Source organism: Antechinus flavipes, chromosome 2, assembly GCF_016432865.1.
Source record: "Antechinus flavipes isolate AdamAnt ecotype Samford, QLD, Australia chromosome 2, AdamAnt_v2, whole genome shotgun sequence".
Taxonomy (NCBI): Eukaryota; Metazoa; Chordata; class Mammalia; order Dasyuromorphia; family Dasyuridae; genus Antechinus; species Antechinus flavipes.
Genome location: NC_067399.1, coordinates 365,136,649 through 365,280,827, shown reverse-complemented (window position 1 = coordinate 365,280,827; position 144,179 = coordinate 365,136,649). Strand labels below are relative to the sequence as shown.

Sequence of the window (144,179 nt, the reverse complement as noted above, 5' to 3'; positions counted from 1 at the left end):
ATAAAAGAATGTTATAGTAATATGAAATTAACTAGAAGAATAATGGATAATCAAATGTTAGATAAAATAAGGGTCTGGATTTAAATGATTTCTAAGGTTCATTCTAGCTTGAACATTCAATGAATCTATAATTCACCACAGTTTGTGTGTACTTTAGGAGTTCAGATGAGGAAGACTAATGTAAGATGTAGTAATGAGGGAAAGTTTTACCTAGAAGATAATACTTCCACTGGGCTTTGTTATCATGGCTGTAGTGGAGAGGAGAAAGAAAAAGCCCATTGCCAGCTGAGAGAAAAGGAAGAGTGGTAGGGATAAGTCTGACTTTAGCAAAGACTTACTATGAAGAATAGTAAAATATAAGGCTACAATTCATTAAATTTCATTTTAAAGCCTTTCAAAATCTGTGTTAATTTATATTCCATTGAAATAATTATCCGCAAAAGCCAATTAAAATGCATAAAACCAACCCAAATATTGATGCATTACTTATTAATATTTTTATCTATTAAATGTTTGCATATTTCATCTTTTAGAAGTATAGATTTAGAATAAGAAGAGACTTTGGAGGTCATAAAATCCAACTCCTTTATTTTACAGGTTAGGAAATTGAGGCCAGGACAAATTGGCTGACTAGTCCAAGGTCGCAAGAGTAGTAAAAGGCAGGACCAAGATTCTTGGTCTTCTTTGTTTTAAATCTAGCCCTCTTTCCACCAGCCACTAGCAAAAGGTCTTCATTTCTGCAGTAGTAGGGAAAGAAGAGCATGGCATAGTGGACTGGATTGTCTTCATGGATAAAGAAAGAGACTTTTTAACAAATTGCCTCTTTTCCTCCTATGTCATTTTATCCTCTACTCAGCTGCCCAAGTTATTTTTTCTAAAACACAGGTCTGACCATGTCACAACCATGCTCAGTGAGCTCCTGTGGCTCTCTGTTCTCCAAGATCAAATATAAATTCCTTTGATTGCCTTCAAAGGTCTTTATAAACTGACAGTTTCCTACCTTTTTAAATTTCTCACATCTTATTAATAACATTGGCCTACTTGCAATTCCTCGACACAATAATATTCCACCTCCTATTGCATTAGTTGTCCCCTCTATCCGAGATATTCTGACCTTTATCTCCCCCTGAATTTTCTTGATTTCCCTGAGGATTCAGCTGAGATCATACCTTCTTCAGGAGGTTTTCCCCAGTCTGCCCAACTACTTTTAGAGTGCCTTTCCTCTAACTCTTAAAAAAAAAAAGTACTATAGAGTTTAGTTGTTTCCATGCAGTTCTTTCACTCCTCCCCACTCTCCTTTATAATGTAAATTCTTTGGGGTCAGAGCCAAGATGATGGAGAGTAAACACTGCTTTATCTGACCTCTCAAACCAACAGCAGATTAAGCCTCTAAACTGGTTTTAGAGTGACAGAACCCACAAATATTTGGAGTATAACACATTTTCAGAAGAAGGCACTTTGGAAGAACTTCAGAACAGGTTTGTTCAAATCAGGCAGGGGACAATCTGCTGAGCCCAAACTGCAGAGTAGGAAGCATGGGCAAAGAACTGGAGTGGGGAGCCAGACAGAGTATTGCATTGTCCGTGCACCAGGGAATCTTCTGTGAGGCTCTTAGGCTACTCTGTCCTGGTTGCAAGTGGGTGGTTTAGCAGATTTGCAGCAAAACACACAAAAGCAAATGCAGGGGGACTTCCGGTTAAGATGGCGGAGAGGAGGCTCACAGTTGCATAAGCTCCGCGCTTTCTCTCACTATCCACTTCATTACAAGCCTCTGAATCAATGCTTGACTGAAAAAAAAACCCACAAATAGTTACCAAGAGAAGCCATCCTTGAGATCTGCCACGAAAGGTCTGTCTTTACTGGAGGGCTGGGGCGGTTTTAGATCGGGCGCAGGCGGCGGGCAGCGGCAGTGAGGGCACAGGAGCAGACTGGAGAGGGGGTGGGGAGTGATCGCAGCCGTCTCTGTGGGGAGAGCTTCGCTACAGGTTTGGAACCTGCAGCAAGTCAGCAGCCCAGCAGAGAAGCTAAAAACACCGGGGCTGAAGAACACAACCCCAAACAGCTGGAGTCTCTCGGGACCTGGCCGCCCCCCCCTTCCCCCCCCTCAGTGACTCAGCACGCTTTGGGATCTCAGAGCGCAGGCGCAGCACAGTCCTGCTAGTGCCTCACTGCTGCCCCCTGCAGTCTGTAGAGGAAGCTCGATAACACACCCAGCCCCCCCCCCCCCCAAAGAAAGACTCCAGTTTTTTCTGTTTTTCTTTGGTAGTTTGTCTCTGATTAATAGACAGAATGAGCAAGAAGCTGAAGAGGACTTTAACCCTTGACAGCTTCTACACAGATAGAGAGCAGACTCTAAATCCTGAGGAGACTAAAAACAGGCAGTCCCCAGGTGAAGCCCCAAAGGAGGAGATTGTCTGTTCCTCAGCACAGATGAACCTCATAGAAGTGATTAAAAAGGCTCTCACAAGGGAGCTAGAAGAAAAATGGGAAAAGAGCCTGGAGAAGTCAGTTAAAGAGAGAGTGGATAAAGAAGTAAAATCCTTGAAAAATAGGATTAGTGAACTGGAAACAGAAAACAGCTCTCTAAAAAACAAAATTGGCGAAATGGAAAAAAATTCCACAGAACAAAAGAACTCAATTGGACAATTAGAGAAAGATTTTAAAAAAGTGAGTGAAGAGAATACTTCACTGAAAATCAGAATTGAACAAGTGGAATTGAATGACTCGAGGAGACAAGAAGAATCAGTCAAGCAAATCCAAAAAAATCAAACAATGGAGAAAAATGTGAAATACCTTCTGGGGAAGACAACAGACCTGGAAAACAGATCCAGGAGAGACAATCTGAGAATCATTGGACTCCCAGAAAAACATGATGAAAAAAAGAGCCTGGACACTGTCTTCCAGGAAATTATCAAAGAGAACTGCCCAGAAGTCATAGGAACAGAGGAAAAAATAAACATTGAAAGGATTCATCGATCACCCACTGAAAGGGATCCTAAAATCAAAACACCAAGGAATATAGTGGCCAAATGCCAGAACCCTCAGATGAAAGAAAAAATATTGCAAGCGGCTAGAAAAACCCAATTCAAGTATCAAGGAGCCACAATAAGGATCACCCAGGATCTGGCAGCATCCACATTAAAAGATCGAAGGGCCTGGAATATGATATTCCGAAAGGCTAAGGAACTTGGTATGCAACCAAAAATAACTTACCCAGCGAGAATGAGCATCTTTTTCCAGGGAAGAAGATGGACATTCAACGAAGTAAGCGAATTTCATCTATTTCTGATGAAAAAACCAGAACTTAACAAAAAGTTTGATCTACAAATATAGAACTCAAGAGAAATCTAAAAAGGTAAAGATTAATCTTGGGAACTATATTTTGACTATATAGATGTATAAAGAATACATGTATACCTTGTTCTAGAAATTGATGTGGAAAGGACATTGTACCAGAAAAAGGGTAAAGTGGGGGTAGTACATCTCATGAAGAGGCATAGGAAACCTATTATATCTGAGAGAAAGAATGGAGGGGGATGAATATAGTGGGTATCTTACTGCCTTCAGAATTGGCTTTAAGTGAAAAATCTTAAGACATATTCAATCTATGGTGAAACTTCTCCCATCTCATTGAAAAGTGAGAAAAGAAAAGTGGAAAGGGAAGGAATAAGCTAAGCGGAAGGGAATACGGGAACTGGGAGGGAAAGGGGTAAGATAGGGGGAGGAACTCTAAGGCGGGGGGAGGGACACTAAAAAGGGAGGGCTGTGAGAAGCAAGGGGTGCTCACAAGCTTAATACTTGGAAGGGGGGGAAAGGGGAAAGAAGGGAGGAAAGCATAAACGGGGTTAACAAGATGGCAAGTAATACAGAATTGGTCATTCTAACCATAAACGTGAACGGGGTAAACTCCCCCATAAAGAGGAAGCGGTTAGCAGAATGGATTAAAAGCCAGAATCCTACAATATGTTGTTTACAGGAAACACACCTGAAGCGGGGAGATACATGCAGGTTAAAGGTAAAAGGTTGGAGCAAAATCTACTATGCTTCAGGTGAAGTCAAAAAAGCAGGGGTAGCCATCCTGATCTCAGATCAAGCTAAAGCAAAAATTGACCTAATTAAAAGAGATAAGGAAGGACACTATATCTTGCTAAAGGGTAGCATGGATAATGAAGCACTATCTATATTAAACATATATGCACCAAGTGGGGTAGCATCTAAATTCTTAAAAGAGAAACTAAGAGAGCTGCAAGAAGAAATAGACAGTAAAACTATAATAGTGGGAGATCTTAACCTTGCACTCTCAGAATTAGATAAATCAAACCAGAAAATAAATAAGAAAGAAGTCAAAGAGGTAAACAGAATACTAGAAAAGCTAGATATGATAGATCTCTGGAGAAAATGTAATGGAGACAGAAAGGAATACACTTTCTTTTCAGCAGTTCATGGAACCTATACAAAAATTGACCATATATTAGGACATAAAAACCTCAAACTCAAATGTAGTAAGGCAGAAATAGTAAATGCATCCTTTTCAGACCACGATGCAATGAAAATTACATTCAACAAAAAAGCAGGGGGAAGTAGACCAAAAAATAATTGGAAACTAAATAATCTCATACTAAAGAATGATTGGGTAAAACAGCAAATCATAGACATAATTAATAACTTCACCCAAGAAAACGATAATAATGAGACATCATACCAAAATGTATGGGACGCAGCCAAAGCGGTAATAAGGGGAAATTTCATATCTCTAGAGGCCTATTTGTATAAAATAGAGAAAGAGAAGGTCAATGAATTGGGTTTGCAATTAAAAATGCTAGAAAAGGAACAAATTAAAAACCCCCAGTCAAACACTAAACTTGAAATTCTAAAAGTAAAAGGTGAGATCAATAAAATTGAAAGTAAAAAAACTATTGAATTGATTAATAAAACTAAGAGTTGGTTCTATGAAAAAACCAACAAAATAGACAAACCCTTAGTAAATCTGATTAAAAAAAGGAAAGAGGAAAATCAAATTGTTAGTCTTAAAAATGAAAAGGGAGAACTCACCACTAACGAAGAGGAAATTAGAGCAATAATTAGGAGTTACTTTGCCCAACTTTATGCCAATAAATTCGACAACTTAAATGAAATAGAAAAATACCTCCAAAAATACAGCTTGCCCAAACTAACAGAGGAAGAAGTAAATATCCTAAACAGTCCCATCTCAGAAAAAGAAATAGAACAAACTATCAATCAACTCCCTAAGAAAAAATCCCCAGGACCAGATGGATTTACATGTGAATTCTACCAAACATTTAAAGAACAATTAACTCCAATGTTATATAAACTATTTGAAAAAATAGGGATTGAAGGAGTCCTACCAAACTCCTTTTATGACACAGATATGGTACTGATACCTAAACCAGGTAGGCTGAAAACAGAGAAAGAAAATTATAGACCAATCTCCCTAATGAATATTGATGCTAAAATCTTAAATAAAATATTAGCAAAAAGATTACAGAAAATTGTCACCAGGATAATACACTATGACCAAGTAGGATTTATACCAGGAATGCAGGGCTGGTTCAATATTAGGAAAACTATTAGCATAATTGACTATATCAATAACCAAACAAACAAAAACCACATGATCATCTCAATAGATGCAGAAAAAGCATTTGATAAAATCCAACATCCATTCCTAATAAAAACACTTGAGAGCATAGGAATAAATGGACTTTTCCTTAAAATAGTCAGGAGCATATATTTAAAACCATCAGTAAGCATCATATGCAATGGGGAAAAACTGGAACCTTTCCCAGTAAGATCTGGAGTGAAGCAAGGTTGCCCACTATCACCATTATTATTTAATATCGTATTAGAAACACTAGCCTCGGCAATAAGAGTCGAGAAAGATATAAAAGGAATTAGAGTAGGCAATGAGGAAACCAAACTATCACTCTTTGCAGATGATATGATGGTATACCTAGAGAACCCCAGAGATTCTACCAAAAAGCTATTGGAAATAATTCATAATTTTAGCAAAGTAGCTGGCTACAAAATAAATCCCCATAAATCCTCAGCATTTTTATACATCACCAACAAAACCCAACAGCAAGAGATACAAAGAGAAATTCCATTCAGAATAACTGTTGATACCATAAAATATTTGGGAATCTATCTACCAAAGGAAAGTCAGGAATTATATGAGCAAAATTATAAAAAAGTCTCCACACAAATAAAGTCAGACTTAAATAATTGGAAAAATATTAAGTGCTCTTGGATCGGCCGAGCGAACATAATAAAGATGACCATACTCCCTAAACTAATCTATTTATTTAGTGCTATACCAATCAGACTTCCAAGAAAATATTTTATTGATCTAGAAAAAATAACAACAAAATTCATATGGAACAATAAAAAGTCGAGAATCTCAAGGGAATTAATGAAAAAAAAATCAAATGAAGGTGGCCTAGCTGTACCTGATCTAAAATTATATTATAAAGCAGCAGTCACCAAAACCATTTGGTATTGGCTAAGAAATAGATTAGTGGATCAGTGGAAAAGGCTAGGCTCACAAGACAGAATAGTCAATTATAGCAATCTAGTGTTTGACAAACCCAAAACCCCTAACTTCTGGGAAAAGAATTCATTATTTGATAAAAACTGCTGGGATAATTGGAAATTAGTATGGCAGAAATTAGGCATGGACCCACACTTAACACCATATACCAAGATAAGATCAAAATGGGTCTATGACCTAGGCATAAAGAACGAGACTATAAATAAATTAGAGGAACATAGAATAGTTTATCTCTCAGACTTGTGGAGGAGAAAGAAATTTGTGACCAAAGATGAACTAGAGACCATTACTGATCACAGAATAGAAAATTTCGATTACATCAAATTAAAAAGCTTTTGTACAAATAAAACTAATGCAAACAAGATTAGAAGGGAAGCAACAAACTGGGAAAACATTTTCACAGTTAAAGGTTCTGATAAAGGCCTCATTTCCAAAATATATAGAGAACTGACTCAAATTTATAAGAAATCAAGCCATTCTCCAATTGATAAATGGTCAAAGGATATAAACAGACAATTTTCAGAGGATGAGATTGAAACTATTACCACTCATATGAAAGAGTGTTCCAAATCATTATTGATCAGAGAAATGCAAATTAAGACAACTCTGAGATACCACTACACACCTGTCAGATTGGCTAAGATGACAGGAAAAAATAATGATGAATGTTGGAGGGGATGCGGGAAAACTGGGACACTAATGCATTGTTGGTGGAGTTGTGAACGAATCCAACCATTCTGGAGAGCAATCTGGAATTATGCCCAAAAATTATCAAATTGTGCATACCCTTTGATCCAGCAGTGTTTCTATTGGGCTTATATCCCAAAGAAATACTAAAGAAGGGAAAGGGACCTGTATGTGCCAAAATGTTTGTAGCAGCCCTGTTTGTAGTGGCTAGAAACTGGAAAATGAATGGATGCCCATCAATTGGAGAATGGCTGGGTAAATTGTGGTATATGAATGTTATGGAATATTATTGTTCTGTAAGAAATGACCAGCAGGATGAATACAGAGAGGACTGGCGAGACTTACATGAACTGATGCTAAGTGAAATGAGCAGAACCAGGAGATCATTATACACTTCGACAACGATATTGTATGAGGACATATTTTGATGGAAGTGGATTTCTTTGACAAAGAGACCTGAGTTTCAATTGATAAATGACGGACAAAAGCAGCTACACCCAAACAAAGAACACTGGGAAACGAATGTAAACTATCTGCATTTTTGTTTTTCTTCCCGGATTATTTATACCTTCTGAATCCAATTCTCCCTACGCAACAAGAGAACTGTTCGGTTCTGCAAACATATATTGTATCTAGGATATACTGCAACATATCCAACATAGAAAGGACTGCTTGCCATCTAGGGGAGGGGGTAGAGGGAGGGAGGGGGAAAAAAATCGGAACAGAAACGAGTGTCAATATAATGTAATTATTAAATAAAAAAAAAATCTTAAAAAAAAAAAAACAGTTATTCTGAAAAAAAAAAAAAAAAAAAAAAAAAAAAAAAAAAGCAAATGCAAAAGGCAAATTGTAAGCCTTTGAGCCCTAGAAGAACATGGGTGATTTCCAAGGGAGAAGTCAGTCAGCAGAACTGCTCCAGGGCAAATTAAAGTGTCACCCTTTGCCTTAAGAGCAGATCTCAATGTTTAAAAAATGAGCAAAAAAAGCAAAAAGAACTCTAATCACAGACAGCTTTTATGGAGAGAGAGAGGAACAGACCTCAAACTCTGAGGTTCCTAAAGGCAAATCAAATCCAGATGATGTGCCAAAGGATGATATGAGCTGGTCCCCATTTTAAAGGCTTTCTTGGAAGATTTCAAAAAGGATCCTAAAAGGGAGCTAGAAGAAAAATGGGTAAAGGAAATGAGATCTTTGCAAGAGGATATAGAAAAGGAAAAACAAATTATTTGAAGGAAACTCCTTAAAAAATAAATATGATGAAATAGGAAAAGCATATGACTCCTTACAAAATAGATGTGAAAAAGAAACCAATTCATTGAAAATAAAATTTGTGAAATGAAAAAAAATGAAAAAAATGAACAAACAACTCATTTAAAAATTCAATTGGCCAAATATAAAAGGAGCTAAAAAATAAGGTAACTGAAGAAAATAAATTAAGAATTGATCAAATGGAAGTGAATGAAAAGGAGGTAAAATGAGAGAAGTTGCATTTAATAAAGCAAAGAAGACCTATTATAATTGAGGGAAAGAAGAGAGGGGGATGAACATTGTGTGAATCATACTCTCATCAGACTTAACTCAAAGAGAGAATATCAGACATTTGGTTTCATAGAAACTTGTCTCACCTTGTAAGGGAAGTGGAAGGAGAAAGGGGAAAGGAAAGGGGGAGGCCAATAGAAGGGAAAGCTAGTAGTAGGGGAAAGATACAGCAAAAGGGGGGGAGTTATAACGGTGGAGAGCTATTTGAGGGAGGTGATGGTCAGAAGCAAAATACTAGAGAGGAATGAATGGGAGAAGAAAGAAAAAAGCATAACTTGGAGTAAAGATGGCAAGAAATACAGAATTAGTTATTTTAACTGTGGATGAATGGGATGAACTCTCCCATAAAATGAAAGCAGATAACAGGCTGGATTAAAAGCCAGACTCCTACAATATGTTGTTTACAAGAAACATATTTAAAGCATAGTCATACATACAGAATAAAGGTAAAAGGCTGGAGCAGAATCTATTATGCTTCAAGTGAAGTGAAAAAAGCAGGGGTAATCATCCTGATCTCAGATCAAGCAAAAGCAAAATTAGATCTAATTAGGATAGATAAGGTAACTGTATCTTTCTAAAGAGTACTCTAAAGAATAATAAAGCATTATCAATACTAAGCATATATGCACCAAGTGGTATGGCATCCAAATTCCTAGAGGAGAAGTTAAGAGAGCTGCAAGAAGAAATAGACAGCAAAACTATGTTAGTGGGGGATCTCAACCTTGCTCTCTCAGAACTAGGTAAATCAAACCACAAAATAGTTAAGCATGTAAGCAAAATTTTAGAAACGTTGGATATGATAAGATTTTTGGAGAAAATTTAATGGAGACAATGTATTTTACTTTTTTTCTTAGCAGTTCATGGAAACTAAAAAAATTGACCATGTATTAGGGCATAAAAGCCTCAAAATGAAAGGCAGAAAGATTAAATGCATTTTTTCAGATCATGATACAATAAAAAAAATCACATTCAATAAAGGAGCAGGGGAAAATAGGCCAAAAATTAATTGGAAACTAAATAATCTAATCCTTAAGAATAAATGGGTGAAACAAGTTATAGACACAATAACTTCATCCAAATGAATGACAATAATGAGACAACATATGAGAAAATTTATGGAATACAACCAAAGTGGTTATTAGAGGAAATGCTTACTTGTATAAAATAGAGAAAGAAAATCAATGAATTGGGCTTACAACAAAAAAGGTAGAGGAAAGAACAAATTAAAATCTTCAATTAAATTCTAAATTTGAAATTCTGAAATTAAAAGGGGAGATTAATAAAGTTGAAAGTAAGAAAACTATTGAATTAATAAAATTAAGAGTTGGTTTTATGAAAAAAAAAACAAAATAGATAAACATTTAGCTAATTTGATTAGAAAAAGGAAAGAAGAAAATCAAATTGTTAGTCTCAGAAATGAAAAGGGAGAACTTTCCACCAATGAACAGGAATTTAGAGCAATAATTAGGAATTATTTTGTCCAACTTTATGCCAATAAATTTGATAAACTAAGTGAAATGGAGGAATATCTACAAAAATATAGATTGCCCAAATTAACAGAAAAGGAAATAAATTACTTAGCCCCATTTTAAAAAAAGAAATAGAACAAGCTATTAATCAACTGCCTAAAAAAAAATCTCCAGGGCCAGATGGATTTACATGTGAATTCTACCAAATTTTTAAAGAACAATTAATTCTAATACTATAAACTATTTGAAAAAAAGAGGGAAAGAAGGACTCCTACCAAATTCCTTTTATGACACAAATATGATACTGATACTTAAACCAGGTAGGGTGAAAACAGAGAAAGAAAATTATAGACCAATTTCTCTAAGTAATATTGATGCAAAAATCTTAATAAAATATTAGCAAAGAGATTACAGAAAGTAATCCCTAAGATAATTCACTATGACCAAGTAGGATTTATACCAGGAATACAGGGCTGGGTCAGTATTAGGAAAACTATTAGCATAATTGACTATATCAATAACCAATCTAACAAAAATCATATGGGTATCTCAATAGATGCAGAAAAACCATTTGATAAAATCCAATACCCATTCCTATACACTAGAGAGTATAGGAATAAATGGATTTTTCATTAAAATGATCAGTAGCAAAAAAATTAAAAATGATCAGTAGCATCTATTTAAAACCAACAAGCAATCATGTTCCTTGCACTCGTTTCTTTTCCGATTTTTTTCCCCCTCCCTCCCTCCACCCCCTCCCCTAGATGGCAAGCAGTCCTTTATATGTTGGATATGTTGCAGTATATCCTAGATACAATATATGTTTGCAGAACCGAACAGTTCTCTTGTTGCATAGGGAGAATTGGATTCAGAAGGTATAAATAACCCGGGAAGAAAAACTAAAATGCAGATAGTTCACATTTGTTTCCCAGTGTTCGTTCTTTGGGTGTAGCTGCTTATGTCCGTCATTTATCAATTGAAACTTAGGTCTCTTTGTCAAAGAAATCCACTTCCATCAAAATATGTCCTCATACAATATCGTTGTCGAAGTGTATAATGATCTCCTGGTTCTGCTCATTTCACTTAGCATCAGTTCATGTAAGTCTCGCCAGTCCTCTCTGTATTCATCCTGCTGGTCATTTCTTACAGAACAATAATATTCCATAACATTCATATACCACAATTTACCCAGCCATTCTCCAATTGATGGGCATCCATTCATTTTCCAGTTTCTAGCCGCTACAAATAGGGCTGCTACAAACATTTTGGCACATACAGGTCCCTTTCCCTTCTTTAGTATTTCTTTGGGATATAAGCCCAATAGAAACACCAAGCAATCATATGTAATAATTATTCATTATAATTAATTATTGTGTAATAATAATTTGGCATAATTACATAATCCATATATAATGGAAATTTTACCATTTCCAGTAAGATCAGGAATGAAACAAGGTTGCCTACTATCACTATTATTATTCAATATTGTATTAGAAATGTTAGCTTTGGCAATAAGAGAAGAAAAAGAGATTGAAGGAATTAGAGTAGGTAATGAGGTAATGAGAAAACCAAATTATCACTCTTTACAGATGATATGATGGTATTCTTAGAGAACCTTAGAGAATCAGCTAAAAAACTAATAGAAACAACTTTAGCAAAGTTGCAGGATACAAAAATGCCATTGAAAGTGGCCTACCTGTGACAGACCTAAAAGTATATTATAAAACAGTGATCATCAAAACCATTTGATACTGGCTTAAGAAATAGAGTTGTTGATCAGTGGAATCAGGGTAAGTACACAGGACAAAATAGTCAATAACTATAGCAATCTAGAGTTTGACAAATCCAAAGACCCCAGTTTTTAGGATACGAACTCACTATTTGACAAAAACTGCTGGGAAAATTGAAAACTACTATGGCAGAAACTAGGCAATGAACCGCATCTAACACTGTATACTAAGATAAGGTCAAAATGGGTTCATGAACTAGACATAAAGAATGATATTATTGGGAAATTAGAAGAACTTAGGATAATTTACCTCTCAGATCTGTGGAGCAGGAAGGATTTTGTGACCAAAGAAGAACTGGAACTCATTATTGAACACCAAATAGGAACTATGCCCAAAGAGTTATCAAACTGCTGTTTTTCTACTGTATTTCTACTGGGCTTATATCCCAAGGAGATCTTAAAGGAGGAAAAGGGATCCACATGTGCTTTTTGTAGTGGCAAGAAACTGGAAACTGAGTGGATGCCCATCAATTGGAGAATGAATAAGTTATGGTACATGAATGTTATGGAATATTATTGTTCTGTAAGAAATGATCAGCAGGATGTTTTCAGAGAGGTCTGGAGAAAGTCAAATGAACTAATGCTAAGTGAAAGGAGCAGAACCAGGATTTCATTGTACAAGGCAACAATAAGATTATATGATGATCAATTCTGATGGATGTGGCTCTTCTCAACAATGAGGTGATTCAGGCCAGTTCCAATGATCTTGTGATGAAGAGAGCCATCTACACCCAGAGAGAGGAGTATAGGAACTGAGTGTGGCTCACAACATAACATCTTCACTTTTTTTGTTATTTGCTTGCATTTTATTTTCTTTCTCATTTTTTCCTGTTTGATTTGATTTTTGTCATGCAGCAAGATAATTGTATAATTATGTATGCATGTATGATTTAACATGTATTTCCACCATGTTTAACATATATTTGGATTACTTGCCAACTAGGTGAAGGGTGGGAAGAAGGGGAGAGAAAATTGGAATACAAGATTTTGCAAGGGTTAATGTTGAAAAATTATCCATGCAGATGTTTTGAAAATAAAACGATTTAATAAAAAAAAAAATCCTGCCTCAGATCCTTGCTACCTGTGTGACTCTGAGCACTGAGAACAGCAACAAAAAACCTAGTTGCTTCCATGCTGCAAAAAAAACTAAACAAATGAAAAGAAAACGTGAAAGCAACCTAGCAATATTTCATTTGCTTGCTATTATTTATTAAAAAATTTTAATTTTATAATTTTTAAAACATAAATTGAATGAAATGAGTTATAATTTCAAAGACATTTAACATAACATAATAATCTTATACAATCTTATTTTCAATTTTTCTCTTTAAAATTTTGGGAAAAGGTTCACAATATTTGGCATACTACCAGACAGAAATATTATTAAATTTGGTTCTACATCATTTATTTCTGTATTTTAATTAACAAAAGAATAAAATAAAAATGCTCACACATTTTTATGGTAAGGTAATTTTACAAGCTCTCTTTTTGAGAGATGGAAATTCATTTTTTATTTGTGTATACCCAACTACTTGATAAAATGAATAGCTATAATGTAAAATGTTGCTTTTCTACTAGCTAATGGCAAATGTTGTATTAAATGAGAAATATATCCAAATTCTATTACTAAGAAAAAAAGAATCTAAGTTCCTTGAGAGCAAGGTCTCTTTCTTTTTTAATATTGCTAGGACCTGGCACATAGAAAATGCTTAATAAATGCTTGTTGACTTGACTTTTTGATTAAACTCAATGACCTTTAATATATTTGAACATGTTAGTATTCATTCAAAAAAAATCTAATGATTTCTTTTTTGTAAATTAAGAAATTATTTCCCAATGTGCATTTTTAAAGTCTGGATGTTCACACTTGGGATATACTCAAAATAGGATCTAAATGTAGTATGAATCAGTTTTGTATTAATAAAAACTGTAACCTATAGGAACAAAAAAAAGTAGCTTGAGTCAGAATACAACTTATTCTAATCAGTTTATATATGCTAAACATTGCCAAAACAAACACAAAATGCCCTTTAATATAGTTTCATTAAACAAGGACATAGAAGTAAATAAAGTAGATAATGTGCTAAATGTTGACATTTGATCTCTCAAGTAGTTTTGCTGCCACAACTATTTCTAGGCCTGAAAATACTCTTGAAATTAAGGAACTGTAAATATTTAAATAAATAATCTTCACCTTCTACTTTTTTCTGGGCAACATGCACAAGTTTATCAAGTAATTTATTCTTTCTCATTTTTAGAGTAGAATTATATCAATATTACAAGCATGTTATATTCAAAATATGAGAATAAAAATTTCAAGGTCTCTAACATCAGGAAGCTTATATTTTTAATCTGACACTTATATAACTGTGTACTTTCTGGTTTGGTTTTAGGATTGATAAAATTCACCTGTGGTACCAGCAAACACCCAGGCAGTTTAATCAGGATAAGACAATCTTGCATGTCCCATTTGTGACATTTTACTCATGGACAATTGGATAATGTTAAATTGTTCTTTAGCTGAGGATGTAGAAGCCAGGGCATGACAACCCAGCTAATTGACTCGATTATTAATAATGTATTTTAACTTTTTATCATTTTTGTTTCTTTAAGAATTATGCAGATAAATATATATATTTTAAAACCTGAACAAAATTTCTACCTTCTCCCAGTGACTTAAATTCTGTTCTTTGATAAAATGGAAGAAAGCATTCCAAATATTTTTATTTTAAATGCTTTAATTAGCATTTTCTCTAAGGCAGCTAGGAAGTGTTAAGTGTCTGAGACCAGATTTGAACTCACATTGTCCTGACTTCAGGGTTGGTGCTCTATCCACTGAGCCACCTAGCTGCCCCTAGTAATTTATATTTTGGGGAAAGCTTCCCAGAAGAATTTGTTTCCAACACATAGCTCTGTTCATCAGGATTGACTTTGATTTGGGGTATTCTGAACCTCAGGTCTGTAAGTCTTATTTATGGTTCAACAATTATATTTCAAAATAACTGGTTTCCTTTGTACTTCTGTGCATTGTATCCTATATTTTTAATAATATTATTCCAGGGAGAAGTTCATTGGCTTCGCCAGACTTTAATCAAACAAAATGGCTAAGAAATCTTACTTTAAAGTACGTTAATGTAATATCAACAACAGTGTAAGTTTTACACTAACCTATAAAAGATAACTGCTTAATTTAGTAAGAAAATATACTGTACTAATGTAATTCAAATCCATTTTCCCAATTGTTTCATATGATTAGATGGAAATGCCTTATCTAATAAATGATGTAAAAATGAAGCTATTATTTTTATTATGCTAAAAATTTTAGATTTTAAAAATTTTAAAAAGCAACATAAGAATGTTTGAAGAAGACAGGGATGTTCTTATCATTGCTATTAACATCTATAAATATCCATGAAGTAATTTTTCCAAGGTATAAAGCTATCCAACCTCAACGCATTAGGAGATTTCTTCCTGTGGGAACTTAGAACTCTCTGTGCTGATGACGTAGGTAGAGTTACTTAGGACCATCATAGTCACGTTTTCATTTGTGAATCATCACTAGTGCAGTCTTTCACTTCATTGCTTCCTTGACTTCCAATTGTGAAATTTTTCAGGCAGAGGTTCACGCTGTAGGGCCCTGTGGCCGCAACGTGACGCGGGTACCGGCGCGTTAGAGAGAGAGCTAGAACGACCCAGGGCAAAGGATACTTGGGAACTTGCAGCTGCGGAGAGGGAGCCCCACGGCGTGAACCTCTGCCTGCTGCAGCATGTACACCGAAGCCAGAAGGATCCGTTAGCCGCAGATGACACTGCACTTCAGAGAGTTCTACTGCCTGCACACAAAAGAGAAGATGAGGAGAGGCAAGCTGAACAAAAAAAATATGGAATCTTCTTTGATGATGATTATGACTACCTGCAGCACCTGAAGGAACCATTTGGGCCCTGTGAACTGATTCCCTCATGCTTTCGGAGTGATGTGCAAGAATAAATATCATTGATTGCCACTCCTGGAACTTCACTATTTCCTAAGCTTTCAATTGTGAAAGGGAAAAAAAAAAAAAATCTATGAGACAACTGTTTGTTTTATTTGTTTATGGGATAAGGGGAAAAGCTCCAAAACCAGATTAGATAGTTTTCCATTTTTCAATTGGTTGGTTGTGATATAGAAACAAAGTTAATTCCCTCTTTTCCTTACAAAGTGCCATTCCAAGGAACAAGATTTTGTGAGAAAATTAATATATTCTTGGTAGTGCTATGCAAGCCTTCACAAGGTTGGTACTGAGCTATTCTGTAGCTCTTCAGAAACTTTGCTGGTGTATGAATAAGTCAGGATATAAGCAGGTAGGTATCTTGTATTAATTTTTGTAATTTGGGAAATCTTCAAGAACTAAACTAAAACCCTAACAATTCATAATTTTTTTTATAATAGTAGCAATTATCATGTATATGGTGGTATTTAAGATTTTTGAAGTGCTTTACACTCTGGGAGTTGATTGCTATTGTAAGTTTTCCCATTTTACACATGACAAAACTGAGGCAGACAGGTTACTTGTCTGAGGTCACATAACTAATATGTCTGAGGCAGGATTTGAACTTGTGTTCTTCTGACTCCAGGTGCAGCAGTTTCTCCACTGTACTTCCTGACATTATACTGCCATTGCAGTTGCTATTTTCTCAATATCTGTATGTGTATATTTAAGTGTCCTCTTGGTTCAAGTCAGGGCAGCTAGGTGGCGCCATAGTGCCATGACTCCAATCCTGGAGTCAGAAATACTGATCTTCCTGAGTTCAAATTTGGCCTCAAACATTTATCAGCTGTGTGATTCTGGGCAAGTCATTTAAACCTGTTTGCCTCAGTTTCCTCATCTGTGAAATGAACTAGGGAAAGAAATAGCAAATCACTCCAATATCTTTACCAAGAAAATCCCAAATAGGATTGCAAAGAGTCAGTCAAATAATTTTGGTGGGAAATAAGGATTCAAAGAAAAAAAAAATGTAGCACATCCTGCCCTCAAGGAACTTACTTTCAAATGGGAGGCTATCATATGTACAGAAATAATTATGGTACAAGTAAAAAATGAGGAGGAAGCCTATCATAACAAATGGGGGAAATCTGGAAAGTTTTCACTCTAATGAAGAAGGTACCTGGCTTAGATTTTAGAGAAGATAAGGATTCTGAGAAGCTGAAATTTTTTTTGAAAACAATGCATTCCATGCAGAAGTAATAGATGCATGAGATGTAGTAGCACATTCGGGAAATAGCTAGTAGTTTAGTTTTTCTGGAATGTACATTTTGTGAAGGGAAACAAGCTTGGAAATGTGATATAAGCTTGAAAAATTAATAGCTATAATCATAGCTAATATTTGTGACATACTATGTGCCAAGCACTATGCTAAGCCTTTTACAAATATTTCCTCATTATCAATAACAAATAATAATATCATAATAAATATAATAAAATTGGGAGGCAGGTACTATTGTTATCCCTATTTTATAGATAAGAAAATTGAGACAAACAGAGAGTCACATAAGTAGTAAATGTCTGAGGTAGAATTTGAATGGAACCAAAATGTTGAGAGCCTTAAATGCTTGTATGTTATCCTAGAGTTAATGGGGAACCACTTATGTTTTTGAACAAGGAAATTACATGGTCAAACCTGTATGTTATGGAAATTGAATTGATAGGTGTTTGGAGAATCATAATAAAACGTTTTAATGGTTTTATTCCAATAACTTTTGTACCATAAAGATGGCCTTGATTCTCAAAGGCTTTTCTAGTAGATTCTTCCATGTTGAAAAATCTTTTAGTATGCTCTCAGCCATAGATTATGTTCCCACCTAACAAAGAACAGAGAATCTCATAACTGGTAGGCTATCTGAGAGCTGTAACTAGAAACTATCCTTAGTCATTGGAGAGGATTCTGGAACACAAGTATGATGGCCAAAGGGCAAAAGCTCCTCATGCTAGATTATCTTGGGCCTTCCAATCCAATCTAACAAGAATTTATAAGCATATATTAAGTGCCTACAATATATAAAGCACTGTACTCATCACTTGGAATCTTTCTTTGTCTGGACACTTCATTAATATCCAAAATTCCTAGGGAAAAGATTCTTTTTACAATGCAGATTAGCGATTATCCTGGAACTTAAAATATCAAAGAGTTTCCAGCAGCACTAAGTGTAAAGAATAAATTTTATTGATTATAAAGGCAGTTCTTTATGCACTATGTCATTATTACCTGCTTAGTCACTAAGGATACAAAACTAAATTAAGATTGGAAAAATCCCTGCTCTTAAAAATTTCCATTCTACTAGGTGATGCAACATATAATCAGATAAATAAATGCAATTTGAAGAAATAGAGAACACAATAAATAGATCAGGAAAGGCATCCTTTTGATGAGCTGAATTTTAAAATAAACCAGAGATTAGAAGATGCTTGTTCCAGGCATAGGGGATAGCATGTTCAAAGACAGAGGGTAGAAGATAGAAAACCATCTTCCAAGAATGGCAAATAGACTAGTTTAGCTGGAATGTAAATCCTGTGAACAGGAATAATTTGAAATGAGCCTGGAAAGCAGTTTGGATTTAGATTGTGGAGGATATTAAATACCAAGGTGAGAATTTATGTTTTATCCTATATGAAATGAGGAGTCACTGAAGATTTTTTTAATTGTGAGCTTAAGAAATAAAACAAGCTTTACCATAACAAAATAGTTTTTTTTTTTAAAAAAGAGGATTGCACATGAAACTGTACATCTATTGTGTACAACTTGCTTTTCCTTTTAAATATATAATGAAGTTAACATGTTGTATTCTTTTTTGTCACATTCTCCCACTCCCGCCTTGAGATGTCTACCATTAAACACAATTATGTATATTTCTAAATATCAATTAGAATATTTCTCTGAATGAAGATAGTATTTTCCTTCCTAAGTCCTTTATAGTTGATTAATCATTTGTAATAGTTAAAATTACTTAGTCACAATTGTTATTAAAGTAACATTGCTGCTAGTGTATGCAATGTTCTCTTGATTCCTCTCATTTCTTATTTCATTATTTAATGCAAGTCTTTTCATATTGTTCTAAAATCATTGAGCTCATGATTTCTTATATCACAGTAGTATTCCATCACAATCATATACCAAAACTTATTTAGCCATGCCCCTATTGATGCATAACCCCTCAATTTCCAATTCTTTGCCACAAAAAAAAAACTGCTACAAATATTTTAGAGCATGTAGATTATTTTCCTTTTCCCCTAATCATCTTGGGAAATAGATGGAATTTTGGGATCAAAGAGTGTATAAAATTTAATAGTGCGGTGATTTTCTTCTTTTAAAATAACAGTTCTCTCTGGGAGAAAGCAGGTTTCTCGGGGAGATTCTCTGGAGATTTTCAGTCTTAGGATCAGTTCAGATCAATAATTACCCCAAATGCAGCCAGGTGATAAAAGTTCAGATCTTTTATTGTCTCCAATTTAGCCCGGTTAGCTAAGAAATGATAAAAGAAATGGTTTCAGAAATATCTCTAAAGACTTATGATGAACTGATGAAAAGTGAAATGAAAAGAATTAGGAAAACAATTTACACAGTCATTGCAATATCATAAAAATTGTGAAAGATTTAGTAATTTTGATCAATATAATGATTCACCACAATCCAAATCCACCTCCAAAAATAGAAAGGATAGACAATGCAAATTGAAACATTCTCTCTCTCTCTCTCTCTCTCTCTCTCTCTCTTTCTCTCTTTCTTTCTCTCTCTTTCTTTGTGTGTGTGTGTGTGTGTGTTTATCTCTCTCTCTGAATGTGACTGATGTAGAAACATGTTTTACATGACTTCATATGTAAAATGTATATTATATTTCTTGCTATGTCAGTGGGTAAGAGAAGGGGGAGAGAGGGAAAAAAAGGAAAAAAATTTGAGGTGAAAATAAATTTTTTTTAATTGTAAGAAAAATAGGGATAAAATGTAAGATTTTGTGAGTTTGTTTTAAATTTTCCTCTATATGTCTAATTGTTGGAATCTTTACAAACTGCTAACTCATTAGAGTTGATAGATTATTGATCTGATCTTACAAGAAGATGTTTTGGGCCAGAACCTGAAACAAGGTACTAAGTAGAACTAATTGATACAATGCTTGTGTTCACATCTTTACTCATTGGAGTTCACAAGTCACAAAGTAAACTTTGTAACTTTGTGAATTCACACGTCCCTTGAAGCTCTTAGGTCCAGAGAGCACTCTGGGAAGTAATCCATAATCCCTCTCTCTCGTACCCCACAATTCTTCTCTCTCATATATAAGATACAGACAGAGGCTCTCAGAGAGAATTCAGCCAAATTACATGGAGAGAAGTGTTTTCAGAGGAAGAAGCTACGAGCTGAGAGTTCAGCGGAAGATTGAGAAGGCTCTCTCAAAGCCACAACCAGATTCATCTTCATCTCACACCACTGTGGTGGATGGGCTCCTGCACTTCCCCCACTGAGACCAAGCTGATCTGAAAGATTCTCCAGAAAACTAGCCGGTTAGCTTTTCTCTCTCCTTGGTTCTAAGAGCTCTTGCAGCTTTGTCCTTTGCTTCTGCCTCTGCTTTCTCCAGCCTCCAGCCAGCCAAATGGAAAATGGAATGAATCTCTCTTGCCTCTGAGAGAGGGCTTCTGGCTCTCCATCTCCCAGAATGCTCTGCATCTGTCCCAGTATGCTCCTCTCCAATCTAATTCAGCGGAACTCTCACCCGAAGTAACTAACTAACCCGAAGTTAAGAGCCTCTTTATATATGATTTCCCAAAGGTTGACTCCTCCTTCTGCAGGCACACCTAAGGGAGGTGTGAATTCACAAAGTTACAAAGTTTGCTTTGTGAATCTCCCATACTTGTTAAGTCCAATGAGTACTGGTGTGAACACAAGCATTGTATCAATTAGTTCTACTATTTTTACCAGCTGGCTGCATTTGGGGTAATTATTGATCTGAACTGATACTAAGGCTGCCTCCAGAAAATCTCCTCAAGAATGTACTATTTCATCTCTTCAGTTATTTTTACATAATCTACATAGAACAACTCAGTTTCTACTACCTATCTTCCCCTCAACCTCAAGTCCCCCTTGCTCCCATTTGTCACTGCTTTTCCTCTTTCAGAATTTTGCTTAATTAATTTTTCCTTTCCTCTATTTAATTCTTCCCTTTTTTTCTTTTCTTAATGAAGTAAAAGACATTTTTTTTGTCTTCCCCCTCATCTTGTATGTTAGAATTTTTTTTTTCCATCTTCAACACCCTTTTCTAAAAATAGATTTCTTCCCCTCATTCTCTTCATTACTACTGTTCTCTTCATTTTATTCTTTGATTCGTAGCCCTTATAGGTGATACAGATGATAAAGCACTGGGGAAGGAGGGGTAAGGAGGGGTCAGAAAGACCTAAATTCAAATCTAGCCTTAGACATACTATGAGCAAGTCACTGAACCTCTGATTACCTCAGTTTCCTTAACTGTAAAATGAGAATAATAAGAATATTAAATAAAGTGCCTGGAACATAGTAGGCTATATAAATGCTTATTCTTTCTCCACCTCTCTTGGACTATTAAAATTCCTTCTTTAGTTTCATGACAGGAAAGAGTTTTACCTCCTGCCTATCTGACCATTCTTTCTTAGTCTCCTTTGCTGACTATTCATTTGGGTCATTACCTACTAAGGAGACCATTCTGTCTGGGCCTCTCCCCTCTTATATTCTCACTTGGTGATCACTATACTAATGATTTTTCAGATCTACTTATCTATCCCTAACTTATTAACCTCTAGATTCACATCCTCAATTGCTTATTAAACATCTCAAACTAGATGTAGACATATTAAACTCAATATATCCAAAATTGAGTTCATATTTTCTTTCCCCATACTTTTACTTTTTCCTAATTTCCATATTATTACTGAAATTACCACCATCCTCCCAGTCACTTAGGTTTAAAACCTAAGTATCATCCTTGATTCTTCACTATCTAATCTGCTACCAAGACCTGTCAATATATCTCCATAATATCATATGACCCATTCTGTCCTTTGATACTGTCATCATCTTGATCCAGATCTTTACTCCATGCTAAGACTATTGCAATAGTGTAATGATTGGTCTTCCTGCCACAAGTCTTTCCCCATTCCAACCTATTATCCACTTGGCTACCAAAGTGATCTTCCTACAGTATAGGTCTCTCTCTCTGTCACACACACACACACACACACACACACACACACTCTCACAGATAGTCCTCCATGTTTTGTTTCCCTGTCATCTCAGGATCAAATATAAAAGCCTGTTTCAAAGCACATTAAAATCTGTTCCCATTTCTCCCTCCAGTCTTCTTACTCTTGATATACCAACCAAATGCCCTGCTCCCTTCTACCATATATATATATATATATATATATACTGTGATCTAATGATACTGAATTCCTTACTGTTCTTTGAACAAAAAATTCTATGTCAAGATTCCAGGCAGCTTTAATGGCATATAGTAGGCACTTAAATGGTTTTTTTGACTGACATTGGGCAGGTCTTAAATTCTCCTTTCACTTTCTCTCTTGAACCACTGTGAATGATTGAATAGGTGTTCTGTTGTGAATCCACCTGAACATGTTAGGTGTTCTTTAGTTTGCATTTGGGATGTTTATTTATATGATCATTTATATGATCTGGAGACAATTTTCCCTTCTACCCCATCAGTTTATTTACTTGTGCTCAAGTTTTAAACTCTTCTTTTGTCTGGGGTCATTGGTAATTTCAATCATTTGGTTTATATTTCCTAAGGTTCACTTGGACTTCTTCCCTTTTGATGGTGTATCTCCTGGGGGCAGAACCTCAAAGCTTTCTCTGCTTCCTCTTAAGCTAAGGACTTTACTTTTCAGTGGTCTCAGACTCAGACTTCTTTAGAGACACATTTGGTTTTAGAAAGCTAAGAATAGGTATTCAAGTCTCCTTTTCCCTTGCCTTAGTCACACACACACACACACACACACAAAACTGTATCCCTGTTCCCTCTGTCTCTTGGTTCTCTTGAGCACTGCCATTGCTTCAATATATTGCATGGTCACACATATCCCAGATTAAGTAATTTTCTCAGCTTTTGTATACCTCTCTTCCTCCAGGGTTAAGATCATTTGTCCATTTGTCGCCTTAGAAGGAATGGGTTTAGCAGACAGGGCATTACAGCAACAGGGAAACTGGTAAGTGAATCCCATAGCTCAAACCTGTGAGTTTGGTTGTGCTGCCCTGAAGATATGTATGGGTTAGAGGGGGAGGGATTATAGGGGCTTAGTCTTCTCTGATCCATTTCTTACATCCTTAGGATTCTTGGTGTCTAGGACTAGGAGACAGTTGCAATTGCTTATCTCTTGTACATAAAAGTTTAAGAGGTTATGAGTACTGGAGAAAATGTCAGTCCTTTTATCTTGTTGATCATGTAACTTGGATATTCTCTCCCTACCTCCTAACAGTTTTTGTGGAAAGGACACCTTTTCTTGAAGAGTGGCTTTTATTTCCTAATTTGAAATTATCTCTTACCTCCTACCACAACATCTAAAATAACAATAAACATTTATTAAACTTACTATGGGGTAATATGTTAAGTATATGAGTATAAAAAGACAAAACAAGGTCCTTGACCTCAAAAACCATACATTCCAATGAGAGAGGTAACATGCAAATTTAGAATTTTTAAGGTTCTTTAGACTTCTTCCAGTCAATAATGCACTGCTAAATTTTGGAGCCTAATTACTGGTCTCTTCAGTTGATATTCAGGTCAGATTCAAAAAGCCTACTAGAGGATTTATAGCATGCGGATGAGAATTACACAGGATGAAAAAGCATATGTGGATATATACACACATATAGCACATTGCTATACTATATATAGTATATATTATACTCTATACTCTAAGATGCTGTAGGGATACAGAGAAGGCAAAAATGCCTTCCTTTAGGAATCTGAGACATGTTCCCAAATCATTCTAATACAACATATAATTGTCTAAGTATAATGAATGAAATGTACTAGGAGATGGTGGTTTTGAAATATGGACTGGAAAAATCACACTAAATTACCTTTAGCCTAGGTGTCTGGAGTGGACATGACAGTAGATTTGGGATTTCTTGGTATTCTTAATCCTTGGTTACCAAATCCTATCAGTTTAATCTATGATATATCCATTTCTTTCTTTAATAATAATTTGATATTATTTAATATTTAATAAATGTTAAAACATTAAAAATCAGTATTTATTTAATAATTTATAGAATGCTTACAATATACAGGTACTTTACAGATATCTCATTTGATTCTCACAACATTCCTGCTGCTATAGGTACTGCTACTACCCTCATTTTACTGATAAAGAAACTGAGGCAAAGAGACTTGCCTAGGATCACCAAAGATAGTGTTTTTGAGGCTGCATTTTAATTCAGGTCTAATTCCAGACCCAGTACTTTATCCAATTCAGGCCTAGTACAAGCTTTTGTTAAGCTTTTCTTAGATTAGTATTGTAGTCTAATTTGGTCTTCTGCTTCCAGTCTTCTTCCCAGTTAATCTTCTATATGTAGACTGTCTCTCTTTTTCCATATGTGCATATAAATATACATGTTACATTTGTGTGTAGATAGATCCATTAGATATCCCAGCTATTATCTGCCAGATTAATCATATTAATCCTCCTGGATCTAATGTCACTTATCTGCCTAAAAAATCTTCCAACAGTTCCTCCAATCTAGGAATACCCGAATACTCTCTGGTATCCAATCTGATTATCGCTCCACCTTTATTTCCTGTTACTGCCCATACTCTCCAAAATCCAGCCAGACTCTCTATATCTCGATCCCAAAGACTTCCTAATCCCGATTCCCTACACCTAGAAAACCTTTCTCCTCCCGCCCCCCCCCCCCCATCCCAGCTTTGCCTTTGAATTGTTGCATCCTTGAATTCTTTCCTGAAAAAAAAAAGCCATCTCTTCAAGGAAGTTTCCCACTGGTCGGCCTCCCCTATGATCTTTCCCCTATAACTCACATAACATCTTGCTTTGTCCCTCTCTCGATGAAGTTAATAAGGCATATGACCCAGTGTTTGCACATGTGCACTCTAGAACTCGAGCGAGCTCCACTAGGGCAAAGGTTATGTGTCCAAACTTTCCACACACACAGGTCTAAGGTCTAAGTAAATTCGGGTGGAATTTAAAGCCCTGGAGTTGCTTTTTGTTTAAATTTGGGGTTGCCCCTTGAGTGGATGAAAGCTAATAGGGAGGGTGTGGAGACTTCTGGGGGAAGAGTGCACACATGCGTGTTTACTCTCCCTCCCAGCCCATTTCTCTCCTTCCTCTCCAGCCTCTGGCTCTCTCCACCAGAAGCCTCCGGCGGCACCTTTAGCACTTGCACACTTGCCCCGCCAGGCTTCAGGACAGACGCTTTCCTCCTCCACGGCTGCGCTGAGCACGCAAGCTCATGAGACGAAGTCTGAAGGATTCCCGCAGATCTCGAGGCGCGCCCCGCCCCAACCTCACGCGCGGCTCCGAAGGCGCGCGCCCGGATGCCCTTCCCCCCACTCCCTTAGCGCGTACCCGGCCACCTCCTTGGCTGCCATGTGAGGGGTCCCGCCAGCCAATGAAAGCTCTCGGCAGGCGGGCTCGCCCCGCCCCTCTCCCCTCCGCCTCCTGTGGCAGTTTGAAGTGACTAATTTCTGTCATATGACTGTGACACCAATGGGGGCGGCGGCCGCTGGGCGGAACTAGATGCTCCGCGGCTGCTCTCGCTGCTCTCCGAAGGGGCCCAGGTCCCCGTAGCCCCCTTCCCCGTACACATCTTGCCACTTGTGAGGCCGCTCGGAAAGGGCCAGTGCCCCTTGGTCCCGCAGCTCTTGAGCTTGGCGCGGCTAGATCTGACCCAGCCAAGATGCCCCCGACTCTCTTCCAGAAGCTGTTCAACAAAAGGAGCGGGCTGGGCTCTCCCGGCCGGGACACCCGGGACCCCGACTGTGTGTGCAGGTAAGGGCGGTGTCCTCGGCTTGCTCGCAGCCTTGCTCGTCCCTTCCCCCCGTGTGTCCTCCCCGTCCTCGGCGTGGGAGCGCAAAGTTGAACACCCGTGACTGTCCCGCCTCTGGCCCTCTGCCGCTTCCCTCCCGGAGCCGGAACTTGGTCTGCCCGGGTCGGTCGCTTTGTCCCCGCTGGGGCGCGAGATTGTGGGGTTCCCCCTCCCCCTTTCAACTTATGGCATTCGCTGAGGTAGGTTGGCCGGGTGGGTGGCCAGGAGGGAGGATGCTCTATCTGCGGGTCAGCCCTCTGGCCCCACCCCCACCTCCACCTCCACCCCCACGGCCCAGTCACCGATTGTTTCTTTAGGTCCCCCACCCCCTCCACGAGGTGCCTGCAATGGCTGAGGTACTGGGCAGTTGGTATTTTCATCACCTTCCTGTTTGCAAAAAAAAGTTGAGTGATTGCCGAAGCAGAAGGAGTCTTGCAGTTACTTCTACCAACAAGCTCTGCTTCCTTTGAACCTGCCTGTTTATATCGATACTCCTTTCTGTCGGTGTAGGAAGTTCTCTCTCCTTCTCCCTTACCCTTCCCTTGCTTGCTAACTGGTGTTTTCCTGTTAAAGATTTGGGGTAAATTTCAATAAAATTAAGGAGGGAGTGGTCAAAGAGGAAGCGGGGAGGTGAGAGATGGAACCCAGATACGCTTCTCTTGTCTTTCTTGGAAATCGAAGTTGTGAGGGTGTTATTTGACTGAGCGACCTTAACGTTATAGAAGAAGAAATGTAAAATGCATAAGTTGCCAATAGCAGTATAAGGTTACTACCAATTCTGTCATGATCTAACCACAACAGAATTGAATCTAGTAATCCAAACACAATACTGTTAATAAAAAGAACTTTTGCTTCAGAACTCACTGATCAAGAAGTTCTGTAAAGCTGGTTGAGAAAGTCAGTTAAAAAAAAAAAAAAAACAACCACCCAACTTTAGAATGGTTAATACCAGTTTAGAACAGGGGAAAGGCATAAGAAGGAAGAGAACAAATGTTTATTTAGCACCTAGTATGTGTTAAGCGCTTTATAAATATTATCTGTTTTAGAAATGAGTTTTTATTCTGAGCAAAAAATAAAGGACAATTTTATTTATCTTAACGTTTAAGAATATTAATTGGTAGCATTTGTTATGTCACATTTTAAGAAAATAGAGTTCTAAACATCTTGAAAGTATGTATCGACATAATACAATTTTCTGTCATTGTTTTCCCCATTTGCCGACAAATCTCTTGCTGTACTCTGTTTTACTCTTAAAAGTTTCTATAGTACCTTCCCTTTAAAATAAAATACAAAATATTTTTTAAAAATTACATTTGCAATATCCATTGACACAAAGTTGAAAATGGGAAGCAGGCTAAAAAAGTAATCTGGATGGACATATTAATATCAGGCAACTGTCACAAATCTTTTTTTATATAGATGCCTTAAAAATCATATTTATGTATGAAAAAACACATGCATAATACTTTAGCAATGGCTAATAAATGCCTATTTAATTGAATTGAATAATAATGTTGGGTACAGATTTTTATTTGGGACCTATTGCTCAAAGTTTTTTATGGCTGCTAAGAATTCTTCCCCCATCCCCCGTTTTCTTTCAAGAATTCATTTTCCCATATAATCTGAATTTTCTTACTATATTGAAATTTTAAAAAGCATGAACTTCATTTAAGGTTCAGATTGTAACTTTCAGTCTAAAGCTACAGCCACTTCTATCTCAAGTTCATTTTTTTTCCTGAGCTATTTTCAGGCTTAGCCATGGCAAACTCACTGGAGGAAAGATAAGACATTATAAAAGTTATATAAAATTTTACAAAACCAAAACTCCATGATGCCTTCTGTGAGCACCTTATCTAAAGTGATCTCTAACTTTTATTATACTATTCCAAATGCTGTTTTGTAATAGATGTTTCTTTGGGGTTCTAAAACGACTGCCAGGCCTGCAACAGGGAGATCCCGCTTATATTTCAGGATTTCTTCTTTACCTAAATCATATATTCACCAAAAACTTGAGGGAAGTCTCCATTACCAGCCCAAAAGTTTTCTACCAATTTCTCTAGCACATTGGACTCTGTATAATGCATCTATAATGGGGGGAAAAGAGGGAGAAGCAACCTTCATCCACTTACCATGACTAAAAAACAGTCTCAGTCAAGTATCTGCCAGAGTCATAATCCTACCATTGAAATCCTTAGTACAATAGGGCCAAGCTCCATTCCATCGAGTAAGACCTTGGCTGTCTTCTATACTAGAATGAATACTTCCTTACCTCTGGTGCATCATAAATGCTTGTTGACTGTTGACTAACCTCTGCCTCCTTCCTTTAGAATTTAGCTTAAGCACTATCTTCTATATGAACTCTTTCCTTATCTCCCTAGTTGCTAGTGCCTTTTTCCTCAAAATTATTTATGTGTATGTTTATATATGTAAATATCTTTTTCTACACTAAGTTCCTTAAGAGAGGAACAATTTCACTTGTGTCTTGGTATCTCTCTCCTAGCTTAATCTCTGGCATTAGTAGCTATCTAATAAATGGTTGTAGATTGTTTGGGGTCTCTTATAGGCTGTCCTGATCAAGAGCCTGATTTTCTTCCCCACAGTACCAGCCTTTGGCTGGTCTCTGAAATCTCTCCTTTAAGTCTTTCCTTCCTCACTTCATTCTTTTCTACCACTCTCCCCTCAGATTTTGCTTTATTTTAGCGTACCTGTGATGTTACCTAACTTTTAAATCATAAATTATTCTCTAATTTTCCTTCTTTTCCCAGCTGTTAATGGGCATCTTGCTGGGTAAAGAACATGCATATTTCAATTAAGGTAATGTATCTTTTACTCCCCAGTCCAAAGTTTGTGTCCTTGTCAGTGACCATACCATAGGTGTCTAGGAACAGTCTGGCTACATCTGTGAAATTCAAGTTTACTCCTGTAGAGATACTAGTAATATCATTTACTTGATTTTCATGGTTCTAATAGCTACTTTGGGTTACATTTCTTATCTCCTATCTACCTCTGTCCAGAAATGATAAACAACTTTGTATTGTGAACAAAACTTTATATGTGGGTAAGTGTTCAATAAATAAGTTAAAGTGTTAAGTAGATGAAAAATAATTCTTATTCAGACACCTAAAATATCATATTTCTGTTCAAAAATCTTCAGTGGTCTGAAATCATACCATTTGAAGTAACAAGGGCAATGAGGAAGATAATTCAGGGTCAAGAAGGACTTTTGGCAGCTCAAATTGAATCATATAAGATACATCTCTATTCAGCTTTATGCATATAAGACCAGGTCTTCATCCCAGCTTGCTAGTCAGTTTTATCATAAATACTTGTGGCACCACAAAAAGACGTTTGTGAAGAGATGTGGAGGCTTATGTGTGCTTGGAATTGTGGTGTGTGTGTGTGTTTGTGTGTGTGTGTATATTTAATAAAATCACTAAAGGGACTAGAAATTGAATTAGAATTTTAAAATTATTGAGAAGTTAAAGATATAAATGAACACATTCACATGGTAACTTCCTGAACCTCACACTTAGTTCCTTGGTTTGGGTAAATGTATCTTTGTCTTTATAATGCTAATATTTTGTAAATTGTAGCTACTTGGTTTTTTAAATTTAATACCATAAAGAATTGATCATAATTTTTTAGAAGAAAGATAAAGTATTTTTTTTTTAAGAATTTGGAAGACGACTATGGCGATTTCTAGGTATGATATTCATTTCTGGAAACTGCCAATTTCCAGAAGAAATAGGATTTGAGTATACTACATCTGTAGGATATATATAAAGGGGCATAAAGAAACTTAAAAATTAAATTCTTCAGTTTAAAATCTTACCAAAAAAAAAAAGAAAATATGTTAAATTTTAGCAAAAAAGAATTGTCTTCCAAAATTGAATATAAATACAAATTATGTGTAAACATATCATAATTCATTATTTATGCAAAAGATCATTTGCATTTTTAATCCTAACATTGTCCTTATTTCATCATATAGACTGTAGTTGTTTTTAAGAACTGACAGTTTTCTTTTGAAATATTTCTTTAATTGCTTCAACAACAATGGGTAGGAAAATTACACATTAAAAAAAAAAGAAAATGATATTGTTACAAAAATATTGATTTTTAGAAGGGTAGTTGTTGTTTCTTTTTATGCCCCATGTTCAGACGCCATATGTTGTGATACCGGAGTCATCCGCCAGTGGCTGCTGGAGGTCTAACTCAGACCCGTAGAATAGATTTCTTCATGTGAGAAATATTGATGATAATAAAGAGAGTGAGAGGCAGTTGCCTTGTCTGACCTCTCTCCTCTTCCCTATGCTTCCAATTTATTTCATTCCTAGTCTACAAACAACACCTGTGTCAGTAAAGACTGCCCTGAAACTCTTTCAGATGTTATGATCCACAGCTGTAGAGGCACTAGGAGAATTGACATGCCCCTTCACTTAGGCATGGTTCTTAACAGGTGGTATTTATTGACTGTCAAATATTTATTGAATATCCAGTGTAGAATAAACATCCACATCTAGATTTCAGATACAATCCCTACTCTGAGACATTGCTATTATAAACGTGATATTAAAACGTTTTCTTAATCTGTGGCTAATTAACTTGTTTCTAAAAATATATTGATAATTATATTTCAATATAATCTTCCTTTATAATCTTATCTATCTTATTTTATTCATTTAAAAATTTTGTGAAAAGAAGTTCATAGGTTTAATCCAGATTACTAAACGGGATCCATGACACAAAAAGACTAAAAATCCCTGCTTTACAATAATACCTGATTCCATAAAGAAAACACTACTTCAGTATTCTATGGTCACACATTTTAAATATCTAAGAATACTTAAGTCTTTTTTAATATAAGCAAGAGAGAGAATTTTTCAATATGGTTCTTAGATCTCTAACATGTTTAGCTAGTTTGAAATAATAAAAGAAGACACATTCTAGGCTAGCTGCTTTATTGTGAGAGAGAAGCACTGAGTGTCTTTGTAAAAAGAAGACATCATGGTTTTCTGTTGACCGAAATGAGTGAAGTACTTAGTAATATTTATTAAGAATGTTGAATTTGGGGCAGCTAGTGGTTAGAGCACCAGCCCTGAAGTCAGGAGGACCTCAGTTCAAATCTGGCCTCAGACACTTAATACTTCCTAGCTGTGTGACTGTAGGCAAGTCACTTAACCCCAATTGCCCCAACCATAGAGCAATGAATATTCCTCTAGTTATTTAAGTCCACCTTTGTTTATGTAAAAATTATTTTATTATTTCACTTAAATATCTTGAGTTTTCTTTGATAGATTGGTTTGTTAGATGTTTTAATAGACTCTGAATTCCTTTGAATAGGATTTTTTATTTTTACTATTTCTAAGGGATTTTGACTATTAGCATTTAGAATGTTAATAATTTATATGAACTTATTTTGTGATTTTGTGGAAATAATTGATCATCAGTTTTCTGATTCTCTTAAGATTTTCTAAATAAACCATCATATTACTTATACACTGGAATAATTTTGTTTCCTTGTTTCTCTTTTTTTAACATTATTTCCACTTCATTGGTAATGAATTCACCCTTTTCATTTTTGATAATGATATTTTGGTTTTCTTCTTTATTTAAAAAAAATCAAATTAATCAATGGTTTATTTTATTTTTTTCTGTCTCCCCCCCCAAAAAAAAAACAGCTCCCAGTTTTATATATTAATTCAATTTTATTATGATGTCCTTTGAGATTTAGGACTTCCAATTTGGTATTTAGTTGTGGATTTAATTTTTTTTTTCTTTTCTTTTTTTTTTTTTTTTTAACAATTGAATGTTCAGTTCATTGATCTGCTTTTTTTCTTTCATTAATGTAAATGTTTAGTGATATAAAATTTCCCCTAAGTTCTGCTTTGCTGCATTCCATAAATATTGGTATGTTGTCTCATTGTTGTTATTTTCATTTATGGAGTTATTGTTTCTATAATTTGTTCTTTGATCTACTTATTCTTTAGGATTACATTATTTAGTTTCCAGTTAATTTTATTTTATCTTTCCAAGCAAGGCCTTCATTGACAGTAATTTTTATTGCATGATTTGAAAAGTATGCATTTAGTATTTTTGCTTTTCTGTGTTTGATTATGAAGTTTTTATATTTTCTTACATGGTCAATTTTTGTGTAGATGCCATGTACCATGAGGGCAAAAATAAAGGTATATTCTTTTCTGTTCCCATTCAACTTTCTAAAGATGTCTATCATAACTAACTTTTCTAAAAATTCCATTCACCTCCTTCTTTATTTTTTTAAAAATCTAGTCCTAAGAGAGTAAAGTTGAGAATCCTTTACTAGTTTAGTTTATTATTTCCTCCTGTAACTCATTTAACTTCTTTAAAATTTTGGATGATCTTTTTAGTGCAAGATATAGTTTCTTTCTCTCTTTTACTTAAATTTATTTTTGCTTTGTCTGAGATCATGATTGCTTTTTTCACTTCAACTGAAGCATAATAGATTCTGCTCTAGCCCCTTAACTTTTACTCAGTATATGTGTGTTTATGTTTCTTGTAAACAGTATAAAGTAGGATTCTGGTTTTTGATCCACTCTGCTCTTTGCTTGCATTTTATGAGTGAGTTCATACCATTCACATCCATAGTTATGATTAGTAACTATGTATTTCTTTGTATTCCACCCTCTCAATCCCCCAACCCTTCCCCTTCTCTTCCCACCCCCCCCCCCCAGCCCAGTCCCGTTCTCTCCCTTCCTTCCTCCTTTTTTTTTTTTTCCCCTTTGTGTGCATGTCTCTGTCTCATCTCTCCTGGTTCATCTTGTCCCACCTCACAGGTGTTTTGCTTCTGATCACAGCCTCCCCCATCCTTCTTTTATCCCTCTCCTTTTCTACTTCCTTATAGGGTAAGATACCTTTCTATACCTAAATTTCAAGTGTTGTCTGCCACGTCCCCCATCTTTCCTTTTGCTGTAATATTCCTTTGTACCTTTTCATGTGCGATAACCTACCTCATTCTGTTTCCCCCCTTCCTTCTTCTCACAATGCACTCCTCTTTCTCACTTCTTAATTTTGTTTGTTTTTTGGGGGCTGGGGGGGGGGAGATGTTATCCCATCATAGTCAACTTATACCGATGTCTGCTCTCTATGTATATTCCTTCTTACTGCCCTAATGATAAAGTTCTTTATAGAGTTACAGGTATCATCTTCTTGTTCAGGAATATAAACAGTTTATGTTGGGTTCTGCACACATATATTGTATCTAGGATATACTGTAATCTATTTAACATGTATAGGACTGCTTGCCATCTGGGGGAGGGGGTGGAGAGAGGAAGGGGAAAAATTGGAACAGAAGTGAGTGCAAGGGATAATGTTGTAAAAAATTACCCTGGCATGGGTTCTGTCAATAAAAAGTTATTTTAAAAAAAAATAAATAAATAAAATAATTTAAAACTAAAAAAAAAAAAAAAAAAGGAATATAAACAGTTTAGCCTTATTGACTATGTTTTCTCTATATGATTTACCATTTTTGTGCTTCTCTTGAGTCTTATATTTAACATTAATATTTTCTGTTTAGCTCTGGTCTTTTCATCAGGAATGTTTGAGAGTCTACCATGATATTAAATGTCGGTTTTTCTTCCTGAGGACTATATTCACTTTTGCTGAGTTGATGATTCTTGATTATAATACTAGCTCCTTTTGGCTCCTGAAATATCATATTCCAAGCCCTCTGATTCTTTAATGTAGAAACTGCTAAATCTTGTGTAATCCTTACTGTGGTTCCATACTATTTGAATAGTTTCTTTCTAACTGCCTGAAGTATTTTCTTCTTGAATTAGGATCTCTGGAACTTGACTGTAATATTCCTGGGAATTTTCATTTTGGGATCTCTTTCAAGAGATTATTAGTAGATTCTTTCAACTTATATTTTATCCTCTGGTTCCTAGATATCAGAATAGTGTTCCTTGATAATTTCTTGAAATAGGATCCCCAGAATATATCTGTCTGTCTGTCTCTCTCTCATAATGATTTTTAAATGATATCTCCTTGACCTATTTTCCAGATCAGTTGTTGTTTTTTTTTTTTTTTTCAGTGATATGGTTCACATTTACTTCTATTTTTTTCCCATTCTTTTGATTCTGTTTTATTGTTAATTGATGTCTCATGGAGTCATTAGGTTCTACTAGCCCAGTTCCAATTTTTAAGGAATTATTTTCTTTATTGAGCTTCCTTTTCCATTTGACCAGTTCTACTTTGTAATGAGTTGATTTTTTTTCCAGTGAATTTTTGTACATCTTTTTCCAATTTTTTTGTGCTACCTTTGCCAAGCTTTGACTCTCCCTTCCCATGATTCGCTTGTCTTTTCCCATTCTTTTCTTCTACCTCTCTTATTTGATTTTTAAAATCAAAATTTTAAATTTTAAAATTTGAGCTCTTTCCAGGAGTTCTTTTTAGGGCTGCAATCAAGTCACAGTTTTCTTTGAGGCTTTACATATAGACATTTTGACATTATTGTCTTCTTTTTGAATTTATGTTTTGATCTTCCCTGTTCTATTTTTGCTTTTGCTCATTTTTCCAGACTATTTTATGACTTTTAACTTTATGTTAAACTCCTGTGATGTTGGAGGTACTGTCCAAAGGTTGTGCTAGGGACATGGGACCTTGTTGCTTGCTTGCATCAGGATCAGCATGCCTCACTTGTGATTTTACAGGACCTCATCAGAGGAAATGGGACCTTGCGTCTGTCTTACTTAGATGCTACCTGTTCTGGACTGTGACTCCCTTTTATTCCAGTGAATCACAACTTCTCTGTCAAGTTTCTAAGTTGTTTTTTCTTGTTCTTTTGTTGGTTTTTCTGCTCTAGAATTGATTTTGAGGTCTTATTTAATAGCTTTTTGAAGATGAATTGGGAAGCATTCATACAAGTTCCTGCCTTACGCTGCCATCTTGGTTCCTTTTTCTTACTACTATTACAAATATTTTTAGAATTATTTCAAGTAATGGTGGAGAGAAGGGGCATCATGTACACTGTGGACCATTACCTACTCTTCTTGATGTTCCTTAAACAAATGGTTTGTCCTTTTGCCCACCTTTGTATAGGTTTGTTCCCCACATCTGGTACATATTACCTGTTCATCTCTACCTCTTGAGCATCCCTATTTTCCTTTGAAGCTCAACTCAGATGCCTCCTTTTTTATGAGACCTTTTCTAATCCCATCAACTACTAATGTCCCTCTCCCACCAATTACTTTGTTAAAATTATGCTTGTTTTATATGTATTGATAAATACTTGGTACTTCCCTAACAACATGTAAAATCCTTGAGAGCAGGGGCTATTTTTGGAGTTTACTTTGTATCTCTAGCTTTTGCCAAGAGTGCCTAGCACAGAGCAGATATTGAGTAAATGATTATTAATTTATTTGATCCTTATTTTATTTCTGTGCATTTTTAAGGAAAGATTTTACTATTTCTCCACTGAAGTAGGTTTTTGGTTGTTAATGTATGGGTTTTTTAAATCAACTTTATAAAGGTTCTGTCTGTTTTTAAATTTTTTTTTTGCATTAAATAATGCTCTATTTTGTCAAAGCCTTTTTTTTTAGGCATCTATTGTTATAATAGGAATTTTAGAGATGATTAATTATGGTGATTGTTTCTAAATGATCCTTGTAACCTTGATATAACTCCAACTTGGAGTATTTTAATGACTATTTTTGTAACTTTTCTGTTAATTTTGCCTTCATTTTCCATCTCATTCTGTTTTAGAAAGGAATAAAGTTATACAACAAAATTAACTAAACACATCATTTAAATCTTATATACAATGTTCCAGACCTATAGGGATGGAGATGTAATCTCATGTTTTCTTCAGATCAAGCTTAGTATGGACTTGTTTTATGGGGGATTTTTGGCTTACTTGCTATTTATTTAGTATGAAATGCCAAACCTATAGGAGGTTAATTCAGAAGTTTTAGCAGAATTGCCACTATTTTTGAGTGAAGACTTTTCTTACTTAGGTAGCCAATTGCTGAAGTGAATTAGGTTTCCATTTTTTTTTTTTAAGCACCAGTATAAATACATTGGTGTGTATAGATTCTGTCTTTTTGTCAATACCGCCTTTATGTTGAGACTTGTCAATGAAACCTCTAAGTCAAAGTGTATGGATATTTCCTTGAATAATTCCAAATTGATTTCCAGCAAAGGTATACAAATTCACAGCTCCATCAGCTTTACCTATCTTCCACAGCCCTTCCAACATTGACTGTTCTTTTCCTTTGACAAGGAACAAAAAATAAAGAGGTTTCTTTCATTTGGTTAATTTCTGGAAAACAGTAAGTGACACAATAAATACAAGCATTGAGCCAGGAAGACCTAAATTAAAAATGTGGTCTCAGACATTTACCAATTGTATGACCTATATGACCCTGGGCAAATCATTTAATCTGTTTAACCTCAGTTTCCTCATCCATAATATATGGATAATATAGATAGCTTCTACCTCTTAGGGTTTATGGATTCAAGGATTAAATGAGATTGTAATTATAAAGCACTTAGCGCTATGCCTGGTACATAGTAAGCACTACATAAAAGTTATGTAATTTTGATATATGAAATTTTGGTATATGAATGCCAGATAATATTATTATGCTCTAAGAAATGCCAAGGACAGCTAAATGGTGCAGTGGTTAGAGTGGGTGGAATATCAGTCCTGGAGTCAAGAATACACATCTTTGTGAGTTCAAATCCAGCCTTGCTAATTGTGCGACCTTGGGCAAATCGCTTAACCTGAAAGGAACAGTTTCCTCATTTATAAAATGACTTTGAGGTGAAAATGCCCAATTACTACAATATCTTTTCCAAGAAAACCCCAACTGGGTTTGCAAAGAGTTAGACACTGTTGAACAACAACCATAAAATTATAAAAGAAATGATGTCAGAATTCTGGGTATTAACTGTGATTCAGTGAATAAAGTTAGCACAACCAGAAAAATAATTTATAAACAGATAATAACATTGTAGAGAAAAATACTTTTGAAATTCTTAGGAATTTTGATCAATGCAGTGGTCAAATATATCTCTAGAGGACCTATGAAATATATTGCCAACTTCCTAAAAGAAAGGTGATAAAATCAGACTACAGAAAGAGACATACATTTTTCAAAATGTATTTGAAAATTAGAAACATGGTTAGTGCATATATTCATTTTGTCTTATCAATAAGCAAGAAGTCAGGCATATATTGAATACTAACATATGCCAATCCCTTGCTAGACACTTGGAAATCCATTAAAAAAAGCAAAAGACAATCTCGGCTTCCAAGAACCTAGATATCAGTCTATTAGGAGGCTACCTTCCTACGAGGGAAACCATAAATTGGAAATACTGAAGACAGGGGAAGCTATATAAAGAAAATCAGGAAAGGCTTCTTTGAGAAAGTAGAATTTTGACTGGGACTTGAAGGAACCCAGTGAAGCTGAAAGAAGAGATGAGGAGGGAGAGACTTCAAGGCATAAGGGAAAGAAAGTAAAATACACTGAGTCAGGAGGTAGAGACTTAAAAGGAACAACAAGGAAGCCTATATCACTAGATCACAGAATATCAAGGGGAGGGGAGGAGAATTTTAAAGCGTAAGAAAACTTGAAAGATAAGAAAGGGTTAGGTTTTAAAGGCCTTGAAGGCCAAACAAGATTTTATAGTAAATCCTGGAAGTAATATATTAGATTACTTTCTATAGGAAAGGAGAGGTAGGGAGGGAGGGAGGAAATTAAGGAACATGAAGTTTTGCAAAGGTGAATATTAAAAACTATTTTGCATGTATTTTGAAAAATAAAAAGTTATTATTTAAAAAAAAAACTTCATATTTAAAAAAAAAGTCCTGGAGGTGATTAGGGAACCACTAGAGTTTATTGAATAAGGGAGAATAACATGGTTAGACATTTGTTTTGGGAAAGTGACTTTGGTAATCAAGTATAACTTTTTTCTCTGTTTTAGCTGTACTAGGTCTGGAGTTTTTGTTTTTTTTTCTCATAAAAAGAATTTAGTAGAGTTCTCATTATTAAGGATAATTATTAATCAAGAATTATTATATTTTTTATATTTTTACATTATCATTTAATTATTGTTAAATAAGTAATAATTATTAAGAATAATTTCCATAGCTTAAGCTACTGTTCCTTAAACATTTAATAGATTTCACTTGTAAATATGTCTGGACTTTTTTTTTCCTTTCATTTATGACTTATTTAATTTTTTTTTTCTTTTTGAGATTGAATTTTTTTAATATCCTTAGTTCTTTTATTAATTTAAGTATTTTATGTTTTATATTTTTGTAAGTAAACATCATTTTGGCTACATTTTCAATTTTTAGTTATAGTCTCAGATTTCTTGTTATATAATTGTCTGTTTCCTAAAGAATTTATTTAATGTCTTTATTTTCATCATAAGATGGTAGATGTTCAAGAAGACAAATTGATTCTAAAGTTCTTTTTTTTTAATTATAGCTTTTAAATTTCTTAAAAGATACTTTGAAAGTGTCTTTTTATCACTTTTTCTGACCACCTTGTGAGCACTTGCCCTGTGTGAATTCTCCATAAAATAAATTTTTTAGCAAGCATACATTTAGCATTTGAACAGTGTGCCCAGCCCAACAGACTTGTGCTCTCTTTGGTAGAGTTGGAATGCTTGGCAGTTTACTTCGAAAAAGGATCTTATCTTGCCAGGTGATATTCAGAACCTTTTTAAGACAATTCAAATGTAAGCAAAGCAACCCTATGTGGAAAGGCATACAAATGAGATAAGTTTCCATAAGATTCCATTATACAGTGCTATTGATCTGTTAAATCTATTGCTACTCAATTTCTCTTTCTTTTTATATATAATGATTAAACTCAGATAACCAGTTAATATCTATCTGATAGAAATCACTGCTTTTTTTGGTATTAATAAATATCATTTTTATACATCATATTTCTTTGATGGCAACACCTGACTTTATATAAATAAACCATTGGTTTGGAAATAAAATAGGTTGGCACAGGTTAGCATTATCCTGGTTTGATAATCACTGTGAGATATTATTGATACCAATTATAATATTTCAACAGCATTTTAAGGTATGAGTTGAAAGGAGAGGATAGATATGACAAGTTGTGAAAGGAGATAAATGAAACTTTGATCTGATTTTAGAGTTAAAATAGAAGAAAGAATCAAAATAACTTTGTGTAATCTTCAACTTCAGTTCTTTAAAGACTATAGTGTTTTTTGTTTTTGTTTTTTTCTGAGGCAGTTGGGATTAAGTGACTTGTCCAGAGTCACTCAGCCAGGAAGTGTTAAGTGTCTGAGGCCAAATTTGAATTCTGGTCCTCCTGACTTCAGGGGTGGTGCTCTCTATCCACTACACCAACTAGCTTCTCCAGGCTATAGTGTTCTATGAAGCCATTATCATTGCATCAGAAGAGGTTTTGAAAATAATTAGTATTCCTCCTGGGGGAAATGATGTTAAAAAATGAAAAGAAATTGTATTGTTGGACTTCACTTAATGTACTAGCATTATACTTTGGTGAACATAGATAAGATAATATAAACCCATTGCTCTAAAGGAGTTGGTAAGTGGCCTGGGTTTCTTTGTTCTAATTAGTACCTCCTAAAGTAAGGCTGGTCTAATGCATAGCATGGTTGGTAGGTTTAGAGCCAGAAAGATCTGTGTTCAAAATCCTTATTTTAATTCTGGCCTTATGATGTGACCTTCGGGAAATAGATGAAACTCCTTGTGCAATTAACTAGGATTATTCTATTAAGTTACAGATAATAAAATCTGTACTATTAAACATCTAAGATCCTGAAGCCATCATATTGACTTTTCTTACAAAATAAAACATCAGATCATATTGATTTGTTGGCTGTTTTGGAGATAGTTCTAAATTAATTGAATTATAGTAGTTGCTGATGTTTTATTTAAAAATTTGCCTATTGCTAATAACTAATAGTGTGATGTGGCCAAATTACTGAAGTTCTTTGAGATCTCACTTTCCTGATTTTTGGAAATTAGAGGAATGACTTAGATAATCTCACATTTTCTAGAATTCTGTAATTTCTATGTGTAAATATTCTTTTATAAAAAGATAATTTTTTTTAGCAAACCTCTTTTACTTTATCTAAACCATTTCAAGCATCTTTGCAAAACAAACAAAACAAAAAGCCAAAAGGAGGCATAGAGTCAGACACAGCTGAAAACTATTGAACAATAAAAAGAAGTTATTTTCATTTGAATCTATTCTGTATTTTGTCATTAAATGATCTAATATGAAAAAAGTTGATATGATAGCTTCAGCATTTCAAAATTTAAATAGAACAGATCTCATGCATCTAAATTTAGTAGATAATCCCTAGGGAATAGTTTGTGACACAAAAAGGTTAGGTAACTTGTCCAGGGTCACGTTTATATAATGATTTAAGGTTTATATTGTGCTTCCTTCACAACAATGGAAAAGTTAAATGACTTGATCTAGAAAGAGTCAGAGCTAGTACTGATATTCTTTAATAATTTATAGCATATTCCTTCACCTGGCACCATTAGAAATTATGTGATCTGAGTATCCTAATAAACATTGTTACTGTTGTTACACTTATGTCTGTAGCAATTTTTATTAAAGCGTAATGGCATAATACTGAACTAGTCACAAGTCCTAAAGCAACTGTGCTCATTTTAGTAATAATATTTTAGAGTCACTGATCTCAAAATCTGTTTGTTTTATCTTTTTGTAGTATGAATTTATTTTTTATTTTTTTAATTTAATTTTTTTTTATTCTCCGTTCCCAATTTTCCCCTTTTCAACCAATCATTGAGAAGGAAAAAAAAAAAAAAACCAACATTACCAATATGTATAGCTACACAAAATACTTTTCCTTATTGCTGTATTTCCTACTCACCCTTATTTTCTATTCTATCCTCAGAGAAAAAGAAAGAAATAGTAGAAAATATGCTTGAGGAATGGACTGATTTATACAAAAACTATTTTTAGCGGCTCTTTTTGTGATGGCAAAGAATTAAAAATTAAAGGAGTATTTATCAATTGGAGAACGATTGAACAAATTGTGGTATATGATTGTAATGAACGAGCAGGCTGATTTCAGAAAAACTTGAAAAGACTTACATGAACTCATGCTAAATGAAGAGAGCAGAATCAGGAGAATACGATATATATAGTAACAGGATGAAGTAATTTGCCCAGATCATACAGCTAATGTCTTAATGGCTAAGGTCAAATTTGAATTCAGGTTTTCCTGACTCCAATTGCCACCTTATTGCCCTTGTTATTATGATAGGTGACCAGGTAATCATGAAGAAATATCTTACGTTAATATACTTGTGATGGAAAATGGCATCTGCATCCAGAAAGAGAAAGAGAGAGAACTATGGAGTCTGAATATGGATCAAAATACAGTATTGTTACTTGTTCTCCTTTTTTTCTGTTTTTTTGCTTTTAGCTTGATTTTTCTTGTACAATATGACAAATAGGGAAATATGTTTTAAAGTATTGTACATATATAACCTATATCAAATTGCTTGCTGTCTGGAAGAGGCAGTAGGTAAGGGAGAGGGATAAGAAAAAAAGTTAGAACACAAAAATCTTACAAAAATAAATGTTAAAAAACTACGTTTACATGTCTTTGGAAAAATTAAATACTATTAAGAAAAAAAAAAAGGCCTGACTTTAATTATTTCATTGTGTTTACTTATTTTACCTTTTATTATAGAAGGAGATTTCATTTTTAGATAGCAAAACAATGTATAGGTTATATACAACTTGAGGAATTCATGTTGGAAGAAGTACATTTTGTCATTAATTAATGTGTCTAATGTGTCTAAAATTTCTTTTTAAAGGTAATAACTGCATTTTACAAGTCCTTTAGAATATGTTTGGAATTCATTTGCCTATTAGTTAGATATTCACTTAATTTTGTAGTAATTGATACTGAGATTGGGTTTAGAATAGTATTGTGATACAGTGGAAAGAGCCCTGGCTTTAGTCAGAAGAACTCATATCAGTTCTTATTTAGATGATTTTTGGGCAAAGGACCTAACCAATCATTAAGCATTTATTAAATAGTTACTATATCCGAGGAACTATGCTAGGTAATGGAGACAAAAGCAAAAAAATGGCGTTTGTGTTCTTTTGAGAGAAACAATATTTACATATATACATAAGTACAAAATAAATACAAAGTAATTTTGGGAGGAGGAAAGACACTAGTATCTTGGAAAAAGTGAAAAGACATTGTAGAATGTAATCTGTGAGCTGAGTTCTGAAAGCAATAAGGAATTCTCAGGGATTCTCATTGAGGAAGGAGTCTTTTCCAGCCATGGGAGACCACTACCCCCCAAGTATAAAGGAATAGATATGAAAGATGAAATTCTATGTATGAGGAACAAAAAGATCAATTTAACTTGATCATAGTATATATGAAAGAAAGGGAATAATATATACTAAGGCTGGAAAAGTTAATTTCTCTGAGCTTTAATTTCCTTATCTGTGAAATATATGATGTAGAAACCTTTCGTGCTAAAAACATTTCTTATTTTCATCCTCATTTTGATAGAGGGCATGTTGCTTTGAAAAAAAATTTTATTTACTTATCAAATTTAATTTTAATTATTAAATAATGTAGTTTAAAATAGCTCCTCAAGTACAAGGATTAGCTTTTATCTTTCATTGTATATTTATTGTTTAGCATGATGCCTGGCACTTAATAAATGTTTATTGACTTGACCACTGGGACTTTTTAAAGAATTTGTTTATCCCCTCATAAATTTTGCCTTGAATTTCAAAAGTGTGATTGCAATATGAGATAATATTGGCCTATTCTATACTGGTAAATTGTGAACTTTCCAGCAAAAGTCACTAGTATTTGAAGGTGGAACCAAGGTGCTCCAAATTCCTTCAAATAATGACTCAGAAAAATTTTAGAGCATCAAAACACTCAAAAAGACAGAGCAGAACATTTTCCAACAGAAGACAACTTAGAAGGTCAGCAGAAAAGATCTGTGACACCAGAGTGGGAGCCTAGTTGTGCAGTGCTGGTATAGAATGCACCAGCCCAATCCTGGCCCTTAGCTGCAGGCCTAGTCCCACAACAGTAAAACAGGAACTGGTCTTCAGACCATTCAATCAGTGGCAGTACTGGTGGCTTCCAGATCTCTCAATCCAAACCAAGGAGGACTTGGAAAGACAGCAGAAAGGATCTGGGGCAACAGAGTGGGAGTCCATTGCATAATCTCAGTGTAGGCTATACCTCAGTTCTAGCCTCTGAGACAACAAAACAAGATTCTGTTGCTTTAGTACACTAGATCTTATAGCTAAAGTGATAGTTTCAGAGCAGAAAAGAGGACTTGTTGTCATGTCTCCAGAAAAGGATCTCTGAAAACAATTGCACAAAACTCTTGAAGCACTCTGGGACAGTGTACTCTCCATTCTGGAAACAGAATCCTACTTTAACAAATAATTAAAAGTTGAGTAGGCTAGGAAAATGAGCAGACAACAGAAAAGGTTTCTGAACATAGTTACTGTGGTGACAAGGAAGATCAAAACACACAATCAGAAGATAACAAAATCAGAGTTCTTACACCCAAAGACTCCAAGAAAAAGAATTGGTCTCAAGCTGAATTCAAAAGGAATTTTGAAAATCAAGTAAGAAAATTAGAAAAAAAATTAGGAAAAGAATTGAAGATAGTACAAAAAGAAATGTAAAAAACCAATGAGGAGGAAAATGCCCTGAAAAGCAAAATTGGCCAAATGGTAAAGCGAAGTACAAAAGCTCAGTGAGGAAAATAATTCCTAAAAATTAGAATTGAACAAATGGAAGCTTATGACTTTATAGGAAATCAAGATACAAGAAAGCAAAACCAAAAATTAAAAAATAGGGGGAAAAGTGAAATACCTAATTGGAAAAAACAGCTGACCTGGAAAATAGATCTAGGAGAGATAATTTAAAATTATTGATATTTTAAAAATAATTGTTCAACCTGAAAATAATGATTAAAAATAGCCTGGACATCATTTTTCAAGAAATTATCAAGGAAAACTGCTCTGATATTCTAGAACCAGAGAATAAAATGGAAATTGAAAGAATATACTGATCACCTCCAGAAAGAGATCTCAAAATGAAAACTCCCAGGAACATTATAGCCAAATTATGGAACTCCCAGGTCATCCATAAAGAAACAATAGAAGTATAGTGGAGCCATAGTCAGGATAGCACAAGATTTAGTAGTTTCTACATTACAGGACCAGAGGGCTTGGAATATGATATTCTAGAAAGCAATGGAGCTAGGATTACAACCAAAAATCACCTATTCAACAAAACTGAATGTAGTTCTTCTGGGGAAAAGATGGATGTTCAATGAAATAGAGGGTTTTCAAGCATTCGTGATGAAAAGACCAGAACTACATAGAAAATTTGATTTTCAAATACAGGATTTAGAAGAAGCATAAGGAAGTAATCAGGAAGGGGATACCATAAGGGATTTCATAAAGTTTACCTGCTTATTTATATTCCTACATGGGAAGATGGTAGTTGTAAGTCATTAGAACTTTCTTGTTATTATGGTAGTTAGAAGGAATGTGTATATATATATATATATATACACACACACACACATACACACATATGTGTGTGTGTGTGTATGGAGGGCACAGGTGTGGGTTGAATATGAAGCAATAATATCTAAAAAAAATTAAGGTGTGAGAGAGGAATATTCTAGGAGAAAGGAAAAGGAAGAAGTGGAATGGTATAAATTATCTGCCACAAAAAAAAAAAAAAAAAAAAAAAGACAAGAAAAAACTTTTTGCAGTGGAAGGGAAGATGGAGAGTAGAGAGTGAGTAAGTGAACCTTATTCTTATCAGAATTGGCTCAAAGAGGAAATAACATACATGATCAGTATGGGTTTAAAAATCTATCTTAGGGGCAGCTAGGTGGAGCAGTGGATAGAGCACTAGCCCTGAAGTCAGGAGGAAGCGAATTCAAATCTGGCCTTAGACACTTAATACTTCCTGGCTTTGTGATGCTGGACAAATCACTTAACCCCAATTGCCTCAGCCAAAAAAAAAAAAAAAAATCTATCTTACCCTCTAGAAAAGAAAAGGAGGGGAATAGGTATGGGCATGGTGGAAGGTGATCAAAGAGATTGGGGAAGGGAATGGTCAGTAGCAAAACATTTTTTCAGATTGGAAAGAGAGAGGAATTGTATAATTTTGGGGGATACAGTTAGCAATCACATTGTAAGAAGAATTTTGCTGCAAGTTTCTCTGATAAAGCCTCATTTCTCAAACAGAGGAAACTGAGTCAAATTTATAAAAAAAATAAGAGCCATGCATGCTTCATTTGAAAAATAATCAAAAGATATGATCTGTACCCAAAGGCTATAAATTCATGTTTTTCCTTTGATGAAATTTTACCACCTTTAGGCATGAATCCCAAAAGAGATTTTTTAAAAAAGATCAGTTGAGAAATGACTGAGTAAATTGTGGTATATGATTATGATGGAATGTTATTTTTTATGGGAAATGATGAGCAGGATACTAAAAAAAAAAAAAAAAACCTAGAAAGTCCTCCATGAACTCAAGGGAAATAAAATGTACTATATATGAAGTAATAGCAATATTCTGGGATGATCAACTGTAAATGACATGCTATTCTCAGCAGTACAATGTCCATGACTATTTTGAATGACTTGTGATAAAAAATCCTATCTGTACTCAGAAGAGGAACTGATTGTGTTGAATTTTTTTTTAAATATTAATTGAAATATTCTAGACATATATGTTTATGTTTGCATGTATTCTAACCTTGTATTATGGGATATGTTTTACCAGTTTGAAGTATTTTATTTACTTCATGTGTTGTTAATTTGTTAATTTTTCAATGTACTTCAGGCCCAAACTGATTACTACTTCCTCAATTCAATTTTTTTCAATTCAATAAACATGTATTAAATATCTACTATGTGCCAGACACTGTGCTAAGTGCTGTTTAATTAATTAATACTTCATTTACCAACATGAAAAATGTTAAAGGGGATGATTAAACTCCTTAAATATTCATATTTAATCTTTACTTGAGACAGTAAACTTCATGAACAAGCACAGATCTTGTTATATACCATTATCATCTGCTTGTTAGTTAGCAAAAATATATAAAATCACTCTTAATTAAAAACGTCAGACTTTTAGATAACCAAGAGTTAACATACTACTCATAATATGCAAGCACTATTTGAATATTATTCAATGCTTTGGTAGCAACATTTCTTAACATAGATAATAGATATTTCACTTATTCAAATTATACTTCTCTAATTTCTCCATATTACAATATTTCATTACATTCTTACACTGCAACTTATTTTTATCTTAGACATTGGAGTTAATACTCAGCAGTGGGATATTTGGGTCAAAGAGTATAAGTATTTTAATTACTTTTCTTAGCATAAATATACACTGCCTTTCAGAGTAGTTGTATCAATCCACAGCTCCAAAAAGAATGAATTACTGTGCCTGTCTTTCTACTATACCTTTTACACTGACTGATTCCAATTTTTTGTAATTTCTCCAAATTGCTGAGTGTAAGGCAAAATCTCTGAGTTGTTTTGATTTGTACCTCATTAATAATTTGGAGCATTCATTTAATTTTTAGCTGTTTGTCATTTTTAAAGAACTGTTGGTTTATATCTTTGACCACTTATAAATAGTCAATAAGCATTTTAAGTGCTTACTGTATTCCAGGATTGTGCTAAGCATGGGGAACACAAAGAAAGACAAAATTACCTTCTCTGTCCTCAAATGGTTCACATTCCAATAAAGAAGACAGCATCAAACTACCATGTACACAGAGCATATATACAGAGTAGGTTTAAAGTAATTTCAAATGGAAGGTATTAGGAAGAGGATGAGGGGATGGGACAAAGATGGGACTGGAAAAGTCCTGCAGAAGGTAAAATTTTTACTGAATCTTCAGAAGCCATGTGACAATAGCCAATGAAAAGACAGTATAGGAGATGGAGTTCTTTTGGAGGGAATAGCAAGAAGGCAAGGTTTTGCTAGATAGTAAAAGGGAAGTAAAGTGTAAGAAGTCTGGAAAGTAGGAAAGAGCAAGGTTGTGAAGAGCTCTAAATGCCAAACAGAACATTTTATATTTGATTGTGGAGGTAATTTGGAGTAAGATAATAGATAGATAATTTATTGGGGATTAGCTTTTGGTCACATATTAGTGTTAATTCCTGATATATCTTGAATATTAATGGGATATCAGTCCCTGTTTTATGATGAATAGCCTCCTTTCTTATCCTAGTGTTGCAATGATTCTGTTCATTCAAAAAATTTTCAATTTCTTATAAGCAAAATTCTTTTATGACTTAACTATTCTTTTTTTGGTTAAGAACTCTTTCATTCCTTTTTGTCCCTCAGCTGTGAAAGGTACTGAATCTGATTGTCTTGTAATTTTTTATGACATAACCTTTATGATTCAAGTCTAAATTAGGACCACTTCCTGCAGTAGTTGGAATGAGGACTCAGAATTAGAGAAATTTTTTAAATGAGGAGACTTAATAAGTTTCTTTGACCCATTTAAATTCCTAAATTTGGCAGCAAAAGCCTCTCCAAATGAATGATATGTAGTAACCTAACATCTACATTCAAGAAAGGGAAAGGAAAATAGTCTACACACAAGATTTTTATATCCAACAAAGATATTCTTTATATTCTTCTGAAAATGGAAGGGAAATGCTGTGATCCTCCAAATCTTATCCATATTGGGATAATGTGATGTTCTGGCAAGTCATCCAAAGATTACTTTTCTGCATTCACCTTTGTATAGGAAAAGTACCATCTCTGATACATGCATTCAACATATTTTCTCCTTTTCTGAGATTTCTAGGGTGACAATTGATGAGGAGCAAGATATTATCTGCTAGACAATTACAACAGTGTAGATATATCCTTGTTTATTGATGTCAGGATATTTTACTTAAATTGTTGTAAGGAATTAGTAAAGAAATTAATTTGAGATAGCAACTTCAGGAAAATAGTAGACTATAAAATAAACTGATAAAAAGCAAGTTTTTCCATGAGGCCAAAATCCATAAGGGAATAAGAGAAAAGGAAGTCCCATTCAGAGTAGTTAAAATATGCATCAAGTTACTGGGAATCAAATATAAAAAGCACACTCAATTCTGATATTAATTTAGTTATAAAATTCTCCTTAAGGAATAGCCTTATTCCTTTTAATTTAAATTTTTATTTTTATTTAATTTAAATATTTTAAATTTAAATTTAAATAATTAGATATTTGATATTTATGATTTGGTCATGTCATAATTAAAATGACAATACTGTCAAAAGTATTGTATAGATTAGTGTGTTTTGCCAATCAAATTACCAAGACAGTTGTAGAGCTAGCTAAAATAAACAAAATTCATTTGGAAGAAAAAAAGGAAATAATGAGGAGAGGATAAGACAATATACCATTTATAGACCTTTAAATAAGTAAATTTTTTAAAAAATGAAATAGTAGTAACCAATAAATTTGGATATAGATTATCCCAAGCAATTCTGCCTCTTAATTTGCTTGGTTGGCAAGGGGAGAGTTGTTCTTCTCAGAGTGAGAATCAAAAACCTCATGGAAGTGCTTTATTAAGTACCTACAATGTGCCGAGCATTGCAGTAGAGCCTGGAAATTTCATTCAGAAAGTGAATGAAACTATTTGCAGTGAGTTTACTTTCTGTGGAGACAAGTACAAATACAAGTATATACAGAATAATTTGAAGAGCATAAATACAAATACACATAAAGGAGTAAAATACAAGGTAGTATGAGAAGGACACTAGCAGTTGGATGAATTTAGGTGAAAAGCTTTGTGTAGGAAGTAATGTTTAAGTTTCAATTTGAATAATGAGGAATTTGGTAATGAAGGGAGCCAAATTGAAGCTGATGGCTATTACAGAAACACAAATAAGGGAGTTATAGGTCCTTGGGGGAGCAAAGAGTAGACTAGTTTAACTGGATCTCAGAGCATAGTAAGAAAAGTACCCAATTGAAGCTGAAAAAGTAGGTTTGGGCCAGGTTATAATAGGCTTTAAAAGATGATCACAGGAGTTTATATTTTTATGCTAGTGGCAAGAGGGAACCACTGAAGTTTATTGAAAAAGATGTCACATGGTTAGATGTACCCTTAAAAAAAATCATTACAGCAACATGGAGGATTGGACTATGATGGGGAGAGACTTGAGTCAGGGAGCCCAAATAAGAGTTTATAATAATCTAGGTTAGAGATGAAGAAGATCTGGCCTAGGATGGTAGCTATATAAGTTGAATAAAAGGATTAGGTACAGGAGATGGTTGTATTTAAAAAAAAAAAAAAAAAAAAAAGGCTTTTGGAAGAAGAATGAGTTTGTGAAGACAGTTCTGTTTTAGAAATGCTGTCTCTTAAGATATCCAGTAGGCAATTAATGATGCAGGATTCCCAGGGAAGAGACTGGAACTGAATATATAGTTCTAGGACTCCTCAATATAGAAATGATAATTAAATTTGTGGGATCAAGAGAATGTGGAATGAGAGTAAGAAGTTTATTTTAGAGCCTTTGGAATGAGCCAAAGAAAAGGATTAAGAAAGGATGGTTTCAAAGGTAGGAAGGGAATCAAGTATCATGAGACCAGAGAGGAGAGTTTTTAAAAGAAGATCCACATAGTCAGATACAGCAAACAAATCAAGAAGGTTGAAAGCTGAAAAAAAAAGGTAATCAGATAGGACAATTAAGAAATCATTAGGTCAGCTACATAGTGCAATAGAGCACTAGCCCTGAAGTCAAGATGACCTGAGTTCCAATATGGCTTCAGACACTTAATACTTCCTCACTATGTGACCCTAGACAAGTCACTTAACCCCATTTGCCTCTCAAAACAAAAAAAATAAAAAAATAAAAAGTTAAAAAAAATTTTTTAAGTAAAATAAAAATGTAATTTTTTTTCTATCCAGGTTCATAGATCCTCTGAAATCTGTCCTCAGGCTCTTCCATGGACCCTACATAAAACAAAACAAAACAAAATTTAAAAACCTTTTTTACACAAAACCTTTCTTATATTTTAAAAAATTATTAGTGCTCACTTCTACCTCAAAATAATTTTGTATTTATTTTTATACATTTTGAATCTTTCTAGTTGAATCTAAGCCTCTTTAGAGCAATGACTACTTCATCTTTTATATTTTGTCTCTTTGTGTTTGATAGGTTCATAATAAATGTTTGTTTAATTTAACTGCATTTAAATTATTATTATTATTATTATTATTTTTTGGCTGAGGCAATTAGGTTTAAGTGACTTAGAAAGTATTAAATGTCTTGAGGCCAGATTTGAACTCAGGTTCTCCTTACTTCAGGACTAGTGCTCTATCCACTGCATCACCTAGCTGCCCTAACTGCATTTTTAAATTTTATATTCCATTAGTGACATAATTGTATATTTTTTAATTTAAAAAAATTCTTTTTGTTTTTATGTCAGTCATTTCTGATAATTAGACACTACATTTCTGAAAGCATGCATATCATTTTGCATTGATATCTTCTATTTTAAGCTGAGTTTGATTCTGACCTGTTTAATGTTTCAGGTTTAAGATTAGTACAAAATGAGATAATCATAGACCATTTAACAATTAACTGAAAGAAATTTACTTAATAGTAGTATGGAAAGAATATTCAAGTTTAATAGTATGTGTGTTCAACAAAGAGGGAAACTTCTGATTCATGTGTTGACTTTTATACTTAGACCATTAGGAGGATGTGTTAGAGATTTCAGCCTTAATTCCCTGGATCATTTAAGTTTAAAAAAGGCTTTCAGTACCTTCCAAGAAAGACTCTTCTATGCTTTTCTGGAGTAGAGATTTCTACCATATGCCATGCTTTGGTGACAAGGCTCAAAGATGTTCTAGAGGATGTACCATCAATACAGTGATATTAGAAGCATAACTGAGGAACTTTGACTCTTAAGGGTATAGGGAACCTAATGTAGATAGCACCAGAAGAACTGGTTAGAACAAGTGAATAGATAGCAAACAGTCAAAGCAATATGTATTCCCCTTAAGTAGTGACCAAATGTAGAAATGAAGATCAGAAACAGGCTTTGCCTCCCCACTTTGGAAGGAGGTTCTGGTCCTCTATCTTTTTTTTTTCCTATGCTGAGTCATTTGGGGTTGAGTGACTTGCCCAGAGTCAAACAGCTAGGAAGCATTAAGTATTTGAGGCCAGATTTGAACTCAAGTCATCCTGACTTCAGGGCCAGTATTCTATCCACTGCACCACCTAGCTGCCCTTCAGATCCTCTATCTTAATGACCAGGTCCACATGGTAGGTAAAGTCAAGTTTATATATCTCCCCAGATATCCCCAGATCTAATAATTGACATTGAGCAGGAGTAGCACTAGGAACATCAATACCAAAGAACAGGTGGCATATCCACATCATGCATTAAGGTCTTCTATCTGTAAAATGGTAGGCAAGAGGTCATTATCTTTTTTCATGTAATCTGTCCTAGGTTCAGGATCAATACTGGAACTGTGCCACCTCTCAATGCTCTGAAGTCTACCAGCCAGGATCTCTTTCTTTCTAAAATCTTTTTGAAAAGAGAGAGGGAAAGAATACCAGAATTTTGTGTCTGTAGAGGCTTCTGCTGAGTGATTGTCTCCTTTATTCCATGGAGTCTAGGTAAATAGTTTTTACTCACTGCTGCTGCCAAAAAAAAAAAAAAAAAAGCAAGCCATCTCCCAACATCACTCCTTGGATTGCTAAGTCTTCTGTGGGTAAGGGCTTATCCAGTGAGGACCACTAGTAACAATGAGACCCTTAGTTATTTTCAGATTACAATAAAGAAAGAGCTATGTTGGATCTGCCTTTGCTGCTGCCTATGCCAGTATCTAATTTACTGTGACTGGGGCCTGTGCCACTGAATGAATGGATGAATGAGTGAAAAAACATTTGTTACTTACTAGATCCTAAGAACTTTGGTTTCCCTCCACTACTATTGGGGCCAAATATTACCCCAAACACATATGCCAAAAGTTGACTGCCACCCACTCCTGCTGCTGCCTTTCTATAAAGGAAGAAAATTATAGTTCACAGAAACAAGAGCAGAATCTGTCTGTCTCCTCTTGATTTTTTTTATATTGACATAGCATGCCCCATCCCCACCCTTTGTCAAATTAACTTCTTGCTGAGTTGAAATAGTCAGTTCTGCTATAATATGACATATTTTCTTCCTAAAAATCATGTGAAATCAAGCAAAAAAACATAGGGCTTATGAGGATAACGATTCATAAACTTCATTAGTGAAATATATATACATACATATGTACATATATATCATATATATACATACACACACACACGCACACACACACACACACCCCTCTAATAAAATAGAAGCAGTTACATGTTAAATGTTTAATAAATAAATAGGAGCAGTGTCTATAGCTTCTGTAGCTTAGAGCTGCTATACATGCTTATACTCCATTTCTTTCAAAACTCTGGACAAAGTTGAATCAATCTCTCTAGGTCAGATGTCTCAACAGGTCAGGGCCAAGATATTAACCCTGTTAGAAGGTAGAGGAAGAGGTAGGGATGAAACAACCCCCTCTGCCCACAACTCTCCCTGTACCAGAAGATATACAATAAGTATGGAAATTTGCCTGAGAAAAGACCTGAAGTTTAATGATAGAATTGATCAACAGAAGGTTTGCAGCTTGTGAGTTACTATGAAATGGTACAGTTTTTTTTTTTTTTTCTTATGGAAGAAACTACATACAGGGAAATATAAAATTCATGTTATGCTCAAATAAAAATTCCCTAATATCAGTTGCATTGGAATGAATTTGCATTTTTCAAACAAGTAATGTAGTAAAACTGACTGTCCATAGTACTACATTTATAACCTAAAAGAGGATTTTCTAGAAGAGCCTGTAAATATCTTTTTCTCATATTATTTGTACTTGCCTTAGCTCACTCAGTGGGAAAAAAAACTGAAAAAAGATAGCATGTTGAATAAAATTCAAATAGAATTGCATATTTAAATAACCTGTAATTTTATTTTGTAGGTATATTCTTCATTAAGTCCTTTTTCCTTTTGCATTTTAATAGATCATCTTCCAGTTACTATAACCAAAAATTGCATTACTCTAAAGATAACCTAGTCTCCCCAACTTGGGTAAGTTGGTCTTCAGAAGGTAGATAGAGTTTGTGAAACTTTTCAAATTGTTGAAAGTAGTTGCTCTCAGAGCTTGTATTTCACTTGTCCCGAGGTGTGTTCCAGCTCAGAAGTTGATTGTTAAAAGTTTAATATAAGCATTTATGCCACAGAAATGGGCAAATGCTACAAATCCAGACTTGAAATATTGGTTTGCTCATTGTCTCACCTTAAAAAAAGTTGGAGAAAATGTTAATCAAAATTAATGTTAAAAGTGTGTCACAAGTAAGTTTTTTCCCCCAAAGAGGTAATTATCAAACATTTCACACCTCTGCCTACATACCATTTGAGAATGCACCATAATGAGACTATAGAATGGATCTTGAGTGAAGGAGATGATGGATATTATGCTTTCTATATATATTTTGACTAGCAACCAGTCTACCATTATTTGAATTCTCTACTATATTTTCAGAAAAAGCTCCAATAAAACCTTATGTTCAGGCCCCATTATAACCTGAAGATGATTATAAATTCTTAAAGTCTTTGCCAGCAGATTATATATTCTAGCAAGCCCTCCCATCCTAGAAAAATCTTCAGGTATTGTTTGTTGCCCAAGAATCCATTTAAGTTCAGAAAATCTGATAATCAGTAGGTTGACAGAAGGGGAAATTTTTGAAGATTGTTAATTTATAGATAAAGTTTTGTATCTATGGCGAAAGTCCCCACACTGATAAAAAATTGGAGGCTTAAAATATTGAAGTATTTATCTTATGGGAAAAATGAAGGTAAAGTATGTGTATATATATGTATATATGCAATAGTTTTTATTGTTAAGCATTAATATCCATAATCCTGTTTTTTATTTTTTGCTGAGGCAATTGGGGTTAAATGACTTGCCCAAGGTCACACAGCTAGGAAGTGTTGAGTGTCTGAAGTCAGATTTGAACTCAGGTCTTCCTAACTTCAGGGCTGGTGCTTTATCCACTGTGCCACTTAGCTGCTCCGATCATGTTTTTTAAAAGGAATATCTAAAAGTGGTTAAGTATTAGTAACATAGATAATGAATGGAAGTCAAGCTAATGACATCATAATCTAATTTATTTTCAATTTTTTAGTTAAAAGAATAATGCTTAAAATATAACTTATTTACATTTGCTTTATAATTTTCAAAATATCTTACTTTCAAAAGACATTATATAGTGCTCATCTAATTTTTTTATCCTTACTTTATACATAAGAAAAATCAGTTTTCTGGAGCAGAAATGACTCCCTAAAGTCATTATTAAGAAATTGAGGTAAATCTCCTATTTTTCTTTAATTGACCATATATGCCATTTTTTGTGATATGAAATGACAGACATAAAAATATAGCTAAGTATTTGTTAACCTTAAAGTTTCTCCTTCTTGTACTTTAAATTTTGGGGCTCCAATTATATTACAGTCTCAGAAAAGAAGTAGAACGAATACAAAACATTTGTAAGAACAAAGATTTCTAGTAGAATGTGTTTAGGTCCAAATGAAGTTTTTTCAAAGAAATATGTTCTTTGTTGACATAGAAACAGGAAGGACCAGGCCATTATTGGCTTTGAAGTTGTCCTTCAATTTGCTCCTCTCATTTGTGTCCTGTGACTAAATGAGTCAACATATAATTAAGGTATATGAATGAGAGATCTATTTAAAATACTCTTCACAGATCTTTAATGGTAAATATTTGTAATGTTACTGTTAAGATTGTTGCCTCAATATGAATACCATTCTATTCTCTTACTGCTAAAATGTTAAAACTTTGCCTTTCTTTTTTGGATAAAGCTCTCTCTGGTGTGTGCACACACACACATTCATTTTGAAAAGGGAACTTCCTAAATTCTCACTGGCCAGAAACACAGCATTTATGACTTTATCTCATTTCACCAGAGTTTTGACCTGCTTTGTTTCTAACTTGAGCTGATTTGCTTCTCTTTAGGCATTCTACTGGCTCTTGATCCTAGTTTTACCATATTGGTTCTAGACTTACTGCTGACGACCTGATCACTTAGTGTCCTGCAGCTCAACAACCCCCAAACTCAAACCAAATTCAGGTGCTAAAGACTATAAGAGTATATTGCCATTGCCCAGCTACTTGAAAAATTTCTGTAGTTGATTTTTGATTTGTATTGTGTTTATTTTTCTTTTTATGGACAGTAGAGAAAGATTCAAATATGATTCCTATAAGTTTGTCCTTGAGAATACTCACTAATACGGGTGGGAATTATCTGAAATGAGAAATTAAAAATTAGTACCAGATACTTCTTTCTGCCTTTTAGTTTTGGTATTCCCTTGTCTAGAAAGGATAATGAGTTCTTAAAATTCATTACTGTTATCTGCATGAATCCAAAAGTGAAGAATTCCTTGCCTATCTTTCCAAGTTTCTTATACTTTAATTCTTTGATCCATTGACACCAATCTCCTTGCTATTCCATGAACAAGATCCTCCATCTCATGACTCCAAACATTTTCTCTGTGTCCCCCATGCTCTCCCTTGTCATCTCCTCTTGGCTTCCTGGGCAAGTCTTTAAATCCCAAATAAAACCCCATCCCAATCTCCTGTACTTCTCAATCATTTCTTTTTTATCCTACATATTTAATTGCTTCTTGTCCCATTATATTGTGAACTTCTTGAGGGCAAACTGTCTTATGCCTCTGTTTCCCCACTGCAGTAAATGTTTTTTGACTAACTGATAGATTGTGTATAAATGCATTTTTATTGTGGAAAAGGAAGCCACAGCTGTGTATTATATTATATGAATGTATATTTATACTTTATAAGTAAGAGTAATATTTACCAGGATAATTTTTAAAATTATTAATTTGTAATGGAAGCATATATATCTCTGAATGATACAGTACTATTATTTAGGCCAGAAAAACATGGGATCCAGTTCTGTTTCTGATATTTATTAGGCACATCCTGACTTAAGTCACAATGCCATTTGTAATAATTGTGTATTTATTTACTATGGAAAATCTTAAGTATGTAATGTATCACTTCTAAAAATAAAAACAAATTGATGGTAGTGAATATAGGATATAGATATAGGATCAGAATATCAGTTTTATTTATAAAGAATATTGATGTGTGTATATATAGTATATGTGTATATTTGTATGTATATATAAAATCTATTTACATATAAAATGTAGAGGGCTGAAACTTTGTATGATTGATTTAAACAAGGTGTTAATGTTAACTAAATGGAATTGATAGGACAATGGTTATCTAGTTTAGCGTAGTGATTAATAATTCTCTAGTTCAATGTGATTGAATTAATCTTACAACAAATAATGATTCCCTAATGATATAATGATTGGCTTATACTCAGTATGATGAATGGATTTAATTGTAATAGAGTATTTAAGAATCAGACTTAGAGAGGTACCAAAGGGACTTGAACAGATAAGAGAAGACAGAGGACTGGAGGTTGGAGATCAAAGTCTCAGAGCCAAGGAGAGACATTCATTCCATCTCACACCATCGTGGTGGCTCTCCTCCTTCACTTCTTCACTGAAACCAAGACTCCAGGGGACTGGAACAGACTCAGGGAAGACAGAGGACTGGAGGCTGGAGCACAAGCTCCCAGACTCAGGGAGACTTCAAGATAGAGACTGTCATGGTAGTTCTCCTGCCTTCCCCACAGAAACCAAGACACATCCTGTCCAGAAAGCTGGCCCGGCCTCAGGCAAGGAGACAAGACTGTGAAAGAGACAATAAAGAGTTTTGGAATTTATCTCTGGCTATTCTTGTGGTGATTTCTCAGCTGAAATGAAGGCTGGTCCCGAGACCTCCAAAAAACTAAGCAGAACACTACATTTAAATATATCTATAAATATATATGCATACATACATATGTAGTTCCACCTCCGTCATATTGTAATCAGACTAAACAAATTGGTACAAGTTTCATATTTCTTTTGGTCAAACTAACATAATTCTTAAATAATTTAAACTTTCAGCATTAAATGATCTGAACATAGTTGAATTATAAACAGATTTTTTTTTTTTCATTGAAGGTAAGTAAATTGCAGTACTAATTATCATGTTTAATACAAAAGATTCTTTGGCCTGGTAAAGACTGAAAAAATTATCTGATTAAATACTAATCTGCATATATTTTATATTTAATTGCTTAAGAGAAAGATTATTCAGCTCCCTGGTTTCTCAAAGTGCACAATAAAATAACTGTTTGCCAGAAAAAAATGCTCTGTTGTCTTGCAGTACCAGTTGGTATTACGTAGGTTTGTTTGGTGTCTCATGTCTTATTTATAGTAGATTGCAATTGGAAACTGGATACAAAACAAACACCAGTGTTCCACTGTAGCTTAAGTATGCGTTAGACTCTTTCTTTGATCATATTTATTTTTACTTCAACATATCTTACTTTAAATTGTTGGTATAGCTTTGTAAGGAAACTTGAAACCTTTATACACTTGATCTATTTCGTTTTTTTCTATAAAAATATACTAGGTAGCATTTTTATACCAGTTTATATAGTATGCTTTTTTATATACTTAGTTCTACATAAAAAAAAAATGGTACCATTATTTAGAAGTTGCAAATAAATGTTAGTTGTTTAATGAAACCAAAGAAAACTTTGTTATTACTGTATATTTGAATGTGGAAGTTACCAAGAATCTTATCTTTCTTTCAAGGAAGGAAACTTTAAGGCAAGAACTCTGAACCAGATAGTGTTCTTTCAAATAAATATTGTCTAGATGAAATTTAATGAAGAGTAAAAAATTTATAAGCATCAAAAATAACATTGTTGTAGATGTCCATCTTTTTTTCTAGATATCATCACTATCTAGACAAAACTTTCTCTTTAAAATTTTTTTTTTGATAATAGGTTTATATCTTCAAAATACACACAAAGATAATTTTCAACATTCACCCTTGCAAAATTTTGTATTCCAAATTTTTCTTCCTCCTTTCCCTCTACTCCTCTCCTCTAAACAGCAAGTAATCCAAAATAGGTTAAACATAGACATATCTTTTTCAACAGTCAAAACTTTGTTAAAATGCCTTCATTTGATATTTAAAAAGACCTTTTTTTCAAATAATTGTGAATTTATCTGAATTTTAAAAAATTGTAATATAAAACATAATGTACCTTTTGAATTACAAAAAATAATTTATTTTTGACTGTTAATTTGCCTAGTGTCATTTAATGGCTCTATTTTTACTTATCTCTAATTTTGGCTTAAATGTATATAATGGAAACTACATCTGAAAGTTTTGTTTTGCTTTGTTTTTGCGTTGGGTAGAGTGCTTAATCTATTTCTACCCTAAATAGAGCAATGTGTTATTAACAAAAGTTTTATTAAACTAAAAAGGAATCTTATTTATTAGGTAATATAATTATTGTTACCTAACCATGTGATGACCACGTATTTTAAAATCAGCTGGATGTTTAAAAACATCAGGAATTCAGGTTAAGGGAAAATCTTCAATCTTTATTCACCTTGAGGTGAAGGGGGATTAGCAATGTGAGCAACTGAAACAAGAGGCCATCCAGCAGTCTCTTTCCGCTGCTCTCTCCATCCCTCTGCCTCCAGCCACCAAAATTGTCATTTCCTATACAACACATCAGGACTTACACAAAGAGTAGGTGGGAGCCATTCTTTCTCCAAGCATATATATTAATAGACTATGGCCCAATTACTATTTAGCCTCACATGCTTGGGACCTTAGTGCATCAACTTGAGCTTCAGCCCATTACATAACCATTTTTAAAAGTATTTTTTAATTTATCCATATTTTAGTAGTCATATCTTGTTTTGAGCTTTTTGAGCTTTTGACCTTTCATCAGAATCCTAGTCCCATATTTCATCTATTTATAGGACAACTTGAATGAGATGTGAAACTTAGTTCCGAAATCAAGCTCATCATTCCTTTTCTATTTTTTTAAAAATTAAACTCTTATTTAATTTCCTCCCCTCTTCCCCACAGTGGTGGTGGGGGGAGGAAAGGAGAGAAAGGAGGACAGAAACACTTTCTAATATGCATAATCAAGCAAAACAAATACCAATTCAGTTTGCATCTTGAGAACATCACTTTGCTTTTATAAGATGAGTAGAATTCTTTTTCATTAATCTTCAGGAATCAAGGCTAATCATTGCATTGATCTTCTGAAGTCTTTCAAAATGTTTTGTTTTTACAATGTTTCTATTGTATTTTATTGTATTATTTTCCTTTTGTCACTCATATCTCTCTGTGTGTCAATTCATGTAAGTTTTTCTAGGTTTTTCTGAAACCATCTCTTTCATCATTTCTTACAGTGCAGTCATTTCTTATAGTACAATTATGATCCATTAAATGTACAATTTATTTAGCTATTTCTCAATTGATGGATATACCCTCAGTTTCCTGTTCTTTGCAACTACAAAAAGTTGAGCTTGGTTATTTGTGTGTGTGTGTGTGTGTGTGTGTGTGTGTGTGTGTGTGTGTATCACCTTTATCTCTTTCTTTGATCTCTTTGAGGTAAAGGCATAGCAATGTCATTATTGGGTTAAAAAGAGTGGGCTTGTTTAGTAATTTTTTTGTAAATAGTTCCAAATTGCTTTTCAGAATGTTTGAACCAATTCATGATTCCATTGACAGTGCCTCAGTGTGTCTATTTTCCCACAGCTCCTCCAGTATTTGTTATTTTCCTTTTTGTCGATCTGACAGGTATGAAGGACAACATCAAAGTTGCATTTAATTTGAATTTCTCTGATTATTAGTGATTTTGAGCATTTTTTCATGTCACTATTGATAGATTCTATTCTTCCTTTGAAAACTTACTATTCATAACCTTTGACTACTTAACAATTGGGGAATAGCTTTTATTATAGTTATCCCTTCACATCACGACTTTTCCCCATCATGGTTTTGATAAATCATGACTTGGCATAAGAAGTTAAAAATGAATCTTTTGGAAGTTTTGTGGAAATCATACAGAGTTCTAAGTTTAGAAACTCAGAAATGTATAAAATGGATGTATAGTATTACACAATACCAGTATGTTTTATTTTTAATGCTATAATAATTCAGACTTCTTAGTATGAAGATAGAGCTGAAAATTATATGCAGATTTTCCATATTGTAGGAATACTGCCTCGTAATCCCAGGATGTAGAAGGCAAGACAGCATAAATTTGGATTAGATCCTTATATGTCTTGGAAGTGAGATTTTTTTTCAAGAAATTTGCTTTTAAAGTTTTTTTTCCCCAGTTATCTGTTTCCCTTCTAATTTTAGTTGTTATATATTAATTCAACATATATCTTCGTCTTTAAGCCTAATTTTAGTCAACAGAAATTTTTTTTAGTCAACAGAAAACTACCTTCTCTCCCTCCTATATGCCTCTACTTCTCAATGAATATGAAAAAAACAAAACTTTCTAATATATATGCATGATCAAGCAAAACAAAATTCTTGCTTTGACTATATCAGGAAAAAAATCTGTCTATAGTCTGACTCTATCTCCTCTTTGTCAGGAAATAAGTATCATGTTTTGTTTTGAGTTTTCTGGAATCATGGTTAATTATTGTGATGATCAGTTTCCTACTCTTCTTTATTAAAAAAAAAAAAAAAGACGGTGGTAAGTGAAGGAGTAGGGCTTACATTATTGCTCTAATCTAGGGAAAGTATCTGTTATTCTTGTTCTTTGTTAAAAGATTTCGATACTGCCCTTGAGACTTAATTGCATCATCTAAGATTCAGGATGTTGACTTACCTTCCTTGTTACAAAAGTATTAGAGCCAGGCCATAAGTCAGATAGTTGCTCTTCATCCAACTAGACTGGTGTATTAGCATGGCTAATGAGAGGGAGATAAACCACTCCATTGAGTCAATTCTGTATCTTTATACTGTATCCTTTGAATAATATGAATATGTGAATTTCCTTTATAAACCAGCTATTAAATGATGTATGAGTATTACATTTTATTCCATGTCTGACTCTAAAGTACCAGATCTGAATCAAGCATAGGTTACCAGGAAGTTAAAGAAAGAAAAATAGTAGGTGAAAATGTATATTGTTTAGATTATTATACAGAATTAGCTGAGCAGCACACCAAACTATACCATCATGTCTTTCCATACATATTCCATTCATTGTACATATCTTTAATATTAGTAATAGTTCCTTGATGATGTTACTTGGCCAAAAATCATAGAACATTATAATCCCAGAAAACTCAAAATTTGTAGGTGACCCAAGTGGCAAAAGAAAAATGTGTAGTGGACTTAAGTAGGCTGTTGTATATTTCTAGCAGTGACTTGGCTATAGGAAGTATAGCAAAGGATATCATTAGGGACATGTATGACCAAAAAGGTTATTGCTCAGGTAGAGTTGGCAAAGGATAACAGATGTACAGCATAAGAGCTACATCAATATATAGATGTTCCAAACAGTGAGAAGTCATCTAGTATATGGATTCATTTTCTATAGAGGATCCATACAAACACATGAGGGATGAGAGAGTATGAAGAGGTTAAAGGCTGAGCCAGGGAAGGGCAGCGACTATGTTGGGAATATAGATACCTTAAGCACCTTCATCAAATCATTCTGGGTTTCTCTGAATCAGCTTTTTGTCATTTCTTATGACACAATCATATTTCATTGTATTCATGTATCAGAATTTGTTCAGGCATTTTTCAATTGACAAGCACACATTTTCTCCTGTTTTTTTTGTTTTTTTTTTTTTTTTTTTTTTTTTGCTTCAATTAAAATCCCTGCAATTTGTATATTTTTAAAATATATGGGTATTTGAACTTAATGGTTTATAAGCCTACTAGCAGAATGCTGGATCAAAAAGTATGCAAAAAGTAATGCAATTGGATATGAATATATATTCATATATTTATGAATATAGTTTCAAATACTTATTAGAATGGTTAGAGTAGTTCACAGGTCCAACAGTACATTGGTATGACTTTTCTCTTAAGCCCTTCTAACAACTTTATTTTTTCTTTTTGTTAGCTTTGCAAATCTTATAGATGTAAGATAGAATTTGAGTTGTTTTAATTTGCATTTTCTCTAACAATTTTGAGTACTTTTTCTTATTATTGTTAATAACTTGGATTTCTTTGCTTGAGAATTGCCTATTCATATCTTAAACTATTTGTATGTTGGGAAATAAATCTTTTTACATATTCAAATAAATTGTGTGTGTGTGTATACACATATATTTTATAATAAGACCTTTATCAAAAAAAATCTTTTAAAAACATTTCCCATTTCATTTGATTTTTTTCCCTCCTAATTTTAAAAGTATTGGCTTTTTTTGTTCAAATCCTTGTCCATTTCTGTAATAAAAATTTTCTGTTTTTTTCCTATTATCCTTATTATCTTTTGTTTGGTTAAGAACTCTCCCTAAGCCATTCTTATAAAAAGCATCTCCTATTCTTCTATAATTTGTTTATTATATAAATTTTGATATCTATGCCATGTATCTTTCAGAGCTTATTGTACAATATGATGTGAGAATATTTTTCAGTTTCCTCAGAGCTTTTTGTGAAAAAATGAATAAACCCAGTAGTTTATTTTGAAGGGTTTGTTGAAAACTGTACCATGTTGTTGTTTGTCCTTTGTTCTTGAAGAAGGCCATGACAACAGGAAGGTGATGCCATGATTTGCAAACGAATTGGATTTAAGTGAGGGAGGGCTATGTGAAGGGCTGTGGGAAGACATGGGCCTCACTTTCTTCTTCAAAGCTATCTGGGTTCACGACAACTAGAGATGGCCCACCATAGTACATGGTTGCATCTGAAGTATATATACTTAATCTATTCCATTTATCAACTTAAAAAATTAATGAGAACTAAATAGTTTTAGTATACTCTAGTTTAAGACCCAATATTTGTAAGTCTCTTTTCATTCCCACTTTTTTTCAGTGTTTCCCTTTAGAGTAATTTTGTACCTCCAGACAAATTTTAGAATAATTTTATGTAGTTTTACAAAGTAATCATTTGGTAATTTGATATGATACTTCAACCTATAAATTAATTGATGTTGTAGTATTTTTAATTATATTTTTTATATTATTATTGTCCAAAAATAAGCAATTAATTTCTCCCCAGTTTAAGACTTTATTTTTGCTAGGATATACTGCAACATATCTAACATATATAGGACTGCTTGCCATCTAGGGGAGAGAGTGGAGGGAAGGAGGGGAAAAATCAGAACAGAAACGAGTGCAAGGGATAATGTTGTAAAAAAATTACCCTGGCATGGATTCTGTCAATATAAAGTTATTATAAAATAAAATAAAATAAAATATTTTTTAAAAAGACTTTATTTCTGTAAAGAGTATTTTGTATTTGTTTTTATATGATTTTGTACATGTCTTGATAAGTAGATCTCCCAATATTTTATATATTCTATAACAAGTTTGAAAGGAATTTATTTTTCTACATCTACTGAATTTTGTTGGGAATATACAGAAAGGCTAGTTTTTTGGATTTTATTATATTCTGTTCCTTTACTGAATTTGTGTTTCTATTAATTCTTAGTTGACTGTCATATCTAAAATAAAACATCATATTTGCTAAAAAGCAATAGTTTAATTCATTTTTTGGCCTTTACTTCCATCTTCAGAGTTTTTTTTTCTTTTTATTGCTATAGTTAACTTTTCTAGAACTATATCAAATAACAATGATGAAACTGGTCATCCTTCCTTTGTCCCTTAGTTCAAGGATTGGTAAACTATAGTTTATAGGCCAAATCTGGTCTGACAGCTGTTTTTGTACAACCTAGGAGCAAAAAAATGGTTTTTACATTTTAAAATACCTAATTTTATATTTACAAAATGTCTTAATTATTCTTAGCTCATGGGCTATACAAAAAACTTCTAATCTATTTTAAATTATAAAAACAATTCTTAGTTTACAGGCTAAACAACAACAATTAAAAAAAAAAAACCCTGCAACTTTGTTTTAGCTTATTGAAAAGACATCCAGTGTTTCTTCATTACAAATAATGCTAGAGATCTAGGCTTTAGATAGATACTGTTTACCATTATTAAGGAAAAGATCCATTTTGGTATTTATAGTTTGGTTTTTTTTGCTTCATAGTATTCTCAATATAAAAGGATATTGCATTTCTTTATCTAATGATATATTGTGATTGTTATTAATATTCTCTGTGATGTTTATGATTTTCCTAAGTCAGCTAATCTTTCATTTCTTGTATAAACTTAACCTAGTAAAAGTAAATTTTTAAAATACACTGCTGCAGCTTCTTTGTTAAGAATTTACTCAGTAATTTTGCCTTTATGTTTATTTAGTGACAGCTTTCTTTATCTAACTTATCTCCCCTGAGTTGAGGTATTAGTACCAAATTTTGATTGATAGAAAGATTTTTGTAGGATGCCATCTTTCACTCCTTTTTGCAAATAAGTCTTTCAGTATTTGATAGAACTCATTTGTAAATCCATTTTCTCCTGGATTTTGTTTTATTTGTTTATGACTTGCTCACTTCCCTTTTATGAATTCTTTAGGTTTAAAGTATTTTTAATTTATATTTGAATTATTTTTTTATTATAGCTTTTTATTTACAAGATATATGCATGGGTAATTTTTCAGCATTGACAGTTGCAAAACCTTTTCCCCTCCTTCCCCCCAACCTCTCCCCCAGATGGCAGGTAGACCAATACATGGTAAATATGTTAAAGTATATGTTAAATACAGTATATGTACACATGTCCATACAGTTATTTTGCTGCACAAAAAGAATTGGACTTTGAAATAGTATACAATTAACTCGTGAAGGAAATCAAAAATGTAGGCAGACAAAAATAGAGGGATTAGGAATTCTATGTAGTAGTTCACACTCATTCCCAGAGTTCTTTCATTGGGTGTAGGTGGTTCAATTCATGTTGAAGAGGATCATCATATAGTATTGTTGTTGAATTATATGATGATCTCCTGGTTCTGCTCATTTCACTCAACATCAGTTCGTGCAAGTCTCTCCAGGCCTTTCTGAGATCATCCTGCTGGTCATTTCTTAGAGAACAGTATATTTGAATTCTTTCATAAAATCTTGGTTATATTTTTGTTGTGTTATAATTAGTAAATATGTTTGATGTTTCCACTTTTCTACATTTGTTTATGAGGCTTTTATGATATCAGATATTGTTGAATTTTACAAAAGTGGTTTTCATTGTGATTGCTTGGTAGTTAAAACTTTTTCTGACTGCTTGCAGTGCTTATTTCTCAGGATCTCCAGATTTCGATTGTGACATTACTGTGAGTTTATATCTGGGAGCTTCTTTCAGGATATTTTAGATGGATTTTTTTTTTTTTTTAATTTTTACTCTGCCCTCTACTTTTGATAGAATTGGAAAATTTTCTTTTATGATTTATTGAAATATGGCATCTAGGTCATTTGTTTGGTTATGATTTTTCAGAAAGTGATGAGTCTTAAATATGCCTCTTTTTTTTTTTTTTAAGCAGAGACCTTAGATTTTTTTCCCCCAGTTTTGTAACATTTTCTAATATATTTGTCTCATTAAACCTTTGAATTCTGCTTTGAATTAGCTATATTCTGGTGCATGTTTTTTTTTTTTTTTTTTTTCAGTTCAGTTTCTTATATGTGTGGGCCCTCGTAGACCCTACTACAGAAACTTTGGAGTTAGTCTCTCTCTCTTTTTTTTTTTTTTTTTAATTTTTTTTTTTTATATGAGGTTTATTTTTTTAAAGTATCAACCATGGGCTAAGCATTATTGAAATTAATTATCTCACACACAAAAAATTTTTAAATAAGAACTGGCCAATATTTTGGCCCACTAAGAAAATATATTAAAATAAATTGGAGTTATTCTCAAGTCTTCATTCATCTTTCTCTCCCCATAGTCAGTCACTTTCTAAGGCTTCTACAATCACTTCTTCTGTCTCATCTGCCTACTTCTCTACCTAACTAGTAAAGATCTTTATCACCTCTCCTTTAGATTATTGTAGAGAAAGTTGTCTCTTTGCCTCAAATCTCTCCCTTTTTAATTCCGTACTATATATAGCTACCAAATCATAATCTCTAAAAACGGGTCTTGCTCAGTTAGTTCCAGTGACTCCCTTTTATCTTCAGGATTAAATATAAACTATTTTATTTCACTTTAAATACCTTCATAGTTTTGTTCCCGCTTACTTTTTCAAACTTACTACATATTACTCACCTTCATTTATGTTATAGTCCAGCCAAATTGACCTTGTTATCTTTCACATAGTAACCAATCTCTTATCTTCATTCTTTTGTACAGGAAGTCCCCCATATCTAGAACATAGTCCCTTCATACCTTTACCTTTTAGAAGCTCTGGTTTCCTTCAAAGCTCAGTTAATTTGACATCTGCTATATCAGATTTTTCTTGATTTCCCCAGAAGCTTGTGCCTTCTTAAGCCCCCAAATTACCTTACATTTACTATGTTTATATTTTTGTTTCATTTTCCATATTTATCTCTTCCCCTTCAATCCTCTTTTCCTCGTCTCCCCCCTCAAAAAAAAAAAACAACAACACACCAAAAAACAAAAAACTAACATATGTTCCTTCTGCACAAGGACTATCTAGTTTTTGTCTTTTTATCCACAGTGTCTAGCATAGTGCTTGATATATCTAGTAAGCTATTGATAATGTTTTTGGGCATATTGAGTGATTTCTTTAAAAATAATATTTACCCATTTGAGAACTTTTTTTCTGATATTTTGAATGGTTTCTTTTTCTCTTTACTTCTGGTAGTTTTCTTGTTGCAGTTGCTCTACAGCATTTTAAATTTTATTTTTATTATAACAAACACCTTGCTCATTTTAAAATTTCAGTTGCTTTTATTTTGTCATGGTTTTTAAAACATTGGTCTTTCCTTTGATGTTTGGTGTTTGCTGGTTGGTATGTGTGTGTATTGTATGTGTGTGTGTGTGAGATACTTATAACTTCTGATTCCTTTCTACCTTTACACTCCACCCTTATGGATTGATTTATTCAAGTAAAACATTTCTATCCATGCTGAAACTGAGAAAGATTTTCATCTGTGTTGTGAAAACTTTCTACAATTTCCTTATTGAACCAAACAAGCAATATATTACAGCTTTTACTGCACTTTTCAAACTTGTAAGCTTTATTTAGTAATGAAATTTGTGTGTATGAATGCAGCACAAACTGGTATTAATTGTCTGTCTCTTCACACATCCAGGTGGCATACAGTGTCATTTAGGGTCACATGATGGCTTTGTACTTGTTTTTCTGCTCTTCTGAGGGCTCTGCTTGTCAGCAAAGTTGAACGTTAGTATCTTTAAACTCCCAAGAATTTAAGAGTCAAAGGGTAGAGTACACTTTTTATCCCCCACTTTCCTGATTAGTTTGAATTCTCTACAGATTTGGATTTTAAAATGCATACCCAGTTGCCAGGGCATTTTTAATAGATACAATCTATGTCATATTCACTTGAAAAAAGATGGCGAATAAAACTGATATGTATAGTCTTTGATACTTACCTAACACCTTTCAGATAAATTAAATTTATTTTTTCAGTAATAAATTCGAAGAGACAGTAGTATTGAAAAGTAGATAGTGATAACTTTCCTGAAAAAAATTTTGAATTTTACAAGGAAACAAAAGAATCACATATGGTTATAATATTGTGAGGGATAATAAGAGAACTTTGTATGAAAACATAAATTTTGCCTTAGTTAACCGATCTTTTTTTCCCCCCAAAGATGTCCCATCCCCCAGTCCCATCCTGTTGCTAGGATTAAGAGTTTTACATTGCAGCATGGAGAGTCTTTTGTTTGAGTTAAATTCAGACTTCTCAGTATGTCACCTGACAGTCTTGTGGTTTGGATGAATGTGGTTCATTGCTATTATTAACCTGGGCTGGCAGCCACGCATAACTGGAGTTTTTAGGGATTTCAGAAAGTAAAACTGCTCTAGGGACAAAGATGCTACTAAAGTACAACCTAGCTATGGAAATAAATTTGACATTGAAAAAAAGTCAGTAAAATAGTACAGTATTAGTAGTAATGATAATAACTACTGCTTATAAAAGTATCTATAAAAAGTACTTTATTTCAATTCCTGATAGATATACATGGATTTGTGACATTTTGATGGCTGGAAAATGTCTGAAATAAATTATTTCAAGCTAGGGATTTTGATGATATCCTTTTCATGGAATGATTCACATTATACTGATATTAATTTTGTTTTGTTTAAAATGTTTATTACATTTTAGTATTGAAAAGTCTTCTTTACTATGTTCCTAAGTTTAGAATTATTTTCTGTCAGCAGATATATATGTATATATAATATTTCTACATACAGACACATATGTATTCAGAAAGAATTATTCTGAAATAAAATATTTTCTTTTTTTATAAAATATTTTTTTTATTTTTTATTTATAAAATTATTTATATAATTTTTATATTTATAAAATATAAAGACTTTTTATTATTCTTAATTATATTATGGATAGCCTGAGTATATTTGAGATTATTTTGAGTTTAATGTCTTTAATGTACATATTTGAGTTTCTTAGTTCTATATTATATATTATTTTAATAGCATTCTAGTTTTTCAGATTAAAGATAGTTCTCAACATTCATTTTAAAATTTTGAGTTTCAAATTTGCTCTCTTTCCCCTTGCAATCTAATATAGGATATTATTAACAAAACTTCATCTTGTCATTTATATGTCTCTTATACTAATGAAAAATCCAAATGGATAGTCCCAAAACATTTTTTTGGTCTAGATTTTCAACACTATATGGAACTCTTAAGTATGAAAAATTCTTCCAACAATAGATTGACAATTAGTATGATAGAATCATAAATTTAGAACTGGCAGGGGCCTTTTTTTTTTTTTTTTTTTTTGGTCCAATCCACATACTTTATAGATAAGGAATTAAGTCCAGAGAAAACTAGTAACTTGACCAAAGAGTTTGAATTTGGGCCTTTTGACTATTTAATAGTCTCAGACTTAAAGTCTTTCAGTAGCAGCTTTATAAAGTAAGAGAGAATAACAAAATGAAAAGAGCATGAACTGAATCCTCCACACAACTGCAAAAGTGATTTTGCTGAAGCATGTCACTTTCCTACTCAATAATGTCTACTAGTTCCTTATTACCAGTAGGATCTACTTATTACCAGTAGCCAAACTCCTCATTTAAATGTCATTCATAACTTGGCTCCAAATTACCTTGCCAGCTTTATAATACATTACACTCCCTTCATATATTCTGTAGTATAGCCCATCTGTTCTTGTTTTCTGTTTCTCACATACAACCATCACTCTCTTACATCTGTTTCTTTATATGGGCTGTCATCATATCTGGAACATATTCTCTCTTTTTGGACCCTGATCATCAACTTGAAGTCTTTTCTCTTTCTTCTCTCCCTAGCTGCTAGTACTTCTGCTCTCCTCCCTTCCCAGTTATCTTGTATTTGTTTTGTATATACTTACATACATATTTTCTCCATTAATAGAATTGAAGATAAAAACTTTCATCTCTATATTTGAATCCCCAGTGCCTAACATAGTACCTATATTATAGCAAGCCTTAATAAATGTTTCTGGATTGATAATTAATTTTAAATTATAATGATTAAAGAATAAGTGCATAATTATTATGATTTGTTTGAAAATAAATCAAGTATTTATATTTACTAACTGCCTACCTTATGTTAAGCTCTGTGCTAGAAGATGCTGATCATTCAAGTAGAGAATGAAATAATCCTACTTGTAAGGAATGTACATTCTAGTGGGGAAAACAAGTATGCATAAGAGTGTGTGTGAGATAAATATAAGGTAAATAAATCCAAATATGTACAAAATAGCTAAAATTCAAGATACTTTGAGAAGAAGACTAACCACAATTATCTCAGCAAAAAAAGAAAAGAAAAAAAATTCAATCCAGATAATTTTATTATACTTTGAAACAAATATTTTGCCATTTTTAGTTATGCTCTTTATATTTGCAGAATTGTTTAATATAATTGTTTCTCTCTTTTGTTAGGCTGCTTTATCCATAGGTACTTTAATATTCAAGTTGTCACTCCTATTGGGAGGTTGAGGTAAAATATATAAAATATTTTCAACCCTTAAAAGCATTATTTAAATGTTAACAATTATTATTTGAGAGGTTGAGACAAGGAGATCAACCTCCAAGCTATTGCAGTAATCCAGGTTAAGGTGTTCCTATGGATGTACCTTAAATTGTGTTCTGGGCATGCTTTTCTTTTTTGATACTCATCCTTGATGACCTCATCAGCTCACAAATATATATTTATTATTTCTATGCTGATGACTGCATAGCATGTGTTTTCAGCCCTAATTTTTCTCCTGACTCTATTCCTGCTTCACTATCTACTGTACATTTCATATGAGGTATCCTATGGACACATGACCTCTAATTGGTTCAGTGAATAAAGTGCGAGGCCTGGAATCAGGTAGACCTGAGTTCAAATGCAGTCTGTAGACACTTATTAGCTAGTGTGGCCCTAGGCAAGTTGCCGTAAGGCAAAATGTTTGCCTTAATCCACTAAACATGGAAATAAGAAACCACTCAAATATCTTAACCCCTTGGACAACATTAACATGCTATGATCCATGAGCTATGAATAGTTGAACACAACTGAACAATAATATAGTAATTTCAACTCAATTTGTCCAAAACTGAACTAGTTATCTATACTAGGGACAGAAGTTTTTACTTTTTATGTGTGTCATGGACCTCTTTGCAAGTTTGGTAAATTCTGTGGACCCTTTCTCACAATAATATTTTGAAATACATAAAATAAAAAAGGATCACAAAGGAAATCAATTATTTTGAAATAATTATCAAAGACGTTTTAAACAAGTTAAACTTTAATGTGAAAACAAATTAAAGTTAAATTTTAAATGAGTTAAAATCTATTAGATGGTGGAGAGAAAGTGGTATAGGTTCAAGAGTTGTTATATAAGTATAAGTTTTGACATTTTCATTTAATATGGAAAATGAAGAGAACCAGGAGTGACAATGAAGTTGTCATTATTGGGGACTAGAAGAATGGTGATGCCCTTACTATGACAGTTTATAGAATGTATTAAAATAATGAATTTTGTTTTAGATTCTTGAGTCCGAGATACCTATGGAATATCCAGGTGGGAATAATTTAAAGGTAGTTGATGATAAAGAAGTAGATCTGATGCAGGAAGATTTCAGACAGGCCTGGAGAAACTTACATGAACTGATGCTGAGTGAAATGAGCAGGACCAGGAGATCACTATATACTTCAACAACAATACTATATGATAATCAATTCTGATGGACGTGGCTCTCTTCAACAATGAGATGAAACAAATCAGTTCCATTTGTTCAATAATGAAGAGAACTAGCTATACTCAGTGAAAGAACTCTGGGAAATGAGTGTGAACCACTACATGGCATTTCCAATCCCTCTGTTTTTGTCTGCTTGCATTTTTGATTTCCTTCTCAGGTTAATTTAACATTATTTCAAAGTCTGATTCTTCTTGTGCAGCAAAATAACTATATGGATATATATATACATATATTGTATTTAACATATACTTTTATATATTTAACATGTATTAGTCTACCTGCCATCTGGGGGAGGGGATAAAGGGAATGAGGGGAAAAGTTGGAACAGAGGATTTTCATTTTGTACCTCTATCAGTGTGGGTGTCAATATGGTGGTTTAGTCATTTTTCAGTCCATGCCCCCTCATGCAGCATGATTCTCAGACTTACTGAGTAAGTTTTTCTTGGCTTTAAGCCTTCTAGAATGTTATATTCCAAGTTCTCTGCCCCTTTATAGTATTGGCTGCTAAATTGTGTATAATTCTGGCTGTAATTCTTTCTTTCCAGCTGTTTGCACTATTTTTTCTAAGAGCTAGAGCTCTAAATTTTGGATATCTTATACCTCAGGTCTTTCATTTGGAGTTTCTTTTAGAAGATGACTGCCAAATTCTTAATAGTTTCTACTTTATTCTTTGGTTCTAAGAAATTTGATCAAGTTTTGTTTGAATGTGATATTTAGATTCTTTTTAGTTATGACATTCAGATAATGTAATGATTCTTAAATTTTTCCTCCTCTTTGAATTTTCTAGGTCAGTTTTTGTTTTATGATAATCTTGCATTTTCTCCTTTTTTAGTCTTTTTTAAACTTTGTTTTAATATTTCTTATTTTATCATGAAGTCATTTGCTTCTGTTTGATTCATTCTAATTTTCAAGACTTTTGATTTTGGGGCAATGTTTGTAGCAATCCTTTGTACCAAGTTATTGATTCCTTTTCCAGCTATTTCTTCCACAATTCTTGGGTTTTTTTCCCTATTTTTTTCCTTTAAGTGCTCCTATTTCTCATGTAAATATGCTTTTAAACTTTTACTTCATCTCTTTTAGGAATTCTAATTGGTGGGAAACATTTTATATCCAAGAGTTGTGATAAAGGCCTCATTTCTAAAAAATATAGAGAATTGACTCAAATTTATAAGAATACAAGCCATTCTCCAGTTGATAAATGATCAAGGGATATGAACAGATAATTTTCAGATGAAGAAATTAAAATCATTTCTAGTCATATGAAAATCACTATTGACCAGCGAAATGCAAATTAACTCTGAGGTATCAACTACACACTTGGCTAAAATGACAGGAAGAAACAACAACGAATATTGGAGGGGATGTGGGAAAACTGGGACACTAATACATTGTTGGTGGAGTTGTAACGTGATCTAACCATTCTGGAGAGCAATTTGGAACTATGCTCAAAAGGCTGTCAAACTGCATACCCTTTGATCCAGCAGTATTTCTACTGGGCATATATCCCAAGGAGATCTTAAAGGATTTAAAGGGACCTACATATGCAAAAATGTGGTAGCCCTTTTTGTAGTGGCAAGAAACTGGAAACCCATTAGTTGGGGAATATCTAAATAAGTTATGGTATGTGAATGTCATGGGATATTATTGTTCTATAAGAAACGACTGGCAGGATGATTTCAGAAAGGCCTGGAGAGACTTACATGAACGGTTGCTAAGTAAAGTGAGTAGGGCCAAGAGAACGTTATACATAGCAACAGCAAGAATTATACAATGATCAATTCTGATGGATCAGGCTCTTTTTAACAATGAGGTGATTCAGGCCATTTCTAATGGATTAGTGATGGGGAGAGAGAGTTATCTGCACCCGGAGAGAGGACTGTGGGGAGTAAGGGTGGATAACATAATATTTTCACTTTTTTGTTGTGTTGTTTGCTGGCTTTTTGTTTTCTTTCTCATTGTTTTCCTTTTTTTTTAAATCTGATTTTTCTTATACAGCATGATAATTGTGGAAATAATGTATAAAATTGCACGTGTTTAAAAAAACCCAATTCTGAGATACTAACTCATGGCTATCAGATTGGCTAATATAACAAAAAAAGGAAACTGACCAATATTGGATAGGATGTGGAAAAAGTAGGATACTAATGCATTGTTGATGGAGTTGTGAAATGGTCCCATCATTCTGGAAAACAATATGGAATTGTACCCAGCAGGCAACCAAACTGTGCATACCCTTTGATCCAACAATACCACACCTGGGTCTGTATTCCAGAGAGATCATAAAAAAGGAAAAAGTGCTTCATGTGAAAAAATATTTATAGGAACCCTTTTTGCAGTGGCAAAATATTAGAAATTGAGGGGCTGCACATCAATTGGGGAATGGCTGAATAAACTGGTGTATTAATATAATGGAATGTTACTGTGCAATAAGAAATAATATAAAGGCAGATTTCAGACAAAGCTGGAAAGACTTATAAAAATTGATTCAAAGTAAAATGAGCAGAACCAGGAAAACATTGTACACGATATCAGCAACCTTGTGTGATAATCAAGTATAAATAACTCAGCTCGTCAGCAGCACAGTGATTCAAGACAAGTACAAAGAACCTGAAGGAAAATGCTATCCACATCCAGATAAAGAAATTTGGATGCAGAGTTGAATGCAGATTGAAGCATTTTTTTTTTCACTTTCTTTCTTTGTGTGTGTGTGTGTGTGTGTTTTTTCCTTTTGTTCTGTTTCTTCTTTCTGTACTGTGACTAATATGGAAATTTGTTCTACATGATAGTACATGTATAACCTATACCAAATTGTCTACCATTTTTGGAAAGAGAGAGGGAGAAAAATTGGGAACTCAAAATCCTGTAAAAAAAAAATGCTAAAAACTGTTTTGACAGGAAACAAGGGGAAAAAATGCTACTAAAAAAAAGAAATAAAGTTTCCCCTTCCCCCAAAAAAGGAATGCTAGTTGAATTGAAGTGTCTGTATTGTATTTTTTCCTTCAAGCTTTGCTTTACAGATGTTTTGTAGTCATTCTCTTCTTCTGGGTTTGTGGCTTGAGTGTCCCAATTGCCTTAATACCTTTTTTCATGAAAGAGATTCACACTGCATTGTGTTCAGAATTTTTTTTAATGTATTATTCAGTTCTTCTGATTTTCCCCCCTCATCCCCCCAAAAAAAGATTTGTTTATGGGACGGCTCTCTAGGAGGGATTAGGTAAAATTGGATGATTGAATTTTGGTGATTAAAAAAATCTACAGATGCCAGTATAATTCCATTTGGAAGGAAACAGAGAAACAGGACAGTTTTGAAAGTCATGTCCCATTTATTATATAATTACCAAAATAAATCCTATATGACATGATTCACCATTTCATCTTCTTTTTCTGTTCTACTTTGTGCAAATGCTTCTTTTATTTGGTATTTAAGTTCAGAATTAATGTTTTTAAAAGAAATATAGTTGATTTTATCACTGGAAGAGACATTAAGGAAGCATAACTATCTTGCTTTGCACCTGTAGTAGTCCTTTCTATATGATTTGCAGCTAAAATCTTCTTTTATTTCTCCCTATCAGAATGTGAATTCCTTGAATACTATGTTACTTTACTATTGTATTCCGAGTATTTAAGACAGTGCTTTATATATATTGAATATTTAATAAATGCTTTTTCTTTCATTTCTTCTTACTTGTAGTCTGCAAATATGGTCTCTCTAAATTTTCATCTCTTCTCTAGATTAAACATCTTCATTTCTTCAATTCTTGATAGGTTGTTATAAATAATAACAGATTGTTATATTTATATATTTATAATTGTAATAATAATAATTATAGATGATTTTAAATGAATGTTGTTTTAGTGATACTTCATTATACATTTTGCCCAAGCATTATCTTAATAGTATTGATTGATTCCTTCATAGTTATATTTAGTTTTAAGCTCATGATAGATAATACATAATAATAGACACCATTTACACTGCACTTTAAAGTTTCCAAAGTGATTTATAAATAGCTCATTTTATCTTTACAACTATTCCAGGAAATAGGTACTTTCATTATTCCCATTTTATAGATGAGAGAACTGGTAGGGAGAGCAAATGACTAGGATCATGTAGTAGTAGCAGCAGCAGTAGGAGCAGTTATAGTAGTAGTAGTTATACTAGTTGTTGTTTGTGTTATAGTAGTGGTAGTTATAGTTGTAGTAGTAGAGTGGTATTAGTGATAGTAGTATTAGTGAATAAATTTGTCAATAAATGAATAATAAATAAAATTTGAAGTCATGTTTTACTGCTTCTGAATCCAATGCTTTAGCTACTTTACCTACATACCTGTAATCTAAAATTTGTGTACCAATTGCTTGCTTTTTCAATGATAAGGGAAAAGAGGAAGGAAAAGAATTTGTAACTCCAAATTTAAAAAAACCAAAATGTTAAAAAAAAATTTTCACGTAATTACAAAATAAAAGTTTTAAACATTAAAAAAATTCTTTATGCAATTATTAAATATATTCTTGTTAAAATGGTACTAATCTTGCACTAAACTATGTAACTGAAGAGAGACACTTTTTATAAATAGCCAAAGAATTTGAGTTGTCTAATTTAGAATTCATTTTGAAAATAGTTTTATAGAGTACTTCATAAAACATAAGACCTGATGGATTTCTATTTTTCATTGAAGTTGGCCTTTGTCGGAGTTTGATCCAAGCCAGATTCGACTAATCGTGTATCAAGATTGTGAAAGAAGAGGGAGGAATGTCTTGTTCGACTCTAGTACTAAAAGAAAAACTGAGGATGTATCTGTGTCGGTGAGCATATTAATTATTTAATTGTTAAATAAAAGATAACCATTATAGTACATATCACTGCTTTGTTTTAAAATTTAAAATTTAAAAACGCAAAATTTTGTATGCTAGAACTTAAAACCAGTGGTAAAACACTTTGGGACATTAAATTAATGTGTATTATCTGCATGGTAGAACTTAAAATCAGTGGTAGCATACTGCAGGACATTAATTTTAATTAAATTAAAATTTTTAAAGTTAACATTCTGTTTTCTCCTTTATCTCTCTTTTTGTGTTTTTTAGGGGGTGTTGGGGTTAAGTGACTTGTCCAAGGTAACAGATATTATGTGTCTGAAGCTAGATTTAAACTCACTTCCTTCTGTCTCCCAGACTTGTGTGCTATCCACTGTGCCACCTGGTTGCCTTTCTCCTTTACCTTTCAAAAATTTTCTCATTTATAGTCAAATCATTCTATAAGTATTTATTAAATACTTGTTATGTGCTCAGCATCATGATAATTACAAGGGATGTGAAGAAAAGCTCACAGTCTAATGGGGGAAACAACATACAAATAAATAAGTACAAACTGCATATGAGATAAATAGTAAAAATCAATAGAAAAGGCCCTACAATTAGGAGGGATTGGGGGAAAAGCTTCCTATTGAAGATGGGATTTTACCTGGAACTTGAAAGAAGCCAAGGAAGCTAGAAAGGAGATGAGAAGGCAAAACATTCCAAACATACAAGACAGTCTGAGAAAAATGCCTGAAACTGTTCCATGGAATAGTCAGGAACCCAGTGTCACTGAACAAAAGATTATATGACAAAGTATAATGTCTAGGTAGGAGAGAACATCTTTTAAAAATTTTTTTCTTGTTACTATTGGAACACCTAGGTTTTTGGAAATATATCAAAGGTGATAATGTCATTTGATGAGGGTTGTCTAGCTGTGCACACAACATGGAATGAAAATAATTATTATTTTCATAAGCCTTTAAGGTTTATAAAGCTGTGTGAGGATATGTATGTAGATTTTCATTTTATCTTCTCAACAATCCTCTTAAGAAGGTGCTATTTTTATCCCCATTTTATAGATAAATTGAGTCTGAGAGGGATTAAATGACTTGCCCACAGATATTAAGTATAAAAGACAAAATTCAAGCATGAACCCTCCTCTCTCCAAGTCTAACACATTATTCACTACACCGCCTAGCTTCGTCTATTCAAATATCCAGTAGTTTTCCAAATGAAAATATTTTTTAAAAATTCTACTTTGTCTGTTTTATATGCCAATGTGATATTTGATTTAGAAGGGCTGGCCCTTGAATTCTATCTTTTGAAAATAATTTTCCCCCTAAATTTTAAAAAATTATTGTCCTTAATATTAAGTAGAAAACCAAGTGTCATAATTTATTTTTCTTGTCACATTTTTCCACCCCTCCAATACTAAAACAAAAGACTAAACAATTTGACTCGTAGAAAGTAGTAGTAATAGGAGGTCTTAGGAATTTTTTATGTCAATCTTAAATGTGACTCATAAAAGCTTTTAATTGTTAAACCTACTTTCTCTTTCATATGTGTGATATTTACATAAAAACAGCTAAGTACTATTCTAAAATTTTAAGTTCATTTGCGTCAAATATAGCATTTTATTTACTTCTCTTCTGAGTTTTTTAGACATATTATGCAGCTAAAAAATGCTTTCTGAATGAGTGAATGAATAGAATAAGTTGAGAAGATAATTGCACTGAACAGTACCACATATAAAATACCAGTTTATTCTGAAGCCATGCTACCTTGTGAGTGAACAGAATAATTTTTAAATGACTGAGCCAGAACTAGATTCTTTATCTCCTAGAGATAGTGATTTTTAAAAATACTGCTTTGTCTTTACTACAGACAGTATTCTGTTTGCATTATAAATGAGAATTCTTCATTGATAGGTCCATAAATTATGAAAAATCAATCTCAAGAAACATAAAAAAGCATGGAAGGTGATTGTGGAATTAAAAGAAATACCTTTTGCACTTTGTGTAAATAATGAAATTCTATGAAGGAAGAAGGACATTTTATTGAAATGTAGCTAAGGCTTACAGGATTTATATAAACCAGAGAGTAGTCTCTTGAGTAGCATTGCAGCAGCTCTCTTGATTAAGCAGACAATTTTTTAAAGAAATGCCTTTAATATTTTAGCTGAAGGAAGGCTATTATAAAAATTCATTATTTTAATGAACTTGTGAAAAAATGATATTTGTATGTTTTTGATGTATTTTTAAGTTTTCATATTGTAACCTATATCTTTTAAATTTTGTATTATAGTACATATTAAGTTTTTCCATTATTGTAGGGACAATTAAAAAAAGTATTCACAGAATATAAAATTTTTCAGATTAGTACTTTTTGAAGCTAGACTTTAAGAATGCTTCCAATTACATTTCTGTCTCACGTGATTTGATTGTTGTGAACTCATAAGTAAAATTTTAATAAAGGAACTTGCTACATTTGATACTGAAAATGTTGAGTTGTGGTTTCTCTGAAAACTATCATAGCCAAATAGAGTTAGTGTAGTATCATCACATGATGCTTTACAGTTCCCAAGACATTGTTTTTGTGTCAAACATAAAATGCAAAGCTAGTTTGTGAGTTTCTTGTGTAATCATATGATCATTCATGTGTTCTATCCATTGTATGCTATTTGCAAGAACACAAAGCTTTGCAGATTTATTAGCAAACTTACACATCATAAAAATTCAGCAAATATCCATATTTCAAGACAACCACTCTACCTTTTAAAAATTGAACATTTTCAGTGTGAGGCAAGCTTAAATTTGTAGGTCTTGATTCACATTATCTAAAACATGAAATGTTTTAATGTTTCATGTTTAAAACATGAAAGTCTCAGTGGCTTAAGTCTAAAAAGTGTATGATGCTGTTTCCTTGTATTCCAGAGGACAAATGAACTAGGATTAGAACCAGGAATCATCTACCCAGCAAAACTGAGTATAATCCTTCAGGAGGAAAAAATAATGCATGCACACACACACACACACACACACACACACACACACACATATTTAATGAAACAGAGAAATTTTAAGTATTCCGAATGAAAAGACCAGAACTGAATAATTTTACTTTCAAATACAAAATTGAAGAGAGATATGAAAAGGTAAACATGAAAGAGAAATTATAAGGTATTTAATAAGGTTAAATTGTTTACATTCCAACATGGTAAAATGATATTTGTATATCTAAGAATTTTATTATTATTTAGCAAAAGTCTACATAGGCCAAGGGGATGAATTGATTATGATGGGATGATTTTTTAATAAAATTAAGGCATGAGAAAGAGGAATGCTCTAAAAGGAAGAGGAAGGAAGAGATAAGATGTCATAAATTATCTGATTAAAAAAGCTCAAAAAGGAAAAAAATAGAGGAGGGTAATAGCAGGTAATACTCAAATCTTACTTTCATTGGAATTGACTCAATGAGTAAAAAACAAAGATATTCAGATGAGTTAAGAGATTTTATCTTTTTCTATTGGAAAATAAGAAGAGAGGGACAAAAAGGACACTGTAGGAGGGGAGGAGAAAAGAGACAGAAGAGGAAAGTAGGATAGAATGGAGGGAAATTTAAAAGTTAGGAATCAAAACAATCAATGTGTGAATGGGATGAACTGATTCGTAAAATGGAAGCAGATATAGATTAAAACCCCAAATCTGACAATATTGTCTTGTCTTGTCTGTCCTGAAGCAGAGAGACACCCACAGAGTAAAGAGAATGGAATGGTGGACCGGTGGTTGGGTGGAGGGGTTAGACAGAATCAAAAGCAGGGGTAACAGTCATGATTTCAAACAAAGAAGTAAAGGTAGACCTACTCAAAAGAGATAAACAGGGAAGTTGGTTGACTGTTGTCCTTCATTCTCTAAGTAGACCAAAATAACATCACTTACATTAGGATCAAGCTCCAGTGTCTCAACATGGCTGATTACATCAATATGAACTTTTCAAAAGACTCTATCGCAGGTTGGACACATATAGTCAGAATGAATATTTTGAGTAGAAAATGGCTCTAAATTTGCACATTTCATGGTTAAGGTTTTTTTTTTCCCCTGAGCCTCTGAAATTCTACTTTTCTCATAGAACATAGCACTTTCTTTGATGTGGGCACACCATGTCCTTCACTGTCCTGTCACTGTCTTCTGTGTCTCACAAATTATTCCAAAGTCTTCAGAGAAATTTTCAAGGTATACTTATATTGCCTCTTCTGACCTCCATGTACACACTTGCCTTGTGTCAGTTCTCCTTCTGAAGATAACCTGGCAGGATCCCAGGCACTGAGATCCTTTCTTAAGCTTAACTGCCATGTATATAGAGAGCACAACTCCAGTGGATGGGTCACATTATTTAAATGCCAAATGCCTTTGTCTAAAAAACAGGAAAATTTCATTTTGCTAAAAGGCACCTTAAACAATGAAGTAGTATCAGTATTAAATATATGCACCAAAGGGTTTAGCATCCAAATTCATAAAGGAAAAGTTAAATAAATTATAGGAGAAAATAGATACTAAAACTATACTAGTGGGGAACCTCAACTTTCCCCTCTCTGAACAAGAAAAATTCAATCATAAAAAATTTAGAAAGAAATTAAGTAGATAAATAGAATTTTATAAAAGTTAGATATGAGAGACCTTTAGAGAAAATTGAATGGAAAGAGAAAAGAATATACCATTTCCTTAGCTGTACAGGGTATCTTCAGAAAAATTAACATTTTAGAGGGACTAAAAACTTCACAACCAAATGCAGAAAAGCAAAAATATTAAATCTGTCCTTTTCAAATCATAATATAATAATTACATCAATAAAGGGTCATGTAAATATAAATTAAAAATTAATTGTAAACTTAATGAATTGACTAATATGAAGATATGTTTTGCATAACTGCACATATATAACTGAAATCAAATTACTCGCCTTCTCAATGAAGTGGGGAGACAAAATAATGAAACTGAAAAAAAAATTAATTTTAAAATTAATTTGAAAATTGTTTTACATGTAGTTGGGGGAAAATATTAAATTATAAACAAAAAAGAAACTAAATGAATTTATCTTAAAGAATGAGTGTGTCACAAAACCAGTCAGAAACAGTCAATAATTTAATTAAAGAGAATGACAATAATTTAGTATGTTGAGACAACATATTAAAATTTATAAGATGTAGCCAAAGTAGTACTTATAGGAAAATTTATATCTCTAAATTTTTATATCATTATAATAGAGAAAGAACAGATCAGTGTTTTTGACATGCAACTAAACTAACTAGAAAAGAAAAATTTTAAATCCTCAATTAAACATTAATTTGTAAAATCTAAAATAAAAGGAGAGATTAATAAAACTGAAAGTTAGAAAACTATTGTACCTAGGAACTGGTTTTATGTTTTTAAAAAAAAAAAAAAAAACAAACACAAAATAAAATAGATAAACCATTGGTTAATTTGATTTTTTTTAAAAGAGGAAAATCAAATTATCAACATCAGAAATGTAAAGGGTAAATTCACCATCAAGTAAGAGGAAACTAAAACAATTATTAGAAACTATTTTGCCCAATTACATGCCAATAAATTTTACAATTTAAATGAAATGGATAGATATTTACAGAAATATATCCTGCCAGATTTACAGAGAACAAAAAAATAACCCTCTCAGGAAAAAAAAAAAATTGAACAAGCCATAAATGAGCTCCCAAGGAAAAAAATCCCCAGGACCAGATGGATTCACAAGTGAATTCTATAAAACATTTAAAGAACAATTGATTCCAAATACTATATAAACTATTAGGAAAAATAGGCAAAGAAAGAGTTTTGCTAAATTTCATTTGAGACACAAATCTGGTGCTAATAATTAAAACATGAAGACTAAAAAAACTACAGAAAAAGATTTTTTAAAATGACAAACCAATTTTCCTAATAAACATTGATGCAAAAATGTTCATAAAATACTAGCCAGGAGATTACAGCAACATATCACAAAAATAATACACTCTGGTGGGATTTATGCCAGGACTCCAAGACTAGTCAATATTAGAAAACTATCAACATAATTAACCACATTAATATTATTTCAGCAGTTGCACAAAAATCCTTCGATAAAATACAACATTCATTCCTTTTTAAAAAAAAATAGGCATAAATGGATCTTTCCTTAAAAGTAATATTTATCTGTAATAAAATCAGGGATAAAGCAAGGATGGCCATTATTATCACTATTATTCAATATTGTATTAGAAATACTAATTATAGCTAACTGCCTCCAGAGAAAGAACTAATGTTATAAAGACAGAAAAAAGCATTCTATTTTTTACTTTTTTTTGCATTTTCTTCCACAAAATGACTAATGTGGAAAATATGTTTTATATGATTGCACATGTATAATCTAAATCAGATTACATACCAGCTTAGGGAGGGGGAGAAGAAAGGGAGATAACTTAGAATAATAAAAATATAATACTATCTAAATTAATTTACTTATTCAGCACCATACCAATGAAACTACCAAAAATATTTTTTCAGAGCTAGGAGAAGTAACAGTATTTATCTGGCAAAATTAATATTCAAGCCCTATCAGATCTCAAGCTGCATTACAAACCAATAATCATCAAAACAATCTGGTATTGACTAAGAAATAGAGTGGTGGACCCAGTGGAACTAATTACAGTAGTAAAGGACCATAATAATTAGTGTCTGATAAATGCAAAGAGCCAAACTTTTGTGGTGAGAACACACTATTTCAGAAAAATTGTTGGGAAAACTGGAAAACAGAAACTCGGAATAGACCAATACCTTACACCAGATTCCAAGATAATATTCAAATGGGTATATGATTTAGACATAAAGGATGATATAAAAAATTAAGGGAGCATGCATTATCTTACTTGCCAGATCTGTGGTCAGAGAAAGAATCTATGACCAAATGTGAAGTTTCCTATTACGGAAACATTATGGAAAGTAAATGGACAATTTTGATTACATTAAATTGAAAAGGTTTTGCACAGATAAAACCAGTACAGCCAAAATAAGAAGGAATGCAAAAAACTGGGGAGGAAGAGGAAATTTTACAGCAAGTTTTTCTGATAGAAGCTTGATTTCTCAACTATATAGAGAGCTAGATCAAATTTATAAGAAGTTATTCCCAATGGATAAATAATGGTCAAAGAATATAAACAGGAAGTTTTCAGATGAAGTAATCAAAGCTATCTATATATTCATATGAAAAAATTCTCTAAATAAATCACTATTGATTTAAAGAAATGTAAATTAAAACAAATCTGAGATACCAACCCACACCGTAAGATAAATATTGAAACAGATGTGGGAAAATTGAGACACTAATACACTATTGGTAGAGATGTGAATTGGTTCAGTGATTCTGAAAAACAAATTGGAACTATGATCAGGGGACTATAAAACCACGTATATCTTTTGGTTTGGCAATAAAAAAATCTATATGTACAACAACATTTTTAGCAGCTCTTTTTGGGGTGTCAGTGAATTGGAGACTGAAAAGTTGCCCGTCTATTGGAAAATGAGTGAAGAAATTGTAATCTATGATTGGGATAGAATACTATTGTGTTATAAGAAATGACAAGCTATGCATTTTGTTTTCTTTCTCAGTTTTTATTTTTCCTTCTTGATCCAATCTTTCTTGTGCAGCAAGTTAACTGTATAAAATAGCCATACATATATTGGATTTAACATATATTTTAACATATTTAACATGTATTAGATTACCTGCCATCTAGGTGAGGGGATGGGGTGAAGAAAGGGGAAAATTTGGAGCACAAGGTTTTGCAAGAGTCAATATTGAAAAATTACCCATACATATGTTTTGTAAATAAAAAGCTTTAAATAAATGAATATTATGAATGAATGAATGAAATGACAAGCTATATGGTTCCAGAAAAACTGGGGAAGACTTATATGAACTGATACAAAGTGAAGTGAGCAGAACTAGGAGAGCACTGAACACAGTAAAGCAAAATTGTATGAGATCAATTATGAATGACTTAGCTATTCTCACCAATACAGTGATCCAAATCAGTGTCAAAAAAAATCTATGCTGCAAAATGTGGTCTGCCTCTGGAGAAAAAATTGTTGTCTGAATGCAAGTTGAAGAATCCTTTTTTTACTTTATTTTTCTTGGTTTGGAGTTTTTTCTTACTCTTTTGTGGTAATTTTTATTTTCTGATCTGTGTTTTCTTTCACAACATAGCTAATATGGAAATGTTTTGCATTACTACACATGTATAATCTATATCAAATTGTTTTCCTTCTCAAGGAGGAAAAAAAGAAGGGAGGAAGAGAACTTGAAACTCAAAATTTAAAAAACAGCAATAATAGCACATGTTTAAAATTATTTTTATACACAATTGGAAAAATGAAATATTAAAAAAAATTTAAATGCTTATTCCTTCCATCCCTCATCTGATTATAAGCTGTTTCCCTATCCATAGAACAACAATTTTACCAACAATGATTCCTTACTCCAATAACTAGGATTTTTATGTTTGTCAAATACTACACTACTGTGTTCATTTGTGTTTATATGTTATATACCTATTTTGTTCCATTAGTTTATTTCTCTTGTTTCTTAACCAGTACAAAATTGTTTCAGTGTGTTGTAGTAAAGTTTGGAATTTGGTTCTGCTAGCCCCACTTCCTTCTTACTTGTTTTTATTATTTTCCTTTAGATTTGTATCCTCTAGATTAATTTCTTTATTTTTATAGCTTTGTAAAAGTTATACTTTGTAGGTTAGTTGGTATGATACTGAATAAATAATTAGGTAACATTGTCATTGTTATTGTGTTGGTTCAGTATATTTGTGAGCAATTGATATTTTCCAGTCATTTAAGTCTGCCTTTATTTGTGTTAAAAAAAAAAAAAAAAGGTTTTTATAGTTGTATTCATATAGTTCTTGTAAGTTAATCTTGGTAGACAAATGCCCCAATTTTTTTTATAGTTGCTTAAATAGCGTTTTCTTTTCTAACTCTCCCTGCTTGGTTTTAATGGTAATATACAGATTTTATCTGGATTTCTATTATTTCTCTTTTCTAAAATTCTGTTTATTTCAAATAAAATTTAATTGACTTTCTAAGGTTTTCCAAGCATATCATCATATCATCTGCTAAAATTGGTCATTTTTATTCTTCTTTGTCTATGCTTATATCCTCAGTTTCTTTTTTCTGGTCTTATAACTATTGCTGTTATTTTTAGCACTATATTAAATAATAGTAATGGCAGTCCATGTCCTTAATTTACTCTTGATCTTACTGGAAAGACCATTTAAGTTCATTCTCATAATTTATGATACTATTTGTAGGTTTTGCATATATATAACATATCATATTAAAGAAAGATCCATATGTCCCTCTGATTTTTATTGTTTCACATAGAAATGGGTGTTTTGTTTAAAAAAAAAAAAACATTTTCCCACATCTATTGATATAATTACAAAAATTTCTTTAAGAATTTTTAAAAATTTCTATTATTCCTATGACTGATTATGTTTATAATTCTCTTATTAATAAAGCAACAGTGGATTCCTGGTAAATCCAACCTGATTATAATGTATAATTTTGTGATATGTTGATAATAGTCTCTTTGCTAATATTTTATCTAAAATTGTTATATCAGTGTTCAGAAGAGATTGATTTATAGTTTTCTTTCTCTTTTGTGGTTCTTCCAACTTAAATTATCAAGAGTATATTTGTACCATAAAGGAATTTGATAAGATCTCTTTTTAGGGTGTTTTTGCAAAAGTTTGTTTAATATTGATGGAAATTGTTCTTTGAATGTTTGATAGAATTCACGTGTGAATTTATTTATTCCCAGGGTTTTTCCTTTGAAATTTCATTCATGGTTTGTTCAATTTCTTTTTCTAAAATTATTATAATATTGATCTGTTTCTATGTTAATCTGGGTATTTTATATTTTGGTTATATTCATAAATTTCATGTAAGTTGCCAGTTATACTGGAATCTGTTGGGCAAATAGTTTCTCAAATATCCTTTATTTCTTCCTTGGTTATGAAGTCTCTTCATTTTTAATACTTTTATTTTATTTTTAATCAAATTAGTTAGTTGTTTTATTATCCTTCTTTCCTCACCCCCCAAAAAAATCACTGCTTCTAGTCTTAATTATTAATTTATTTTGTTTCTATTACTTAACTTCCACAGAGTTACAGATATAGTAAATCGCAAAGCCAAGATTCAGATTTTTCTTAGGCCTCTAAAGTCAGCATTCTTTTTTTTTTTGTATCATTCTTCTTTCTCATCTGATTTTTGTTAGATTTTGATATTTTTTGCTTAGAAATCACTGTTCTGATCATAAACAGATGCCTAATTCTGGAATGATCCCTACAATAATAGATAGTCATTACCTCTCAAAATATAGATTTTGTTTGAAGTTTGCAATTGGTGGTATTGTTGTTTTGTTTTGGCTTTTTTTTTTTTTTTTGCAGAAAATTTCATATAGGTATTGAATTTTTCTACAATTTATTTAAAACAGTATTAGCTAACATTTATATAGTTTGAAAACTCTTTTATAAACATTATTCCATTTGATTCGCACATCAACTGTAGAAGATAGATGCTATTATTATTACCCCTGTTTTACAGAGGAGGAAATTGAAGCAAATAAAGCATGTGTCTTATGTCAGTAAGCCTCTGAGGTACAATTTGAACTCAGATCTTCCTAACTCAAAGTTCAATGCCTAGCTGTTAGCAGTATGATAATGGCTACCTATCCATAAGGTGTATTATCTCAATATCATTGTCTCTGATTGTTTCATTGATTTGTTCTTTGATTCCTTTATGTCAGATAATTTTCATACCTTTTCTGTTTGGTTGTTCTCTATTATTTTCCTTTATTAATAAAAGAAACAATTTGGCTGTCCAGATAATTTCCCAGGGATCTTTAGTTTTAAAAAGATACATAACTAAAGATAAAAGCATGGGAAAATTATGTTTTTGCAGCCAAGACTATTATACTATAAAAAGAATGTCAGGAGTGCTATAGTATAGAGGCTGATGGGAAAAGCTAAGGGCAATGAAATGATGCCGTTCTGTTGGCAATGGTATTGGGGAGGAAGAGGACTCAGGGACATTACTATTGCTTAAAGTGGAAAGGATGACAGAGAGACAGAATTGTTCAGTTCCTACCTTGTTTTTCTTTTTTATTTCTGGGGGACTGACTTTTAGAGGGGGGGAAAAAACAATAGAGATATTTGCTAGGGGTGTGATATCCAAAATAAGGCAAGAAGTAAAGTCCTAGGAAGAAGGCACCTAGCTTTCCTTTAGTCACTTGATCCAGATGGACTAAATGATCAAGTACTTAAGATTTATAAATTTGTATAGCTTCTGTCACTGATATTTGAAAGACCAAGAAGAAAAGAATCATAGAATCATAGACTTGGACTAGAAGAAACCTTAACATGTAAATAGACAAGAAAGGTGAGATTCAACTAGATTACCTGTTTTAAGTAGGTGTCAGATTGGGGTTAAGGTTAAGTGACTTGACCATAGCTAAGTCACATAGGTAAGAAGTGTTAAGTGTCTGAGGCTGAATTTTAATTCGGGTCCTCCTCACTACAGGACCAGTGCTCTATCCACTGCACTATCTAACTGCCCTCACATTTTGCTTTTCTACAAGAACTGTGAAGGACAGGAGAAGGATAAATGCCTCTACTTCTAAAAGAAAAAAAAAGTGGGGCGAAGGCAAAAGAATGTTCATACTATACATTTGAGAGTGACTTTGATTTTTGCTTAATAAATTCTCGTTGATTTTTGCAGAAATTCTAGAATCTTATTAGAGAGATGTCTCTGTCGACCTGTTTGTGACTTTGTATGGACACAAGGGATGGAAAGGGAGGAGTAATGTATAATGAAGTTAAAAGATATATTGTGGCCAATTTATAAGAAGTTTTAAATGCTTTTTAAAAATTTGATGGCTAGAGGCAACAAGGAATTAGAGAAATGATTTGAGTAGAGTGACAGGGTTAGAGTTGCACTTAAGGAAAATCACTTTGATAACAGAGTAAAGATGGACTGAAGTGGGCCAAGACTTTAGGTAGGAAACCTCATTAGGAGATCAGTAATAATCTAGACAAGAAGAGATGAGGGCCTGAATTTATGTAGTAATAACTATATGAAGAAAGAAAGGTTTGTCAGATGTGATGGGGTTAGAAAAAGCAACATTTGGCAACTGATTGGATATATAGGGTGAGGAATTGAGGATCATGCTGAGATTATAAACCTGGAAGATGAGAAAAATGATAGTGCCTTATTGAAGGCTTTGAAATTTGGTTCAAGCTCGAAATTTCCTTTTTCTTCATCCTCTTATTGAAATTATCAAACAGAAAAATGTTAAACTCATCAAAAATTAATGTGTTTCTAGTTGGGTCTTTAAAATTTTTAAGTTACTTTTTTCTTTAAGAATTTAGAGACTATGAGACAGAACCAAGATGGGGAGGGAAAGGAAGTAACTCAGCTGGATTCTCTCAACATTCCTCTCTAAACAACTTTAAAATAGTGCCTCAAATCAAATTGTGGAGTGGCAGAGTTAACAGTAAGTTGGGGTACAACTGTACAAATATTAGCTACCTCTACTTCCCATATCAAACATAGGTGAAACTTCTTACTTTGTAATAATCCAACATTAATAACATACATACCAGAAACATCTAAAATTTTTCTTTTATTGCAAAAATATTTATTTTGGGTTTCTGTTTTTCAGGTATACCAGATAAGATAATCTGTTTTAAGATTCAGCTTTTCTCCTCCAATTCCTACTTCCTTCTTTGATTAGCCTTCATGTTTGTGGCACCCAAATTCAGAAAACATAATTTCTTTTCTCTCAGCCATCTTAAGCTAATCTAGTTCAGTCCATTCCTTTTTCAGGGAATTCTTTTCTCATATTTCTTCTCCCTTATTCTTTTACAGACATTTTTCTAGGTGCAACTTAAAATCCACAGAATACGTAACATTTCTTTGTAAGATGTTAATATTGTACCACCTTTATTGCCAACTTGCTTACCATTCTAGATTATCTTGTTTATTTATTTGATCAATTTGCACATTAAAAATTTTTCCCAGTTTTGGATTTCTCTTCAAGAAGGAATATAATTTTTTCTTCTTCATTGAGGAACAGTTTTTCCCCATGATAAAGTAAATTTGTTTTTGCAGATTAGATATACATGGAATACAGCTCAATTTTCCTTTTTTTTTTTTAATGAAATCTTCCACCCTTTTTCATTTCTTATCATTATTGAATAGTTTCTGTTATTTGAATTGGTATTTGATGCTTTATACATGACTTTTTTTCTTGATCATAAAGCTTTGAAACTTGGTGGCTGCATTTTTACTTGAGCATTTAAGGTCAGCATTCTGTTAATTCTGTTAATTTTCAATTTTCACTGTGGTAAAATCTCTCCAGTAAATTTTAAGTGATTTCATGAAATTCAGATTATTTGCATTTTGACATTTTTCTGCATTATAATTCTCAGACACTCTGAAAACTTACTTCTAATTCTATTTCTTTGATTTGCAGGGATTAGAAATCTTTTCTAGTTTTTCTATTTTTTTTTTAATCATGGGATCTTTTTTTGTTTGTTTGTTTCATTTTCCTTTATGCATTTTTTTGTTCTTCCTGAGCCAGTCTACTCCTTAGAGAATCCATTATTTCCCTGAGATTTGTCCCTGTCTTTTCAACTTTGTCAGTTCTTCGTTTTCCTGAATTTCTATTTCAGTGACTTTACTTCTAATATGAGAGGTTCTATACTTTTTATATACCTTCTTTGTTCTTAGACCTTTCTGTAGGTAGTTTGACACATTTTTTTCCTCTAGAATTAAAATTGTTTGAATTATTATTCACTTTTCACCTCATAATATTTACTAATTATTTTGGAGATTTTTTTTAATGCTTATTATTTTAATTTTTTGTTATAGTCTCAGGAATTTTCCCCCTGTTTTATTTGGTGTATTCATCATTATTTTTAAGTGTGGTACATGAGAGCTAAGATTAGAAACAGTCAATTTCTCTTTTATTTTGCCTAAAGTCATCTCAGAAATCTTTATTAAAGCAATATTCTTAAATGTACAGGCAGGCTGGAAATTCATTTTAGAATAACAAATAATAATAACACAAAGTAGTGAAATCTTTAAAGAGCACAGTTTTCAAAAGTCTTAAGGTGAACCCTTTTTTTGGGGGGGGGTAGAAACAACAAAAATATTCGTTGTTTTTGAGTGTAGTACTTGCCATAAACATGTCCACTTTTAAAAATGGAAACCAAAATTCAAATTAACAACAAAATAAACAAAAATGAGACCTTTGAGGTAAATTTGTTCCAATTGATAGTGAAAGCAACTAGAGATTATTTATCATGGTGTGCAAAGATCAAATTTCAATTGATACATGTTAAATCATGTTTCAAGTGTCATTTGTTATTGTCACCATCAATCAAATACATTTATAATACAGAAAAACTGTGCCATTGCCCTGCTTATTAAATTTCAGATGTGAAATATGTAAATCTAAAGTTGACCTTTATGTGAAAATTAAATGTACCATAGTATCATAGTATCAACATTCTATCACACACATTTCTGCCTTCAAAAAAAATGCAGCTTTTAAAAATTTGAAATAACCTGAAACCAGTTTATAAATATTCATTAATATTCAACCATTAAATTCAAATTTTTATCTAATTTTTAAAATAACATTGTGGATATAAGTGGCAATTTCCTTTTTAAATTACAAAATAGATTTACTTGCTTCTACTAAAATATTTGAAAGAGTGTTTGAACTAAAAAAAAAGTTGATAATTTGATGATAATATAGATGAAACAATTTGTTTCATAGCTATTTTCTCTTGATATTTGTGTGTGTCTGTTAAGAGGATAATAATAGTACCTATCGTAAGGATTAAATGAGATAACATTTGAAATGAGATTTGCAAACTTTAAAGTGCTATGTAAATAGTATCTATTATTTATAACATCTTCATGAGATGGAATTTTCTTTATAATTAATGTAAAGAAAAATATTGAGAGTTCGACAGTAATTCTTAATAGCAATACTGAAAAACATGCCTGTCTTTTTTTTTTTTAATTTAATGTGTTATAAATTTAAGTTATCCAGAATTTTATCAGTTAAATATTTACATGATAGGTTATTTTTCTTACATATTTAAGATTTGCATTTTAGTTAGAAGAGTAATAAATTCTTAATTTTGCATGAATAAAATAAATTACTTGCACAAATTGTTTTATGAAAAGTATGGAGTCACTTATAATTTTTTATAAAGAATAAAGGAGAACATTCTAGCTGTGTGGCCCTGGACAAGTCACTTAACCCCAATTGCCTCAGCCAAAAAAAAAAAAAAAAAGAGAGAGAGAGAGAGAAAGAATAAAAGGAGAGATTTAAATCCCCCAGATTTAAAAATAATTGAATTTGTAGTATCTTGGCAGGCTAAACAAAGTATCATTTTCTCAGAAATATAATTTTAAGCAAAAACATGTATATTTTACAAGTATCAAATAATGAATTTTGCACAACTTCATGAATTTTATGTTTCAGATAACTGTAATGGTAATAATGTATTTCAGAAACTTTGCAGTGATGCTCAAGTAAAAGTCTTTGGAAAATGCTGCCAGTTGAAACCTGGAGGAGACAGTTCTTCTTCCTTGGATAGTTCTATCAATTCTTCAGATACAAAAGAGCAGTGTCCTAAATATCAGGTGAGAACACTCTGCCCTAATCCTCATTTTACTCTATTGTCATATTATTGGATTACCAGGATATTTAGTTCTTTAAAACATCTTTTAATTATTGAAGTTTTAATTATTTGATTATTGAGCTATTAGATAAGGGAATTTTCTCTACTAATGCAGATTAGGATCTCCTCTGCAATTTAAAATCTTAAAGAGTTTTCTAGAGTTTTGAGAGAGTAAAGGACTTAAATAGGTTACACAGCCTATATGTTTCAAAGGCAGGATTCAAACCTAGGCCTTACTGGCTATGTACAAGGCCAGTATTCCATACTCTGTTCCACACTGCCTCTGTATTGAAGTGTGATGATCTATAAAATAGTAACATGTTTCAGTTGTATTAGTAAAATAAAGTTTCTTAATTTCCTAACAAATACAAAAAAGACATTGCATTTCTATACATGAAAAATATATTGAAATTCATTTTAACATGTGCTGCCCTTTTATAATATACTTCTAGATCTACTCATTATGACTGCTTATAAATTTATCTGTGAGCCTGTTAACATTTTACATAGTAATAGAGCATTAACTTAAAGCAAAGCAAAACTCATCTAATATGAATGTATTTCTGATCTTTCTGCTTTAGTGGAAAAGCAAGCATTTAATTTAGTTACACTAAATTATAATCTTGGAGTTTTTCTGGATTTTATAATTTTATACTTATATTGGATTGGTCTTATTTTTCCTGAGTCATAGTATCATAATGGATATTACATATTTGCCAAAATGGACAAATTAAATCTACTTCTTACACTTTTACCAATTAAAATGCTAGATATTATATTTTGAGCATCATCAAAAATATACACCCAAAGAATTTTTCTTTTAGACCACTCTCATTAGTTACGTGGAAGTTTAATAAATGCTTCATAATGCTCTGAAATGCTTATTGGTCAGGCATTCCATTGGAGTTTTTCCCTTGTTATCTTGTTATACTGAAACTTTTATCTGCTCTATAATTTTTAACTCACTGACTTGGAACTCTTAGCTAGTTAGGCAGAATTTTAAAAGTTAGTCTTAATACCTTAAATACTCTAAAGTTTTACAATTATGATTTTACATTTGAACAAATTTTGAGATAGACTAAATTGTTTCAAATCCTCTTTTTGATTGCCTGGAATTGGTCTTGAATCTCTCTTCCCTAATGATAGAATAAGCACATAGTAATGGGTAGGAAAACCCAAATATAACACATCTTACCTAGATAACATCACTGTTGGCTTTTTTCCTATACAAGTGAATCCCTCTTTTTAAAACTAAATGCTCAGTCAGATGCCTCACTGGCCAACTATAACAGTTTCAGCCTTTAGCAGCTGTTAGGTTGACCAGCCATTTCTATAAGCCTGTCCTTCGTTAGCTACTGTTCTAGTTGCCTACCATCACAACTACTGGGCTGATTGGCTACCATTGCAGCCTGGTGATCTGAGGATGCCAAACACCTCACTATTGGAGCTACAAAATCTGATTACCAGCAAACTAATTACTCACCATTATAGATCCAAAATCTAACTTTTTCAGGAGCTCTAGCCTGAAATCTGTATAACTCTTGGCTCCTGCAGCTATTGAAATGGCCAACCATCTAACAGCTTTGGCCCCTGGAAATTGTTGAATAACCCAGGCTAGCTATTATTATCTATAACTTCAATTTGTAATGCACATTCTAGAAGCCAAAGCTAATTAAGACTTAGTAGCTATATTTCTCATTCAGAGTATGAAAGCTTCAGGATTACAATTATGACTCAGCACTCTTGATTTTCAGAGGCATATAGCAATGCAATTCTGTCTCTTAACTTACACCAAAGATGTTTTTAGTAGGCATGGCCCTTCTAAATGCAAATAAGTAAATCAAAGAAAAATTGTGCCAGAATTAAATATATTTGTGTGTGTGTGTGTGTGTGTGTGTGTGTGTGTGCGTGTGTGTATAATATCACAAAATAACCAAATAAAATTTCATTTATTTATTTTTAACACACATTTCTTTATGAATCATGTTGGGAAAGAAAAATGAGAACAAAAAGCAAAAAAACACAAGAAAGGGGGAAAAATAGGAAAAAAAAGTGGATATAGCGTGGGTTTATTTACATTTACTCTCCATAGTTCTTTTTTTGGATGCAGATGGCACTTCTCTTCAAAGGTTTGCCCTGGATCACTGAACCATTGAGAAGAATGAAATCTGTTATAGCTAACCATTGCACATTCTTACTGTTACTGTGTACAGTGTATTTCTGGTTCTACTTATTTCACTCAGCAACAGTTCATGTAAATTTTTCCAGGTCATAAATAAAATTTGAAGAAATAAATACTAAGTAAAACAATTACTAGACAGGTTAGAAACCATACCAAAGGCCAGAAGCCACAACACAAAGAATTAAGGAATAAGAGGCTAAGATGTAGAAGCTATGAATATATTGATAAGTTTTTTCTCCCAGAAGTTGTCAGAAAAATGACCAAAGGATATGAACAATTTACCAAAAAGAAAGAAGGAAAGAAAAGAAGAAAGAAAAAAGGAAAGAAAGAAATAAATTCATATTTTAAGTCTTTTAACAATACTCAGCTTCATAATCATGTGAGCTACTTCTTCATATTCATCAAACTTGAAAAAATAAAGTGAAAAAAGTGTTAGTGAGGTTGCAGTAAAGTAGGTATATTCATTCATTTCTAATAGAATCACAAATTGTTGGAATTTCTATTAATTAGAATATATTATTTTTAATCCCATAATCATACCCTTTGATTCAATAATGTCACTGTTGATAAAAAATACCTTGTGAGTGTTAGAAAGAAGAAAGCTATCTTTTAAAGAGATTTATGGTAGTGTTATTTATAAATTCATACATGCTAGGAACAACTTTTAAAAATGAAGAACAGTAGACAGATTAATAAAATAGTGTAATATATTAGTGGCGGGATCATCTTCAGTTTTTGTACAAGTAATATAAAAAAATCTTGAAAGACTTTAATAAAACAAAAGGGAGGAGGTAAGCAGAGCCTTAAAAAGAATATACATTGATCACAATTGTAAAATAATGTATTAAAGCTCTTCCAAATTTTAAAGTATTATATAAGTGAAAGTAAATGTTCATTTTTATTATTTCTAATATTATTATCAGAAACCAGTAAGTCCATAGTAACAAATGGATAAAGAAGAAATATTGTGAGGACTCAGTTGAACCGAATAAGTAATTATTATCAATTTGTATATTGAAGTCCTTTTACCAAGCTAAAAGAGTTGCAAAGTAAATTCATTTGGCTTTATTGATATTTAATGGTAAATGTATAACATCAGAAGGAGGGAAGTGATTTATTTCATCTCAAATTGGATTAGAGGATGCTATTTGAAGCTTGGAAACACAGAAAAATTGTATAGGTACAGATACAGGGATAGGGTGGACTGGGAACAAGTTATATAGATTTGGTGATAGGCATTAGAAATTGTTGCTTTCAAGATATGGGAGTGCCTTTCTCATGTACTTCTTATAATTCTCATAAATCCAAAAGTAGAAAGTGTTTGGTTGTTGTTGTTTTTTTAAATAAAGTTTTAACTAAGCTTAACTCTTTACATTTTAGCTTTTGCCTTTCCTTTTAAAAGTGTTAAACATTATTATGCCAGTGTAATAGGAGCCATGGAGTGTATGCAGAGTTGTCCTGTATGCTTCTGGCTAGTCAATTCCCCTAGAAGCCACTGATTTGGTGGATCTTTAGAAGAGATTATCCTACCCTTCATCCTTCTTTTCTCTTCCCAATTGCAAATCATGTAGACTAATCAAGTTTCTTCCATGAGGAATTAGGATGGGGCTGGCAGCAAGGCAGTTGTCCACATATGGTAGTCATGTAGCAGGAAGTTCAATGTCCCTCTGCTTTCCCTCTACAGACTTTCCCATAGTTCTGACAGGATAACTGGAAAGAAAAGCCAAATGACCAAGGGTGGATCATTCCCTTTAAATATCCACTGAGTCAGCAGCTCCTCCTGCTTAACATTGCTTTGTCATCCCTAGAGAATCCTTTAGGAAAGTCAACTCTGTACATGCTCAATGACCCCAATTACACTAATGTGAGTATTTTAATAGTCACATAAATATTCTTTTTTTAAAAAAATTTTTTTGCCTTTTTAGGGTTCTCGGTGTTCTTCTGATGCCAATATGCTTGGAGAGATGATGTTTGGCTCAGTGGCCATGAGTTATAAGGGTTCTACCCTAAAAATTCATCAAATTCGGTAAGACTACATCAAATTTTACTTTTCTTTAGGGAAATATAAATAATTTATATGATTACTAGTAATAGACTACTTCAGGTATTTTAGAACTAGGTTGTTATTAATCTTCAGAAATCTTTGTTTAACTTTATTTGGGGTTGATTCTTTACTTTCAATGGCAGAAGCTCTGAACCTACCAATCTAGAAAGACTTTTAAGTTCAAGTATGATCCCAGTTTACAGTCTGTGCCTACTATCTTAGATTCAGCTTTACTGAATTTAGAGAGGCTTAGCAGCAGTACTTTGGCCACTGGGTGACAAATTGTTTAGCCAAGCAACTCATGTAACCAATAAAAATACAAAAGGAATCTCTTGCCCATTATAGCCACTTCTACAATGGCAGAGTGAATAAATTAGCCAAAGAATATTGAGTCACACGGTTTTTAGAATATCTATAAATAATGTATGTTCTAGTATTGCTATTTTAAATGTGATTTTTTTTTTTTTTTTTGGTCCAGTAATTTCACATAGTATTGGAGGAATTAGGCTCGATCAGTATTTCTATCCATGTTCTTACCCTTATCACCTCTCATCTGGATTTTTATAATAGCCTACTATTTCCTTGACTCTCATCTTTCTTCCTACAATCTATTCTTCACTAATCTGCCAAAATTTTTCTTAAGCGGGTCTGACCTGTTCAGAAATCTTCAGTAGCTCCCTGTTAATTGTAGAATAACATGCAAACTAATTTGTATGTCTTTTAAGACCAACATAATCTAACCAGTTTGCCATTCTAGATCTGTTTCACTTTATTCTCATTATCTTGATCCAAACTCTATATTTTCTTCTGTGCTTTTAAACAGTAAACTCTTGTGTGGAATGCTCTTTCTCTTCATTTCTACACTTATGAATCTGTATCTTCCTTCAAAATCAGTTCAAGTTTCTATTTCCTTTATTGAAATTTTCTTCCACTTCCTGACCCAGTCACAACTAATATTCCTAGATCACTTCATCTAAATTGCTCCTCTGCCTCATTATTTCCTGCTGTATATTATGATATACTTGTATATATTTTATAACTTCTATTTAGTAAAATGTGACATACCTGTTTTTCTTTTTTATTCCCAGGTCCCATCATAATGTCTTGCACATAGTTCATACTTAGTAAATGTTTTTTGTTGTTGTTGATGATGGTTGATATCACATGGACTATTAAAATAATCAGTTTAAAGCTAAATTTTATAATCCAGTGAAGATATTTGTTTTTCCATTTCATTTATTCCATTTTACATACCAGGACCATTAGAGAAATTAGAAGATTTACCTAGCAAAATGTTAGAAGTAAGGTTTGAGTCTAGGTGTCTCCTGATTCAAGGTCTAGGCTTATTTCTGCTATCTTGAGCTACTTTATAGAGACTTCGATTAGAAGGTATCTTAATTTGCCAAGGAATTCTCCTCTGGAGGTTTTATTGTTGAATGTAGACAAAAATTACTTAGATTGAGTATAACCAGTAGTGATTTGTATTTGTGGAGGAATAATTTTATACTAATAATTTTATGTGATTTCATCACATTTGTCAATATGGAGTAAGCATAATCAGATATCTAATACTGTTATAGTTTGCCTTTGGTACTTATTTTCTCTTTTTTTTTCTCACAGTTCTCCTCCCCAGCTTATGCTTAGCAAAGTTTTTACTGCACGTACTGGAAGTAGCATCTATGGAAGTCTAAACACGTGAGTATATATAGATTCAGTAAGGAACCAAGATGAAGAATGTAAGAAATGATCTGAGATATCTAATGAGTATTAACAATATTATTCAGAATCAGCAATATTTAGTCAGATTTCTTTGTTTTTTTTTCCTATATGTACTTGAAGAGAAATTAAGGTAATAAAGACCAGATTTTCTCTAGTTGAGTCTCATTGGGGCAAAAGATGTTGGTTATGTCCTCCTGACTTAGTGGAAGTATACAAGATATACATTATTGAAATATATGTTTATTGCTATATACATGCCACATGTACAAAGATAAAACAGATCAGGACTAAGCACATGATTTGGAATTGGAACTCTGGGGTCATCTGGTATGATACCCATAGTTGATAAATGAAGAAGATGAGTTCCAGAGGTAAAGTTGTATCACACAGCTGGTAAGTAGCCAGGCTCAGATTCAAATTCAGATTTTCTAACTTCATATCCACTAAATTCATGCTAATTACTCTCATATACCAAATTCATTTTTTGTGTTTTACTTTGCCATATTGCTATTATCAGTATTGGCTTCAATATATGTTCCCCTTCTGCCTTTAAGCTTTTTTCTACCATTGACCATCACTACCCTAGTATTGAGGACTTGAGTGTTAATTTTAAAAACTTCTATTTTCATGATTTTGTGTTCCTTAGTCCAAGTTCAAGATAACTATATAGCTATATCTTTTAGATGAAGGAAAAGACAAAAGAGTCCTTTAATATTTTTTTTTTAACTAAAGGACAAAAATTCTTATACCATGAGGTTTTTTTAAAGTAGAAATTGTTGAGTTCCTTCTGATAATTACTTAGTAAATCAAAGTAGAAATGAGTGAGCTAAAGTTGAATGATTTGATGTTTGGCTGGATGTTGAAATTTTCTTTCCTAAGAATGATCTTCAAAACCTGAGCAGAAAGGAAGGAATAGGAAATTAGCTCAAATAAGGACTTTAACCATATGAAGTATTTTTTGGCCAATATCCCAGTGATTTAGTTTTGAGGAGTTTTTAAGACAGGAAGATTAGGCAAATTTTAAAGACTGATTTTAGACAGATTTTCTTCTTCATTTCTTGGCCTAATGATTAGAAAACATTTCAAAATCATTTTTTATTGTGATTGTTCCTTGGATCTATAAGGATGTTGGCTCTTTTCTCCTAAATTGAAGAGTACTGTATCTATAATGTGTTTTGAAATTTTTCTTAAGAGAATAAAGTTGATCAACTTATTTCCCTCTCCTCAGGCTCCAAGACAGTCTTGAATTCATTAATCAGGACAATAATACATTAAAGGCAGATAATAATACGATTATCAATGGGCTTCTTGGAAACATAGGTAACTAATTTCTTTATATTATTTGTAGATTCTTTAATCTTTTTGACAAAAGTAGTTCTGAAGTAATTCTAAATTATAACAATTGTATTATAAAATAGAATGCTTCCAAATATTAAAAATATTTTCAGTATAACAGTGTACAGCCTTGTTATCCTTTTTTATGTTGGAAAATTAAATACTTAATTGATATTTTTTTCTTGAGTGTTTAAATAGCATATAATATTGTGTACTTATTAATATGTACTTTACTACAGGCATGTAGGCAAAATATCTTAAAAAATAATTGTCCAATAATTTCATTAATACCATTAATAATGGTAATTATAGTAATAACAATAGCATTTATATAGTGCTTTAAAATTTGCAAAGTGCTTTGACAAATATTTCTCTATCCTCCCAAACCCTTTTGGTAGGTAGGTGCTATTATCCCCATTTTAAAGATGATAAACAGACTTAAAAGAAATTAAGTGACTTGCTCAGGGTCACATAGCTTATAAGCAGTTTGAAACTGGATTTGAACTCAGGTTTTCCTGACTGGAAGTTTCTGCATACCATCTACTATATCTTTCCATATTAATTGATATGGATGGTTTGATATATGAAAAATGCATTTTCATGTTATTAAAAAAATTTTTTTTGTTTTGTTTTTGTTACCCTGGTTCTTTTTTGTTGCATGTTTTTCCAAGTAATAACAGCATACCTTCTTTTGTGGGACATTTTATTTAATTTGAAAATAATTCAATTATGCTTAATGCTCATTGCAGTTCTAGTATTTTTAAGAGCTCTATTGCTGCAAGGAATATAAAACCAGAAGAATGTAAACAAATACTTTTCTGATTTTTCCATTTGAAAATATTTCATTTAAAAAATTACATTGTACTAAAAGAATAGAATTTTATATTTTGCCTAATTTTCCTAAGTAGAACAGTACATTCTTCCTCAATTTCCTAACTTTTCAACATTATTTACTTAACATATCTTTATAAAAGAATTTGCTCTTTTAATTTAACAGTTACTTTATGATGAAAATTTTTACTTTTGAACTTAATGGATTTTTATTAAGTAAAATGAATATTAATAATAACGAGAGCTATGTATATAGTCCATTCAGATTTTCCAAAATGTTTTGCATATATTATCTTATCATAACAACTTTATGAGGCAGGTGATATTAATATTCCTATTCTATAGATGACAAAGCTGAGTCTTAGTAGAGTTATGTAATTTGTCCAAAGTCACACAGCTAATAAATATCTGAGGGTAGATTTGAAAGAGTCTTCTGATTTCTAGAGAACTTTATACCTTTGAAAACTGAAGGATTCATTAATATCCATCTGTACAGTTTACTTTGCAGTTTACTTTTCAATTCTTCTTAATGTAAAAATACTATTTATCCATTTAGCACTACATTCAACAACAAGTGTTTCCAAAAAAGGAATGTATTCCTTCTTTACTATAGTTTGTTTCTTGTTGAAAGTATGTCATTGAAATATTTTGCTGGAAACATAAAAATAACATCTCAGAAAAGGAGCAATTTTCTAACCATTACAATGGTGATTTTGGACTTCTTTAGCAAAACATTTCTAATGTCCATTTGAAAACAAAGGAAATAGTTCTTCCATGTAAAGTAAATTCAGAGTTCTTTAACAAATTAAAAAAAAAAAAAACATCAAAACCCTGTAGATTTTATTATGATTTTTATTTGAAAATTTGTGGAGATTTTTCCTTATTCTTTCTAGTTTTTCTTGGAGTACACTAAAATCAATTTATTAAATTACTCCACAGAAATGTGGAAGAAAGTTTTGTCAAACCCCAATCTAAGTTTGGAGTGTTTTTTAAAAAACATTTTTGTTTTTTTTATTTTAAATTTAAATACAAAATGGGGGGGGGGGGGAATCACCATATGTACAGCAGCACATAAGAAAGAAGTCAAAATATAAAGCAATGAATTTCCATTTCAAGAAAGCCTATATAATAAATACTATACATTATGTTCAGAGCTGTATTTTTTTCTTTGTTTCCTACTAGGTTTTCTTTTGTTCTCTGCTGTGAACTTTTACTTTGGTTTTTTTTTTTCCCCTCCATTTTCCCCCTAAGAAGCATGGACACACACACACACACACACACAACACACACACACTCATATTCTCTCTCTCTTTCTCTCTGTCATGCATTCATGCTCACTCATACATAGATAACTATAATCACATACACACATTTATACATTCATATAAATAAAATTCTATGTAAAACTTTGTATTGATTATCTTCCTTTATAAGTTCAAATCTTTCCTTATTTTTTTAACTCCAGTTCATCATTTCCCATACCCTAACATTTCAACCTCATAGTGTCTAGTTATTTTATGTAATCTATGTAGTCTAAAATAATATTGATTAATATGGCTGACCTCAAAGTGTAGTTTTCCTGTTTTTCTCTTTTGATTAAATCTGGTTTAGCTTTAACTTTGAGATCGTGATTGCTACCTTTAATCTCTTATTTCCTATCCCTCCTGACTCCTCTGAAAGCAGTCCCTCTTTAATCCATTCCTGATGAGAATAAGATTCCAGAACTATGAGCCATCCTTCCCCATATAATTCCTGTGTTTCCTAAACAGTTTTACTCTGCAAATCACATCATATTCAGTTCTGCCCCAATCTTTCTTTCCAGTTACCTAGTTATTAATGACAGTCATAGACATACAGTTTACATTTCCATGTGTAAAATATACAAGTTTGTCCTTATTGAGTCTCTTGTAATTAGTCTTTGATTTGGAGAGATTTTTAAGACAGAGAAATTAGAAGCAGCTAACTGTTGGCCCAGGGACTTGTTGCTTATAAAATGACCTTTATTCAACCTCTAGAGAAATTCTTTGTGTTATAATTGAAAAACTTCCTGCCATCTTCACAACCAAGAACTCTTTTATTCTCCTACAGTTTATTATGATTGTACTGTTCCCTTGGAAAGCTAGGAATCTGACTTCATGAAGTGCATTTGTAATCCTGATCTTTACAATCTCCATCTCCCTGTTTTGAATTTTATTTCCATTTCTTCTTTTGTTTCTAATTATAATTTGGCATGGGTAAACTCTATTCTACTGTGTTTTAAAGTTTGTGTTTGTTACTATTTCTTTTCTGTACTAGTTATGTGATATATTCTGTTTTCCTTGGCATCCATATGATGCTTTCTTCTTTTTCTAAAGGTGGAGTCCCTGTACAAATTCTCCACTGATACTGTCAAATTTTTACTATTTAAACAAACCGTAACCAACCAAAAGCATCTGAATTTAACAAGGGTACTTACTACAGCTTGAATTTCAATTCTTTTTTATGTAAAATTTGTTTTCCTCCATATCTGTTAGTCTGCTCCTATGTTGCTTTATCTTCCTTTTGAACCAGGTGCCATTCAGCTTTACTAACTTCATTCTTTCATATGTATTTTACATTTTGCCATGTAGGTCTTTCACAGCTTTGCAGCCCTAGGCGGGCATTCTCTGAGCAAGGCCCGCTCCGCCTGATCAGGAGCGCCTCTTTCTTTGCAGGTTTGCAATGTGCTGTGTGGGTAGACTAGTTGGTGTGACCAAGCTACTAGAATTTTATAGTTTAGCTTTGGAAATAAGACACCAGTTGAAAGTTGATTTTGAGTATATAAGAAAAAAATACCATTAGGGTAATAAGATCTATCCCCTAATTATGGAATTTGATTTTATTACTCCTGGAATGAGTTTTTTGGAGTACTTTGGGAATGAGTATTTTGAAAATCATGTTTTCATGAAATTACAGTATGTTTCCCAGTGTTTCTTTGAGCTTTGAAAATGCCAAACCCAATTTCACAAAGCTCTTTACTGCTTGATATGAAGAAATAATAGAAATTAATAGAAAGTATAAATTCTTATGTGCCACTCAAGTTTCCTCTGAAGAGGTCTTATTTCCATGGCCAAATAGCTTTTGTCTCAGAGTTCACCAATTTCAAAAAATAAATAAATAAATTACACTCTTCATTTTCTGGAAAAATTTCTATCCACACTTTGATATGAGAAATTTTATTTTTATAACACTCGGTTGAACAAGTACCATTCTAATACATAATCTCTGTCTTTATATCACAGAACAAATGATAATTGAAAAAGCATAGAACATATGCTTATACTCTTCTTAGCCAATTATTACTGCTGTTCTCAGTTTCCCAAATATATTTTTGTGTGTAATATAAGATTACATTTGCCAGCATGAAGATTTAGTGGAACTGGAATAAATTTACCTGCTATTTTTATTCACAAAAAAAGTATGAATTTGGCCTTTGTTTCTTTCTTACTAAAGCGTATTCAGTATGTTCTATAGATGATCTTCAAATAAATATCTGGACTTGTTCAGCTTAGCAGCACTTGGTGTTGGGGGTGTGCCATGCTGTCAAAAAATAAAAGATAAATGAATGCAATGAGATGAGCATGTTTTAGTTTTGATAATTAAAAGGAGTGCCACCAGTCTGAATAAAAGTTGATTTTATGCTTGACAGACTTGCCTTTCTTTACAGTTCACAGCAATCCAATGGACATGCCTGGAAGAGAACAGAATGAAGACAGGGACAGTGGCATAGCACGCTCTGGTAATGCATTACATTACTTTAATAAAGGGGCATAGATGTTTGGTATTGTATCCTTGCTGTTTGATGTAGTTTTTCAAACTCGGCTCTTTAGAGTTTGGTATATAAAAAAGAATAAAGGTAGAAATTATTTTTTAAATAGTATTTTATTTTTCCAAATACATGCAAAGATAGTTTTCAACATTCACCTTTGCAAAACCTTGTGTGCCAAATTTTTCTCCTTCTTTTCCCCTTTACCCATTCTTCATATGATATAGCAGGCAATCTGATGGAGATTAAACATGTGTAATTTTTCTAAACATATTTCCATATTCATCATGCTTCACACACACAGAGCTAAAAGAAAAAACACCACAAGAAAGGGAAAAAAAAACCCAACAACAAAAAAGGTGAAAATACTATACTTTGGTTTCCCAGTCAGTCTCCATAGTTCTCTCTCTTGATGGAGTTGGCACTTTATCATAAATGTATTAGAACTGCCTTGAATTACCTAATTGTTGAAAAGAGCCAAACCCATCATAGTTGATCATCACATAATTTTTTTGTTATTGTTTACAATGTTCTCTTAGTTCTGCTTATTTCACTCAGTATTAGATCATATAAGTCTTTCCAGGAAAGACAGAAATTATTTAACAATATTGTACTCATAATACATATTTGATAAGTAGCTTTTCATATTTTTCATGTCAGTGCTTAGTAGAAAGGTGAGTCCAACTGAACCAGACTCAGCCAATGCAAAGTGAAAAGTGTCACTCTATTGAACTGTTTTGTTTTACTTCCTTTATTTATTATGAGGAAATAAGGAAGGAGCCACTGGAAAATTATAGTGAAGGGGAAAAAAGAGAAAATTTTAATAAGGCAGTTTAAGTTTACAGAGACTGTGGCAAGAAAGCAATTATTTTGATTGCTGTAGTTCTCATTTCCCAAATAGCAACAAGAGAAATTTCAACTTTTCTCTGCAGTGTGAATTCTTTCATGTGGGTTTTTTGATTATCTCAATTTTACTGGAACTATACTTAAAAAGTGGTACACTTCACTTTGTCCACAGTACAATGGACCTACTAGACTGATTCCAATCTCTCAAACTTTTGTTCCTTTTGTATGCACTGTGCTAGTAAAGCTCATTTACTTATTTTGAATTTCCTTTATGCAGTCTCTGAAGACAGAAAGCATTTGTCTAGATATTTCCCCTTTCTAATCCACTAATTATATTCAAGGGCTTCAAGACATAATCAAAGATATCTATCTTTAATTGTCTTTTCCTTTTCTATACTTAGGGCTATTTTTCCCTGTATAGTAAAGTTTTTAATTTTATTAGTTATGTATATTATTATTATTATTCATTTTAATCTGTTTGTGTCCATTTATCTTTTATTTTTCCAGGATTGGTTTTCTCAAGTTTAATTTTTCTCTGCAGCAAGTAGTTTTACCGGAACAATTCAGGCCAATTAGTTTTATAGTCACAGTTTTCTTTAAAAAGTAGGTTTGTGATACTTGAATATCCCACTTATTAAGTGTTTTATTAAACAAGTAGACTGATTAAGTTATTAATAACTTATGCAATGTTGTTTTAAAAATGTTTAGTTGAAAAAAATTAAAAATATAAAAAATAAGGTCATAGTCAAATCTCTAATTTTTAATTATGTCAGTGGTGTACTAATAACACTTTTAAGTTTCTTACTTAAAGCCCTGAAACTTAAAACCTGCCTTATGATTTTTTTTTTGCCTCTCAGTAATGCATTTTTAAAAATAAGATTGTGTTCCAACTGAAAGGTCAAAAGTTGAAGGTTTGATAAAGTCAGTATTTTATGCTTCCCTTTTATTGTTTTACTCATCAATTACGATTAACTTTTTTTAATTCATGAAGTATTAAATTTTAAATCATGGATTAAAATGATTCTTTTTTGTTTTTATTGTCCTAACAGCTTCTCTTAGCAGTTTGCTTATTACTCCATTTCCCTCTCCAAACTCTTCACTTACCAGAAGTTGTGCTAGCAGTTACCAACGACGCTGGCGTCGCAGTCAGACAACCAGTTTGGAAAATGGTGTCTTTCCTAGATGGTGAGTGAATTAACAAATATGGGGGAAAAATGTTCATATCCTATGGCTTTTTACTCAATCTCACTTAAGTTTTCCTATTTTTTGTCTTTATCTTTTAAAACACATAGTTGTCAATGTATATATGCAGTTCTCGTTTTACTGACTCAGAGGTCCTTCCATATTTTCTTGTGTGTTATATATAATTTTAATTTTTTTATAATTTTATTTGAAAAATTATATTTCATTAATATACCATAACTTATTTAGCTATCCTCAATTATATATCTTATATATTTAATTTCTTAACAGTAAAACTAAGTAGTAAAAGAGTAAAACTAAATAAGGATATGTTAACAACTCTTTATACTTAAAAATTAATTTCTATATGCAGTATTCCCATAACATATTGATAGTGCCTACTATATGGTTTCATTCTTCATTCATTTCTGTTATCTATTTGTTTTTCTTTGATCATAGTTGTAGTCAATATATATTCCATTACTTTTAATTCTGTTTTCTGTGCTGCTTATATATTTCCAAATTTCTTAATATTCTTTATTTAGCATTGTAATGACTTTGTTACAAGTATTCTTTTGAATTGCTATATCATAATCAATTCAGCCATTTACCAATTGTTGACTTATAAATTGTTTCTAGTACTTTTAAGGTATATTCCCAAAAATAGGTTCATTAAGTCATAGGATATCATTGTTTTTGTAACTTGTCTATTACTATATAACTCTCCAAAGAGATTCTATTAATGTCATCAGTAATAGACATGTGCCCATTCCATAATCCTAGTAGTTCATACTTTTAACTATTTTAACCAGTTTTGGTAGTCACAAAGTAGAAGCTTGAAGTTGTTTCAGTTTGTATTTGCCTGATAATTAGTAAGATTGAAATTTTTAAAAATAATTATTTAAATATGTATATGCTCATTTGTGAATTGCTTTTTCATGTTGGTAGTGAACTTGGTATTGCCCTTGAATGTTTGTATCAGTCCCCTATAAAATTTAGGTGTCAAGATTTTATGTTCTATTTGTGACCAGTGGTTTTCCCATATGATTTTTTTCCTAATTACGTTATTTTTGTAGTATAGAATTTTCTTTTTTTATGCATTCAAATCCTTTGATAAAAAAATCAAATTCTTATCCTCTGTTATTTCTTGATTAATAATCAATTATCTGTTTTCTGTATGTTCAGGAAAGTTGAGCATAACCTCCTCAAAGAGCTACCACATTTATTTAGGTCCCTCATATCTTTTTCCTTAGACCAGAGTTGTCAAAATAATTGCCCATGGACCACAAAACTCCCTTAAATAGAATTAAAATGTAATTGGAAACTGTTTAGCAAAATCAATAAAAATATAATAAAGCATAGATATTATTGATTTGTGGTCTTCTAAGTCAGTACATAGCCAGCAGGGATCCATTGCTATTCAATATAAGGCCACTGATCTTTTTTTTTTTTTTTTTTTTTTTTTTTTTTTTTTAATTTTTTTATTTAATAATTACATTATATTTACACTCATTTCTGTTCCGATTTTTTTTCCCCTCCCTCCCTCCACCCCCTCCCCTAGATGGCAAGCAGTCCTTTATATGTTGGATATGTTGCAGTATATCCTAGATACAATATATGTTTGCAGAACCGAACAGTTCTCTTGTTGCGTAGGGAGAATTGGATTCAGAAGGTATAAATAATCCGGGAAGAGAAACAAAAATGCAGATAGTTCACATTCGTTTCCCAGTGTTCTTTCTTTGGGTGTAGCTGCTTTTGTCCGTCATTTATCAATTGAAACTCAGGTCTCTTTGTCAAAGAAATCCACTTCCATCAAAATATGTCCTCATACAATATCGTTGTCGAAGTGTATAATGATCTCCTGGTTCTGCTCATTTCACTTAGCATCAGTTCATGTAGGTCTCTCCAAGCCTCTCTGTATTCATCCTGCTGGTCATTTCTTACAGAACAATAATATTCCATAACATTCATATACCACAATTTACCCAGCCATTCTCCAATTGATGGGCATCCATTCATTTTCCAGTTTCTAGCCACTACAAACAGGGCTGCTACAAACATTTTGGCACATACAGGTCCCTTTCCCTTCTTTAGTATTTCTTTGGGATATAAGCCCAATAGAAACACTGCTGGATCAAAGGATATGCCCATTTTGATAATTTTTTGGGCATAATTCCAGATTGCTCTCCAGAATGGTTGGATTCGTTCACAACTCCACCAACAATGCATTAGTGTCCCAGTTTTCCCACATCCCCTCCAACATTCATCATTATTTTTTCCTGTCATCTTAGCCAATCTGACAGGTGTGTAGTGGTATCTCAGAGTTGTCTTAATTTGCATTTCTCTGATCAATAATGATTTGGAACACTCTTTCATATGAGTGGTAATAGTTTCAATCTCATCCTCTGAAAATTGTCTGTTCATATCCTTTGACCATTTATCAATTGGAGAATGGCTTGATTTCTTATAAATTTGAGTCAGTTCTCTATATATTTTGGAAATGAGGCCTTTATCAGAACCTTTAACTGTGAAAATGTTTTCCCAGTTTGTTGCTTCCCTTCTAATCTTGTTTGCATTAGTTTTATTTGTACAAAGGCTTTTTAATTTGATGTAATCGAAATTTTCTATTCTGTGGTCAGTAATGGTCTCTAGTTCATCTTTGGTCACAAATTTCTTTCTCCTCCACAAGTCTGAGAGATAAACTATTCTATGTTCCTCTAATTTATTTATAGTCTCGTTCTTTATGCCTAGGTCATAGACCCATTTTGATCTTATCTTGGTATATGGTGTTAAGTGTGGGTCCATGCCTAATTTCTGCCATACTAATTTCCAATTATCCCAGCAGTTTTTATCAAATATTGAATTCTTTTCCCAGAAGTTAGGGGCTTTGGGTTTGTCAAACACTAGATTGCTATAGTTGACTATTCTGTCTTGTGAGCCTAGCCTTTTCCACTGATCCACTAATCTATTTCTTAGCCAATACCAAATGGTTTTGGTGACTGCTGCTTTATAATATAATTTTAGATCAGGTACAGCTAGGCCACCTTCATTTGATTTTTTTTTCATTAATTCCCTTGAGATTCTCGACTTTTTATTGTTCCATATGAATTTTGTTGTTATTTTTTCTAGATCAATAAAATATTTTCTTGGAAGTCTGATTGGTATAGCACTAAATAAATAGATTAGTTTAGGGAGTATTGTCATCTTTATTATGTTCGCTCGGCCGATCCAAGAGCACTTAATATTTTTCCAATTATTTAAGTCTGACTTTATTTGTGTGGAGACTTTTTTATAATTTTGCTCATATAATTCCTGACTTTCCTTTGGTAGATAGATTCCCAAATATTTTATGGTATCAACAGTTATTCTGAATGGAATTTCTCTTTGTATCTCTTGCTGTTGGGTTTTGTTGGTGATGTATAAAAATGCTGAGGATTTATGGGGATTTATTTTGTAGCCAGCTACTTTGCTAAAATTATGAATTATTTCCAATAGCTTTTTGGTAGAATCTCTGGGGTTCTCTAGGTATACCATCATATCATCTGCAAAGAGTGATAGTTTGGTTTCCTCATTGCCTACTCTAATTCCTTTTATATCTTTCTCGACTCTTATTGCCGAGGCTAGTGTTTCTAATACGATATTAAATAATAATGGTGATAGTGGGCAACCTTGCTTCACTCCAGATCTTACTGGGAAAGGTTCCAGTTTTTCCCCATTGCATATGATGCTTACTGATGGTTTTAAATATATGCTCCTGACTATTTTAAGGAAAAGTCCATTTATTCCTATGCTCTCAAGTGTTTTTATTAGGAATGGATGTTGGATTTTATCAAATGCTTTTTCTGCATCTATTGAGATGATCATGTGGTTTTTGTTTGTTTGGTTATTGATATAGTCAATTATGTTAATAGTTTTCCTAATATTGAACCAGCCCTGCATTCCTGGTATAAATCCTACTTGGTCATAGTGTATTATCCTGGTGACAATTTTCTGTAATCTTTTTGCTAATATTTTATTTAAGATTTTAGCATCAATATTCATTAGGGAGATTGGTCTATAATTTTCTTTCTCTGTTTTCAGCCTACCTGGTTTAGGTATCAGTACCATATCTGTGTCATAAAAGGAGTTTGGTAGGACTCCTTCAATCCCTATTTTTTCAAATAGTTTATATAACATTGGAGTTAATTGTTCTTTAAATGTTTGGTAGAATTCACATGTAAATCCATCTGGTCCTGGGGATTTTTTCTTAGGGAGTTGATTGATAGTTTGTTCTATTTCTTTTTCTGAGATGGGACTGTTTAGGATATTTACTTCTTCCTCTGTTAGTTTGGGCAAGCTGTATTTTTGGAGGTATTTTTCTATTTCATTTAAGTTGTCGAATTTATTGGCATAAAGTTGGGCAAAGTAACTCCTAATTATTGCTCTAATTTCCTCTTCGTTAGTAGTGAGTTCTCCCTTTTCATTTTTAAGACTAACAATTTGATTTTCCTCTTTCCTTTTTTTAATCAGATTTACTAAGGGTTTGTCTATTTTGTTGGTTTTTTCATAGAACCAACTCTTAGTTTTATTAATCAATTCAATAGTTTTTTTACTTTCAATTTTATTGATCTCACCTTTTACTTTTAGAATTTCAAGTTTAGTGTTTGACTGGGGGTTTTTAATTTGTTCCTTTTCTAGCATTTTTAATTGCAAACCCAATTCATTGACCTTCTCTTTCTCTATTTTATACAAATAGGCCTCTAGAGATATGAAATTTCCCCTTATTACCGCTTTGGCTGCATCCCATACATTTTGGTATGATGTCTCATTATTATCGTTTTCTTGGGTGAAGTTATTAATTATGTCTATGATTTGCTGTTTTACCCAATCATTCTTTAGTATGAGATTATTTAGTTTCCAATTATTTTTTGGTCTACTTCCCCTGCTTTTTTGTTGAATGTAATTTTCATTGCATCGTGGTCTGAAAAGGATGCATTTACTATTTCTGCCTTACTACATTTGAGTTTGAGGTTTTTATGTCCTAATATATGGTCAATTTTTGTATAGGTTCCATGAACTGCTGAAAAGAAAGTGTATTCCTTTCTGTCTCCATTACATTTTCTCCAGAGATCTATCATATCTAGCTTTTCTAGTATTCTGTTTACCTCTTTGACTTCTTTCTTATTTATTTTCTGGTTTGATTTATCTAATTCTGAGAGTGCAAGGTTAAGATCTCCCACTATTATAGTTTTACTGTCTATTTCTTCTTGCAGCTCTCTTAGTTTCTCTTTTAAGAATTTAGATGCTACCCCACTTGGTGCATATATGTTTAATATAGATAGTGCTTCATTATCCATGCTACCCTTTAGCAAGATATAGTGTCCTTCCTTATCTCTTTTAATTAGGTCAATTTTTGCTTTAGCTTGATCTGAGATCAGGATGGCTACCCCTGCTTTTTTGACTTCACCTGAAGCATAGTAGATTTTGCTCCAACCTTTTACCTTTAACCTGCATGTATCTCCCCGCTTCAGGTGTGTTTCCTGTAAACAACATATTGTAGGATTCTGGCTTTTAATCCATTCTGCTAACTGCTTCCTCTTTATGGGGGAGTTTACCCCATTCACATTTATGGTTAGAATGACCAATTCTGTATTACTTGCCATCTTGTTAACCCCGGTTTATGCTTTCCTCCCTTCTTTCCCCTTTCTCCCCCTTCCAAGTATTAAGCTTGTGAGCACCCCTTGCTTCTCACAGCCCTCCCTTTTTAGTGTCCCTCCCCCGCCTTAGAGTTCCTCCCCCTATCTTACCCCTTTCCCTCCCAGTTCCCGTATTCCCTTCCGCTTAGCTTATTCCTTCCCTTTCCACTTTTCCCTTCTCACTTTTCAATGAGATGGGAGAAGTTTCACCATAGATTGAATATGTCTTAAGATTTTTCACTTAAAGCCAATTCTGAAGGCAGCAAGATACCCACTATATTCATCCCCCTCCATTCTTTCTCTCAGATATAATAGGTTTCCTATGCCTCTTCATGAGATGTACTACCCCCACTTTACCCTTTTTCTGGTACAATGTCCTTTCCACATCAATTTCTAGAACAAGGTATACATGTATTCTTTATACATCTATATAGTCAAAATATAGTTCCCAAGATTAATCTTTACCTTTTTAGATTTCTCTTGAGTTCTATATTTGTAGATCAAACTTTTTGTTAAGTTCTGGTTTTTTCATCAGAAATAGATGAAATTCGCTTACTTCGTTGAATGTCCATCTTCTTCCCTGGAAAAAGATGCTCATTCTCGCTGGGTAAGTTATTTTTGGTTGCATACCAAGTTCCTTAGCCTTTCGGAATATCATATTCCAGGCCCTTCGATCTTTTAATGTGGATGCTGCCAGATCCTGGGTGATCCTTATTGTGGCTCCTTGATACTTGAATTGGGTTTTTCTAGCCGCTTGCAATATTTTTTCTTTCACCTGAGGGTTCTGGCATTTGGCCACTATATTCCTTGGTGTTTTGATTTTAGGATCCCTTTCAGTGGGTGATCGATGAATCCTTTCAATGTTTATTTTTTCCTCTGTTCCTATGACTTCTGGGCAGTTCTCTTTGATGATTTCCTGGAAGACAGTGTCCAGGCTTTTTTTTTCATCATGTTTTTCTGGGAGTCCAATGATTCTCAGATTGTCTCTCCTGGATCTGTTTTCCAGGTCTGTTGTCTTCCCCAGAAGGTATTTCACATTTTTCTCCATTGTTTGATTTTTTTGGATTTGCTTGACTGATTCTTCTTGTCTCCTCGAGTCATTCAATTCCACTTGTTCAATTCTGATTTTCAGTGAAGTATTCTCTTCACTCACTTTTTTAAAATCTTTCTCTAATTGTCCAATTGAGTTCTTTTGTTCTGTGGAATTTTTTTCCATTTCACCAATTTTGTTTTTTAGAGAGCTGTTTTCTGTTTCCAGTTCACTAATCCTATTTTTCAAGGATTTTACTTCTTTATCCACTCTCTCTTTAACTTTCTCCAGACTCTTTTCCCATTTTTCTTCTAGCTCCCTTGTGAGAGCCTTTTTAATCACTTCTATGAGGTTCATCTGTGCTGAGGAACAGATGATTTCCTCCTTTGGGGAATCACCTGGGGACTGCCTGTTTTTAGTCTCCTCAGGATTTAGAGTCTGCTCTCTATCTGTATAGAAGCTGTCAAGGGTTAAAGTCCTCTTCAGCTTCTTGCTCATTCTGTCTATTAATCAGAGATAAACTACCAAAGAAAAACAGAAAAAACTGGAGTCTTTCTTTGGGGGGGGGGGCTGGGTGTGTTATCGAGCTTCCTCTACAGACTGCAGGTGGCAGTAGTGAGGCACTAGCAGGACTGTGCTGCGCCTGCGCTCTGAGATCCCAAAGCGTGCTGAGTCACTGAGGGGGGGGAAGGGGGGGGGCAGGTCCTGAGAGACTCCAGCTGTTTGGGGTTGTGTTCTTCAGCCCCGGTGTTTTTAGCTTCTCTGCTGGGCTGTTGACTTGCTGCAGGTTCCAAACCTGTAGCGAAGCTCTCCCTGCAGAGACGGCTGCGATCACTCTCCACCCCCTCTCCAGTCTTCTCCTGTGCCCTCACTGCCGCTGCCCTCAGCCTGCGCCCGATCTAAAACCGCCCCAGCCCTCCAGTAAAGACAGACCTTTCGTGGCGGATCTCAAGGATGGCTTCTCTTGGTAACTATTTGTGGGTTTTTTTCAGTCAAGCATTGATTCAGAGGCTTGTAATGAAGTGGATAGTGAGAGAAAGCGCGGAGCTTATGCAACTGTGAGCCTCCTCTCCGCCATCTTAACCGGAACTCAGGCCACTGATCTAAATTATCACAGTGGCCTACCAGTTGTTCTCTAATTCTGTTCTCATTCCAGTCCATAATGCTGTCATAAGCAATTCTATTTAAGTGCAGATCTGATCGTGTTACTTTCTTCATCAGTAAATTCCATTGGTTCCCTATTATCACTAAAATAAAATATAAATTCCTCTGTTTAACTTTCAAAGTTCTTTACAATCTGGTCCCAACCTGTAGATCCATAGTGATTGAAATAGTACTCCTGTTATCCAACCAAATTGACTCTCTCTTTGTTCCTCAGACATTACTCATCTCTCTCTCCAAGCATTGGTTATCTCCCTTGTCTAAATGCACCCATTTCCTCTTTTCTGCCTCATAGGAGCCTTGTATTATAAGAGAATGAGGGAGAATAATTTAGAACACAAAGTTTTACAAAAATGTATGTTGAAAACTATCTTTACATGTATTTGGAAAAATAAAATACTATTAAAATTTTTTTTAAGTAAAGTCCAATATTAGAGAAGAAAGAACAATCCTTATCTTCTTTCGAGATATAGTTGGAACACCAGGTTTCCTGATGCTCCTCAATTGCTAGCACCCTCTCTAACTGATCTACATTGTATATCGTTATTTTATAGTTATCTTTATTATTCTCTTTGTTTATCCTGTATATCTTTATATATGCTCTTATTGTTTTCCCAGTTAGAATGTATACTCCTTTTGGTTAGGAATTATTTCCTTTATTGTATTTGTATTATTGAATAGTTGCTTTTATTGGAAACTGGATATTTGGTATGAATTAAAGTTATAATTTTTTTTCTTTTTTCATATTACTGTCTAGTATTCCAATTTTCTAACATTTAAGTGATAAATCTTTGTCCTAGATTTTTAGTTTCTTATTTTCTATTTTTAACTATTACTTTCTCTATGTTTTCTTTATATGTTTTTTTAGTTCTGTTTCTAAGATTTCTCAGCAAAGTTCCTGACACAGCGTAGGTGTTTAGTAAAGACTTTTTGATTGGTTACTGTTCTGTTCCACAAATCTTTTTTTTTTTTTTTTTTAAATTCGGGCTCAATATAAAAAAAAATATAACAAAAATTTAAACATCTTCAAGGGCAAATTCTACTGTCACTTGTTTTTCTCTCTCCAAACTGACTCCAAAATGTCTTTTGTATTCTGTTTTAACTTTTGTTATGATTAAATCCATCTTTACTTAGAAACTGTTGGTATTTTCATTAGCATCATAATGAAATATTTTAATTAAATTTAGGAAATAGTATAATTTTTACTGAATTAATTGGACTTCTTATGAATTTCTCTCAAAATATTTAGCTCCTCCTCTATTCTGTCACAGTGTTACAGTTCTCCTTTAAAAAGGTCATATAAGACATAAGTTGTTATTTTTAGATGGAGAGATATCCATAATATATGACAACTGATATGTAATTGGCAGGGAACAATAAGAAAATAAGCTAAGTCTAGGCTTTACTAAGAATTTGTTTTGCCAGATGGAAGTGAACCACAAATTAATTTTAAAAGTTTTAAACCAAGGTATATAGTTTTTTTAATGAGCTCCAAATTAGCTAAAATCAGTTTTATCTCAAGTTTAAGTAAAATTTTACATAAAATTTATCCAGGTTATAACAAGTAATATGAAAGTTTAAAGGAAAAAAATAGAAAAGGAGTTCCTTACAAACCTTTTTAATTGTAGTCCATTATTTAATTGCCAAGAAAATTCACTTGACATTTGAAGTAATTACATAAACTTTTTTATAGGTCTATAGAAGAAAGCTTTAATCTGTCAGATGAAAGCTGTGGCCCAAATCCTGGAATTGTTAGGAAAAAGAAGATTGCAATTGGTGTAATTTTTTCACTTTCCAAAGATGAAGATGAAAATAGTAAATTTAATGAATTCTTTTTTTCACACTTTCCTCTTTTTGAAAGCCACATGAACAAATTGAAGAGTGCAATAGAACAAGTAAGTAGTTCTCATATTAGTTTTACATCTGTTTGTTCTTTTTAAATTTCTGACGTGTTAGGAAGATGTTTCTTTATTCATTCAACTGGAGATTTACTGAATGCCTGCCACATTATGAAATAGAAGCTATGAATATTTCTAAGACTCAGTTCTGGCTTGTTTTTTTTTTTTAATGTTATTTTTTAAAAGCTTCAAAAATTTGTTTTAATTGAATTCCAAATTCTTTCCCTCCAGCAGTCACCCCTTCCATTGTACATATCATTCAAAACATAAAACACATTTGCTATTTTCAAACCCTCCCTCAAAGAAAAGCAAGAAAAATAAAGTGAAAATAATGTTTCAGTCTGCACTCTAAGTTCATTAGAGGAGGATAGCGTAATTCATCATGAGTCCTTTCAAATTATGGCACAATTGTACTGATCAGAGTAACTAGTCTTTCTTGGTTGATTATCATTACAAAAATGTTATTTACTATATATTATATTCTCCTTATTCTGCTTACTTCCCTCTGTTGCATCAGCTCATATAAATCTTCCCAAGTTTTTTTTTTCTTCTGAAATCCTCTTACTCATCCTTTCTGAGAACACAATAGTACTCTATCACAATCATATACTGCAAGTTGTTCAGACATCTCCCAATTGATGGGCATCTCCTCAATTTCCACGTAATATAGGTGGGTTGTGATATAGACATAAATGTAAAATCAGAGTCAGGGAGGTCTAGAATGTTAGATGGCTCAAAACAGAAACGAAGCATTTCCAATAGAAGTAGGGGATTGAGGAGGAAAAGATTCAGAAAAAGCTTTTTTGGAAGAAATAGAATTTGTACTGGACCTTAAAGAATGTCTCCTTTTGCTAGGTAGAAGAAACACTATGTGAACTAAATCACAAAAATTTGGGGAAAATATATTACGTATTCAGAAATAAAAGTCAACAAACATTTATTAAGAACCTCCTTTGTGCCAAGTATCATATAAAGTATTTCAGTATACAAAGAAAAGCAAAAAAAGATTTCCAGCTTTCAAGGAATTGCAGTCAAACAAAGTAAGGAACATGAAAATTACTGTGAAGAAACAAGAGGTTTGAGTAGTAAGGTGAAGATGATCTTAGCAAGAAACATTGAGATTCAGGAAGTCTTAGGAAAGCATCATTCAAAAAAGTGGAATTCAAGGTGGGATAATAGTGAATTTTATATTTTATTCTAGAGATAATTGAGAACTGTTGCTATTAAATAGGGAAATAGAACAGTGCTTTTGGAAAATCATGAAAGATGAATAGAGAATGTACTAGAGTAGAGATAAATATAATACAAGGAGACCAACCAGAAAGCAGTTACAGTAGTCAAGGGGTAAAGAGATGAGTGCCTGAACTAAGATGGTGGCAGTGTGAGAGGAGTGAAGATGTTGTAAAGTAGAATCAATAGGACTTGGACACATGATTGCATATGAGGGATAAAAAAGAGTGAGAAATTGAGGATGCAGGCCTTGATCATGGGAGGAAAGGATAGTGTCCTTGACAGTAATAGAGAAGTTAGGAAGAAGGAAGAAGTTTTGGGGGAAGATAATGAGTTCAGTTTTGAACATTTTGAGTTTAAGATGTCTACAGGACATCCAGTTCCAGAAGTCCAGTAAGTAAGTAGGCATGTGAATCTGGATGTCCAGATAAATAGATCTAAGAATTATTTGCATAATTCTTATCCATAAGAGCTGAAGTGATTACTCCAGTTTTTGACTCTGCTCTGGGTACATGAATGGGAATAATAAGAGTCTTAGAAAGGTTGGAGTTATATCACATGTTGTTGACAGAAACCTCATCTCTAAAGTGTCAGAAGCCAGTATGAGCTGTTTCTTTTTAGTTACAGGCATTAAATAAGTTTGATTAACAAAGTAATTCTGTAAAGCCCAGAAAGTTTCACATCTAATTCCTTTATCTTGGCATTGTATGCTTTGACAATTTTAATGAAAGATTCAAAGTATGAAAACTTTGAAAACACTCTTATAGACATTAAATGATAAATACAGAGTATAAATAGAAAGTCTGTAGTATAAAGAATATAAAATACATGTGCCTCTTCTATCTTTCCCTAAATAGGAAAATTGGCAGTCTGTTCAAAGTTTTCTAAGAATAGTTATGTTTGACTTCTTAGTTAGATAGACAGGTGAGAAAGGAAACGTGTGACTTTGTTTTCCATTTCCTCTCCCTGTTTTAACCATGGTTACTATAAAAATTATATGTTTAATGATTATTTTCAAGGCTATGAAAATGAGCCGAAGGTCAGCTGATGCCAGTCAACGGAGTTTAGCATATAATCGTATTGTTGATGCCTTAAATGAATTCAGGTAAGTATTGTTTTTCTGACCTTTTATGGTATGATGCTTTGTCTAATTGTACACACACTATTATTTTTACATACTCATTTTGATACTTTTGAAACTAGTGAACCCAGTATTCGAAATTAAAATGAAGTCTACTAAGTCAGTGGAATACTAATTGTGCATGGAGTAAAGTCATAACAGTGCTTAGCACAGTGACTGGCACATAGGAGGTGCTTAACAGATATTTATTGAATGAATGATCGAATGAATGAATTTGGGAGTCACCAATCATCTGAGTTTGAATCTTGGGCTGTCTTAGAAAATAACATATCAGGAAGTGTCTTCCTTTTTTTGTTAATTACCAAATAATTAAATCTTCAGCAGAGAAGATCTATCAGGGATATAATAGGGTTTTTTCCCCTTTGTGTCCCAGAAGACACTTAGATACTAACATTTCTTTTTAGGAATAGACACAATATTGAGATTGAGATTATTTCCACAATAATCTTCCATGTATTCAGACTTGTATTTATATTCTTGCTCTGTTAATTATCACAACTAAATATTGTCCTTTTCCTTTGAACTCCTTCCCTTTTCCTGTTTGTGCCTGGCTAATCCTGCACCTGGCATTGCTATTATATTCACTTTACCTGTTTCTGCTCACATACTACTGAGTGGGACCCATGACAAATGAGTTCACTATAAATTCATGTCTAATTAATCACTAATATGCAGCTATTTTTTGTTCATTCTTGATGCTTTATTAAATCTCCTTCCCTAAGGACACTTCTCTGAGCAGCAGAACTCATCCTATTTCGCTAAGAAAACTCAAAGCTCATTGTGAATTCCTTATCTCCCCAACTACACACATCAAAATCCTTCTACCTCTTCATCCATATTTTCCCTCTTAACAATATCCAGTGCAGAATATGTGACCTTTTTCCTTGTGAAAATCAATCCTGCTATTTACACCCTTGTCCTTGATCTCATTCCTTACTGGTCTACTACCCCAAAGAGGAGAATCTCTCCTCCAAGAGATTTTCCCTTTGATATTTTTTATCTTAAATATCTTCCTTTTTCTGTACTAGCTTCTATTCTGCTGCCTAAAAGCATGGCCCAATTTTTCCCTCCCTCAAAAAATCTTTAGTTTCTCCTGCTATTTTCTGAAACTATCATATCTCTTAGCATATTCACTGGCAAGGTTGGTTGTTTATGCTCAATAATTCTGCTTTCTCTCCATTCACATACTTTTCAACCTTTCACAATCTGATTTTAACTCTCACTATTAAACTGAAATTGCTTTCTCAAAAAAGAATCAGAAGATATTTTTTTAAAAAGTCTTGAAAACCTTCAAGCATTATGTACAGGTTATCTCTTATTATTTCTATTATACATCCTATTTGACTTGTCTGTAGCCTTTGACCCTGTTGACTACTCCTTGAATTCTCATTCCTTTTGTTTCTGTGGCATTGCTTTCTCCTAGTTCTGTTCTTACTGTTTGTAAATCCTTCTATCTTATTTGATGGGTCATTATCCATTTCCTGCCAGAGTTCTATTCTGGACCCCTATTTATTCCTGTAGCTCACAGTTTTATCCTTTCATACCAATTCAATTATTAATTCTGTGAAGAGGATTTATAAATCTATATTACCTAGCCCCAAGTTAACCAGATCCATAACCCTGAAATAATTTTATAGTTTCTCCTCTCTGTCTCACCATACCTCACTTTATCCCTTTAAATATATCCCATTCTGTCCAGGCCAGTTATCATTAAATTTTAATGGCCATATAATTTTAAATGATAAAATTAAAAAAAAAAATTAAGGTCTGTACTCTAGCTCCAATTTGTTTTTCCAACAAAATTTCATATTAATCCCTTTAATGCATTCTTCATTCAAGCCAGACTTTTGTTTATGCTCTATAAATTCAATAGACCTTCTACCCCTCTCTGTGTCTTCACCTGTTATCATCTATGCCTGAAGTGAAATCCTTTCTCATCTCCACCTATCAGAATCCTTTTTTTTAGAATGATAGTATCATTAGTAGAGTTGGAATGTACCTTAGAAGCCTCATTTTAAAGATAAGGAAACTCAACTTTAATTTTTCCCTTTACTCCCAGTGGTGCTCTCTTCTTTCTCTTACTTTGTAGTTGATTTTCTTGGCGTAAATGTTGTATACATCCAGGAATGTATAAGTTTTTTAAAAAGAATGAAGTATTTCATTTTGTGTTTTTTCCCCCCAGCATTTATTTTGTGTCCTTAGCGGTTAACAGAAACTTTTAATAAGTTCAAATTAATTTATTTTAATTAAATTCAGTTAATTCAATTCATTCAGAAATTTGTCTCTTGAAGTTCAAAATTTTAAGGTTTTTTTTTAAAGCCTAATAATGAGGCTATAATGAGAGAATTTTTGAATGGAATAAAAATTCCTTTGAGTTAGCTAGTACAATAGAAAGATTACAACTTAGAATCAGAGAACCTGAAATCAGATCTGTTCTCTAATACTAAAACATTTATAGTATTATGTTAGGCAGTTTTAGATAGAGCTTAGAGTGCTAGGCTTAGATTCGAGAAGAATTGGGTTTAAATCCCACACTAATACTTACTAGTTATAGAATCCATCATGCAGCCTCTTAAGTAACAGATGAATTACAGTGCAGATCTGTGATCTGTATTAGGAGTTTGAACTGAATGGAGTTTCAACATTGAATTTCTCTGGGGTGACAAAAATCATTGTTCCTTCACATACTTCCTTTATCTATAAATAGAATTAAGATACTTTCTATGTGATTCTAAGTCATGAATTCTACATTATTTATTAAGTAAAATGATGATTTTTTTTTATTTCACCTTTTTAAAAAAATGTAACTTGGCTTCCTATCAAATATTTATTAATTTTGTGAAGGCATACATATACAGATAAGAAGAACCACTTTAGGCTCAAGATATTAAAATTATTATATTCTTTAGGTACTGAGAAAGGTTTTGGGAATAATCCAATTTGAGATTATATGATTGCTGTCTTTTAATTGTGGTTCATTTATGCTTTAGTCTATAATTTTAATACTTAGAATAGAATCAAAACTACAAAAACACAGCTATTCTGATTAGCTCTTGGGAGATATAAAATAATATAGCTATCCCTTCTTTTTCTTTTCTTTCTCATCTTTCACCTAATAAAAAGTCATTTCTATGACATTTATTTTTCACAGTCTGTATCCTGTAGGTACAGGTGTGTTATCCACTCAATGTTTATGTTTCATTTTGTTAACTTTCCTGAGAATACAGCTCAAGAATTAGAGGTGAAAACTTTAAACATGCAGGTAGAATTTTCAGAGAAATAGATTTCTGCTATGTGTATGGGGAAATACTGAGTTTTTGCATGTCATGATATCACTTCTTTGATATCATGGCTGTCTTTCAAGAATGAAGGACAAACAACAAAAAGAACAATGGAGAAATATCCAAGAAGAGCTCTCCAGAGGCAGAGTGGGTTATTTTCTTATAGGTATTGTTTTCCATTATTTCAAAGTGAAAAGGAATGTTCTAGAGGAAATTCCTGTTTGGATATGGGTTGGACTTGATGACTTTTGAAATCTGTTTCAACTTAGAGATTCAGTGTTTCCAGAATTCTTTTTAATTGATTGAAATTCTAAATTTTGTTAATTTATTTATTCACCATTGATATTATATGCTTTAAAATAGGAGCTTCTAAAATAATGCTTCCTACACATTTGTAAAGACTATTCTCACACAATTTTGAGCTTGTCTGACAGATAGGATTATAAATGGCATGAGCATAAGTTTTCTTGATATTTTAAGTTTCCCCAAATTCTCTCAGGATATCTATCCTAGTTAAAGATATTTTTTGCCTTTTATTCAGATTATATCTGAAAATAAAATTCAACTCTTTGAAACGGACACATGTCAAACCAATTCTCATAAAAAGCACACATAAAATATGGGGATAACATTGAAAACTATGTAATTACAGTGATTTGGATAGTTTATAGAAGTTTTGTTGTATATAATTCCACATAAATTAACTTATATGCTACTGCATAGCTAAAATTTTGAAACAAAAATGTGATATAGCAACTTGGCATTCTAATGTTACTTAACAGTGACTTACAAATTATGTCTTTCATTAATGTGATATCATTTTTGAGGCAGGGAAATCATTCTTAATGCATTTAAAGTTTAAGCTGTTCATGCTTTAATCACAATGTCTTTTCCTGAACTTATAAATCTTCTAATCTTATATGAAAAAAAAATGTGAACTGAAGAGTCAGAGTTTTTATTTCAAAATATTGCAGTCCTTTTTGTCTCATTTAAAATTTCTTTGTAGACATAGAGTGAACTATGTCATTTCAAAAATAGTTTAGTTTAAGAGTTCCCCTTATTTGCTTAAAAGAATGAATCCAAGCCTGTTAATTCTGTTTCTATTTCTTGTTTACAACAGCAGAGTAGTAAATCCTTGCCCTTGGTTTCAGGACCATTATTTACATATCTGGAATTGAGGGTTCCCTTTACTGAAGTCACATGATTATTGGCTTGCTGCCAAGAGAATCTGCTTGGCTGGGAGGAAACACTATCAGTTACAGATGCAGCCAGAGTTACCAGAATAGTAAATAATGTCACAAGACTCATTTATTCCTCTCCACAAAAACATGGTTTGGAATATCTTGAGTTTAAGATGGAAGCAAGGTTTTATTTTTTTCTCCTTAGCTAACCAGAGGCAAATATTTGGCCATATTTTATTGTTGTAATAGAGCATATGGGTCTATTTATGAGCTTTGTGGTTGGCTGCACCTCATAATGTGAAGCCTAAAGGCATGGCGCTTTTCCCTCTTGCCTTAAATGATACTTAATTTTTTAAACTATTCTTTTTGAGGCTTTAGAAAGTATGGTCCCTTAACTGAATATCCCATATACTTTTATAGACTCTTATTGTTTGGATTCATCTCAGTTCAGCAAACATTAAGATTCTGGCACATGAAAGGTATTCTTTGAGTATCTACCTTCAGGAAGCTTACAATCAAATCCAGGGGTGTGCAGCATATAAAGTTGTATGATTTTAGAATGCAATAAAGACAAAAAAGAAATATTCTGTGAAAATTTTTAGGAAAAGATCTAGTATTTTGGGAAATAGAAACCATAGAACACTTCTTGTATAAGGTAGTACATGAGCTAATTATTAAAGGAAGGAAAATGTTTCAACAAGGGGGGGGGTACATTCCTATTCTGGGAGCTGGATTATTGAGAGAATGGTCAGTAGTGCAATTTCACTCTAATTCTAATTATATGAACAAAAGTAGTTTGACAGGATAGTAGTTTAACTGTTAAAAGCCTTAAATGCCAAACTAAGGATTTGAGGGGGTTTTTTAATCCATAGTTAGTAGGGAGCCATGGGAAGTAATGTGAGTAATCATGTTAAAAATATTAATTTTACTTTTGTATGAAAGATGGATTAAAAAAAGAAAAAAACTAGAGATGGAGAGACCAATTGAGACTATTACAGTCGTCTAGACAAGATATAATGATGAATTGATATTGAGTGATGATAGTATAACTGAAGAAGGATATATTTAGATTATTATGCCTAGAAGATACAGTGTGGAAATAGATTCAATAGGACTTGAAAACTGATTTTTAAAAGTGTGGGACTTTTTTCAAACGAATAAGAAAACCAGAAAGAAGAATACCATAGACCTAAGCCAAAGAAGAGAAACTCTTCCTATCAAAGAAAGAGAATTTAACAATATCAGAGGCTATTAAAAGGACAAGAAAGAATGAGAACTAAAAAAGGGCCATTTGACCTAGCAATTAAAGGATCATTGTTGAGAGCAATTTCAGAAGAGAGTTGGCTGGAAGACAAATTGCAGAGGGATGAAAAGTGAGTAGTTGGTGAGTCAGTAAATCTAGCAAAGGTAAATACCTTTAAAAAAAATAGAAAGAAAAAAAAGGAAAGATTAGCAATTAAAAGAGGAAACAGAACACCAACATTTAAGGAGATAATAAGGTTGAAGAAGAAGGATTTTTTGTTGTTGTTGTTTTGTTTTGTTTTATTTTTAGAGCAAAGAGACTTCGCCATATTTGTAGGCATGGGAAGAGTCTTAAGAAAAGGAATCTTTGTCAATAAAATATAGAAAATAGAACTTGATTAATAGATTAAGTACCAGAAGAAATAGAAAGGGATAGGAATTAAGGGCACAAGTGAAAGAGAGAGCCTTGGCAATAAGAAGAAGCATCTTATCTTCTGATATCTTCTGGATAGAAAAAAGATTAAATGGAAATGGAAGACAGTAGATTTTATTTTATTTTTAAACTCACTTTTTATTTTTCCAAATACATGCAAAGATAATTTTGAACATTGACCTTAGCAAAATCTTGTATTCCAAATTTTTCTCCTTTTCTCTCCTCTATCTTCTGTAGACAACAAGCAATCTAAGTTAAACATGTGTAATTCTTAACATATTTTCAAACATGTGTAATTCTTCTTAACATATTTGTCATGCTGCACAAGAAAAATTGGGTCAGAAGGTAAAATGAAAAAAAAAACCAAGCAAACAGCAACAAAAAAGTGAAAATCCTGTGCTTTGATCCATATTGTTTCCATGATTCTCTCTCTAAATGAGGATGGTTCTTTCCATTACAAGACTATTGGAATTGCCTTGACTTACCTCATTGTTGAAAAAATCCAAGTCCATCACAGTTGATCATCATATAATCTTGTTACCTCCTGGTTCTGCTCACTTCATTTAGCATCAATTCATTCAAGTCTTTTCAGGCTTTACTGAAATTGGTCTAATCATTTCTTATGGAATAAGAATATTCTGTTATGTTCACATACCATAACTCATTCAGCCATTTTCCAATTGACGGGCATCCATTCAGTTTCCAATTCCTTGTCACTACAAAAAAGGGTTGCTACAAACATTTTTGCACATGTAGATCCTTTTCCTGTTTTTTTAATGATCTCTTTGGGTTACAGACCCAGTAGTGAGACTGCTGGATCAAAGGGTACGTGCGGTTTGATAACCCTTTGGGTATAGTTCCAAATTGGAGAGAGTAGTTTTTAAAACAAAATGAAATTCCTTTACCATATATTGAGGTTTGTTTGTCCTAGAGGAGTAAATTTTGGCAAAACTCATATAAAATGTGCAAGTCATTTTCTCTGAAACATGTCCTCGGGGACCTCTGTGTCCTTTCTTGAGATTCTAACCCATAGACCAATCCTTGACATTTAGTTCAATCAGCAAACATACATTAAATGCTTATGTTCAAAACAATTATGCTTATGTCCTAGGCATGATGAATGTTATTGTTGTTGATGTTTGTCCTTTATTTTCAAAGAGGCCCATGACGTCAGGAAGGTGATGCCTTGACATGCAAGAGAATTGGATTTAAGTGAGAGATAGCCGTGCCAGGTCACCTGCCTCATTGTCCCTTCCAGAGCCATCTGAGTGCAGTGGCAAGCTATAGACCCAGATGAGTGGAGATGGCTCTAAATGAAATGGAACTTTTATTATTGGATGGGGAAAGAGGGAACAGGGAATACTAGACATAATTTTGAGATCTACACCTAAGCAAGAGTAATCTCTTAAATTTTTTGAAGTGAATTTATAGTTTGTGAGATTATAGTTTTATATTTTAGGAGTTAAGATACAAGAAAATAAAATGTCTTTTTTGAACATTTGTAAAAAATTTTAATTTCTCTATCTAAAATTCTTTTTTAGAACAACAATTTGCAATCTTTACACAATGCCCCGAATTGGAGAACCTGTCTGGCTCACAATGATGTCTGGAATCTCTGAAAAGAATCAACTTTGCCATCGTTTCATGAAAGAATTCACTTTTCTAATGGAAAATGCTTCCAAAAACCAGTATGTCCAATTTTTTTTCAACATAAGTATTCAACATAAGAATACTTATGTATTCATTTCTTGACTTTTTTAAACTAGCATCCCAGTTTATTTGTTAAGATGTTCAATTTTTTTTTTAACTATTAACACTCTTTTTAATGAAGTCAACGTTTTACTATTGAGCAGCTATGTAGACTGTCAGATATGAGTAATAAAACTACAAGAAAATCAAACATAATCTTTATAATTAATATAATTTCTTTTTATCTTGTTTAGTTTGTGCCTCTGATGATCTTTGAGAGTTGCTATAGCCAAAAAATTCATCACCTTTCAAACAGTCTGCTGAGTAGCCTCTTCAAATTTAGCTAGCCAGTTACTTGGCCAAGACGTTCATTTTATTTCTGAACCTATAGCTAAGACATTGCTTACTCTTATAGCATACCTATCAGAGTTAGTATAATCCTCAAGAAGTCATTCCCATGCCACAGTATGGAGTAGAACTTGAATGGAAGAATAGTGTGTATATATAATAAATTAGAATTCTCCATATATTACCATAAATTTTGTTTTAAAATATCTGTTACTATGTGCTAGGTGGCACAGAGAATAGAATACTTGGAATCAGGAAGACCTGAATTCAAATGTGGCCTCAAAACACTTAGTAGCCGAGGAAACCTGGGCAAGTCATTACTATTTGCCTCAGTTTCTCATCTGTAAAATGGAAACACACTCGAGAAAAAAATGGCAAATCACTCTGGTATCTTTGTCAAATAAAACATGGACAAGTCCATGGGGTCACAAAAAAAATAAGACCTATTACCACAAGTTCTATCCATAATATTATTCATGAAAAATCTTAGAACAAGAAAATTACTTAAGGTCTTAGGGATTGGAACCTTTCTGATATATCCAGTTCAACAAAAGTGTTTTTCATGTGCAAAGGCATAAATAGGTGCTAGGGAATACAAAAATAAAAACAGTTATTTTATTCAAAGATTGTGTTCTAAATAGAATATATTCTGTTTTCATATGTTCTTTTTTTTTTTTTAAATACTTTTCACAAATCCCAGAGCCCAAATGAATGACTGAGAAATGATATCTCCTTTGTAGGTATAAGAAATGATTTTGTTCAAATAGTTTGTATCATTTTGCAACTCAGAAAAGTACATTTCCATCAATTAGATAGTCCATTCATTAATGACAATGTCATTTGAGCACCTGAGAAAAAGTCATGAAATTATTTTTTCTGGAGTAAAATGCTAGTTATGGAGATGAGGGGTTATTATTGCAATAATTACATCTATTAATTTTCAACTTATTTTTAAGAATTGTTTTCTACTCACCCAAGGAATAAAAAGTTAACCCACTAATTTTTTTCCTGTTACTTCTCAGGACCAAATGATGTGCATATTTCCTCCCTTCTTTTGTCTGTTTCTTTTTAAACCAAAATATCAAATTTTCTTCCTCTTGCTTCAGTCCTTTCTTAAGATTTCTGTAATCTCATGTAACATATAGTCCTTTAGATGATTAATGATTAGATGTCTTACCACTGAGTGGAACATAAATACTACCAATAATAATGGGAAGGCATTTCTTAACATGCATCACAGTACATGTTCAGTTGAATGGATGATCCTTTTTAGTAAACATGAGCATTTTCTTATCTACTGTTATTCTACCATTAGAATTAAAAGTATTTCCCAAGTTTTTCTAGTGTTTTATCCCCATCAGAAAGTTTCTAAATAAAAACTGCAATTCTTTTTTTTCATAAAATTTGTTTCAATATGTTTTACATATTGAAACAAATACATAATATTTACCCATAGCAATTCACAATTGAATTCCCCACAATGCAAGCTCCCCCAAATAATAAATAAATTTATTTAATTAAATAAATATTTAATATTCATTTCAGACTTCAGAGCAAAGACCAAAAAATGTGTCCTAGGTAACTTTACAATCTGTTGATGGTGATACAGAACAGTATCAGTTACAAAAGGGAATTAGAATCAGTTTGATTTTTCATTATCACATTTCCCTTAGTACCTTATCTTCAGCAGTGATTCCCTTCATCATACATTTTAAACTTTAAGCCTACAAAAGGTTTGCTAAAAGAAATCTTTCTGAATAAGAATGTTTGTGCTGTTCTTTAAAAGAAGCACAGCTTTCTTTGAAAAGGTGGAGATAGAGGTAAAAAGGGAATACATCTAGATATGTTGTTCAGCCCATTATAAAGGTACAGAAATAGAAAATGCAGTGTTGTATGTGAGGAATAGAGAGAAGACCACTTTGGTGGATCACATAGAATGATAGAAAGAACAGTATCTATTGAAATTGGAAAGAACATCTGGGCCAGGTTGTAAAGGGCTTCAAAGCTCAATAGAATACTTTATATTTTATCCTAACGATACTCTCTATTTCGATATTTCTTGAAAATAGTTGCATCCCCACAATATATTTTAAGATAATTTCTAACAGGACCATTGTATTTGAAGGATCTTTGTGGTAGCTAATTCTGTATGATCTTTATTGATAACCTTTCTTTACAAGCATTATTTTACATTCCATTATCATATGGTCAAAGGATAGAGATTGATATAATGATTTTGCCTTTCAGATTCTTACCAGCTCTCCTTACAGCTGTTCTGACCAATCACCTTGCCTGGGTCCCAACAGTCATGCCTAATGGACAACCACCTATAAAAATATTTTTAGAAAAACATTCCTCTCAGAGTGTGGACATGCTGGCAAAGACTCATCCCTATAACCCACTGTGGGCACAATTAGGTATGTCTTCAGAGAATCTTGATACAATGTCATAATTATATGTACATTTTTTTGGTCATTTCATAGTAGAAACATTTGACTCAACATTTATATTGTTTTTATAGTGTGCAAAGCTTTGTGTTACATAGTGGGCATGTAAAAACAACAAAAAAAAGGCATAGTACCTGCTTTCTAATAGAAAGCATATGACATGTACATGTGACTTGTATACCTACTTATACAAGGTAGAATGTGATAGGAATCAGGGAAGTGTTTCATTGAGAAGATAGCTCTTAAAATGAGCCTTGGAAGAAGAAAGAAAAAAGATTTCAACAGAAAGATAGAACATACAAATCCATTACAAACATGGCAGATGGTTTACGCAAATGCATAGCTATGGGAAGTGATATCAGGGAACAATTAGTTCAATTTGGCTTATTATGGAATGCCAGAAATGAACTGGTGTGAACTGAGAGTAGAGAAATAGTCATAAGTTTTAAAACCAGAAAGGAATAAATCATCTGGTCATACTCCTTCATTTTAAAGATAAAGAAACCTAGTCATTATACTAATTTATCTAAGATTATACAGCTAGCAAGTAGCACAGTCCTGATTTGACTCCCACGTCCTTTAGCTCCAGATGCACTCTTCTTTCTGCTGTACTGCATACTAGATTAGGGGGCAGATTATGAAGGGCAAGGTATGAAGTTTGCATTTTATCCTATTAAAAATGGAATAAAGGTTTTTGAGCAAGATAAGACATGTACATTAGGAAGAATATTTTTGTAGGTTGTGAATAGTGGGAGAAAGTAATAAGGACTTGAATTAAGGTGGTGGTACTGTGAATAAAGAGGAAAGAGATGAATGGAAGGGGTAGTGAAGATATAGAATCACAAAGTGGTAAATGATTTGTGGTTAGAGAGAGGAAAGAGTTAAATATGACTTTAAAGTTTTAGGTTGTTAGTAGAAAAAGTAAGGTTTGTGGCAGGGAGTTTGGCACATGTTGAATTTTCTTAAATTCTTTTTAAGAATGGTTTCTTAACCATTTGAGTCCAAATAAAGATATTTATGTGGAATTGAAAATAAAGGAACTATAGCTTAGGGTAGACATCTCTGAAACATTAATAACAAAATAAAAGTGCTATTCTAAGTCTGCATCCTTCTCTTCTCTCCACCCTTTTCCATCTGCCCTCCCCCCTTAAAGGAAAAAAAACCCTTTAAGTTCCCTGCTGTTACTGCCCCAGTTTACATTTGGTTCCATCAACTATTATCCTGTGTATCTCCCTACAGTGCCTCTTACTTGGTAGGCATTTAAAATAGAGGGATAGAGAGGTCTGTCTATGTTTATATGTGTATATAGATATATGTGTATATATACATATGTGTCTTATTTTTCTGTTATAAATTCTTAAAATAACTTACATTGAGTCCTCAACATGCTTGTGACATGAAACTTTAGTAGCTGTCTCTCTTGTCTATTTAGTAACTCAACATGAAAGCCTGAGCTGGCTAGATGGTCACATAAAAGGGTAAGAATAGAGAGGGAGGAATTAAAACATTCACTGATAATTGTAGCTAATCATCAGGGTGTAGTGGCCTCAAAGGACTCTTAGTGCTCTAATGAAGGCTTCCTCAAGGTGCTCTCTTTAGTGAATATAGTTGCAAAGTATCTTATTGTTTTTATCCATATAATTGTGTTTGTGTGCCTTCTTTTTAAAATCAAGCAATTTCATCAGTGAAAGAAAAAAAAAAGGTATTTTCATCATTTTAGCAAAGTAATTTATAAATATGCAAAAGCCAGAAAATCCACAAAAAAGAAGAGAGAATGCTAATCAAGACATTCACCAATACATTTCATTTTATTCCAGTAAGGGTCCTTTTCCTTTTCAAATATGTTAACTTGCAGAATCCTTATATGTCAGAATTAAATGCATGGTATTGTGTCTTTGTTTTGTTTTGGTTTTTTTATGTCATCTGTAGTCTTAATATGATCTATGGTACCTATGCAGCACAACTGTGGAAAGCTGATCAAGAGGCCCAAATGCTCTACTTATTTACTTTAGTGGTATGATTTTCATGCTTACCTAGGTTTAGCATGGAACCAAAACTTAAAAGAGCCAAACTATCTGAACTTCAGTTGCCTTCTTTCATTTCTACCTCTTTAATTAACATTTCTTCCTATCTCTGCCCCATTCAAACATGAGGAACTAAGTAAGAACCCTTTGATTTTAGAGTGACTACACTGGGAGGAAAAATGAATACCTGTAGCTTTCTGTTTGTTAGGGACCTGCTCTCATGAAAAAAGATAGGAACTAGAGATAGGAATTTCCGAGTCATTGAAAATCTTGAGAGATTTCAGGCCAACCAGGTAAAGGGAATTAACTTCATTCTTATCTTTTTTATTACTTTAGAGTTGAAGCAGCTGTGTGGCTTATCTTCCAGGGCTCTGTCATCCTGGGTCTTCTCCATGTAATTAAGACCAGTTTCCTAAATTTTGGCTTATGCTGTGTACCGGCATAGAAAACCCCTCATTTGCTATTTTTAAAAGCTTTTGCTAAATGAAAAGTCAAAAGTTTGACTTAAGTACTGTGCTGACACTGCTGTAGGCACACTGTGAAAATAGAGGAATTTTTATTAACTGTTTCTTTCATTGCAGGAGACTTATATGGTGCAATTGGCTCTCCAGTAAGATTAGCAAGGACAGTAGTGGTTGGCAAAAGACAAGACATGGTCCAAAGACTGCTTTATTTTCTTACCTATTTCATAAGATGCTCTGAACTTCAAGAGACTCATCTCTTAGAAAATGGAGAAGATGAAGCCATAGTCATGTCAGGAACAATTATTACCACAACCTTAGAAAAAGGGGAAGTCGAGGAATCTGAATATGTGCTTATCACAATGCACAGAAACAAAAGCAGTTTGCTCTTTAGAGATTCAGAAGAAACAGGAACTCCACATTGTGACTGTAAATATTGCAAATGTCCATTTGTTGTACAAAATGTAGAGAGTGTTTCACAAGAAGAGAAAAATGTTCAAGGCACTTCTCAGCAGCTGCTGGAAACTTCTTCAGATGAGTGCAGGATAATTTCTCCTTCTGGTTGCCAAGAAAATGCTGTTGACATTAAGCAGTGCAGAGATAAATTGCGAACTTGCCTTGACACCAAGTTAGAGACTGTAGTTTGCACAGGATCTGCTCCAGTAGACAAATGTGTATTGGCAGACTCAGGACTAGAGCCAGCAATAGAAACCTGGAGAAGTGAGGAATCACTGGACTCAGGCAGCCAGTCAGGCAAAGGGATGAGATCAACAGGCATAGCTGTGGAAAAGAAACCTCCAGATAAGCTCATGCCTACCACATTTTCTTGTGATGCTTCACAGACAAAGGTCACATTCCTAATTGGCGATTCCATGTCACCTGATTCAGACACAGAAATCAGAAGTCAGGCCGTTGTAGATCAGATCATAAGACATCACATCAAACCAACAAAGGAAAAAAGGATAACTGCTGTTGAGCATCATGAAACTAAGCTTGTGGTTGAGGACCAAATCAGGGATCCTGGAGTACATGAAGTATTTCCCAGAGTTTCCAGTGCACTTCCAAATTGGAGTCATTCAAATCTGGAAAACATGAGCTTATTTGATGAATATTTTAATGATGACTCAATTGAAACCAGGACTATTGATGATGTTCCAGTTAAAACAAGCACAGATATTTTAGAACACCAGAGCAATATGTTAGATTTTTCTAAAAGACTGTGTACCAAGAATAACAAACAACCAAGTGAATTTTGTACATTTATGGAATCTGTGCACCAGGATTCATATAAAACCTGCTTTCCTAAGCACGAGCAAAGAGATGCAAAGTCTATTCATGTCCCCCATGGGGACAAAGAGATCTCGGAGAGAAAAATTGCCGTAGGAACTGAATGGGACATTCCAAGAAATGAAAGTTCAGATAGTGCTCTTGGTGACAGTGAGAGTGAAGATGCTGGTCATGATATGACCAGACAGAGTAGTAACTATTTTGGAGGAGATCGAGAAGACTGGGCAGAAGAGGATGAAATACCCTTTCCTGGGTAAGTGAGGAACCTTTAATGTCAAAATCCTATGCATAATATCTTCTCTTGAAAAGAATGAGATCATGTCATCTAAAAGCTTTTAGCTGCAGGTAGTTAGGGAGTGATAAATATCTAGAACATATTCTCCATGCAAGTGTTGTGTAGTCATTCATGGGGAGCAGCTATTAAAATTTGACTCTTTTGTTCCCCTAAAAAAAGCTTTCTGGGAGTGGCAGAGTAAGGAAGTAGCATTGTACCAGAGCTATAGGATATACACACATGCTTTATTATGGATTAAGAATCACTGAGTAAAACAAGAATATGACTAGAGAATGAGCTGGATAATTATGAAACATTTAGTATTTTTATAGAACTTTTACAGTTTACAAAGCATTTTTCTCACAACAATGTTATGATAAAGGTGGGTTGGGGTATTTTTAGCCCCATTTTAAAGATAGAGTAATTGAGGCTCATTCACATAGGTGAAAAGGTAGAGCCAGAACTTAACTTCAGGTCTAGATCTAGTACTTTCCCTACTTGCCTCTCAACCTGCCAGGAAGGAGATGTTGGTTTACAACTAAAAATAGGTGTGACTGAGGCCAGCAGCTAGAAAGGCTGCTTCAGGTCAAAGATTGGAAAGAGAACCAAGCAGCTGATCGAATTCTGAATTTTTAGCTTCCTGATATTGGCCATTCCATTCAATTGAGTGTGTTAGAAATGTGTGACAACTGCCAATAAAGTGCAGTTTGTGTGGTACAGTATGAAACAATGGAAAGAACAGTGGATTTAAGACAGAAATCTGGGTTTGAGTTTTGGCTCTGCCTTTTTATCATCCATGGGACCTTTTTGAATCTCTCATCTATAACAAAGGGATGTAATAACTTTTACTATAATTGTGAAGATTAAATGGAGATAATGAATGTATAAGACATTCTTTCAAACCTTAAATACTACTATATGTATGTAAGTTGCTATTATTATAATCATTGAGACTCGTATTAATGTTTGCCAATTATATATAAAAGCAGTCTGAACTCTTCTCCCTTATGGCTATCGTGAGTTCATACATTATATTTGGAAAGCGGTGATTATTTTGCTTTAATGAACACACACACACACACACACACACAGACATACATACATACATACACACAGACAATGGAAAATTGATGGTGTTGGAAAACAAGAAATAGTAAAACTTTCGTTTTTGTTGAATTGTAAAATGTATGTAATATATTCCTAATTAGACATGCCTGTTTTGGACCTTTCTTTCAGGTCAAAATTAATTGAAGTGAGCTCTGTCAAGCCCAGCATTGCCAATTTTGGAAGGTCCTTGCTAGGTAGCTACTGTTCATCTTATGTACCTGATTTTGTTTTGCAAGGAATAGGAAATGATGAGAAACTTCGGCAGTGTTTAGTGTCAGACCTGTCCCATGCTGTGCAGGTAACTTATTATATTCAAAATATGAATATCCAAATAAAGCAAATGTTATTTTTCAGTCACATTATCCAACAGAAGCAGAAATTATGTGAAAGGTCTTACCTCAAGTGAGATTTCTATAGAATATTTGAAATTATGAACTTTTTAGATATGCAGTAAAATTTGAATGGAGAAAAACTGGCTGGCAACGTTAATAAGAGAATGAGAATGAATGGGCTAGATCTTGCCAATTATTCACCAGAAAACTGGACTTTTGGTTACAGATTAAAGATTACTAATTGTCTTCTACTCTACTTTAAGAAAAGAACAACATTGAAAAAGGGCAGAAGCCCTTTTGCCAAGTCCAGAACTATTTTTGATGCACAATGATAAACCTTTAAAAAAAAAATAAAATATACAAATCTATGCCAGAATGTTTAAATGTAAATGGTGTGCTTTAATCCTTAAAGTAATATAATCAGTCATATCATTCAAAAATATGTTGTGTTCTTTCTACTGGGCTAGTCTTAGTAGTAAAGGAAATTTTTTGAAAGCAGTGATGTCAAATGCAAATAAAAACAGATCCCTATGGGTTTCATGTTGGCTTAGAAAACCACAAATTGCCATTATCCATATTGTATTGTATTTTTTTTTTTTATTTTGTTAAACATTTCTCAGTTATAGCTTAGTTTGGATCCTTTTCCAGCCATGGACTTGTGAGTTTGACATTTCTGATACTAATTCATCCCCAGTGCTTTCTTAATAAAACTTTTGGAATCTCTTCAGAAAAACTTACTGGATCAAAATTTTCTTCAGAAGCAAAGAATTCTCCCTTGTACCATGAATAATAGAGTGTTAGTCTGTAGCAGTAGCACTTTTGTTTTTGCAACAATAACAATAAACAAAAGTTTGATAGAGAGCTCCCCCTTCTGGTTTCTAAATAAATTTAACTTTCAGATACCATTTTCAAAGTAGCACAGCCTACAACATATTCTTTTGGTAAACTAAATTAGATCTTTTTTTAATTGAGTACACAGTCATGTACTTAAAAGTATATTCAAAAGTTATTAGGAAGTACTTTGAAAAAGATTGAGGGAAACACTGGTGTGAGGAAAGAAATTTTTATTACATATAAGGATTCCTACATGGCTCAAAGTTTTGAATTAAAACTTGAGAATTTAGGCTTTTAGTATAAATTTGTTTCTCCACACTTAATTTCTTTTCTTGGTCTAAGTCATTATTTATCCAGAATCAATTTGCTTCTGCTTATCAAAAATGTCTTTTCTGGAATTTGACATTTTAAAATATTAACCACATAGCTTTTAAATATTAAACTTTGAGGATAATTTTGAAACAGTTAATGATATTAAAACAAGATTATGTTTCACAAAAACAGATCATATATAATTATAATATTGATATTTTTTGTTTTGGGGTATCAGTTTCTAAGAGGTTTAGTGAATTAATTTATCAAGGTTCTCAGCTTTTTCCTGGAGATGTTCTATCTGGTGAAAATCTCTTATTTCATTGGGATATTTTAATAATATTTATCCTTCTGTTTCCATTAAAAATGTAGAAATTCTAGATCACAGGGAAGTTTGCATCAAGATTTATTCTCACTTATGTATTTATTCTCAGTTTTTCTCTCACACATTGACACAGGTATTTGCCCCCTGTTAAGTTGAAATAAATAAACTGTAGTACAGTAAAACTCAGGTTTTTTTAAAATATCCAGAAGATCACATAATAAATATTTAATATCATTGTAAAAGTATCCAAAATCTCCACCACTATTATTTTTGTCTTGAATGAGTGCTGTTGCTGAAAAATGTGCCAGAACATGCTGTCAGCAGACTTCATGAAGGGAATTCTAGAGAATGTAGGGAAGATGCATTTCTTCTTGGTCTTAAACATAGTGCCTTCCTAGCACAGCAGTTAATTTGGAATATTCATCCCAAAGGATTTTGGTTGTCTTTGTTATTTGTCATCGTTTATTTTGTTGTATTTTCATGATATCAAATATGCTTTCATATAGTGGCTTTACAGAGAACTATCATTGTTTTCTATTTAACAGTGAAAGTTAAATTTTTTAAATTTCCTGTGTACTTTTGATTAAAGGATGGAATTATCGAAAGATCCCATAAAGACTTTTTATAATAGACTTATCAGAAAATTTGGCACATGAAACCTTTTTTTAGTGTAAAGATCTTTTCATAATAGCTGAATGCATATAGCTGATTTCTTTTTCTATGGAGTTTCTCTTCCATTCATTTCACTATAATCATTGTGGGGTGTCTTATCTTTTTATGAATTTTTGTTTGTTTCTAGCATCCAGTATTGGATGAACCCATAGCAGAAGCTGTTTGTATTATTGCAGACATGGATAAGTGGACTGTACAAGTAGCCAGTAGCCAGAGACGAATAACAGATAATAAGCTGGGAAAGGAAGTTTTAGTTTCTAGTCTTGTCTCCAATTTGCTTCATTCCACTCTACAGCTTTACAAGCATAACTTGTCTCCAAATTTTGTAAGTATACTTAGCATTAATAATGACATTTTTGAGTTTGCTAGATATAAGAATTTAGACTTTTTTTTTCATGCTTTGTTTACTCTTTCTCTTTGAACATAATTATAGTGTGTCATGCACTTGGAAGATCGGCTACAGGAACTCTACTTCAAAAGCAAAATGCTATCTGAGTATCTGAAGGGACAGATGCGAGTCCATGTCAAAGAGCTGGGACTGGTGCTAGGGTATGTTCACAGAGTTCAACACTGACTTAGTAGGTTTGCTTTTTGCCTTCATTTCTTCTTAGGAAGGATTTTTTATTTATTGGTAAGATAAGCACTTTAATTGGGGGAGGAAGGTAGTGCAGTAATTGGAGAGTAGTCAGGACCTATTATTTCTTTGATTTAGGGAATTCTTACTTGCCTTACCAATGCTGATCTGAAAATGAGCTTCAACTTGGAGGCACTGAAAAGTGAAATGACTTTACTCAGGCAATATGTGTCAGAAGCCTTAATTCTGAAATTTCCTTCTTTATGTAATCTACTGACTTTCAAGAGAAGTGCTTAGATAGGACTAGGAACTGGACTTGGTCTTTCATTGATACAGGGAATGCCAGATGAGGAAATGGCTAACTTCTATGCCGATCAGCACCCTACATGTAATATGTGGTCTCAGAGAGTAGCCTAGAGAGCATTGAGAGGTGCTTATTTAACTAGTGTCAAACAGCCATTACGTGTCAGAGGTAAGACATGAATTAAGGCTTTTCTTGATTCTAAGAGCAACTCTCCATCTGCTCTGTTATACTATTTTTCTATGTGTTCAGTTCATTATATAGCTGAATCCTTGTTTGATTAATCATTCTCTCTGTACTTTATTGCTCAGGTCTCTACCACTTTCTTTTTTTCTATGGGGTTGTTTTTCACCATACTTGAATATTATGCTTTGGGATCAGTAAGCCTTATTGTCTAGTGTGTAAAGTCATATGCCTAATGGCCTCAGCTGCCCAGAAAGTTGTTGACCCTCTTGTCTTCATTCTAGGTTGAAAACATAGTTAGGAATTAATAAATAACTTCAAGAATAACGTTTACTTTCTGGTTTCATAAGAGACCATTTTTTGCCACAGACACATACTTCTGTCCATTCCTTATGCTGAAGTAAATGTGTTAGGTAATAAGGCTGCTAGAAAATTTTCACTTGCAGAATTCAAAAAAAAAATGGTTTCTTAGACTTCAAAATGAATAAACTAGAAGTCAGTGATCAATTATCACCAAATTGTTTTATCCTTCTAGTTCTGTCATACCTCTGATTTCATTTCCCTTTTTGTTAACATATAGTCTGAGATCCTGATATCTCTTAGAATATACTATTTCTTATCCTAATACATCAGGTCTCAGTTCAGAAGTATTATGGTTTGTTTAGACAATTTCTGAGTCAGTTTGTTGAATGCAATTTTTTCATCATGTGCATAGATCTCCTGTATACAGTAGACCCAACTAATTCTTTTGCTGAGGCAATTGGGGTTAAGTGACTTGCCCAGGGTCACACAGCCAGGAAGTATTAAGTGTATGAGACCAAATTTGAATTCAAGTCCTCCTGCCTTCAGGGCTGTCTTCTATCCATTGCTCCACCTAGCTGCCATACATACGTGTGTGTGTGTGTGTGTGTTTGTGTGTGTGTGTGTGTGTGTGTGTATACATACAGTACTCCTGTATACAGAGTAACACAAAATAATATGGCATTATTCTTGATTTTAAGGGGAAACTATAATATCTTTTCTTTGTTTTAGGATTGAATCCAGTGATCTCCCTCTTCTGGCAGCTGTAGCAAGCACTCACTCTCCATATGTTGCCCAGATACTCCTTTGAAATGTCTACAAGCTAAGACATTAATAAAGTTAAGCAGAAGCAAAGGAGGCAGACACAAGTTATATACTTGTACCAACTTCTTCCTGAGATATCAAAAGTGACTGATCCACTGATGGAGCTGCCTGGGACTTCTGCGAGCATCTTATGACTTTTTTGACTTACTTATTTGTTTTAAAAATTGAACATGAAACAGAATTAAATAATAGGAAAAGAAGGAGTCTGTTAAAAAGTACAGATATCAGATGATAACTGCAATGTGTCTACAACTTAAACAGATTGAAATATGAGGGTGAACAGATGCCTTGTGATTCATTGCTATTATTCACTAGCACAGATATCAAAGTTCATTTTTAAATCTAAATTCTTGTGGTATACTGATTTGAAGCATCTTGTGAATTTTCTTTAAGGAGAATAGCTGTTTCTCAAAATATTTGTTTATGATGTAGAACTCAGAAAAACATGTGGATCTGTGTATATCATATGCACAAATGTACATATAAATATCTCTTGGTTTCCTAAAAGAGCTGAGGGAAGAAGAGAAAATTGGCAAGTGCAACCTTTTTTCTTGTGTTTTAACTAATTTTAATTGTTGGTAAAGTTGGCATCTTGTTTTACAGTGATACTTTTATTTTACACTTTAAAAAAGAGGTGATGCCAACATTTTTCTTTTAAGACTTAAGAGTATGAGTTTCCAAATAGCAAGAATATATAACTTAATACTTTTTTATTTTGTTGGTAAGTAAAGGCTCTTTCTGCTTCCCTAAATCCACAAATAGTGAGAAAATGGTAGGAAGAAAGATCAAATACACCAAAGCATTGGCAAAAGTAAAGTTGTAATCTTTTAAAATGCTCAGGTGAAAAAAGGTTTTCTCTTTCAATATTTTAATTTCTATTCTGTTATAATGGTACTCATCCACTGCTCTTACAGTCATTCTGGGTTTCCCAAGATTTCAATTATTCGATTGTCATGTGTCTGTATATATTGTAGATGTGTTAAGTATAAGAAAAGCTAATATGGAACCAAATTCTTGTATGTAATGTAAATAGAGTAGATGGGTGGATAAAATTTCCAACATGCTCTACTACCTCAGTTTAATTGAATACTACATTGCAGTCTTTTCTTTGCTCGTCTAACCTAAGCATTGTCAGAGTTGTGGATGAAGCTGGTTTCTGTTTTTCTCTACAAGATTCACTATAGTTAAGTGCTTATTTAAACAAACGAGTCATCCTGGTTCATCACATTACTAAATACATCAGTTGTCTAATGAGTCCATTCATGCTTTTCATATCCATCTTGCTTTCTAATTTGAAAAATATGATATTGTTGTGGTTGGCAAAGTGCTTTTATCTTAAGTTTATTTAGCACACTTTGCCTTGGATCTTTTTATGTATGCTAGAGATACTCAGTTAAACTAAGAAAATAATCTGTTTTGATGACATTAGCGTGCATAACTGATTGCTTAACTAGGTACTTACCTAGATACTATGACTGGAAACCCTCTCTTTATGAACTTGAGAACCCTTGGATATCATAGTTGCTAAAATGAAATTGGAGCAATTTTTTTTTTCCTTTTGGCTCCTTTTCTTATGACATCTATTAATTGAATTCTTTTCCCCATTGCATGTTGGAAAATTTTGACTGGACAAAAACTATTTTGCTGGAATTCAGAATATGGAAAAGAAATGCAAATGAGGATTTGGTACATATTTTCCCTCTTTTGGTGACAGTTTTTTATTATAGCACTAAAAGACACACCAAATAGATGTTTTGTTTCTGAATTCCTAAGAAAAATGAATCTATCCATATGCATTGGATCTCAGGAATGTGAGTGTCTGGGAAATTTGATACTGAAGTAAGAAATGGTTGGCCCCCATTCTTCCTACTACTCCTTGAAAAGGGAAGTTTTGCTGGAAATAAAGGCTTTCAATCTTTCAAAGAATTTCTTGGTCCCCTTAAATACCTAAATATAGTAACTGAACTCTCTAAAAATACTATTACCTAGTCCTAAGTCTTTCCTTACCAAAGACTAAAGATAAAATTTTTTGCTTTTTGAAGAATGTCAGATACTTCCTTTTTTGCTTGCAATGTGACCACTTTGATGAATGTGGGAAAGATGTTTTAAGCCTGTCAGTAATTTTATGGTACATATGAAACATGGTACTTACAGAAACCTGTTTGTTGTAACAACAAATGAAAAAGGGATCTTTAACATATAGTATTATTGACTTAATTTTTTTTCTTTTTGTATATAATCTTTTTTGATTTTTAAATATTTTCCTCCTTTATGAAGATGTCTTAATTATAGCGATGAAAATGTTAAGTGCACTAAACATGTACTGAAACAGATTTATTTTTGTTCCAATCAACAAACACTGGGATACTCAATACAAAAAGTGAATAAAACCCGGATTTTACACATTGCATACTTTTCTCTGTTCTGGTGTTTTATGACAATTTTCTGTTTTATCTAAATTATTTAGATAGTGGTTTGTGTAAAATACTGGGTCAAATGTACATACTGATTGTTTCTTGTTTTGTATATAATTCTCAATTGTGCACTTGTATTATAATAACCATTCCCAATTTCAGGGGAAATTTGTGCAATAAATACATATGTCAATTCATTTACTGATATTGTCTCTTTCATGTGTATCATAAGAGGTATTATACAATGATTTTAAAATCCCATTATCTCTTTGTGTTTCTATACTATTTTGGGGTGCCGTGATTTAGAAAGGATATTGTTTCAACTAACTTTTGAAGCTGAGTCTTAAAACAAAAGGAAATTTTTATAATGAAAATCGTGATAACAAAGAAAACACCCCCTCTAGCCATATTTATGTAGTATCTGTGACCTAATACACATCAATTTATATTTGATGAATACACTTCATTACCTCATACTTTCATAAAAGTATTTTCCTGTCTTAAAAAAAAATCACATTTCACAATGTTTTAATACACACATCATTTCCTTGCTAACATTTTAGAAAGGAAAATATTGCTAGTTTTGAAATTTTTTCATGGAACTCATTCTTAGGAACAAAGTTTAGAAAATACTAAATTAAAGGAACCTAATTGCAGGACTGCAGTTTAAGATATAAACTTAATATGTTGGTGCTTCTTCAAATACATTGTGCTAAGTACAACTTGATTCAAAAGTTCTTTAAAATAGAAAGGGTAAGGATGAGGTAGAAATCTGTCAACTTATATCTCATAACCTAAATAAAGTAGTTCTTCATACAAATAGAGAAAGAAAAAAAAATGGACATTTTGTAATTCACAAGAGAAAATCCAAGAAGTCAGCAATAAAACTATAGCCTCAAAATATGTATATGTAAATGTACCGAACACTGATAATAAGTAAGCTGAAGTAGAAATTCCATTGTAAGAAGAAAAATTTGAGACATCATGGAATGGATTGGGCAGAGTAAATTAGAAGTAATCTCAGGGGGGATGCAATAGCAGTTATGAGGACTAGGTAAAGAAACTTGTAGAAGGTAAGACTGGAGCTAAGGCTTAGGAAAGACCAAGAAGTAGAAATAAGGAGATACAAGGGATAGACAATAAAAAGACAGTTGGGAGATGCAGTGTCATGTAGGAAGAAAAGCAAAGAGGTATCACTGAATCATAGAAAACATGGAATAGAGTTTAAGCCTAGCAGAGTAGGAAAGGAGCAGGTTGTGAAGGATTTTAAAAGCCAAACAGAGGATTTTATACTTGATCCTGGAGATAATAGGGAGCCATTGGAGATTATTGAAGGAGCAGGCTCCCGTACTCTCACCTCAGGATGGAGTGGGAGCATTCTCAAACTTGTGCTTTTGGAAGATCACTGGCAGATGAGTTGAGTGAAAGATGGTTTGGAGTTGATAGAGATTTGAGGAAGTGAGATGAATCAAAAGGTTGTACTCAACCAGAAATGATGAAGTCCTACACCAGGGGATGGCAGTGTTGTTGAAGAGAAGGGGACACTGTCATCCAAGAAGTGTTGTGAAGAAGATAGAAATGACAGGATCTGGCAACAGATTAGATAAGTGAGATGAGTGAGGGTAAAGAGTCTAAGATGACAATAAGTTGTGAGAGTGAGTGCCTGGGGGAATGGTAGTGCCCTTGATAATTATAGGAGGGTAGGAAGAAAGAGTTTGGAGAAAAGATGAGTTCTGTTTTAAAATTTCTATGGAGCATTCACTCCAGTATCCACTATGCATGTTAGATTACAAGTTTTACAAGATTACAAGTTAGGAGAGAGGTAAGGACAAGATAAATCTGCAAATGATCTGCATAGAGAGAAATCCATGGAAGCTGATGAGATCACCAAAAGAAATACTATAGAGAGAAAAAAAGAGCTCAGAACAGAGTCTGATGAAAATACAGCAAAAGCGAGTGAGATGAAAAAGTCTGAGTAGTAGAAGAAGAAACCATAGAGAAAAGTATTGTTTAAAAAAAAAACTCTAGAGAATAGAGAGTCAAGGAGATGATGACTTACAGTGGCAAAGGTCACAGATACCAAGAAGGATGACAGTTGGGGAAAAAATAATTAGATTTGACAAGAGAATGCTAACTTTGAGAGCACAATTACAGTTGAATAATGAAGTTAGAAGCAAGTCTATAATGTTTCAGAAGAAAGTAAGAGGAAAGAAATTGGAGGCACTGATTATACATAAGCTCTCTCAAAGACTAGTCATAAAAGAAGAGAGACAATGGTAACTAGGAGGATGATTAGATGAAGATCAAGTATTTTTAAGGATGAGGGAGACATATTTGTAGGTAGCAGTGTAAAGCTGCCAGAAGAAGAAACAAATCATTAGGCAACATACTACAGGTCACCTAGACAAAAGAAAAAAGAGAAAAGTATGGGATCACAAGTCTGATCCAGAAGCATTGAAAGTAGTACTGAATTGAAAGTATTCAAAGAGATGTGAGTTGTTCAGGCATCTTCTGGAACTCTGCCAAACCAGAGCAGCTAATCCTTCATGATAATACCATCTTTTAAAAGTTGGTGGAAGTAACAAGAGAAATTGTCATTCTAAACTTGATTCTCAGGAACTTGATGTTAAAATAGAAATGAAGGACGTTTTCAGTCATTTCCTTCAAAAAACATTTGTTGAACATGTATACAGCATAAAAATACATAAGTACATAGTTATGAGGGGGAAGAAGTGGAGAAAAGAGATTAATAATTTGTTGAATAAGGAAAGGCCTCTTAAAAATGATCTTTAGGCTAGAAAGAATAGAACAAAAATAGCTAATAGGGAGTTGAAATAACAGAGTTAGAAGGAATCTTAGAGATTTTCTGTAAACAAAGAGACTTGGATGAATTTATGCAAAGTGAAGTAAACAGCCCTAGGAAAACAATAGACATGGTGTCTATAGCAATATTGAGTAGAATAAAATAAAAGTAACATGTTTAACTAGATGATCTCTAAAATATTTTCTGTCTATGAAATCAAATAATTTTATT

General features: G+C 33.0%; 1 protein-coding gene across 2 annotated transcripts; it reads left to right on the top strand.

Moving 5' to 3' along the window:
- Window positions 1-25,900: 25,900 nt before the first annotated feature.
- Window positions 25,901-141,342, top strand: FNIP1 (folliculin interacting protein 1). 2 transcript variants are annotated; one of them, XM_051978212.1, is made up of 18 exons: window positions 25,901-26,073; window positions 76,310-76,436; window positions 92,072-92,203; window positions 96,349-96,449; window positions 98,088-98,162; window positions 99,415-99,506; window positions 102,962-103,045; window positions 104,038-104,109; window positions 106,032-106,167; window positions 115,724-115,925; window positions 118,178-118,263; window positions 125,978-126,124; window positions 128,721-128,890; window positions 131,526-132,945; window positions 134,203-134,371; window positions 136,676-136,873; window positions 136,982-137,097; window positions 138,639-141,342. In XM_051978212.1, the coding sequence occupies exons 1-18, from the start codon at window positions 25,982-25,984 to the stop codon at window positions 138,715-138,717; spliced, it is 3,498 nt and encodes a 1,165-aa protein (XP_051834172.1). In that variant the 5' UTR covers window positions 25,901-25,981; the 3' UTR covers window positions 138,718-141,342. The 2 variants fall into 2 exon arrangements, with proteins under 2 accessions (XP_051834172.1, XP_051834173.1); XM_051978213.1 differs by lacking the exons at window positions 134,203-134,371; window positions 136,982-137,097; window positions 138,639-141,342 and having other exon boundaries at window positions 136,676-136,802.
- The last annotated feature ends 2,837 nt before the right edge of the window (window positions 141,343-144,179 follow it).

What these genes read in the sequence shown, in the direction of transcription:
- FNIP1 (XM_051978212.1), top strand. Translation starts at nt 25,982, where the DNA reads ATGCCCCCGACTCTCTTCCAGAAGCTGTTCAACAAAAGGAGCGGGCTG. An exon ending in GAAAATGCTTCCAAAAACCA is followed by an intron (nt 126,125 to 128,720) that starts GTATGTCCAATT and finishes TTTGCCTTTCAG; the next exon opens with ATTCTTACCAGCTCTCCTTA. An exon ending in CCCACTGTGGGCACAATTAG is followed by an intron (nt 128,891 to 131,525) that starts GTATGTCTTCAG and finishes CTTTCATTGCAG; the next exon opens with GAGACTTATATGGTGCAATT.